This window comes from Vanessa cardui, chromosome 10, assembly GCF_905220365.1.
Source record: "Vanessa cardui chromosome 10, ilVanCard2.1, whole genome shotgun sequence".
NCBI lineage: Eukaryota > Metazoa > Arthropoda > Insecta > Lepidoptera > Nymphalidae > Vanessa > Vanessa cardui.
The window spans coordinates 11,705,643-11,847,172 of NC_061132.1; the positions used below are offsets into that span (position 1 = coordinate 11,705,643).

General features: G+C 35.1%; 3 protein-coding genes across 3 annotated transcripts; all 3 read right to left on the reverse strand.

Annotated features, from left to right (window-relative positions):
- Positions 1-2,857: 2,857 nt before the first annotated feature.
- Positions 2,858-27,761, reverse strand: LOC124533251 (fatty acid synthase-like). Its single transcript, XM_047108455.1, has 39 exons — positions 27,609-27,761; positions 26,977-27,169; positions 25,488-25,608; positions 23,920-24,123; positions 23,724-23,840; positions 22,736-22,899; positions 21,894-22,036; positions 21,412-21,615; positions 20,932-21,121; positions 20,555-20,714; positions 19,873-20,042; positions 19,512-19,619; positions 19,199-19,347; positions 18,576-18,754; positions 18,247-18,366; positions 17,681-17,790; positions 16,232-16,422; positions 15,293-15,462; positions 14,291-14,554; positions 14,079-14,199; positions 13,639-13,929; positions 12,985-13,428; positions 12,521-12,691; positions 12,178-12,308; positions 11,894-12,044; positions 11,320-11,491; positions 11,121-11,233; positions 10,172-10,333; positions 9,962-10,090; positions 9,458-9,537; positions 9,213-9,368; positions 6,962-7,213; positions 6,194-6,347; positions 5,308-5,512; positions 5,050-5,200; positions 4,550-4,724; positions 4,142-4,318; positions 3,804-3,906; positions 2,858-3,569 (listed from the first exon to the last, which is right to left on the reverse strand). Exons 1-39 carry the CDS (start codon positions 27,759-27,761, stop codon positions 3,052-3,054), a joined length of 6,966 nt encoding a protein of 2,321 aa, XP_046964411.1. The 3' UTR covers positions 2,858-3,051.
- Positions 27,762-42,569: 14,808 nt separating this feature from the next.
- Positions 42,570-75,864, reverse strand: LOC124533031 (fatty acid synthase-like). The gene is made up of 40 exons (XM_047108195.1): positions 75,712-75,864; positions 75,150-75,342; positions 74,247-74,367; positions 71,227-71,430; positions 70,760-70,876; positions 69,405-69,568; positions 68,182-68,324; positions 67,257-67,460; positions 66,800-66,989; positions 66,449-66,608; positions 66,160-66,329; positions 65,568-65,719; positions 64,712-64,895; positions 64,489-64,637; positions 63,995-64,176; positions 63,333-63,452; positions 62,462-62,571; positions 61,804-61,994; positions 60,950-61,119; positions 59,330-59,593; positions 59,136-59,256; positions 57,576-57,866; positions 56,740-57,186; positions 56,237-56,407; positions 55,492-55,622; positions 54,813-54,963; positions 54,449-54,620; positions 53,922-54,034; positions 52,508-52,669; positions 52,274-52,402; positions 51,987-52,066; positions 51,647-51,802; positions 51,206-51,457; positions 48,362-48,515; positions 47,538-47,742; positions 46,852-47,002; positions 45,844-46,015; positions 44,584-44,751; positions 44,021-44,123; positions 42,570-43,155 (listed from the first exon to the last, which is right to left on the reverse strand). The coding sequence occupies exons 1-40, from the start codon at positions 75,862-75,864 to the stop codon at positions 42,593-42,595; spliced, it is 7,233 nt and encodes a 2,410-aa protein (XP_046964151.1). The 3' UTR covers positions 42,570-42,592.
- A 7,990-nt stretch (positions 75,865-83,854) lies between these two features.
- Positions 83,855-115,191, reverse strand: LOC124532873 (fatty acid synthase-like). The gene is made up of 41 exons (XM_047107986.1): positions 115,137-115,191; positions 114,438-114,590; positions 113,636-113,828; positions 113,054-113,174; positions 111,462-111,665; positions 111,253-111,369; positions 110,632-110,795; positions 102,751-102,893; positions 102,424-102,627; positions 101,905-102,094; positions 101,611-101,770; positions 100,849-101,018; positions 100,260-100,411; positions 99,931-100,114; positions 99,507-99,655; positions 98,934-99,118; positions 97,908-98,027; positions 96,695-96,804; positions 96,019-96,209; positions 95,405-95,574; positions 94,650-94,913; positions 94,443-94,563; positions 93,451-93,741; positions 92,668-93,111; positions 92,412-92,582; positions 92,041-92,171; positions 91,749-91,899; positions 91,278-91,449; positions 90,529-90,641; positions 90,194-90,355; positions 89,974-90,102; positions 89,722-89,801; positions 89,190-89,345; positions 88,816-89,067; positions 88,338-88,491; positions 86,957-87,161; positions 86,402-86,552; positions 85,837-86,011; positions 85,493-85,672; positions 85,204-85,306; positions 83,855-84,571 (listed from the first exon to the last, which is right to left on the reverse strand). Exons 2-41 carry the CDS (start codon positions 114,588-114,590, stop codon positions 84,039-84,041), a joined length of 7,218 nt encoding a protein of 2,405 aa, XP_046963942.1. The 5' UTR covers positions 115,137-115,191; the 3' UTR covers positions 83,855-84,038.
- Between the last annotated feature and the right edge of the window lie 26,339 nt (positions 115,192-141,530).

Sequence of the window (141,530 nt, forward strand, 5' to 3'; positions counted from 1 at the left end):
TGGAGCCGGTGTCAGCCACGGTGCCCTTGTCCCAACAATCAAAAGAAAGAAGCGATACGAGCCCCTTGATTGATCCAGTATATTATTGTGTAAAAGGTAATTTGTAAAAAACATATTTGTTAAAGTATTCTCGTATTGTTTTTTGATAGATATACTGTAGGGTTTTATTGGCTGACACCGACTCCAAATATAACAATAATTATAACTACATGATATAATCGTTAATCGACTTTTAAGTAGTCTAATATTTTTCATTTCATTTAACTTAGGAAGACTCTAAAAAATATGTTGAATACGCAATTATTTTTATTATTTTTTCGTGCATATTCATTTGTTTTAAAATAGTGTTTTGTTTGAAGTCGGTTTTTCTTTTTGTTAAAATTTTATTTATTTTTTGATTTTAAGTGAAGCTGATGTTGACTAACTAATTTTTTTTAATATGGATAGATTAAGCGTTCCGTTTATATGAGTCAGAAACTACTTCGAGGACAATTTCAAAGAAAACTTGCGAATAAAGCAAAAATAGACTTTCGAAAATGCGGATTTAATACGTCACGCGGCGTAAACTACAAGGATCCCTCGAAAGAGCTGTAATCGAACTCAGCAAAAAAACTTTGAAAAAGACCAACTATACTTCGTACATCATATGACATAACATCACATACACAAAATTTGATTAAAGATAGTAAGAAATTCTGTCCCATATCCCACCCTAACTGCGAGCCGTATAGGAGTTCCATCACTACATAGTATAAAACAAAGTCGCTTTCTCTGTCCCTATACCTTTAAATCTACGCAACGTATTTTGATGCGGTTTTTTTTAAAAGATAGTGTGATTCAAGGGGAAAGTTTGTGTATATAATACATGAACAATATAGTAAAGAAACACTGATAATTTTAGAAGTTTGCGATGTGATGTCGTATATAAACAAATTCTGTAGTATATTTAGTATCAGAATTGCACCCGTGCGAAGCCGGGGTGGGTAGCTAGTTGATTATAATATTCGACTATGATAATTACATAAACATAACCACATTACGGAAGGTGACTCAAATATCCAAATAACCTATAAATAAAAGATTCGACCGAGTATCGCTAACGTGCTCCTCAGAATTGTTCCGTTCCCTTCCGTTCCGTTACTTTGTCATTGATCCTGTTCTCAGAACCTTACCAAACTTTCATCAAATTACCCTTGAAGTATATATTTTATAATAAAAAAAGAATTATCAAAATTGGTTAACGTGATTTTCAGTTATTCACCTATTTGTCGCGCATATACATAATGCAAATTAAGACTTATGTCGTTTTCACATGGATGCCATCATCGGAAAAAAAAATAAAAAAAATGGGACCCCACGGGAAGCACTACCTTTCAAACAAAAAAAAAAATATCAAAATCGGTCCACCCAGTGAAAAGTTATGAGGTAACAAACATAAAAACAAAAAAAAAAAAAAAAAAAAAAAAAAATACAGACGAATTGATAACCTCCTCCTTTTCGAAGTCGGTTGAAAACAAATCGCTTTCTCTGTCCATATATCTTTTAAAACTACGCAACGGATTTTGATGCGGTTTTTTCAATAGATAGTGTGATTCAAGGGGAAGGTATGCGTATATACAATTTCAAGTCCCTAACTTTAATATTTGTCGCTTGGTGATAATGATTCAGTGTGTCAGGAATTGTTATTTTATATATATAGATATAAGGTATAGAAGGAACCGGAGTGTCTGCCATCGAAGTTTTCTGTACATTTTTTTTATATATTTTAAGATATCAAAGGGTAAACTTGCTACGATCACGTTTTGAAAGTCGATTTTTATGCTTTTCGGTTTCATGGCACGCTCAAAGGAACTCTCATCTGCTATTCCTCAAAGTAATATGGAGCTTGCTACTAGGACATAAGTCTGCCGATCACTAGCTCTTGGGCTATTGTAACAAAAGATAGCGAGATTGGAGCTTCATAGTAAAACATAATTTTATTGGGCCATTCCGAACTACTGAAATTAAAATCATTTTATTGTACAGAAGCGTTTTTCTCTTACTATATTTTTCATCTAGGAATCTATATTAAATAATATATAATCACCAAATAAAATTAGGATAAGGGCAGGTGGATGACGATGATGACGAAATTTCTGTCTAGGCATCTGTATTTTATGACCTATGTCTGAATATGTAACATGAAGGGAAAAATATTTTCTTGCTTTGAGTATAAATACAAATTTTTGAAATACTGTAGTTTTTATATAGTGAATCCCTATTCCAGGTTTCAGAACAATAAACTCATAAAAGTCGTGATCTCTTTGTAGTATCATTATTATAGTAAATATAGATTTTGTAAACAGTTATCTTTTTCGACTCAGATATATGTAAATAAATATAAAAAATTTGTATACATAAAAACTTCATTTTATTTTATGCACGAAAAGTATAGTACGATACAACTTAGTTGTAGCATCGGCAAAATTCGTAAAACTGATCACAACGGAATTAAGTACGATATTCCAAATTTTATTACTTATGTGGATATGATCTTTACACAAACGTAATAACTCATAATATAATATGACCTAATAATCGTCAATTGGACACGTGAATTTACATGCACTAGCTTTCTCTAGTTGAACTGATGCGATAATCTATAGCAACGAATAGCGTCGAATGGCGCGATAGGGAGCGGATTCTATTGGTTGTGTAAATCGTCAGTAATTGGTTTTATTGAACTTGCTGATGCTACATCTAAGTTGTGTTGTACTATAACTTTGATGAAGTAAAATTACATTAAAGATATCCCCATTCTGGGCATTTATTAAACAAACATAAACATTTGCTATAAGTGCCAATGTCATTTATTTGATATGCGTTTTGTTCTTAAATAATAAATAAAAAACTTGTCTAAATGGTAACCAATACAAAATTTCTTTCTTTCATCATCATATTTAATAATAAGGTACTTAAATATGTACAATATATATTTTTTGTTAAATACAATAATTAAACGTTTTCTGATCACTGTCAGTCGACAATACTCGATGCAATTTTCTTGACCATCTATGCACCATAGCGTTCATCTAAAACTCTATTAATAATATTAGCACAATCCTTATTCTCAACTATACTGGCATGGTCACCATCTAAGTGATGTACCGTAAGGGTACTTTCTGTCAATTTTTCCAGACCATAATTTTCCTCGACTACCAATAACGGATTTTCCTTCGGACGCAATAGAAATATTGGAGCTTTGATCTTCTTCAATTCGTCTTGATCGAGAATCATTTTCAAACGGTTGAAACCAGCAATAGCAATATCCTTTACAAATTTGTCTGAGTAGTTTAACTCTGGTGGAATGACCTTTATTGCATAATTAAGTCTGTCGTCGTACGATTCGATTTCCTCTAGTTTTTCCATGAGTGATTCCCTGACATCATTTTTAGGAGCGATCAATTCCATGGTTCGACAAATCAGACTGTTTTGAAGTTGAGTGTCATTCGAGATAGAAAGTAATGAGGTAAGTAACCGGTGAATGAAGACTGGACTCCCGTCTACGCAGAATACTGTGCCATCGTGACCTGAGGGTTTAATTTGATCTTTGTTACAAGGTAATATTATTACGGACTTAAGTTATAGAAAATCAGAATTTAGATTTTATCAAGGATGATCTCAAAGTTTTGAAAAATACTTAAAAATTGTTTTTTCAGTTCAGCTCTATCAACTTCAAATTTAATACTTTCATTAAAACCCTTAAATGTTATTTAATTTATATAATATAGTTTTAGTTTTCAAATATATTTTAAGATACAAACCATCGCTTTCTAACATGCTTGCCAGTTTTAGCATGGGTAGGGTACCAAAACTGTATCCAAGAAGTATGTATGGTTTTCCAGGACTCAATTTCGATTTGACCGTCTGGAACGAAATGAATAAATATTTTGATGATAATATTGGTGTTACGGCAATAATATGTAACCTTAAGGAAAAATGTAACCATATAACTACCGTACTGGATAATGGAAAAACTACCCTGCATTTTTATAGGAGAGCCACACGCATGGTGGTCACGACCTTCAGAATTGAGGAAACTACTAGGAAGAACTTCTATTCGGATTAAAGCTTTTGTAAGAATCGGTGTAAGATTTCATACCTTGTATAATTTATTGACTAAGCAGTTTAGTGTATTCCTATCCTCTTCATAGCCGAACTGTAAAACACAAGTCTTGATCTTAAGCCCACGACATAAGGATTTCATTCCTGAAGCACAGCCTTCTATGCCAGGCAGCACAAACATTGTCAGGTCTTTTTCGCTATCTAATACATTGATCTGTAAATAAAATAGTATTTTTACTATTTTGTATATATTATGTAATAATAATATGTCAATTTTCATTGCAAAGTAATTATTTCAAATTTATTATATGAAAAACGAAATGACATTAGTTGAGTGAATTAAAACATTGCACAAGCTCTATCTAAAATTCCATTCAATAAATCAAAGTATATTTTATCAAATTGCGCTCTCGTTCGAGCCATGGCTAAGCTACAGTTTCCTTACCTCTGAGCCATCGCTGACCATAGATGGCATGTATATAAAAGGTTCATATGCCAAATTTTCATCACCAAAGTTCCTCATCAAGACTTGGAGACCGGCAATCTCATTAGAGATGACAGGGCGAGCTGAAGATGATGTCGACGCATTCACTTCTTTTTGAGCTGCTAGTTCTACTAGCCTGTTGGTATGTAATGATAAAATCACAATGCTGGATTGATTACAGTAATTAAAATAATTTACTTCAATTAATAATTCTTAAGAAGGGTTGGTGTCGAGCAGACGGCCGACTGTAAAACTAAAGTCAAAACCTGAATAGCAAACAAAATGTGCTTTAAAAAAAAGAGGAACACCTGATAACTTAGAAAAGTGGCCACCACGAGACACAGATAGAGTACTTTCAAATAAGGTGGTGGAGTGTCAAAAACCATATCTTAATACACAATGGCGTAACTAGAGTTTTAGGACCCAAAAGCAAAAAAGTCATATAATGAATAACAATTTACTTTGCAAATGTCAGGGATCTGATATCTTGCGCTGTCAGGAACATCTCGAATTCCCGCTCTAAAGTTTGTTTGATCTCGATCGCCATCATGCTGTCCATGCCCAGCTCAGCAAGAGCCACTTGCTGGGAGACTGTCTTTAGATCTTTGATACCTGGAATTCAGAGACAACAGTGGTTATCAGTTTGATGACCAGCACTTTTCTCTTAAGTGTCATAACTCTGAGATTTAATAAAATAGTCTTGAGTTTCATTCTCTTACCTAAAATCTGCGCAACTGCTTCACCAGCAGTTGCATAACCAGCACCTCCAACCCTCTTTTCGGCTACCACTATCGAGGACACTATCACGGCATCCTGTTTCAAGAACTTGTCCAGAGACAGCAGACAGGAGGAAATCCTTTGCTGTAAAGTTCCACCGATTTCCAATTGGACGTCTTCATCTTGCATGTCTGCCACGAGACCGACCTAAGAAATAATATAAACAAAATGGGATTGAAGTTTTTGTTAATGATATACTTATTTAAATTTCAATAAGTCATTAGAAAAATATAAAAAAGTCAATAGAATTGACATCGTAGATCTTGCCACTATACATATACATATGTATTGAAAACAACGCCAAAAGTCTATTTTATTTGAAGTACCAGTGTTCATTTAGTTGTTTTGGCAGGATTCACGTAAAACTACCAATCTGCTAAAAGTGGGCTGTGAAACTTTTTCGTTTGTTTTTAGAACAGACACAGACTATATATATTGTATATTTGACAGGAGATATTGTAGTGTACGTGGATGGGCAAACACAGGCACCCTTTGTCATAAATTACTATGTATTGCCAAGAAATTCTTGATATAATGTCCAAATTCATTATATATGTACTTTACGATCTGCATATTTAAAAGCTTTATTTGAAAAAATATGTTTTTGTAATATAAAGTATGTTTATATTTGAATTTTATATGAATTTTAGTGTAAAACATAAAACAATCCAAATAAACTGTCCTTACTGGTTAGTCCTCACTAGAATGCTAATAATACACGATATTTTTATCGAGGCTTCTTGTATATTGCTATGGCCTTCCTAACATTATAATACAAATGTTATCTTGAAGTCTAATTAACCATGCAGTTAGTTTTGGGACACTCACGTCACCCACAGCACCCCACTGCACGGCGAGCGCGGGGAGGCCGAGCTTCTTTCTCTGTTCACAGATCCTCTCCATCACGGAGTTGGAGAAACCGTAGTTGGTCTGACCAGCGTTACCGCGACCGCAGGACACGGATGAGAATATCACGAAATCCCTGGTGAATATCGAGAAGTGATTAGTCAAAATAATTTGGACTTAATTGAGATGAATGAGACTCTGAGACGATTGATTGTCTTATGAGATGACTGAGCGTGTTTATCGAAACTTAACCTGATATCAATATCGCAATATTATAATATGAATACAATTTAATCGTAAAAACGTGATAAAGTAATTATTTCCTGAATCAGTGGCTTGGATTCTATAATAAATTTAAAATTAATGCTGAAAAAATATAAATAAATAATGTTTGTTATACTGTACTCTATCATATTTGATAAAATACTATGGTATTTAATATGCCGTGATGTTCATGGATACATCACCAAATTAGAAAAATATGATTTGTTTGACCTGATTATTCACAAAATCTTTATTTTGGACCGGTGATATTTTTTATAAACATATACATTATTAAAATAACGAAACAAAAGTGCTCGCTGCAAGTCTAATTGAAGAAATTATATTTTTATTTTGAGTGATTTGAATGACATTCCTTTAGTAACATGCTTGGAGCAAGAAGTAATAATTTTTTGTACCTATTTATGCGAAAACGGAGCTTACTGGTTTTAAAAAGTTAAGTATTTTAAGATAACGATAAAAACTCACTTTAATTTAGGGCACATTTTCCTCGAAAACTTGTCCAAATTCATGGTAGCCATTGCTTTGGGAGCGAATGATGTCTTAAAAGTCTCTGGTGTTTGATTTTGGAAAATGGAATCTTTCAATATCACAGCCAAGTTGAATATCGCCTCGACTGCTCCCATCGCGTTCGCCATCTTCAACATTTGTTCACATCCTTCCTCAGTTGTGACATCGTGCGTTGAAATTTGTACATCAGCTCCGTAGCCCGCCCATGCTCTGTCAAAAGTTAAATGTTGTCAGACTTGATATTTTTCACTCACAAAAACAGAAGTAATATTGGAAAGTATTATATTCCTATCGTCTCCTAAATCCTGTACTTAAGATAAAATTGTCCATTTCCCTATGTAGGGAAATCAGTTACAATGCATTATCTCAAAAGAAAACCTTAGTACGGACTTTGCTAAATTTACAAGCCATTTCCGATATTGCGACATAATAAATAAAATTTTAACAAAAAGAAAAACCGACTTCAAACAAAACACTATTTTAAAACAAATGAAAATGCACGAAAAAGTAATAAAAATAATTGCGTATTCAACATATTTTTTAGAGTCTTCCTAAGTTAAATGAAATGAAAAATATTAGACTACTTAAAAGTCGATTAACGATTATATCATGTAGTTATAACTATTGTTATATTTGGAGCCGGTGTCAGCCACGGTGCCCTTGCCCCAACAATCAAAAGAAAGAAGCGATACGAGCCCCTTGATTGATCCAGTATATTATTGTGTAAAAGGTAATTTGTAAAAAACATATTTGTTAAAGTATTCTCGTATTGTTTTTTGATAGATATACTATAGGGTTTTATTGGCTGACACCGACTCCAAATATAACAATAATTATAACTACATGATATAATCGTTAATCGACTTTTAAGTAGTCTAATATTTTTCATTTCATTTAACTTAGGAAGACTCTAAAAAATATGTTGAATACGCAATTATTTTTATTACTTTTTCGTGCATATTCATTTGTTTTAAAATAGTGTTTTGTTTGAAGTCGGTTTTTCTTTTTGTTAAAATTTTATTTATTTTTTTATTTTAAGTGAAGCTGATGTTGACTAACTAATTTTTTTTAATATGGATAGATTAAGCGTTCCGTTTATATGAGTCAGAAACTACTTCGAGGACAATTTCAAAGGAAACTTGCGAATAAAGCAAAAATAGACTTTCGAAAATGCGGATTTAATACGTCACGCGGCGTAAACTACAAGGATCCCTCGAAAGAGCTGTAATCGAACTCAGCAAAAAAACTTTGAAAAAGACCAACTATATTTCGTACATCATATGACATCACATCACATACACAAAATTTGATTAAAGATAGTAAGAAATTCTGCCCCATATCGCACCCTAACTGCGAGGCGTATAGGAGTTCCATCACTACATAGTATAAAACAAAGTCGCTTTCTCTGTCCCTATATCTTTAAATCTACGCAACGGATTTTGATGCGGTTTTTTTTAAAAGATAGTGTGATTCAAGGGGAAGGTTTGTGTATATAATACATGAAGAATATAGTAAAGAAACACTGATAATTTTAGAAGTTTGCGATGTGATGTTGTATATAAACAAATTCTGTAGTATATTTAGTATCAGTATTGCACCCGTGCGAAGCCGGGGTGGGTAGCTAGTTGATTATAATATTCGACTATGATAATTACATAAACATAACCACATTACGGAAGGTGACTCAAATATTCAAATAACCCATAAATAAAAGATTCGACCGAGTATCGCTAACGTGCTCCTCAGAATTGTTCCGTTCCCTTCCGTTCCGTTACTTTGTCATGGATCATGTGCTCAGAACCTTACCAAACTTTCACCAAATTAACCTTGAAGTATATATTTTATAATAAAAAAAGCATTATCAAAATTGGTTAACGTGATTTTCAGTTATTCACCTATTTGTCGCGTATATACGTAATGCAAATTTAAGACTTATGTCGTTTTCACATGGATACCATCATCGGAAAAAAAAATAAAAAAAATGGGACCCCACGGGAAGCACTACCTTTCAAACAAAAAAAAAATTATCAAAATCGGTCCACCCAGTGAAAAGTTATGAGGTAACAAACATAAAAAAAAAAAAAAAAAAAAAAAAAAAAAAAAAAATACAGACGAATTGATAACCTCCTCCTTTTGGAAGTCGGTTGAAAAAGGTCTGTATTGAATTAAAAATAATTTTGACCGTAAAAAATTATACAATGTTAATTACTTTAGCCTTGCTGATTGGTAACCGTTGCTGATTCCTTTCCTGGATGTGAGCAGCACTTTCCTAGCTCCTCTCATGATGAGCCAATCTGCAAGCTCCAGACCAAAACCACCGAGACCTCCAACCACAATGTATACTAATTCTTCATCACACATGTATCTAGAAGAGAAATCAATATTTGTTATGATCACCAGAAAAAGTCACCTGGGATTAGTGATCAAAGTTTTATTTTGTTTCAACCAACATACCTTGGAACAGCCTCCATGCTTATATCCTTAGGTTTAACAGATCGACTGTTTTTATCCTCATCACGAATTTTGATTACCACCTGCAACAATTTTGTTGATAATGAAACTTGTGATTATAAGTATTATAGGTTTAAGTTTATCAGCAACCAAACATTTCAACGACTTTTAGGTAGCATATGTATGTATGTACAGCAATAATTTACATTATTATTTACTTCTTAAAGCTAAGCTATACATATGACAATTTAAGGAAATTATACATAAGGAAATAAAAACAATGAAGGATAAGGAGATTGAATATGTGCGTGTGTGTGTGTGTGTGTTAGTTTTAAAGAAAGTAAGTGGAAAGTAGATTCTACCGAGAAGAACCGGCTAGGAAATCAGTAGTTACTTTTATTAACATTATTAATATGATATGTTATATATTAGCATAGTTTCGGTTGAAGATTGTGATGTTGTGATGAGGAGTGATTGTGTATGAAAAAATAATTATAGTTTAATGACCTTGCCAATATGCTTTCCAGCTGCCATGTATCTGAATGCGGTCTCGATTTCATCTTTCTCGAAAGTGCAGTGCGTGAGCGGTCGAACAGCGCCGCTTGCAATACCAGTAATCAGCAGATCTCGAAGTGACTGTTTAATAAGGCATAAATATTAATTTTACAAATATAACATACAAGCTATTATTTATAAAGTATATAAATCTATAGATACCTTCTTAAAAGCATCGCTATCGTCGAAGATGACGTACAACATCACTCCGTGGAAGGAGATTTCGTTGCGGAAGAAGGAAACGTCAATTAACGTGTTGTTATTGATGTCAAACTTTCCGATTTCCAGGAAGCGACCGCGGTAGCCGAGGCAGCGAATCGAAGCCTGGATAAAGAAAAAAAAGTTCATTGTTAATAGTAATTTTTCGTTTACATGCAATAATATTGCTTTAAATGTCGCTTGAACCTGACCCAGTGGTCAGATGGAAACATTTACAAATATTTCGTTGACCATGGATATATTTGAGTATGAGCACTACCTTTTTGGCGACGCGTTTAATAAGTGGCCCTTATTGGCCTGTTTTCCGTCAAGTGTAGCTTTAGAATATGATTTTATACTCTACTATCTATCTTTATTACAGATTAAAATAAATATGTGATCATATCACGGCATATTTGAAGTGAAGTGTACGTGGCCTTATCACATTAGTTATCATACTTCAATTACTTATTTCACAAACAATGCTTGTGCGTAGATGTGAATTTGGATTTTCATAAAATTTGACCTCAGATTTTGAGACCTCAACATATGCAGTTCATGCATCTGCCTCGTTGAATGATATAAGAATAAATAATGTAATCTCGTGGTATATTTTCCAAAACTTACTTACGCCTAAAACTCCTCTAAAATAACACTATTCACTCAAAACTTTGTCTAGGTGTGAAAATATAGAGGTTTCACTTTTAATTATCAGGTAAATAAAGTAAATTTGGGTATGATTTTCGAATTAAAATGTTACAGCTAAAATACCTGTGTGAAATAACAGCTGCACCTTCAAAATAACACCATATTAACAAGACGATCCAGTAAAATATAGATTAAGATATGCAAAATGTAGAGATTCCACTTTTGGATATTAGGTGATTTTAGTTTGAATAAACAGTTTTAATACCTGTAATTTATCATCGGCAAGAGAATTGAGTACCAAATTAACTCCTTTTCCGTTCGTTTCTTTTCTGATCATGTGTTCGAAGGACGTGTCACGAGAATTGCCGATATGACTGTCTGTAAATAAAACGTTAGAGGATAAAATGCATTTTCAGAATTCAAATCATTTGAATCATCAAGAACGAAAACCTCAATTTGATTACCCTTAAGTTGTGGGAAAAGCTTCTTTATAAAGGCTCTTTTCTGTGGAGTACCAACAGTAGTGAACACTTCGCATCCGTAGTGAAGGGCAACGTTGATGGCGGCCTGACCAACACCACCAGAACCAGCGTGGATCAAGATGGATTCTCCTCTTTGTATCTTTCCTATCATTACCTGTTACAGTAATATAATCAAGATAATTAATAATATGCGGTCTGCAATGGATGATGGTAATCTTTATATTTCGTTGGATAAAAAATAGATAAATTTGATATATAATATTAATATCGATCTATGGTAACTGGTCTCTTTGGTTTAACTTAACTTAAATTGTCTCTCTCTCTCTACCTCATGTCATCTCTTTTACTCTCCAGCCTCGACGGACTGATTTACTCATACCACCATTTTCACATTAGTGTCGTTAAAGTAGTTCCTTCAATACCTTTCGCCTTCAATAAATAATCTTTAATAAACTACATATTCATTAATAATAAAAATGGCATAAATTAACTGTAATATATCACGGTATAATTTATTTTCAGTCCAAATTTATGTATCGGTTTAAATATTACTTACCAATGCATAGTATACTGTTCCATAAGCCACAGGCACGCTAGCAGCCTCTTCGAAAGTCCACTCATCAGGGATGGCCCATAATAGCGTCTTCTCTGCTACTACCATGTTAGCCAAACCACTATTCAAAACCATGCCCATAACTCGTGTACCACTGAAAGAGATAGGTTTAATATAAAATTATTTATACGAAAACAAAATATCAGACAGTAACTGAACGAATTGTATTGTTGATCAAATACAATAAACATATTACAATATTTTTTTTTATATTTTCTTAGACTAACTTGGACGTTTTGCCGACGATCTCAAATCCTTGCACGCACTCTTGCGCAAGTCTGCCAGTAGCGACGGAATCGGCTGTCACGCGCCCCAATGCAGTCATTACGTCTCGGAAATTCAAAGCAGCGCTGTATATCTGCGTAGTCAAATGCCTTTTTTACAAAAATGTCAATTTTGTGACAGTTTCACCACGCTACTCCAATCGAGATTTAATATAGATTGCGTTTTTTTACAATATTAATATAGTTGAAATTTATGCCTATTAAAACAATACATAAGATTATACAAATTATTTGTTGATAGATTAGGCAACTTTTATAATACTTGCATTTGTACTGTTTTACTTACATGCACAAGAACACTTTCTGGGTTCTTAAAAACTGGATTTTCTCTGATGGGTCCCTCCAGCCAGCTCAGAGAAGATAGATCTCCAATGGTGACGGTGTTCACAAACGCATGATGGGTCTTAATTGTATCCAAGTCACCGAGGAGTAAATGACGGTACGTTCCCCATTGACCCTAAATACAAAAAAATGTACATATTAAGAATAATTTTAAAATTAGCATGTATTGAATCTCAAATCATCCAAGGTCGTATCGTAATGTTACGTTGCTTGGACTTCAAAAGTCCATCATTAAGAGCGCATTTACTTCATAAATAATATTTAATGTTATTTAGAGTATCAATGTTTGTAGATCGTGGCAGCTCCTTTGGATGATAATTGAAATTAATTTGCTCCTGACTGAAGATAACAAAATGGAAATGTCTTTCCGAAATGTGCACGTCCCGAGAAATAAGGAACTGTACTTACTTCTTGATAAACATTTATAGCCAAGTCCTTATTCAACTGATTTGCATAGAATTCTAAATCCGGTTTAAATGGTGGTGCGGAAGGGTCGGCAATTAGTAACCCATGGAATAATTCACCACCAGGTTCTTTCCTCAGACAGTTGATGAGACCTAACAGTCCATTTATAGGCTCATTTTGACTATATAATACCAGTTTTTGTCCATTTTCGAGTTCTTTCTTCACTTTGTCTACCCAAGCGAAAGTTTGATCGGCTGAGACGATGTTAATATATTTCGCTGATTTCGTTGGAACTCGTTTTCTGAAGAGGATCATATATTCGACGCCAGTGTTTTGTATGGTGATGATATCGTATTTTTCAGAAAAATCTTTAGGATTAATAGATTTTTTTTCACGGCTCATGATAAATCCTCCGTTGCGGAGACTTGCTAACCCGTCTTTAAGCACCTAAAAATTGTAATCAAATAATAATAATAAGAAATATAAATATGAAGAAAAAAATATCGTTCACAAAACATAAAAATATTATGATATCGTTTTCTGTCAGCTTTAATATAAAATTTTAGTAGGATAATGTAAAAGTTTGAGGTTCTGTGTTTCTTTAATAAAAGGTGGTAACTTCTATTATATATTTGAAACAGGTTTTATACTACTTACTTCTGGTCTTTGAAGTAGATTAGCACCAATAAGTAGAAGAATATTATTTTCTCCAATCAACTTTTTACTTTCTTTACAAATATTCGATGGCATTTCAACAGGATCTTCAGAAATAATGGACAACTCAGCTTGTACTAGAGGCAAGTCACCTAAGACGTCTGCCACTTTATCCAAGATAGGTTCTAATCCAGCAGCTTTATATGCGTCGTCAACAATTTCAGCACTTTTAAATTTGTAAATTTGCATGTTTTCAAGAATCAGCTGGACGTTGCTTCTGAGAATGTCTTCAATCTGTAATTGATGCAGTTTTTTCGTTATTGTAAAACTTTCATTATAAATTTAAAAAAAGGTTACTTTGTTGATTATCTTGGTATAAATTATTTTATGACATTGCACTTTGATTTGGTTACGCTCACAAAAAAACATATCTATCAATGTACCTTCATCTCAGACTTTCCGAAGTTGGGTATGAATACGTTCTTTTCTAAAACTGGTACACCGAGAGGATTCCTTTTTGAAATAGGAGTTGCATGTAAACCTCGAATTTCGACTCCACCAGCTCTGGTAAAAAGTAATGTTAGTAAAATTATGATAATAAACTTGACAAGTTAACATTATTTTATCTTCAAATGTATATATTTTGTAAGGTTACCTTATAGTATCATGAGTAGGATACACTCTAATTTCAAACGACTGCCTTGTAGAATCCGGGTTCATTTTCGATACAGCTTCTTGGTGCATATCTATATCGATAGACAGTTTCTCAATACTGGTGGGTACAAAAAGTCCTCGGGTATCAAAACCAATAATCTTCATCTGCAGCATACAATCCATAAACGTGACCCAGTTGTTGACCCAGGCCAGGCGGCCACGGGTACCCTCCACGTTACATCCGATAACGCCTCGGAAGAGACCGCTGTGAATGAAATGAGTTTCATTTTCGACTTATTTCATGCTCAAATGAGCATGGTACTTTTTTTCATAAGTTTTAGGATAAATATATTCTTAACTACTGTTTACGGGATATTTGGAAAATAGTAAATAATTGCGCAAAGAAAAAGAGGACACTCAAATATGTACCAATAAGTTACAACGTGTTGAAATAGTTTAGGCCTAATCTTGACTTTTTTTTATCAAATAGATACTCTTTTGCCTGACTCCTCGTAAGTGGAAACCTGTAATTGCTCAGCGTGGTGCCGGTCGTGCATGGTCGTGCATGGTGCATGGTCGATAGCCGTCGAGTCTTATGCATGATTCGAATGACGATAGTAGAACTAAGGTTTTTTTCATAATAAATATGACTATTTTAATGTATTCAAGATATTATCGAAACTAAAATGGTAAAATGTAAATTGAATAAATACACAATCAATTCAAGATACCTGAATATATTTTTGTCTGAAGTCATTATGCAATATAATGTTCTGAATTAACTTTAATATGTCATCTTAAAGTTCTCGTATTGATATTAAACAAATAATAATTCATCAAAAAAAAAAAAAGATTTTGGTGGTTTGTAAAATAAGTTACAATTTTTTAGTAAGCTGTAATATTTAGTTACTTATACATAATGAAAGTAGATTATAACTTGCTGGATATATTTTTATGACAATGATACTATATAATTGTTGATTGGTATAATTCTATACATTACCTGTACTGGTAGCCCCTCAAACGTAACTCCTTGTAGAAGTCCTTTGTAAGTATGTGCATGACATTGGGACCTGTAGATTCGGGCTCATCTGGGAGCACACGGAAATCTTGTCCCACGTTCTTTTGTGCATAAACCTTGCCAGTCACAATGGACGCTCCGCTTTCAAAGATCTGTTGAACATTGTTACCAATTTTATTGCACAATCTTAATTCGTTACTTAAATAATCTATAAGATCATGGTCTGACCTGCTGTCCTATATGGATCAGAGTGTTAGGCTACAAATGGAATAAATGTAAATGAATGAATACTTGAATTTTGTTTAATTGGTGGTAGACCTTTGTGCAAGCTCGCCTGGGTAGGTACCACCCACTCATCAGATGTTCTACCGCTAAAGAACAGTACTCAGTATTATTGTGTTCCGGTTTTAAGGATGAGTGAGCCAGTGTAACTACAGGAACAAGGGATATAGCATTTTAGTTGCCAAGGTTGGTGGCCCATTGACGATGTAAGGAATAGTTAATATTTCTTACAGCGTCAATGTCTATGGGTGATGGTGACCACTTACCATCAGGTGGCCCATATGGTCGTCCGCCAACTTATTCCATAAAAAAAAGTTTATTTTTTTTTATTTCGCCTACTCGTATGGTATTAATACAAAAGACTTTGACTATATATATATAGTTAACATAAGTCCTGAATCTTGATTGATTGAAAAGACTTTGACTCCTTATCCCATTATAGTTAACACAAGTCCTGAACCTTGAAAAATTTCGACGACCTTATTTTACAATCTTAAAACTACGTTGAAAAAACGGTTTTTTAAATATTACAGTGGTGCTAGTTAAAAGATAGTGAATCAACGACAAACATCTTATGTTACATCTCTGGTACATATAGGATGATTTGGAACGAACTTAGGAATCTTAGCATATACTAACCTCAAAATTTCCACCTCCTTTCTGAATCATAACAATGAATTCTAAGATTCCTTCTTTGGGAATATTAGTAGCTCTTAGGAATCTCACGTTCTCGAACACCACAGAAACTTGTATGAACAGCTCCCCAATCATCATTGCCAGGGTTTCCCATACCATCACTAAGTAGCCGGTTGCAGGGTACAAGTTACGACCTAAGAGGAAGATTTTAATATTAACAACTGTTATAACAGACAAAAATTTTTAACTTTGACGTTTAAAAAAGGCATATCATTCGATACAAGATTTCATAGATGATGAAAGCGTGGAGTTAATAAAAATACCTGTTGACTTCCAAGAAGGACATATTTAATTTTAATAATTGTATTTAACTAACTTCACTTTGTATTTTTTAAATGTTGAAAAAGAGTAACTACCGAGTTTCTTGTCGGTTCTTCTCGGTAGAATATACATTTCGAACCGGTGGTAGCTTCACTTAATTGTAAAATGACGATTCAAAAGTGCCCGTAAAAGCCTACTTGAATATGTTTATTTAGGTTTTTTTTTAATAAAATTATGATATTTTTTTATGAGTTTAAAAGCTATACGTGAGCCTCATTCTTTTATATTATCGTTAGCATTGTCGATATCTGCCCGAGCATTATATGTATGAGAATATAATGGAACTCAAGCCAATCGTAAGCGTACCTAGTGTACCAGCTCATTAACACGTTGGCAACGGCATCATTTTTTGTTTCTTCATTCCTGCGGTACATTAGACCCGTAAAAAGTATATATATTTATCACATTCCTACAGTATATTACGAACAGAGAAACCTATATTTTTCTTAGCCACGCAAGGGACACACACGTGGCGTATTAGACCTCGCTTTACATTGAACGTGTTAATGTTGTGTTCCGGTTTGAAGGGTAAGTGATTCGGATGGAAAGTTCTGTCGTATTTTAAATAAGCAGTTATTCTTTCTTGTTCATATAAATTATCTGGCTGGTGAGTAATTGGGATTTTTACCTGAAATATGGCAACGAGTTGTAACAAACAGCGGGTCATACATAATTGATGAATATTAAATACATATGTTTTTTTATGGAATAGCTTGGTGGGCGGGCATATGGGCCACCTGATGATAAGTGGTCACCATTACTCATAGACAATGATGCTGTAAGAAATATTAATTATTCCTTACATCGTCAATGTGCCACCAACCTTTGGAACTAAGATGCTATGTCCCTTGTGCCTGTAGTTACACTAGCTCATTCACCCTTCAAACCGGAACACAACTATACTGCGTACTGTTGTTAAACGGTAGAATATCTGATAAGTGGGTGGTACCTACCCAGGCGGGCTTGCACAAAGCCCGCACCAAGTAGGTTTTATAAATTAATTCAAATATTTTCTTTAATATACGACAGAAATTTCTCTCAAACTTATTAATAATAAAATATAAGATTTACCATCAACCACGTGACCGACCATGAACTCCGACATTTCTTGCTGAATGTCCGCGTACACCGTTCTTTCACTGGCCTCCATCAGATAATTGCCTTTAAAGGATATTACGGTCCTGAAGTTAATAGGAAATTATTATAAGGTATGTTAATGGTAGTCAACATATAAGTTAATTATAATAATTAAGCACCAGTCAGTGGCCTGAGCCGAGGTGGCCCAGTGGCAGATGATTGTGGGTGCAAACCCAGGCAAGCACCACTGAATATTCATATGCTTAATTTGTGTTTATAATTCATCTCGTGCTCGGCGGTGAAGAAAAACATCGAGAGGAAACCTGCATCGAAATTCTGCCACCAACCCTCATTAGTACAGCGTGGTGGAATATGTTCCAAACCTTCTACTCAAAGGGAGAAGAGGCTTTAGCCCAGCAGTGAGAAATTTACAGACTGTTGTTGTTGTTGGTCAGTGCGCTCGCGTATGTTTCTCATTAATGAAAATATTACAGACTTTTGAGTAAGAAAGAAATATTTTTCTTTGGTTTTTTGATAAATATCATAAGATTTATACTAACCAATCTTCACTATGTTCCCACTCGACCAGGTGGGAAAGCATTGGAGTTCCTTGTGACACAGGAAATTCTATAGTGGGGTAAACGTTGGCGATGTGTGGGTTCAATCCGGCTTCGTATAACCTGTAAATATGGTACTCATTATTTCGACTTCCAAAAGTAGAAGTATCATGTAAAATAGATATAGTTCTTCTGACGTGGCGTGAATAAGATGACAAAATAAGTTTGCCATAAAGAATTTACATTTACATTGCGCTCTATTCTAGAACTTTTTGGATGGACCATCAAATTTGTAAGACCTTGAAAGACATGTAACAAATTAGATTACTTACTTGCCCAGAGCTGTCAGGACGACTTGTACATTGTCATTGTGTTTTATCTCGGTTAATGGAACATAGATCCTATCCTTCTTAAGAGATTGAGCTAATTTCTGCAGGGCTCCTGGCGCAATCTCTATCACAATAGCGTTTTCGGGAACAAGTCGAGCTGCCTCCTCAAACAGCACTGGACTCTATTGAAGGGATATATGTTTAGTACAATTTGTCGAACAGGACAGTTATATATACACCTCTCACTCCAACTATTGAAGTGAGGAGTTCATCAAAATATGTTATTCGATAATTGTCAGTCATCTGAAAAGATTTCGATTATAGAGATTGTAGGCAACTGCATATACAATAAGATACCGGGAAATATAATTCTTCATAAACTTATTCAAATTTATTATTCATTAAAATAATATCGGATTAAGGCTCGAGTCCCATCACAGGAATTAACCTAATTATTGTTAAACAGCATTATAAGTCTGTTTATTTGAAAAGAGTAACTATGCAACTATTAAACGCAGTAACAGCATTAGCATATAGCATTTGCATTTAGTGAGTCGATTCAATCATCAATACCTGTTGTATATGCTACATTTTCAATGGCTTTCTACGTATTTAACTGCACTTACTAGTAAACCGTTGGTGTGGTATTCAGCTGAGGATGTTTTCGCTTTGGAATCTTCCCACAAGTTCTGCTGAATAGATGTAGACAACCAGCGCTCCGAACGCAGTTTTGGTGTTGGAATTACTTCCTTCAGATTTTTAAGAAGTGTAGGTCCTGTTCCAAATTTGAAAAATTTGTAATTTTTAAGTAACATCTTTCACAAATTGACAATTTTAATTTTTTTAATAAATTAACAGAAAAAATGAGGCGGCCTCAAATTTTTTTTTGCGATATTAACGATTAAATTAAAATTAGTTTTTTTATAATTACCAACTCACCAGCTTTATCAGTGAGAGCCAAACCCATATAATATGCAGAGAGAATCGTCTGTTCAGCTGTCAAACAGCCATCTGCGTAAGCGCAAACCAGTTCACCGGCACTCTGACCTAAAATACAAATGTAAGGTGAGGTGAGGTAAGAAAGTGTCAATATATTTTTTGTACGTAAAATTATTTAAGCTAATTAGGCATGATACGGCGTGCGTGGCATTGTGAAAACAATCTGCCAACGTCTAAGCTGTTACTAAAAATTTTTGACAATATAAACCTGAAATCAGAATCTTGGGATGTACGGCCTCATAAACCTACCGATAAGGCAGTCAATAAAGTTATTTGCCTGACGAAATGCTGCAATACTCACCAATAATAAAGTCAGGTTCAATCCCAACAGCTTTTAGGACGTCTGTGAGACCGATTTGAAGAGCGTTGATACCGATGAAAGAATTGAGGACGTTGTCATTTATCTTTGGGTCTGTATTCGTTATAAGCTTGACCAAGTTTATACCCTTAAGCTCTAATGCCTTTTGACACCTGGGGAAAACGATAACGATATTATTTTTATATAGAATTTTCTTTATGATGATATCCAATAACTAGCATACTGAACTATAAAAATCAACATAATATGTTTGGTAGTAGGGTTTTGTCCAAGAACGTCTGTGTAGATTCCACCCATTCCTCATATTTTCTACCATCAAACTATAGTCAGTATTATTGCTATCCCATCTGAAGTCAAGAGTGATTGACACTATAACTACACAAGCACAAGGGACATAACCTCAATTCCCAAGGTTAGTGATACATTGGCGATATAACGAATTATTAATATTTATTACATAGGTAATGTCACTGGGTAATTTTAAAGACAAATGGGCCTCCTGATAGTAGTAACCACACTACTATCAGGAGGCCTATTTATCTTTAAAAAATGTACAGAACATTCTTTATTTTAAAGATGTTCAATAATATACATTTATTTAATACGTGACACCATCTAGAATATTGATTCCTCTACTGATTATAATTATAGCTTTCAATCTTACTTTTCAATAGCAGCGGCGAATATAGGAACTCTCATTAGCTGTTTAGCGATTCCTGCCCACTGAGAATCTATTCCGGAGTATACGAAGCACACTGGACGTTGGGCACCGGAGAAGTGTTGGATGTCCCGAGCGAGTAATAAGCTCTTCGTTGGAGTCGATCCTGAGTATGATAAGGTAACCGAAATAAATTAAATATTGGATTCAATTGCACTTTTTCAAATTTACATAATAATGATTTTGATTAATTAATTCTGACTAAACTTTTTTTCCTGATCAAATACATTTATTATAGAACATAATCTTTTATCCTTCTTGATCAAATTTAGAGCAAAATAATTAATTTCTGAAACAAAATAAAAAAGAACATAAAAAATTACCCAATAAACTGTATCCTCTAAAATTGTGACCAGTGATATCTTTATCGTGTATCGCTTGTAAAAGTCTAATAAGTTCAACGTCAACTGTCCTCGACTCAAGGTCATCTAGGATCTTAGCCACGGCAGATTCAGTCCGACCCGAGATACAGACCAATCTAGGCAGATCATCTGACGGTATTCCATTATTGACCTGATTGTGAAAATTAGAAATGTATTTTTTAAGTTATTGTAATATTATAAATACGAGAACAGTTTAAAGAATGCATCAAGTGCGAAATTGGCGAAAATATAGCATAAGATTGGCAAAACATGTCTTACACCAGATATATAGATTGTTTTTCCTTTGTAACGCATTCAAATAATTATCTAACACTGGACGGAAGGATGGATGCAAATAATTTTACTCTTAAAATATATCGGTCATTTAAATTATAGTTGTCAAGTTTTGAACACATGCAAGAATTTATTAACAGAACTAACCTTCGTTCTCGCAACGTTTTTCAGCAAGGCATGGGCGTTTGCACCTCCAAAGCCGAAGCTGTTGATAGCGGACATGCCTCTGCCCCATGGCTGCTTTTCAGTCACCACCTTCAGTTTTCCCTCTTCGAGAAGTGATACTTCTTTTCTTGGGATTTTGTAGTTTATATTTGGAGGAATATATCCTGTTGTATATGCGATGCAGAGCTGACAAAATTTTATGCTATTAGATTTAATACAAATTTGAATACATACTATTTTTTTATCTTTTAACCACAAGCTTCCTACTTATTATTACCGGTTACCAATTAAAGGTATTTTACAGATAGATTAGATAGATTATTATGTAGTGAACCTATGCTTAATATACTTACAAGATTGCTCAATATATTGCTCGCTTTGAGCTAGTAGTTTATATAAAAAAAAAAAACTAAAAATATTTTTAATAAAACTGCTACTGATAAATTCATTGTAATGCTTTTTACCTTCGCCACTGAACATAGACCAGACACCGGTTCTGTGTGTCCCAAATTAGACTTGATAGATCCGATCATGAGAGGATCAGTTCGCCCAGTACAGAAGATGTCGCCAATAACTTTTAGTTCCACGGGATCTCCAACCATAGTTCCTGTTGGGAGCAGAGTAGTTCTTGATATATTTGAAAAACTCATGCGATCAGACATGATATACTAGCTAATCAACGTCACATCTACAAAACTATATCTGATTGTTATACCGGATAAAATAATAAAACGTAAAAATGTCTACAACTTTCCAGTTGCATAATGTTTTGTTTCAGTTTATTTTTGTTGTCAACGATGAAGGGTTCCATGAACTTTATGATATTTAAGAGCGCATCTAAAATATAACGCATCATAATTCATAAGAGAGAGATTAGGAATTATTGGAATTGTATCTTATCATACAAACTGACTTAAACTGTAAGAGAATTATTTATAAAATGTGTAAATTCTAATTTAATATTTACGGATGAAGAGTTTAATTGAGATGTTGTTTAATGATAATATTGTTTGCAATAATTAACTATGAAAAGAGTTCACAGTATTTCTTACAGCGTCAGTTTTTTCGGGAGGTCCCGACATTTAACTCATTCTGATAATTTGGCCCATTGAGTTTTGCCTGCCTTTATTGTATATTAAAAACAAAATAGATACTAAGATATGCTTGACCTATAACCCTAATAGTATATGATATATATATAAAACCTGGATCGATGAATCTAACAAAAAGGATTTATTCATAATTTGTCTTCTACGTAGTAAATATAAGGCTTAATATCTGATGATTGTGTTTTTAATTCGCATACCTGTTCCATGAGCTTCCACGTACTCGAGGGTGTTGGGTGGAACCCCACACTCTTCGTAGAATTCACTGAGAAGTAACTTCTGCACTTCACCAGAAGGGTAGGTGATACCTTGGTCTTTATAACCATCACAATTAGTTTTGGCGTGGATTATTTGTGCATAGACTCTGAAAACAATATCTGGTCAGGCTATTGCTCTTTAGAACCTTAACTATGTGATTTCTAGGCAGGGTGTATAAAAATTTAAATTTTAATGTCGTGACATACTTTGTACAGTACTTTCGGTAGTGATAAACAAATTATGAAATGTAATGCAAAATGTAAATATGTCTTGAAATATACTTAAATAATTTTTCGAAACATAAAATCACATTAATGTTTTGTAGTATTAAAATGAAAAGTCGTAATTTTTAGTCTATATATCACGTGATATAAAACACAAACAGCCATGTGTGACGTCATATAAACAAAAACTCATTTTGACATTATCTGGAACTTTAATAAATAGGCCAGTCAATAAAGCCCGTGAAGGTCAAGTAATTAGTATCATTATGATTGTTTAATATGTGGTTTGGGACGTTAAAATAATAACAAATTAAAATTTACAACCCTCTGTGGTGAACGCTAGGGGGCTGAGAAGGTGAAAAGCGTTTTTGTTTATAACTTTGTTCAAAAAATTATTACATGGTTAAAAATTGGACAAAAGGTATAAACAATTATTATTTATTACTTATTTTGTATTAAAATATTTAATGTTTGCCTTATTTTTTGTTTAGAGCAAAATTAATGTTTTTTATATAACAGTGGTAAAAACTTGTTTAAACGGGTTGATATGTTTATAGAAAGTTATTAATTACATATTACAATTTTGCAGTACCTTTTCAAACATAGTAGAATAACTTAATCAAGGTATACTAGCAATTATTATCACGCAGAATCATTGATCTAAATGTTATTTGTCAGTAACACCTATCCTAGAGGATCTTATTACCTCCTTGAGTCCTTAGCCTTTTGCAACAAACAAACGACTATTGCTTCAGACCGGGCGTAACCATTGGCGTCGTTGTCAAAACACTTGCATCTTCCATCAGCTGATAGAACACCGAGTCTTCAACAAAAATATAGCGATTAAAAACATTCGTTAAGTTGGGGCAAAAATCATCCACAAAATAGTTTTTCATCACTACCTAGAGAACTGGAATGAGACGAAAGGATGAAGGCACAGGTGAGACCCTCCAACGAGAGCTGCGTCACAATGGCCGTCACGTATAGCTTTGAATGCGTGTTCCAAGGCATACATGGAGCTGGAGCAAGCTGAGTCCACAGCGTAGGAAGGACCAGTAACTCCAAGCCAGTGGGAGATACGGTTGGCTAACATCGCTCGGGAACAGCTGAAATTATATTTATAGCATTTCTATTGTGACCCAACTTGAACTCTTTAATATATGAAAATAATCGATACATAATAGTATATAAACAAACATAAATGAACCAAGATCTTGTTAAATTATCATTAAATTAAGAGTAGGCCTGATAACGCATGTTAATTATATAGGATGCAAACTGATATTTTTTATACCTACGATGACGTCATCGCAGCCATAATTGAACATGAAAATGATATTTTAAAATGATTTATATCTATTTGAGCAGTGATACCCCCATTTATTACCTCAGCTAGAGACTCTCTTCGGGATGTTTTTAACAGAGTAGGAATACTTACTGTTGCGTCGCAATATATTTACAACAATATTATGTATATTCACAGTAACATTGATCACTTTGATAAAATCAGTGATAATCATTGTATATGCACTAGAAGTAAGGATAAACTTATAACGCCAAGTTTCCGACTCCGCAAAGTCAATAGATCCTTCTTGGGGCAAGGTATCCGTTTCTATAATAAAATTCCGCAGAAATTTTTAACTTTGCCGTTTAGTAAATTCAAATCGTTTGTTAAAAATACATTGTTAGAAAAAGCATACTATTCGATAAAAGATTTTGTAGATGATAAAAAAGCGTGGAGTTAATACCTGTTGACTTCCAAGCAGGATACATTAATTGAAATAATTGTATTTAATTAACATGACGTTGTATTTTTTAAATGTTAAAAAAGAGTAACTACTGAGTTTCTTGCCGGTTCTTCTCGGTAGAATCTACTTTCCGAACCGGTGGTAGCTTCACTTAATTGTAAAATGACGATTCAAAAGTGCTTATAAAAGCCTACTTGAATAAAGTTTATTTTGATTTGATTTGATTTGATTTGATTTGATTTACTAGCCCAGAAGAGTTTTTACTGTGTACTATTGTATTCAAAATGTGGATCAAATTCAAATCAAATCCTCCGCAGCAATGATACCTCATTTTACTTGTCCAAAAGAGTTTTTGACGACCTCTGTGGTCGAGTGGTGTGTACACCGCTTTTCATGGGTACACCACCCCGAGGTCCCGGGTTCGATTCCTGGCCGAGTCGATGAAGATTACCATTACTTTTTTATGTTGTCAAGATGACACTAACACCGTACCGTCGTTACTTCTGATTTTCCATAACATGAGTGCTTTGGCTACTTCCATTGGGATTAGAGTAATGTATGTGATGTTGTCTCATATTCAATTACTTATTATTATTTTAAAGCTTGTTTTTGTATTAAAATTTGTATCAAATTCAGATCAAATCGCAAGTCGCTCTACTATAGGGTATATGTATACTATAGGGACTGTATAATATAAGTATGTTAAAAAAAATCCCACTTACCCGGTGATACCGTAATCATTGACATGCATTTTTTTGTACCACCATTCTTTTTCAGATTCCGAAAAGCAAGCACCGATAAAAACCCCAGTCTTGGTGTTGCGCAGTTCCTTAGGATTTAAACCTGAAGATAAAGATCACTATTAGTACTTATTGTTTGCTTGCGATAGCTTATTTATTGATTTAATTGATAGAAAAGCTGAGATGGCCCAGTAGTTAAAACGTGTGCATCTTTACCGATAATTGCGGGTTCAAGCCCAGACAAGCACCACTTTATATATGTGCTTAATTGTGTTTATAATTCATCTCATGCTCGGTAGTGAAGGAAAACATCGTGAGGAAACCTGCATGTGACTAATTTCATCGAAATTCTGCCACATGTGCATTCCACCAACCCGCATTGGAACAGCGTGGTGGCCTCCTCAAAATTTACAGGCTGTTACTTTAATTGATAGTACACCTTGGGAATGAAACGATCACATCCTGGCTATTTCTATTCATATTAAAAGTATTTAATAAATTTGATCTGGTTCTTCTCAGGTCTGAGTGTTTTCTGCCGGTGGTAGTTTTTTAATTTGACTATCAATAAGTACGTGTAATGCCTTAAATTTATTCCATATGGAAATATTGTATAAATTAGACATTGAGTTTGGAGTTTATTGAAGTTTGGCAGCATCAAAAATGTCTGCAGTAAAGTGAGCCATCACATATTTTGCATAATCTTGACAAGTGTCAGTGGATATTTGTGTTGTTTAATTAAATAGAAATCTATCGATATAAATTTATATTGATCAGTTACTATTAAAAATGATTTTGAAAATGATATCAATCGCGTGTTTTAAAAAAATATTATCTTCTGATGTAAGGGTAAGTTACAGTACATACAAATGTTAAGTAACGTGATGTGGTGCGTTGCGAATATGTGTAACGTGACGTCATCGAGAAAATTACGTTAACGTAACAACGACAACGTAACGTACATATATCACGTTACACCTTGCCGCGTTAATAAAGATATATGTTACCACTATTATCGCAATCAAATCAAATCAATTTTATTCAAGTAAACTTCACAATAAAGCGTTTTTTTATCGTCAATAATTAAATACTACCATCGTTTCGGAAAGCTGCTTCTAGCGAAAAGAAACGGCAAGAAACTCGCATAGTTGCTCTTTTCATATAAAATTTACAATGCTTTTATTTATAGTAATTAGTGTCCTATGATGGAACCCGAGTCTAACTCCAGGCGTTTCTTTCCAAAAAATACTCCTTTAATGAATATTATGATTTTTTTATTAATTTAGTCTTAATAACCTTTTTAAATTTTGAAAATGGTTAATTGATTATAGTTGCCCAAAAGTGTGCCCAAAATCGAACTATAAACATGAGATTCTATGGATACACAAAGAAAATAAATCAAGTAATTTTTCATTGATTGTCACTATTTATGTGTGTTCGTAATTAATTCCAAATATAGAGCATGCTAAGTTACCAGCGTCGATTATAGCTTCATATGTCTTCTCCATAATGATTCTGGTCATAGGATCCATGGTGTGAGCCTCCTTGTAGTGCACACCGAAAAAACTGGCATCGAATTTTTCAATTTTATAGATCTTGCCAGTACGCTGCGGGATCTCAGGGTGAGTCAGCATCCAACGACGGTTATCCCCGGATATCAGATCCAACTGAGGACAATGACATATAGGTTGAAATAATTTAATTCCTCTGAACGATGATGATCGGGTCAAGATGGCCTATTGCTTAGAACGCGTTCATCTTAGCTGATGATTGCGAGTATTCCAGGCAAGCACCACTGAATATTCATGTGCTTAATTTGTGTTTATAATTCATCTCGTGCTCGGTGGCCAAGGAAAACATAAAGAAAACTTGTATATGACTAATTTTAACGAAATTCTACCACATGTGTATTCCACCAACCCGCATTGGAACAGCGTTGTGGAATATGTTCCAAACCTCCTCAAATTGAGAAGGCCTTAGCCAAGTAGTGGGAAATTAACAAGCTGTTGTTGTTGGTTGTTGTTGATCAATTACGACACACAATATCTACCAAACTTTTGAATCACTTTTTAAAATTAAATTAATTTATAATAAACAAAATGATACCTTATTAAACAAATTCTCTTGTAAGTGTATAACTGATTCCGAATTGGGGAAGTAACCAGAGATCCCGGTGAGATAGACCTCATCACCGGGGTCCGGAGACGGCATCTTTGGTCCCAACGTCACCGAGTCTCCTGATGCAGTTGTGGGTGCCATCTGGTACAGAATAACAACCTATTATAATTCCGTTTTAATAATAATAACTTTTCTATCTTCAATAATCTCAAGCATAATAATTGACTTAATTATTTGTAAAATTCCACATTATTTAAATCATATGCCATTATGTAAAATAAACTAAACGGAAATATTCGAAAAATTTTATAGAAATTAATAGCGGACACTTGCTTTGGTTGCCACGACAATATTGCTTCTGATTGAAAATTAAATAATCTCATTTCCACTTTTATATTACATTGAGGAAATTTATGCGTTAAATTAATAAACGTTAAAAGTAGACAACAATGTAATCGGGATTGTTATCTAATTTTGACTTTTAAATTTTTGCACTATGGCCTAGCCTATATCGATTTCGTAAAACAACCATTTAAAATTTTAATTTTTGTTCCACTCATTTATTCATTGAGTATATATATTAGGGCTGATTTTGTATCGATTTTGTTCATATCCATACAAATTGTCCACTCCCTCATCAGTTATTCTACCGCCAAGTAACAGTACTCAGTTGTGTTCCGGTTTAAAGGGTGAGTGAGCCAGTGTAACTACAGGCACAAGGGACATAACATCTTAGTTCGCAGGTTGGTGGCGCTTTGACGATGTAAGGAATAGTTAATTTTTTTACAGAGTCATTGTCTATGGGTGATGGTGACCACTTACCATCAGGTGGCCCATCCGTCCGTCATATGCTCGTCCACCAACCTATACAATAAAAAAAATAACTCTATTGATATAAGTGAAGGAAGGTGCTTTTAATTTTAATTGGTTTTAATGAATGAAACCGCGATTTAATTGACACAGTATGGAATATTACCTTCATATTGGAATACAAAAAATACATCTGACGTTTCGTGCAAGCCCGTCCGCGTTCATACTCATTCGTTCATTTATTGGTTTGACATACTCGCCATGTATTGTCACACCAATAAATAAAAAATTTAACAAAAAGAAAAACCGACTTCAAACAAAACAATATTTTGAAGCAAATAAAAATGCACTAAAAAGTAATAAAAATAATTGCATATTTTACATATTTTTTAGAGACCTCCTAGTTAAAATGACATGAAAAATATTAGACTATTTAAAAGTCGATTTACGATTATATCATGTAGTTATAGTTATTGTTATATTTGGAGCCAGTGTCAGCCACGGGCACCAGCCTCAACAATCAATAGAAAGAAGCGATACGAGTATAAAAGGTAATTTGTAAAAAACATATTTCTTAAAGTTTTCTCGTATTGCTTTTTGATAGATATACTATAGGGTTTTCTTGGTTGACACCGACAATAATTATCAAAATCGGATAAAGTGAATTAGTCAATATAACTACAAGCACAAGGGACATAATAGCTTAACTTCCACACTTAGTGGACTATTGGAGGTGCAAGAAATAATTCTTATGACACTGATTTCTAATGGGCTGCTGTGACCATTTTCCGTCAGGCCCTGTTTGTCCGTCCGCCATAAAGTGACAATTAATATACAGTCAACATTATGCAGAAGGAATACTGGCTGAAATTACAGTTTTATATACGCTATAATTAAGAACCGTGATGGCCCAGTGGTTAAAACGCGTGTATCTTAACCGATGATTTCGGGTTCAAACCCAGGCAAGCACCACTATATATATGTGCTTAATTTGTGTTTATAATTCATCTCGTGCTCGGCGGTGAAGGAAAACATCGTGAGGAAATCTGCATGTGACTAATTTCATTGAAATTCTGCCACATGTGCATTCCAAGCTCTCTCCTTAATGGAAGAGGAGGCCACTAGCCTAGTAGTGGGAAATTTACAGGCTGTTACTTCACGATAATTAAAATGATGAAACTATTTCTTGCAGTTGTTCTCAAATAATTGATGCATATTATGATAATAATGGCATAGAATAAAAAGAGCATTTAAATTGTATGGTTGTTTCGAAATGATTAATAATAATCATCGCAATACTGAAATAAAAAAAAATACAATCTTGGAAACGTTCGACTTTTTTTTTTAAAACAAAACAATGTAATATCATACAAAACAACATATTATCATACATAAATAGTTATATATTTTCTGCATTGCTGTATGATTATTTTTATAAGTTTCTGCCCGATTAATTCACTTTGTTTTAGTGTAAATTGAAATCTGAATGAATTTTTTTTCTACTCTTTGAATAATACTTTATTAAGAACTATTTAGATCATCTTTCTTTTGTTATTTTCATTATTTTCTAAAATAAATCGTCATACAAGTTTTGTGCAATAATGTCAGTTTTCAAACTATCAATAAATAGTAACTTTATCATTTCGGTATTTTTTAGTTTTTCATTCCTTTATAGATTGTGTGTCTTATTAGAATTTTGATTATCAGTGGGTGAGCGAGTATGCCGCGTAGGCTTACCATAGAATAGGGCCACACCATCTTCTCCCGTAGGTGTCGTAGAAGGTAGGACTAAGGGATTTTGGGGACTTCTGCAGATTATCGCACCTACGCATATAGTGCGATGGCGGAAAAACCAGTGTACCGCAAAGATTGTCAAGCAGATGGCTGGCCCTAAATATATTACCAAATACTTTTGCCGCATGAGCAATAGTGGTGATATGCCGTACCCCACAGGCGACGCTCAGGATCAGCGTCCAGGCTTTGTGGGAACTGGACAAAGATTGTCGCAGTACTGACGTTTGTTATTTTGTAGGAACGCTGATCGGATGACCCAGGGAGTTAGATGAGGTGTTAATGAGAAGAAGATTAAAGGAAGCATGTTTGCAGGAAAGGGAGGAAAAGGAAAGCTAGAGAGACAGACGAGGGATATTAATTTTACTATTGAGGAAGAAATGTAAAAAAGAATGGAGCAGGAATAGTCTTAGATAATAAATTGTAAGGATATAAAGTTGTGGCGGAAGTCAAAAAAATAAGTATGTGATAAACATTTTTTTATGGTATAGTTGGCGGACGCTATTAACTATACTATTATAAGTGGTAGTGCCACGCTGTATACCTTCGGGTCACAGCCGAATGGGCCGGCACGCCCGGGGAAGTACCACTCTCTTACTTAAAATCGGCGTAAAGTGGTAGTTATGCTACCGCGTTTCGTCCGGTAAGTGAGAGTTCCGGAGGCCCAATCCCCCTCCCCCCCAAAACTTGATGGTTGTGCAGAATTTGGTTAAATTACCCCAGGAGGGTACCATCAGCGACAGCGGTGGAGAATCCCTCTCTGGGCATCCATGCTCAGGACATACACCACCTGAGCAGGGATGCCCAGGCTGCCCTCCGAATTCTGGGGGGGGGCAATTTTGCGCTCGCCACTGTTCGGGGCAAGCGGAGCAGGCATCATAAGGCAACCCCTACCACCCTCGCTGTGGACTTCTGCAACATAAGGGGACTCAACTCCAACCTCAACGCCGTTCACTACCATCTGGAAACGGCGAAGCCGGCCTTGCTCTTTCTAACCGAGACCCAGATATCTTCTCCTGCCGATACGACTTTTCTCTCGTACCCTGGGTACAAATTGGAACATTCCTTTATACCACGAGCTGGGGTATGCGTTTACGTCAGAGATGATATCTGTTCTCGACGCCTCGGCAGCCTTGAAGGACAGGACCTATCGATTATCTGGCTGCGTGTAGACTGCGATGACCATCCGCGAATCTATGCGTGCCTTTATAGGTCCCATAGCGGTAATGCCGAAACCGACCGACTGGTTGAGCACGTCCAAATGGCTACAGATTCCGTGCTTCAGCAGATTCCATCTGCAGAGATCATTATTCTGGGTGACTTTAATGCTCACTACGCAGAATGGCTCGGCTCACGCACCACCGATCATGCGGGTAGATCTGTTCTGGACTTCGCTCTAGCATATGATCTGACACAACTGGTCAACTCGCCAACGCGAATACCGGATGTGGAGGATCATACACCTTCCCTGTTGGACCTTCTGCTGACTTCACATCCGGATGGCTATCAGGTTATCGTCGATCCCCCTCTGGGCTCGTCTGACCACTGTCTCGTCCGGAGTACAGTGCCGGTTGTGCGGTACTCACGGCCTCGCTTTGTTGGGTGCCGCCGAGTATGGCACTACAAGTCAGCAGATTGGGATGGGATGCGGTCTTTTTTTGCATCTTACCCATGGGGGCAGATTTGTTTCTCGCCGGATGATCCGAACGCTGCTGCTGACTCGGTTGCCGATGTGGTGCTTCAGGGTATGGAACTATTCATTCCTTACTCTGCAGTACCCATCGGTGGCAAGTCCCAGCCTTGGTTTGGTCGCTTCTGCAAAACGGCATCACGCCGAAAGTGGGAACGCTATCAAGCCTGGGCTAATGCATCTGCGTCTCGTGATGTAAATACCAGCGCATTTAAAAAGGAATACAACTCTGCCTCTAGGTCCCTCAAAAACGTGATTGCTAGGGCGAAGACGGAGTACATTGGCAGAATTGGCGAGAGACTGGTGCGTCTCCCTTCAGGAACACGAGCGTTCTGGTCTCTCGCTAAGGCTGTCTTAGGGAATTTCTGTCAGCCATCTTTTCCATCTCTGCACAGAGACGGTGAGTCATTGGCCCATACCGCGAAAGAGAAAGCTGATCTTTTAGGCTCTCTCTTCGCGTCGAACTCGACTCTGGATGACCAAGGAAAATCTCCACCAACAATTCCGCGATGTGATACCACGATGCCGGAGGTTAAATTCCGGCAAAGTGCAGTTCGTAAAGCACTTCTTTCCTTGGACATTCATAAGTCCAGCGGACCCGATGGTATCCCTCCAATCGTGCTACGGACATGTGCTCCCGAGTTGGCACCGGTCTTAACGCGTCTTTTCCGGCAATCCTACACATTAGGCGTCGTCCCGAATTACTGGAAGACAGCTTTGGTGCATCCGATCCCTAAAAAAGGCAACCGCTCAGACCCGTCCAATTATAGGCCTATAGCCATCACCTCCTTGCTCTCCAAGATAATGGAGTCTCTTATAAACTGCCAGCTCCTGCGGTATCTAGAGGAGAACCAGCTGATTAGCGACCGCCAGTACGGTTTCCGTCGGGGTCGGTCAGCCGGTGATCTTCTAGTTTACCTTACTCACAGGTGGGCTGAAGCAGTTGAGAGCAAGGGGGAGGCATTAGCAGCCAGCTTGGACATAGCGAAGGCCTTCGATCGTGTTTGGCACAAAGCGCTTCTTTCGAAGCTTCCTTCCTATGGGCTTCCCGGGAAATTATGCAATTGGATTACCAGCTTTTTGGCAGATCGGAGCATCAAGGTCGTTGTCGACGGTGCATGCTCTGACTTAAAATTCGTCAATGCTGGTGTTCCACAAGGCTGCGTTCTATCACCCACTCTGTTTCTTCTGCATATCAATGATTTGTTGCAAATCGGGAACATTCATTGCTATGCAGACGACAGTACCGTTGACACCTTATACACCGGCCGCGCTAATATTTCTCGGGAAAACGTCGAAGAGAACCGGAACAAACTTGTGTCTGAAATCGAGTCTTCATTAAACGAAGTCTCGAATTGGGGCCGGCTAAATCTAGTCCATTTCAACCCCAAAAAGACGCAAGTTTGCGCGTTAACCGCTAAAAAAACACCATTTGTCGTATCTCCACGATTTGAGAACATTCCGATAGCCGCTACAGGTAGTATCGGAATACTTGGCGTTGATATTTCGAGCCTCGTTCAGTTCCGCGGTCAATTGGAAGGCAAAGCCAAATTGGCTTCAAAAAAGCTGGGCGTGCTCAGCAAGGCGAGACAGTATTTCACGTCGGCCCATCGCCTTAAACTTTACAAGGCGCAAATTCGGCCTCACATGGAGTACTGCTCTCACCTCTGGGCGGGTGCTCCCCAGTACCAGCTCCTTCCATTTGACCGCATCCAACGTAGAGCGGCTCGAGTTATCGACGATCAAGCTCTTTCCGATCTCCTTGATCCTTTGGCTTTGCGTAGAGATGTCGGATCACTCTGCATCTTCTACCGAATTTTTCACGGGGAATGTTCCGAGGAATTGTTCGGATTAATCCCGGCTGCTGAATTTCACCTTCGGACATCTCGCCAAAATTCTAAGTTTCACCCGCACCACCTTGATGTCCGAAAATCCACAACAGCGCGATTTCTCAGACATTTTCTGCCTCGCACAACCACTTTGTGGAACCAGCTTTCGCCGGCGGTTTTTCCGAACCGATACGACATGGGAACCTTTAAGAAAAGAGTGTACTCCTTTTTGAAAGGCCGGCAACGCACCTGCAAGTCCCCTGGTGTTGCAGGTGTCCATGGGCGGTGGTAGTCACTTTCCATCAGGTGAGCCTCCTGCTCGTTTGCCACCTATGCCATAAAAAAAAAAAAAAAAAAAAAAAAAAAAAAATCGTCAATGTGCCACCAGCGTTGGGAACTAAGATGTTATGTCCCTTGTGCCTGTAGTTACACTGGCTCACTTACCCTTCAAACCGGAACACAACAATACTGAGTACTGTTATTTGTCGGTAGAATAACTGATGAGTGCACAAAGCCCTACCACCAAGTTAAATAAATATATGCAAAGATATTGTAGTGACAAATTTAGTAAGTGAATATGCCCCGCAAGCATCAGCTTGCGGGGCATATTCACTTACATTACATACATTCCATTACCCTATCCTCACAATCATGTGAGGATAGGGTAAAGGAATAAACTGAGTTCATTATAGGAATACATAGGAATTTAAGGAAGATTTCGACGTTTGAATGATGACATGTATTATATGATGAATTATATACATATATAAGAGATTATGTTAATGAGCATGCTGACAGGACCTAGTCCATATTAATACATGATTTAAAAAAGGCATGAACACCTTATGGTACCGTAGGTAACCAGCCGGTAGAAGTCGACTACTTCCATATTAGATTCATCAGCCTAAAAATAAACCTCCAGAGGCTCCTGTAACACAGCATAGACTGCTTGTCGTGGAACTAGTAATATAAATTATCATATCCCCGTCAAAAAATCTAGACATGTGCTAGTAAAAGACGAGTTCACAAAAGAGTTCAGAGAGAGAGAGGGAGAAGAAAAAGTGTGTGAGAAGATATAAGGGAGATAGATGTGAATGATCAGGTAAGAAAAGAAATGAGTGAATTAAAACATCAGAGAACTTCGGCCATTGTTCATAAACTTTACATTTTAATAGTATGTAATTTGGGAACATAGTCACATCTGTCATGTCTGGCCAGTATCGTCCCAGAAAATTTAAACTTCTAGCTTTAACATCGAAGTTACCAAGATCAGACTCGGATTTCTCAGAAGAATTATTCACCGCAACACTACCCTCAGTGTTGCACGATCGGAACTGACACCGAATAGCTCTATGAACTCACGAAGACTCGCCCCACTTTTTTAACAAGTGGTGACGTAAAAGACGAAAAGTTCAACCCAAGAGTTAGTCTCAATTCGACAACGGCTTGGTCGACATGGCTGACATGACAAGCAACACGTCACGTCACAATTTCCTTTTAAAAAAAGGGCGGAAGTTTTGCGGCTGACACATTTGAATCGCTATTATGATTGTTAGAGCTAGCGCGCACTGGTGATTTTTGTCATTGTGACAGTTTCGTCACTCTTTTTAAGTCTGTGAATATGTATGGAGTTGCGCGCATATTACGACGTGACAATTCGGTGACATTTGACCGGCGAATAAGCCCGTGACGAAACTGACGCTGAGTCTTTACGTTTTTTCATAGCAATGCGCGCACTAGCGACAAATTTGTCACTCTCGTCGTCAGTCTTTCCCCATTCGCATTTTGACTGTCGACTTTGGCGCGCGCAAAATGGCGTCACCATCTATTCTAAACGTAAACATTCGTGAAGACGATATTGATAATGAAGTTCTAATAGAAGAAATGGAAAAGAAACCAGCTCTTTATGATAAAAAATTGAAAGAGTATTCAGATATTCACGTAAAAATTAAAGTGTGGGAAGAAATTAATACCCAGTATTCTCTTCGCTTTCTTTTTCTCCCAAGTCTCACGAGTTCACAGAGAACGACCGTCTCTTCGAAATCCATATAGGCATATGACACTTCGATTTCGAAAACCCTTTTTGTTTGGTCAACGTCTCTATTAATGAGCGCACTCCACTTTGGAAACGTGACGTGACAATGACAAACACTTTAAAGTCCCCGTGACAAAAATCACCGGTGCGCGCTAGCTCTTACTGTGTAATGTTGATGGTTATTTGTATTGTAGATTAAATGTTTTCTTTTGTGGTAGATTGGTTGTTACTGTCAATTAAAGATTGTTTTAGAGGTTAGCCTACTTCCTACTTCTGGTCCTAAAGCTCGTGTTCTTTAGCTTCCAGTACAGCGAACAAAAACCGTCACATTTGGAAATAACGTTATAACCTCCAAGCGACCTTCGTAAATATATTTGAATAACGTTATTTAAACTTGTTTTTGTTATTGTTTTAATTCACGGGACTATAAATAATAGTGTTGGTATTGTCATATCATTATTCCCAAACAATGTTAATTTATTTTATTCTGTCCGTTACATAATACATAATAAATAACGAAAACAACGTTTCAACCGAGTGACCCACGATACCATTGATTTATTTTTAATTTACCCAAGTGGTTAAGTACTAAAATTATATGCACAATAGTTATTGCGTTATTAGCAGCCTGTAAATTTCCCACAGCTGGGCTAAGGCCTCCTCTCCCTTTGATGGGAAAATCCACCACGCTGTTCCAATGCTGGTCAGTGGAATACACATGTGGCAGAATTTCGTTGAAATTCATGTAGGTTTCCTCACGCACACATTTTTCCTTCACCTCAAAGCACAAGATAAATCATAAACACAAATTAAGCTCATGAAAATTCAGCGGTGATGCCTGGCTTTGAACCCGCTGGGCCATCTCGGCTCAATCGTATTCTTAGATAATGCATCTCACCATAGTTCGAAAAATATATCGATTTCCCGATTCAGGATATTAAAAAAAAAAAACAAATTAATGTCGCATATTAATTTTCAAAAATTAGCAATAACATTCTACAGCGAATTATAGTGTGCAATAACTATTCAGATTTCTACGTCTATTGAAAGAGAAAAGATAATCTATCAATCAATCACACTTGTACCAACAAAATTTTTAACTTTTATTCATATTAAAATTGAATATGTTAACAATGTATGTTAATGTATACAAACCTAGTACTTGAATTAAGTGCAACAATACAATAGTTAATTTATTATAAATAATTAAAGAAATATAAACGATCTATTTATGTTACGTAAACTGTACGAAGCAGTAGGAAAATTTCAGTAAAGTTTCAGATTTTAATCAATTACTTTATGTCATACCAGCTGTGCCCGCGACCCTGTACGCGTTTGAATTATTACAAACAAGAATTATTATTGTAGCCTAAGTTACTCCCTATTACACCACTTATGAAAGTCCCATCAAAATCTGTCCACCCGCTCCAGAGATTTTCCGGAACAAACAGACAGACAGACCGACAAAAATTGTAAAAAATGTTATTTTGGTATATGTACCGTGTATACATACATATGCATTGAGTAAAAAACGGCTATTTTAATATTACAAACAGACACTCCAAATTTATTATATGTATAGATAGCGATGCGAGTAGCCGGAGAAGCCCACAGTAGCGTGTACTTGGAGAGGCCTATGTCCAGCAGTGGACAAAAAACGGGATGATGATGTTGATGATAGATAGATAGATAGATAAATAGTGACCCGCCCTGGCTTCGCACGAAAGAAATATTAAGCATACCTTTCTTTTTTTTAATTATTTATTTAAAAAAAAAATGAAACAATTTTTTTTATTGGCCAACATCTCATACACCACTCTGATCCCAATGTAATTAGCACTGTTGTTATAAAAAATAAGAATTACTTCTGATTTTCCATAACAACATTGACGGTACCATAAACATCCAGACCTAAGATAACATAGAAAACTAATGAATTTTCTACATCGACTCGGCTGGGACTCGAACCCGTAACCTCGGAGTGGCGTACCGATTAAAACCGGTGTACACACTACTCGGCCACAGAGGTCATGAAATGTCATCCTCATGGTGCTCACAAAACATTAAAGTTAAAAAAATGGTTAATTACACCTATTTGTACAAAACATGCTTTGGTTCTGATATATGTCAGCGGTCACTATTACATGCCCCCATATCCCCGCAATAATATTAAGCATACCTAAGGTATGATGTCCCTTGTGCCTGCAGTTACATTGGCGCATTCACCCTTCAAAACAAAACACGGCCAAGTCTTGACATTTAACGGTAAAGTATCTGATGAATGGGTTCTTTCCTAGACTGGCTAGCACAAAGGCCATTGCTTATTAATAGTACGGAAAAACCATTATATTTTTATTCATACATGTGCAAAAAGCTTCATCAAAAGTATAACACCTCGCCTCATTGCCTCTACTGGTGAAAGGAGGTTCGGTTTTTGTCCTGAGGATCAGAATTGCGATTCAACGGGGAAATGCTGCTTTCAACATTCTTGTCACCAATCCACGCGGTCAAGATTTACACATTTAACTAGGTTTAATTCATATTTGTATATATTTTAGCATTTAATGTTATTAATTCTTATGTTAATAAAGACATAATACTAATCATCTCTCGACATCTTTAAGGACTCTCAAACATGCAGGTTTCCATAAATTATCCTCCAAAGTATGACACAAATTTGATTGATTTTCCCAAGCGAAGTAGCGGACTCACCTATGTAGTTAGTTAGTTAACCTACACTTCGTACATTTCACAATAACGAAATTTTACAATAACACACATTAAGCGTGTTCCCGATATGCGAGTTCGTTCTAAATATTTGCGTTTTAAATTATTTAAGCAAGGAAGCCAACTTGACACTTAACCTGATTTTTAAAACAAATTTGTATTAATTTGATTCGTGTAATACGTATACGCATGCGTAACGCAACAACAACAATAACAACAGCTTGTAGATGTCCCTGTGGCTAAGGCCTCTTCTCCATTTGAAGACAAAGTTTGGCACACACTTTTGTTTGACAGGCTTATGTATGCTTAGATCTTTAATATTACGCAACAGATTTTGATGCGGTTTTTTTTTAACAGATAAAGTGTTTCGAGACGGTTTCTGTGTATAGAAAGTAGAAACACTGAGAATTTTAAAATTCTTAATGTGATGTCGTAAATAAATAAATTCTGTAGTATATTTAGTTGATAATGATTCCACCTGTGCGAAGCGGGGACAGATTGCTAGTCTTTTCGTTATGTCCCTTTGTAAGCTGCCCCATATCGCACCCTAACTGTGAGCCGTTTTAGGAGTTCACTACATCGTATAAAACAAAGTGGCTTTCTCTGTCCCTATATCTTTAAAACTACACAACGGATTTTGATGCAGTTTTTAAATAGATAGTGTGATTCGAGGGGAAGGTTCGTGTATATAATACATGTAACAATATAGTAAAGAAACACTGATAATTTTAGCAGTTTGCAATATGATGTCGTAAATAAACAAATTCTGTAGTATATTTAGTATCAGTGTTGCACCCGTGCAAAGCCGGGGCGGGCCGCTAGTTATTAATAAAATCATTTTTTTTCATGCTAGTAGCAACATATAAGATACAGAATATAGAGTTTCAAATAAATATTTAAGAATTTGATAATACTATGATTATAACATAGACTGTGAAGGTAAGTTAGTTTCGTATATTATGTTTAATTATATGTACATGAATAATACTTAATTTATTTATGGGTTATTCTATTTATTCAGCTATTTCGTAAGAGGTAACTTGTAACTGTTCAAGGTAATATTACAGCATTTTAAATTATAATAAACTTGAAATATATCTTTGTGAAGTATAAATCAAGGGATAAGAAAAAAGTTAATTTACATTTACTATAAGTAAATAATTACGACCGCGATCGAGTAGTGTGTACACTGGTTTTCGTGGATGTGTCTGGTCCCGGGTTCGATTCCCAGCCGTGTCGATATAGAAAAAGTTCATTAGTTTTCTATGTTGTCTTGGGTCTGGTTTGTGGTACCGTCGTTACTTCTGATTTTCCACACACAAGTGCTTTAGCTACTTACTTTGGGATCAGATTAATGTATGTGATGTTGTCAAATATTTATTTATTTATAAAAAAATAATATTAATAAATACTTAACAAAAGTTACAATACACCATATATCATGCGATTTAACCATGGAAATATTAAATTTTTCGGTCAAGGGACACACACAGACACAATGACAGTATATTGTTTAGTAATCCCAGTAATGATTTGAAGTCTTATGACTCGGTTTTGACCAACACGTAATCTGAATCTCTTTAGAGCTATGTAAATGCAACAGGTGATCCTGTCCTGTGTACAGTCCACGAGTTCTTTCGCCAAGAAGACATTGTGATCTTCTTCACTTCAAGCCCCCTTTCTGCTAATAATATCATTTAAAAGTACTTGTTTTATTCTTAAATGCATATTTTATGCCTAAGGTTCGCAATTTAGCCTTATTTATTTACAAACGTGTGAAACTTTATAAACACGCCTAGGGTAGGTACCACAATTTCAATTATTCTGCCCCAAAATAGTTTTGCTTAGTCAAAATCAAAATATTCCATATTCTTTCATATGGATTTATTTTGCGTCGTTGGAAACATGGCCTCATAACCTTAATATCAAATCTCGTGTTCATTCAATGATTATCTCGGATTCTATCAAAGTTTACAAATAAAATAATTAAAATTCCTTCATTAAAAACATGCCGAAGGAAGTCCTATGCTATAATATAATAATATGTATAGTTTAAATTAAAAATTGAAATATATGCGTATAATTTCGCATCCCGAAATCGTCGACACGATTAAAAACAGCGAAGCTTCTTGCTCCGTTCTAAATTAGTTCCATGGTTAGTTACCCCACCATACTATTGCTATATTCCCCTTTTCCAATCAAAGAAACTACCGATAAATACTAGATTCACATATTCCATGAGATTCATTACTACTACACTACTACAGACAGTTCTAAATTTAAATGTCTTTATATTTATAAAACCGATGCAGCCATTAATGCCTTCAATTTTGTTTAATCTGTTTTGTTCCTTTTTTTTTAAATTTTGTTTCTTTTAATTATGTTTATGTTTGATTCTATTCATAACTGCTTAAGATTTTCGTTAGTATACGTTTATAATATTTGATTTTATGTATGTTAGTTGTTTTAATTTTAATAATATGTGTCTAATTACCAGCGGAAACTTAGCTGATAAATGTAATTTTGTATCTTCATATCCCATAAGTTTATCTTATTGTCTGTTTCCCTAAAATATAATAAACAAAAACACTAATCCACTTGTCTGTTACGGAAGTGGATGTTTCACTTTCATTTTACTTCCAAAGTAATGATAGCCATTGATTAATCGTAAATCCATAATAAATATCATAGATTATTCAAGTTTCGAATTTATTGGTCTAGACGAATTCAATTCATGGGATTTTAGCTGTTTACTTTACCTTCCTGCTCTATGATTGAAGAAGATGGTATAATAGGCTAGCTTTTTTGTATTGGTACCTAAAAGTCTTAATTGTAAAAATTGGTCATTTAATTGGGTTAACGTATAACGAAATTGTTAGTTACCCGATCTTTGATGGCATTTTTGGAGTTGTTCATCAGCTGTTTGGCTAATAAAAATTCATTGTTTTTCCTCGGAAGCAACCTTGAAAGTTCAATTGGGTCGTGGAAGAGCAGTTAGTTAAATGTTTAAAGATTTGATTACATGAATATTGAGTAAATAAAACCCGATGTTTCAATTAATGCAAAGTATTCGCTTTCATTTGAATAATAAGACAGTATTGATACTATAATTAATGAAAAAGAAATCCAAATACCAAACAGTAAAATATGTGTTTCAGACGGTAAAGTCAAAAGAAAATCGTAGTAGTTCCTAGTTCCTTGGAAACAGTTTTGGTACATTTTTGTAAGTGGAGTAATTGAGTCAATGAAATTCACTATTCTTTGTTTTTGTGTCAATAACAAAATGAATTATTCCTCAATTTAAATCGTGAATGACTACTAATTACTACTGAATTACTAATTATATTCCTTTTTCACACATATTCACTAATGACTTTTTATATATTTCACCTTTTTTTTAGTATTGACCTATTATATTATGGCCTGTTTTTAAATTACGGTGCAAATATCTATGAACTTACCAATGGTGGTGACTGGGTCTTTTACTTGTTTTCCAATAAATGGAAAAGTAGTGAGTTTCCCAGATTTGCGTATTTTATTGTTTTAAATTATCTTTAATTACCTGCAGTACTTGCTTTTTGTAAGAAACAAACTTTTTTTGTTTTGTTTCAATGTATGACATCCCCTTAAATACTATAATATCAATGATATGTTTAGTTCTTTGGTCAAAGTTAAGAATTTCTGAGTTAGCGATTAATTGCGTCATCGGGTTCAGGCCATTACATTAACATTCATTAATTAGTTATAGTTTTTTCATGAGCTGCCTGAATAGGAACTATTAATGTTATAGCTCTTCACGTTTTTCAATCTTCGTCAAGAAGGAAAAAGAAGATGTTTTACTTAATGCGATATATAAATAATTTCAGAAGTATTTTTATTATTAACTTGAGGATAAGGTTTGTCTAAATCATAACAGAGAATAATTTCTTTTGTTTTATTAAAAAGTATACATTCATAAACAGTTTTAGGTGATGTTTACTTAATTGCATAATTAACTGCTATACCAGTAACATTTATTCAAAAATAGAATACATTAATAATTTGTTAATAATTAATTACTTGACAATAAGATTAAATTAAGCCAATGCTTCTAACGTAAATCTTCTACAGTTCTTGTCATATTCGCGTATGGCTGCGTTTTATCATGTTCAGCTAAAACTCTATTGATAATATTCGCACAATCCTTATTCTCAATTATACTTGTGTGGTCACCATCGATGAGGTGCACTGTCACTGGACCATCTGTGAGTTTGTTCAGACCATAATTCTCTTCGATCTTCAATAATGGTGGATTTTTCTTGGGACGTATTAAAATTATTGGAGCCTTGACTTTTTTTAACTCGACTTGATTTAGGATCATTTTGAAACGATCGTAACATGAATTCGTAATTGATACCAAGAATTTCTCTGAATACTTATTCTGATCGGGTGATAACTGTAAGACGTATTTAATTTTGTCCTTGTATGATTCCACCTTATTGAGCTTTTCCATTAGTGATCTGCTGACTTCGTTTTTCGTGGCGACCATTTCGACGATTTTATAAATCAGACTGTTTTGTAACTGAGTGTCAGTTTTCACTGACATTGTGTTGGTGAGTGTCGAGTAGAGGTATTTCGGACTTCCGTCTATCGAGAATATCGTACCGTTGTGACCTGAAAATTAAATAACCATATAAGGCTCTTAATTTTTTTAGAGTCATTTAAGTAGCATGCACGTAGCAGTCTTTTACTTAATTAAATTTTCGATCTATACTAATATCATAAATGTGAAAGTAACTGTGTCTATCTCTTGCTCTTTCACTGCCAAACCAACAACCAAATGAATGATGAAATTTGGTATGCAGCAAACTTGAACTGCCAGTAAGGACACAGTAATTTTTTGCCTAACACTTGACACCCAACCCTAAAAATGCGAGCGAAGTCGTGGGCGAACTATTTATCTATATAATAGAAAACGAATGTTATATACGTTGATTTAACTTTGACATAACCTTTATGTATAATATATGTTTTTGACGACCTCCGTTGTCGAGTGGTGTGTGGTTTTCATGGGTACACCACTCCAAGGTCCCGGGTTCGATTCCCGGCCGAGTCAATGTAGATTATCATTAGTTTTCTATGTTGTCTTGGGTCTGGATGTTTGCGGTACCTTCGTTACTTCTGAATTTCCATAACACAAATGCTTAAGCTACCTTGGGATCAGAGTAATGTATGCGATGTTGTCTCATATTTACATTTATTTATTTATATGAGTGTCTTCTCATAATCCTCAAATATTTTGCACTAGCCGTATCAGTCTTCACAAATTCAATCTATATTAATTTCGGTCCTAACTGAACTAACATACGAGTACTAGTCACCTCTCTTTATTAAATATAGCAGACGCAGAAAATGTACTTTTATATTTTTTAAGGAACTGACATTACTACAACTCTTAAATATGCTTCTTTTATCAATATATAACTCAGATATTCCTTGAAATAGTATTATTAAATAAAATAATTAGCTAGTAAAATACCTTCGCTTTCCAATAAGCCTGCTAATTTCAACATGGGTAGAGTACCGAAGCTGTATCCAAGAAGTATGTATGGACTTCCAGGTACTAACCTTGATTTTACTACCTGAAACAAACATGTAACATATGTTTATACTTATATCGTCAACATGCTTGTAAAGTACGACACAACTTAAATGCATGCAGAGCTTCGACAAATTCAACAAAACCGATTACTGACGATTTATACAACTAACAGAAGCCCCCAATCGACGCTATTAATCGCTATAGATTCTCATCTCAGTCCAATCCGAAAAAGCAATTGCATGTAAATCGACGTGTCAAATTGACGAATATATGTCACATGATATTACAAGTTATTACATTAGCGTAAAGATCATAATCACATAAGAAATAAATATTGATAATTTGGAATAGCGTATTAAATTCGGATGTGATCGGTTTTACGAATTTTGCCGATGCTACATCTGAGTTGTGTCGTACTATACATATACCTTTATGGCGGCTATTTTTGAGAATTGCTGCCCTGTTTAAAATCTTTTTTAAATTGTTATTACTATACATACCTTGTGTAATCTATCGACCAAAGTGTCCAGGGTATCCGGTTTATCTTCATTATTGGTGAACTGCAGGACGCAAATCTGAATCTTAAGTCTGCTACATAAGGTCGCCATTCCCGCAGCACAACCTTCTATACCGGGCAGCATGAACATTATCAACTCCTTTTCGTCGGACTGTAAAGAAAACTTAGTATTAATTAATTATCTCGGGTGTTATATAATAATGTATTCAAGATATTTTTTAATAAAACGTGATTTACTCAAAGAAATGAGCACACTATTATTTCCGTATCCAATTATTCTTTCAATAATATAATATAATTTACTTGGTGGCAAGGCCTTGTGCAAGTCTGTCTGGGTAGGTACCACCCACTCATTAGTTATTCTACCGCCAAATAACAGTACTCAGTATTGTTGTGTTCCGGTTTGAAGGGTGCGTGAGCCAGTGTAACTACAGACACAAGCAATATAACATCTTAGTTTCCGAGGTTGGTGGTACATTCACGATGCAAGGAATAGTTAATATTTCTTACAGCTTCATTGCCCATGGGCGATGGTGACCACTTACCATCAGGTGGCCCATATGCTCGTCCGCCAACCTATACCATAAAAAAAATGTAACAGCCTGTGTTTTTTTCAAACTGTTGCCTTACGACCTCTTCCTTTGAGGAAAGAGTTACTAGCATATTCTACGACGCTACTCTAACCAAGGTTGGGAGATTCACAACTGGCAAAATTTCGATAAAATTAGTTAAATGCAGCTTTTTTTTTGTTTCCTCACGATCTTTTCCTTCAACGCCGAGCACGAGATGAATTATAAACACAAATTAAGCACATGAAAATTCAATCAATCAATGGTATAGAAATAGGAAAACAAAACAGTATTTTCTTGATATATTTGTCATCAACAAAAAAAAAATCAATACATTCAAATTTATGTAACATATTTTCCTCAAATTTTCATTAATAAGTTAACCTCTTTTCGAACACTACTAATTAGTTAATTACTAGTGTTTTAATAATATTAACCTATTGTGACCAAAGCAAAAAAAGTATGTTTATTAGAATATATTAACAATTAATGTATGCGAGAGATTTTTTTCTGTTTGCTCAAAACAATGTTTTTAGCAATAATATAAAAACAGGGAAAGGCTAAGTAGTATAATTTTAGAAAGATTTCCTTGCCTTTTTTATTTGGTACCTCTTGGACCAATTAGTTGTTGATGGAAACATTCCAACATAGAATATTAAAATGTAATTTCTTACCTCAGAGCCATCGCCGACTAAAGAGGGCATGTTAATGAAAGATTCAGAGGCTGCAATTTCATCACCATAGTTCCTCATTAGGAGTTGGAGACCGGCTTCATGAGGAGTGGATTGTTGTACAGACTCTGATGCTGGTACTGTTGCGTCTTTTTGAGCTGATAGTTCTATTAATCTATACATATAATAAAATTGGAGTGTCTGTTTGTATCATTAAAATAGCCCTTTTTTACTCAATGCACATGCAATTATACACGGTACATATACCAAATATATATATATATATATATATATATATTTTAATTTTTGTCTGACTTTCTGTCTGTCTGTTTGTTCCAGGTAATCTCTGGAACGACTGGACCGATTTTGACGGAATTTGCTCTGGCAGATAATTGATGTAATGGAGTAACTAAGGCTACAATACAATTTTTTTTTGTAAAATTCAAACGCGTACAAGCGCACAGATAGACTATAATAATATAAAATTTGATTATGATGTTTTTCAATTAATTAGAAATCCAAGAAGGATCTTAATTTTGAAGACGTCACATTGTGAATCTGATGACGTTTTGGTATAAAAAATCATTTCATACGTATGTGTGATGCACGTGTTTGCACGATGTCAGTGTGCGTGAGCTGACTAATGTAAGAATAGAGTCAGAAAAAAAGAAAAATTAACATATATTTTTTAATGCACGCTGATAGTTTAACGTGAATGCGTGACCTCCATAAAGGATACATTTATAGTTAATTCATTAAAAACGCGTTAAAGCGCTTAGAACGTTCGAATGATCACATTTGTAAATAAATTGGAAAATTATAGTATTGTACGACACATCTTAGACGTAGTATCGGCAAAATTCGTAAAACCTATCACATGCGAATCAATCAAATTATCAATATTTATCTCTATGACATGTCACTGACGTGAGAAGCAACAAATGGCGTTGAATAGCGCAATAGGGAGCCATTTGCCGATGCTACATCTAAGTTGTGTCGTACTATAATTACCTTGCAAATGTCAGCGTTCTGATTTCTGGTGGGGTCAGGAATATTTCATATTCCCGTTCTAAGGTCTGCTTGATCTCAACCGCCATCATACTGTCCATACCCAGTTGCGCCAGAGGTACTTGATGGGATACTCTCTTCAGATCGATAATACCTGATAAGAAAGAATTAGGTTATTTTTATTAATCGAAATTGGACTTAAGGTTACTTCTGTTTAGGTTAATATCTAGCAAAGTATTATTGTCTGATGTGTTAACATCAATTGTTCATAGAAATCTAGTGATAATTTACGTCGCAGGATCAGTTTTGAAGTCTAAATTAACTGAATGTACCATTTCGGACCAGAACTAGTAAAGTAAAAGCCTGTAAATTTCCCACTGCTGGGCTAAGGTGTCCTCTCCTATTAAAAAGAGATTTTGGAACATATTCCACCACGCTGTTTCAATGCGGGTTGGTGGAATGCACATGTGACATAATTTCGATTAAATTAGACACATACAGGTATCCTCACTATGTTTTCCTTCACCGCCGAGCACGAGATGAATTGTCAACACAATTAAGCACATATATATAGTGATGCTTGCCTGGGTTTGAACCCGAAGTCATCGGTTAAGATGCACGAGTTCTTACCACTGGGCCATCTGAGCTCTCCAGAACTAGTATTCGTTATGATTGTCTGGTATTCTTACCAACAATCTGAGCAACCGCATCAACAATATTTCCACATCCAGAATCTCCGATCTTCTTTTCGGCTACCACTATCGAGGACACTATCACGGCATCCTGTTTCAAGAACTTGTCAAGAGACAGCAGACAGGAGGAAATCCTTTGCTGTAACGTTCCACCGATTTCCAATTGGACGTCTTCATCTTGCATGTCTGCTACGAGACCGACCTGATAAAAAATATAAATAATTTATTTTGGAAACGGTAATTTCTTTGCCAAGTCAATTAATCCTTCTCGGCTCAAGGTATCCCTTTCTATAATATTCCACAGGCATAAACTAAAGTATAAAATACATCGGTAACAAATACATCATATTATTCAATACAAAATTATACAGATGATAAAAAATCGTGGATTTATTATTTGTTGACTTCTAGGTAGAATATATAACATACATAATTTTTTATTTTTAAATGTTGCTAAAGAGTAAATGAGTTTCTTGCCGGTTCTATTTGGAACCTGTGGTGGCTTTACTTAGTATAATTGTTACATGACGATTCAAAAGTGCTTCTAAAAGCTTTCTTGAATAAATGCAGACAGAGAAATGAGGTATTATTTTAGCTCTCCACAAATCTTCCCTCTTATGATAATCTATTGTCTAACGACGATATACTTAGTTAGCTGTGTATAAACTTCGGTAGTTCAACGCAAAGTGGCTGCTTGGAGTTAATTATGAAAGTTGTTGCTTCAATATTATTCAACTAGAAATCCTGTTACTCTCAACTCCTAAGACGAGTGTAATATTAACCCTACAATAAATACTCGTCCAGTTAATATGGACACTTACGTCACCGACGGCCCCCCATTGCACGGCAAGTGCTGGAAGGCCGAGCTTCTTTCTCTGTTCGCAGATCCTCTCCATCACGGAGTTGGAGAAGCCGTAGTTAGTCTGGCCGATGTTTCCGCGACCGCAAGACACAGACGAGAATATCACAAAGTCCCTATGAAATATCCAGTGCATTATTTGTTATCGTTTAATTGGGGATAAAATGACATAAATTGGCTCACATATCCCTAACTTCAGGTGTATTTTTGATTTTCAACCGACTTCCAAACGGAGGAGGTTATCAATTCGTCTGTATTTTTTTTTTTTTTTTTTTTTTTTTTTTTTTTTTTTTTTTATGTTTGTTACCTCATAACTTTTTACTGGGTGGACCGATTTTGATAATTTTTTTTTTGTTTGAAAGGTAGTGCTTCCCGTGGGGTCCCATTTTTTTTTTATTTTTTTCCGATGATGGTATCCGTATGAAAACGACGTAAGTCTTAAATTTGCATTATGTATATGCGCGACAAATAGGTGAATAACTCAAAATCACGTTAACCAATTTTGATAATTCTTTTTTTATTATAAAGGATATACTTTAAGGGTAGTTTGGTGAAAGTTTGGTAAGGTTCTGAGCACAGGATCCATGACAAATTAAGGGAACGGGAGGGAACGGAACAATTCTGAGGAGCACGTTAGCAATACTCGGTCGAATCTTTTATTTATGGGTTACTTGGATATTTGAATCACCTTCCGGAACGTGGTTATGTTCATGTAATTGTCATAATCAAATATTATAATCAACTAGCGACACGCCCCGACTTCTCACGGGTGCAATACTGATACTAAATATACTAAAGAATTTGTTAATTTACGACATCACATTGCAAACTACTAAAATTGTCAGTGTTTCTTTACTATATTGTTCATTTATTATATACACAAACCTTCCCCTTGAATTACACTATCTATTAAAAAAAATCGCATCAAAATCCGTTGCGTAGATTTAAAGATATAGGGACAGAGAAAGCGACTTTGTTTTATACTATGTATTGACGGAACTCCTAAACGGCTTACAGTTAGGGTGCGATTTGGGGCAGAATTTCTTTCTGTCTTTAATCAAATTTTGTGTATATGATGTACGACATAGCATACGAATAGCATTTTTGCAAAGTTTTTTTACTGAGGTCGATTACAGCTCTTTCGAGAGTGGTACCTTGTAGTTTATGCCGCATGACGTATTAAAGCCGCATTTTCGAAAGTCTATTTTTGCTTTATTCGAAAGTTTCTTTTGAAATTGTCCCTGAAGTAGTTTCTGATTCATATAATCGGCACGCTTAATCTATCCATATTAAGAAAAAAATGTTAGTCTACATCAGCTTCACTTAAAATCAAAAAATAAATAAAATTTTAACAAAAAGAAAAACCGACTTCAAACAAAACAGTATTTTAAAACAAATTAAAATGCACTCAAAAGTAATAAAAATAATTGCATATTTAACACATTTTTGAGAGTCCTCCTAGGTAAAATGAAATGAAAAATATTAGACTACTTAAAAGTCGATTTACGATTATATAATGTAGTTATAATTATTGCTATATTTGGAGTCGGTGTCAGCCAACCCTATACTATACCTACCAAAAAACAATACGAGAATACTTTAAGAAATGTTTCTTACAAATTACCTTTTATACGATATTATACTGGGTCAATCAAGAGGCTCGTATCGCTTCTTTCTTTTGATTGTTGAAGCGTGTGCCTGTGGCTGACACCGGCTCCAAATATAGCAATAATTATAACTACATTATATAATCGTAAATCGACTTTTAAGTAGTTCTTTTTGTTAAAATTTTATTTATGAACGTGTGGATTGAAGTCTAAAGCATTGTTTCTTTTAAATTTTCACTAAGTTGAAGATCTTTATATTTAAAATATTTTTATATTAAGTCTTTAAGTTACATTAGTAACAGCCTGTAAATTTCCCACCGCTGGGCTAAGGCCTCCTCTCCCACTAAAGAGAGGGATTGGAACATATTCCATTGGATTGGTGGAATGCACATGTGGTAGAATTTCGATGAAATTAGACACATGCAGATTTCCTCACGATGTTTTCCTTCACCAATGTGCAAGAGATGAATTATAAACACAAATTAAGCACACACATATATATATATATATATATATATATATATATATATATATATATATATATAGACACCGGCTCCAAATATAACAATAACTATAACTACGTTATATAATCGTAAATCGACTTTTAAGTAGTCTAATATTTTTCATTTCATTTTACCTAGGAGGACTCTCAAAAATGTGTTAAATATGCAATTATTTTTATTACTTTTGAGTGCATTTTAATTTGTTTTAAAATACTGTTTTGTTTGAAGTCGGTTTTTCTTTTTGTTAAAATTTTATTTATGAACGTGTGGATTGAAGTCTAAAGCATTGTTTCTTTTAAATTTTCACTAAGTTGAAGATCTTTATATTTAAAATATTTTTATATTAAGTCTTTAAGTTACATTAGTAACAGCCTGTAAATTTCCCACCGCTGGGCTAAGGCCTCCTCTCCCACTAAAGAGAGGGATTGGAACATATTCCATTGGATTGGTGGAATGCACATGTGGTAGAATTTCGATGAAATTAGACACATGCAGATTTCCTCACGATGTTTTCCTTCACCAATGTGCAAGAGATGAATTATAAACACAAATTAAGCACACACATATATATATATAGTTGTGCTTGCCTGGGTTCGAATCCGAAATCATCGGTAAAGATGCAAGAGTTCTAACCACTGAGCCATCAAAGCTCTAGACAGCTCTAACAACATCATAAATGTTGAATATAAAACTCACTTCAATTTTGGGCACAATTTTTGTGATAACTTGTCCAAATTCATCGTAGCAAGTGCTTTGGGGGCGAACGATATTCTAAACGATTCAGGCGTCTGGTTCTCGAAGAGGGAATCTTTCAATATCACAGCCAAGTTGAATATCGCCTCGACTGCTCCCATAGCGTTCGCCATCTTCAACATTTGTTCACATCCTTCCTCAGTTGTGACATCGTGAGTTGAAATTTGTACATCAGCGCCATAGCCCGCCCACGCTCTGTATAAAATAAGCAAATACAATATTTCTCACAAGTTCCTTGCATTATATTTGCAACAAAATACTGCACTTTCCTCATATTACTGTTCTTTCCAAGATTTCAGAAAAATCTAAGAAAAAACTTCTGAAGGAATTGTTCTATCTTTAATCTTTGATCGCAAAAAGCAATACGATATGAATATTACTCACCTCAACCGTGATGATTGATAACCATTACTGATACCGCGCCTAGAGGTGAGTAGCACCTTTCTGGCTCCTCTCATGATAAGCCAGTCTGCCAGCTCCAAACCGAAACCTCCGAGACCGCCCACCACAATATACACTAGCTCTTCATCACATGTGTATCTAGAAGAAATAAATCATCTTAATTACGTATAAAATCTGAGGCGGATTTGCCAAAAAACTTGTCTTTACGCCTCAATAGTCATGGCATATAGATTAAATTGAAACAGTCACTGCATAACAAATATGGAAAATAACAATCTTTTGGGTACTTTAGACATTTTTAACGAAATTGTTAGTTACGTACCTCGGGACAGCTGTCATGCTTATACTTTTTGGTTTCGTAAACCCACTGCTCCGTTCTTCATCGCGGATTTTAATAATTACCTGAAATAATACGTTTTACGACTAGACTCTGGTTAATCTCTCCCCACCAAAACTGTCTTTTATATAGGTTTTATTAAATCAGATTCTTTTGTTAGCAAAAGCAGAGGCTTTTTTATCAGAATAATAATCAATATTAGTTTAAAGAAGGACTATTTACATTTAAGGAACTTTGTGTTTCATATACAATTAAATTATTTTAGAACTCACCTTTCCAATATGCTTTCCAGCAGCCATGTATCTAAAGGCGCTCTTGACTTGGTTTTTCTCGAAAACGCAGTGCGTTAGGGGACGGACAGCGCCGCTCTCGATATCAGATAACACTAGATCTTGAACAGTCTGTTCAAAATAATACGATGTTAAAAAGTCGAATGTAAAAAGCTAAAAACACTCACAAAAAACCACTCCGGAATAGTCCAATATAATATATAAGTTAAATATTACCTTTCTAAATTCTTGGCTTTGATCGAAAACTAAGTCCAACATGATTCCGTGAAAGGATATCTCATTGAGGAAAAAGTACATTCCGATAAGCGTGTTGTTGCCGATGTCAAACTTTCCGATTTCCAAGAAGCGACCTCGAAAGCCGAGACAGCGTGCAGAAGCCTGAAATATAAGTCTAGTTTAATTTTACTCAAATCTAGCTTAGATAAAGGTGGACGCAATTCTTGTAGAGGAAATCATAGACGAACGTAAGATGAGAAAGACACAACAACAACAGCCTGTCAATTCCCACTGCTGGGCTAAAGGGCTCTCCCTTTGAGGAGAAGGTTTGGAACATATTCCACCACGCTGTTCCAATGCGGGTTGGTGGAATACACATGTCGCAGAATTTCTATGAAATTTGTCACATGATGTGTTGTCACCGCTGAGCACGAGATGAATTATAAAGACAAATTAAGTACATGAATCAGCGGTGCTTGCCTGGGTTTGAACCCGCAATCATCGGTTAAGATGCACGCGTTCTAACCGCTGGGCCATCTCGAATCAGACTCAGAAAGACACGTGTCTTCTATATCATCTACATCATTGATTATAATTGTAAAGTATTCTGTTTTTACACAGTTTGTGATGTTTGATAAGAAATTTGAACGGATATACGGACAGGTATTCTGTATAATGATATTTTTTTTATTTTTCTGATCTGAATTCATTGATTGATTTTGATGAGCAAAAAAGTCATGGTGAATATGACAATGATCACATACTAAGCTACATTTTTTGGAGCCTACTTCTCGAAATATCGGTTCTGACTTTTTTACGAGTATTTCTAAATTTGTTGTACGATAGTAATTTGCATTGTTCAAGTGCGATTTTATGTAATTGTATTTAATAAAAGGAACGTAATATATTACTGGGAAGAATTTAATGTTTCCTAGTTGTAAGACCTCAACAAACGATGGTGATGAGGGAATACCTTAGGTCTAATGAATTGGGAAAACCCAAAATATTATGCACTAAAGGGCCTTTGGAGAACAAGTCACACCATCGAAGCTGAGACCAGCGTCATACGCGGTATATTATACCAGTTTGTGTAATGTTGAATATATATTAAAATAGCTGGGGTCGCGACCTTGTACGCGTTGGAATTTAACAAAAAAATAATATTATTGTAGCCTAAGTTACGTGTAAGCCTAAGTTAGTTGTAGTGAAAGTCCCGTCATAATCGGTCCAGCCGTTTCAGAGATTAGCCGGAACAAAGAGACAGCGAGACAAAAAATTGTAAAAAATGTTATTTTGGTATACGTACCGTGTACATGTACATACATATATATGCATTGAGTAAAAAAGGGCTTTTTTAAAATTACAAACAGACACTGCAATTTTATTATATGTATAGATAAATAATTCTAAAAACCTGTAATTTGTCATCAGCCAGTGAGTTCAGGACCATATCGACCCCTTTTCCGTTTGTTTCTTTCATGACCATGTTTTCGAAGGTCGTATCACGAGAATTACCAATATGACTATCTGTTAACAATATAAAATAATGTTTTAAGATATCGAAGATCTTTCTAAGTATAACGTTGCATATACACCTTTTTATATTAATGATCACAAGAGACCAAAATAAATAAAAATCTTATGTACAAATTATTGTCGTGAATCACAGATTCGATTGTTATAAAAAAAAAAAAAAAACGAATATCACCTTTCGAAAGTAATAACAACTAATAGATAAAAAACGATGTAGAGACGAATGTTTGCCGTGTTTCTCTCAAAGCTTGTGCTCAAAAATGCTCAAGTTCATTTTCAGGTAACTAGAAAATTTCATTTGACAAATGGTTTCATAAGAACAAGGGCATCGAAGACTGCAAAAACCCAGACTAGTTTTTTTAATTTAGAATCTTTACGTCAAATATACGATCCATATGAATTTAGTACCTTTAATTTGTGGATAAAGTCTCTTGATGAATGCACGTTTTTCCGGAGTTCCAACAGTAGTGAATACTTTCAACCCATAACGAAGGGCGACGTTGATAGCTGCTTGACCAACAACACCTGAGCCAGCGTGGATCAAGATTGATTCTCCTCTTTGCATTTTCCCTACCATTACCTGTGGAAAAAACGCTCTTCATTTTTATTGGGCATACTTATTCAGCGCATTATCAGAATTGAAAACCAATGCCTAAGCCATCAATGCGCTGATACTCGCACTGACGAAAATGGCCTTGGATGTAAACATTTAAATTCAATGATGAGTATAACTTATACATCAATAAATTAAGTCATCTAGTATTTAACTTACTAATGCATAGTATACAGTCATATATGCCACAGGCACAGTTGCAGCCTCCTCGAAAGTCCATTCGTCAGGGAATCCCCACATAAGCGTCTTATCTACTATCACCATGTTTGACATTCCGCAGTTCTTCACCATGCCCATAACTCTGGTACCACTACAAGAGAATGTTTAAATTTAAAATTGGTATAGAAAGGAATGGGGCTGTGCCGTACCTACATGCACATAGATATTAAAGTAAAGAGTTAGTAAAGTTACATATTCTATGACTAAAATATTTCACATCTGTGTATCTCATATTCTTTGGCATATATCACGTATGAAAGTCGAAGCATTGCATATGAAACAGAGTGTCTATCAAGGGCGTCACAGTCTGTATAATTGTACCGTCTCGTTAATAAATCGTGAACTAGTTAGTGTCTCTCATAATCCTCTACACAAGCCCAGCAACAAGGCCTTAGAAGAACTTATAATTATATATTTTTAATTAATATTAATATGATATAAGTATTCCTACTTTAGACCCCAAAATTAGTCACCAGGTTCAAACACCGCGAAATATTTACTTTGATGTATTAATACAATTTTCCGCTATACTAAGATTCTTTTCGAATTTTTAAGACTATGCAATACGATTTGAATTTGATTTGTTAGTAATGTGGCATTATATAAAAAAAAAACTTACTTGCAAGTTCTGCCAACGACCTCGAATCCCTGGACGTACTCTTGCGCAATTCTGCCTTTCGCGACGGCATCGACAGACACACGTCCCATCGCCGTCATCACGTCGCGGAAGTTTAAAGCCGCGCCGTATACCTGGTTTGCCAAAATAATATTTTTTCACGTACAAAAAACTATGAGCAAACCCACCTAACTAAGTGCCACTTACTACATATGTACATTATACCGCAAAACAGTAATACTTATTTTTGTCGTATTTCGATTTGAAGGCTAGGAGAGCTAGTGTAACTACAGGCACATAGGGCATTATATATTAGTTACCAGGGTTGGTGACACATAAGCAATTTAAGAAATGATTGATATTTATAATAGCGGCATTGTCTATTGCAGTTTACATAAACGTATATTCATGTTTTTTATTTTATTTTATGGCATAGGTTGGCGGACGAGCATATGAGTCACCTGATGGTAAGTGGTCACCATCACCCATAGACAATGACGGTGTAAGAAATTTTAACTATTCCTTACATCGTCAATGTGCCACCAACCTTGGGGACTAAGATGTTATGTCCCTTATGCTTGTAGTTACACTGGATCACTCACTCTTCAAACCGGAACACAACAATACCGAGTACTGTTGTTTGGCGGTAGAATAACTGATGGGTGGGTGGTACCTACCCAGACGGGCTTGCACAAAGCCCTACCACCAAGTATATACGTAGTAATGTAGATATAGGTGTAATAATTACATGAACAAGTATGTTATTTGGATCCTTGATAACTGGATTCGTTCTGATCGGTCCCTCCAGCCAGGTCAGTGATGACAGGTCTCCAATAGTGACGGTGTTCACGAAGGCGTGGTCTGACTGGACCGTATCCAAAACATCCAGAAGTAAATGACGGTATGTACCCCATTGACCCTAAGTAAGAAAAAAATATTTGCAACACGTTTATAAAACTTTTGTATCTTTCAGCTACGTTAGTTAGTCAATCAATGTCAATCCATTAAATCAAATCCAATCGAAATCAAATCAAATGGATTAGCAGTTCTAAAGCATTATTTAACAAGGTTCAAAAATATTTAAAGTTATCAACGTTTCAGATTGTAGATTCTGCTGAGAATAACTGTCAAAAAAAATAATTAGTTATTACATCTCCAAGACTAAGTCTATAGCCAAACATTAAGGTACTTGAATCATGTTTTATTTATCCTCTTCAGAAATTAACTCCTTGCTTGGTCATCTGTACTTACTTCTTGGTAAACATTTATAGCCAAATCCTTATCCAACTGCTCTTCATAGAATTCTAATTCTGGATTGAATGGGGGTGCTGACGGAATTTCCGAAATTAATAGACCAAAGACGGTCTCTCCGCCAGGTTCTCTCCTCAGGCAGTTAGTCAGACCCAATAGACCATTAATGCACTCATATTGACTATATAGAACCACTTTTTGTCCTACTTCTAGTTCTGCCTTAACTTTGTCTATCCAAGCAAACGTTTGATCGGTCGAGTCGATTTTGATGTATTTAGCCGGTTTCACATCAACTCGTTTTCGGAAGAGGACTATGTATTCGAACCCAGTATCGTACATGGTGATAATATCGTATTTATCAGAATGGTCTTTTGGATTAATGGATTTAATCTCTCGGCTCATTATAAACCCTTTGTAACGAAGAGCTGCTAGCGCATTTTTAAGTACCTAGAAAACAAATTTGAAGATAAGTAGTACAGTTTAGCTTTGAACACCTCAATTTACTACCAAGAAATGTTTTACAGCAAAAATAAGTAATCAAGCTGCAGTAAAAGAGCGAGATTTTACATAAATAAAAAGAAACTGAATTGTATTTTTGCTATGTGTACATGTAGATATTTACTTAAGGAACACATAAAAAAATCAAATCATAATTCAACTGATAATTCTCAAAAAGTAACGTAATAAGATATTGAAAATAGATTTCTTCAGGAAAGCGCTGTGACTACTAAGTCATACCGAGTTGAGTATCATATTATTTTACTTTAGTATTTGTATAATAATCAAATAAATCTCTCTATCGTCTATGCAAATTAAAATATATAAGCATGACTTACCTCAGGTCTCTGAAGTAGATTAGCACCGAAGATTATAAGAGTATTCTTTTCTCCAATAATTTTTTTAATTTCCACAGAAATGTTTGATGGCATTTCAATAGGTTCTTCAGAGATAACAGTCAAATCAGCTTGGACTAGAGGTAGATCACCTAAAACGTCTGCTACTTTTTCTAAAATTGGTTCTAGTTCATTAGATTTATACTCATCATCAACAATTTCAATACACTTTACTTTGTAGGTTTGTATGTTTTCAAGTACGAGCTGAACGTTGCTTCTGAGTATGTCATCAATCTGAAATTGATTAAAAGTTTCATTATTAGAGAACCGTGAAGAAATATTAGGTCAATATGTCATTTTTTTATGTTTTTATTTTTATTTTTATTTATTTATGGTCCACAAAACAGATTATAACTAAATACACATTTAATATATAAGTAAACATTATAGCAAGCTAAGTTATAACCCAACAACTATGTGAACACAGATTGTAGATGAAATATTTCACTTATAAAAATCAAATAACATCAACACTTGAGAATACATTGTATACATTACAAAAAATAATAAATGAAAAGAAAAAATTATACAGAAAAATATGAACAAGTTATGACAATGAAAAATAAAATGAAATTATGAAATGGTGAAATGAGGAACTAAATAATGAATAAGAAAATAGATTTAAACACTATTATTACTTGTTAATTGAAAATATTGAAACTAATTGTTTTCTAAATAGATTTAGGTTATTGTTGAAAATGTCAATACCCTCATCCGCGTCCTTTTCGAGAAAAAATTTGTTATATGCGCAACACATACGACCGATAGGATTATGATATGATATGTTGTTATTGTATACGTCCAGGGTAAATATTCAAGGGTGTCGGTATTTAAAGTTGGTGTTTATGTTGATGGATCTTAAAAGCAAGGGTGAATCAATAACACCGTGTATTATTTTATGCAAATATACTAAGTTATTGCAGTTACGACGCATTTCTAGTGTTTTCAATTTAAAATGACTAAGCCTGTCATTGTAGCATTCGAGTTTACGTCCGTACTGATAGCGAGAACTGAGCAAACGTAAAAACCTTTTCTGTACGGCTTCTACCTTTTCACAGTGAGTGGCATAGTTAGGTGACCATATAACCGAGTTATATTCTAAAATACTGCGAACTATGGAACAGTAAAGTTGTATAGTAGTTTTAGGTTTTAGTTGTATAGAGTTTTTCGTCAAATATTACTCCCAGGTCTTTTGCGGTGGATATGCGTGATTTGCGTGCGTGCATGTTTTCGTTTATAGTGTAATCAAAAAGTAATTTTTTCGATCTTTTCAGTGAAAGGCTTATTACGAAGCACTTTTCTATATTTAGCGTCATATGATTATTAGTGCACCATCTGGAAAGAGTATCTAAGTCCTTTGGAAGAGACATACATATTGACAACAGATAATTTCTTCTTAATCTTAAATCATAATGTTAACTATGCAAATTGTAAAAGATTATTTATTTGTAATTTCATTAAGGACTATCAACAGTCCAATGACAAACAGGTCTATTACTTTACCTTCATTTTAGACTTTCCGAAATTGGGAATGAATATGTTCTTTTCTAAAACTGGTACACCAAGTGGACTCCTTCTTGATATTGGTGTCGCGTGTAAACCTCGAATTTCTACACCACCAGCTCTGCCAAAAAAAAAAAAAATATTTAACAAATTCAGTCCATCATATTATTTTAAAAATATCCGAATAACTTTACCTAATGATATCAATGTAAGGATACACTCTTATCTCAAACGACTGCTGCGTAGGATCTGTGTTCATTTTGGATAAAGCGTCATAATGCATATTTGCATCTATGCTTAGCTTTTCAATCCTTGTAGGCACGTATAGTCCTCTGGTGTCTTGACCGATTATTTTCATCTGCAACATGCAGTCCATGAAGGTGACCCAATTTTCGACCCAAGCTAAGCGACCACGGGTACTTTCCACGTTACATTTAAGTACGCCTCGGAAGGGACCACTGTAAATGAAATTTTCACTACTTTTTACGAGCATTTGATTTTGCTATTTTCGAGGTTAAGCTCTCGAAAATATTTATTGTACATTTATATAATTTTAATTATCTTTGATAATTTTGGAGTGGTAAAATAATAAAAAAGTGATAATATATTTTATAAGTAAATATTATGAATTCATAAATGAATAATAAATTAATATTATTAAGTACTTTCAAGAGCTTATCTGAACACAAATTTGTAATTTATTAAAATTACATTTCCATTTATATTTTGTAATTATTCTTATTTTTATATTGACATTGAACCGTTTTTTTGTTAGTTCCGCTTTTAACGTTACTGTAATATTATGAAGGCATCGCTTAAGAAAACATCGAAATCTAAGATTTTTTCTTAAAGAACTTAGATCAAGTAGAAGAACAAAGTTTGGCTTTTTTGAAAATTTGTCGTTCGATTTAATCTTTCATGTTATTTGTAAAAAAAATGTTTCTTTGTAATCGATCGATACGTTCTTGAGATACACGACAAAAAAGATTTAAACACTTCAGAATAATTGATCCTAGATCCTTAAAATTTGAGGAATCAATGAAAAGTCAAGATTCTAGAAGATTGATATGAAAACAATAACTTTAAGGCTCGCGCAAACTATAGCCGCGGTGGTCCTCAACGCATCGCATTGCAAAATTTCGCCAAAGCATATAGCAGGCGCATCGGGCCGCACCGCAACTCAATATCTTATAATCAGTCAGGTTTTGGCAATCTAAGAAGATGGATAGTTCTAACGAACAGCACTCATTCTGTCGTCTACTTATTGCGTCTGCTAACGCAGACTGAGACGGGCCGCATTGCAACGCATAACATCGCCTCAAAAATACGCCTGGCTAGTGATGCGCCAATGCATTGCGTTGCGGCCAGCCTGAGGTGTGCGATAGCCCATACAAAATGTATGAAACTGATTCAGGAGAATTTTTGTTATGCGTTGCGGCCCGTCTCGGTGTGCGCCTATCTTAAGTGATAACTTATTTCTTTAACACTTCTCCAAGTGTCACTGTTGTTATTGACAAAATATGCCTCATAAAATAGGAAAGCTTGTGTAAAAAATAGCAATAATAAAATAATATTAATAATAATTAATCTGATAGCGTTTTAATACCACGCAACGCCAAGTTCCGTAATAATGTTCCTTTATGAAGTAACTATGGATTAACATTTTGACTTACAAGATGCTTTTGAGATTAAGATGTTTTTACAATGATTGATAATTACAGCCCTCTTTTAAAATTCTTTGAAAATGAAACCAAAGAGTAGTTTCAACTTAGCGAAATTTATAAATATTTTATTTATTAGTAACTGTGATGTACCTGTACTGGTAGCCTCTTAGACGTAACTCCTTGTAGAAGTCCTTTGTAAGTAGATAATTGTCCTTGGATCCAGTCGATTCGGGCTCAAGTGGAAGCGCGTAGTAGTTTTGTGCGATATTCTTCTTGGCGTATATACGTCCAGTCACGATGGATGCGCCACTTTCAACAATCTATTTAATATTAAAAATCATATAAAGCTAGTGCAGTTTGTTAACGTTACTTCAATTATTATTAACTAGCAACTGATACTAAACATACTACAGAATTTGTTTATTTACGTCATTACATTAGAAACATCTAAAATTATCAGTGTTTCTTTACTATATTGTCTATGTATTATATACAAAAACCTTCTTAAAACCCAGTTCATCATCAAAATCCGTTACGAAGTTTCAAGGATTTTGGCATACAAAGAAATATATTGAACTGTACATTTCACACAATATTTCATTTTAAGATTAAATATAATATTCAAATTAAATTCATTCTTAATATGTATAATATAATAGTTATTCCTAATATTTTAATTCTATTCCAGAGAAAGAAAAGGCTTCATCAATTAACGCTGATTTGATCGACTTTATATATAAGGAGAGCATCTTCCTTTATCTTCCGAGTAAATTATTTCAATTTTTCGCTTATCTTGTTATTAAAAAAAACATTTAAAAAAATGAAAAATAAAGTACTTTAATCAAATAATCTAACATCTGTGATAAACTACGGCTTCCCTTCTAGTTCAAGTTTGCTCCTAACCAAATTTTTTCAATTTCGTTTCAGCGGTTTGGTCGTGAAAGAGCGACAGACAGACAGAGTTACTTTCACATTTATAATATATTAATAAAGATTATGATCACCTCAAATTGTCCACTTCCTTTTTGGATCATAACAGTGAACTCCAACTTCCCAACTTTGGGGATGTTAGTAGCTCTTTGAAATCGAACTTCTTCGAATACCACCGATACTTCTGTAAAGAGCTTTCCCATCATCATAGCCAGACTCTCCCACACCATCAATAAGTAACCAGTTGCAGGGTACAAGTTACAACCTACGACAGACATTTGCATTTATGAGACTACTAGAAGATGACCTTGAACATAATTTTAACTAATAAGATATATTGCTTTATATTTTTTTACAATAAAAGCCTGTAAAATTTTCCACTGCTGGGCTAAGACCTCCTCTTCTTTTGAGGTTTAGAGCATATTCTACCACGCTGCTCCAATGCGGGTTGGTAAACATATGGCAGAATTACGTTGAAATTAGTCACATAGAGGTTTCCTCACGATGTTTTCCTTCACCGCCGAACACCAGATGATTTATAATACAAATTAAGCACATGAAATTTAGTGGTGCTTGTTGGTGGGTTTGAACCAGCAATCATCGCTTAAGATACACGTGTTCTAACCACTGGGTCATCTCGGCTGTAGATATATACAAGGATATAATGATTCGATAGTTCTTTGTAATTAAAGTAGTATAAATTCTTAATGGCAGACAACGAAGGATTCTTACCGTCAATGACGTGCCCGATCATGTAGTCGTAGTTTTCGTCACTAAGGGACATTTTCACTGTTCTCTCGCCAGACTTCATCTTGGTTTGGGCACTATACGATGCTACGAACCTGAAATACGACGACGAAATATTTGTCGACCTCCATGGTCGAGTTGTGTGTACACCGATTTTCATGGGTACGCCACTCTGAGGTCCCGGGTTCGATTCCTGGCCGAGTCGATGTAGATTACCATTAGTTTTCTATGTTGTCTTGGGTCTGGGTGTTTGTGGTACCGTCGTTACTTCTGATTTCCATAACACAAGTGCTTCAGCTACTTACATTGGGATCAGAGTAATGTATGTGATGTTGTCTCATATTTATTTATTTAATGACATAAAAAAAAATATAAAATTATAATACAGTACCAAATAATTTGCAGGTAACAGTATTCATGTGATTGAAAATGAAAAATCTTCTTACTAAATTGTAAATAAACATGGGACGAAATCACATACATTACTCTGCTCCCAGTGTAAGTAGCTAAAACACTTGTGCTATGGAAAATCAGAAGTAACAACGGTACCACAAATACCCAGTCCGAAGACAAATTAGCAAACTAATTAATTTTTTCTACATCGACTCGGCCGAGAATCAAACCCAGGAATCGAACTCGAAGTGGCGTACCCACGAAAACCTGTGTACACACTTCTCGATCACGGAGGTCGCCAAGTTCGTCTATATTTGAAGGTATCTTGTCGAGGCCTTTGCATAAGTCCGTCTTTGTATGTGTGATTGTATCTGTAGCTGTTTATGCATGTGTCTCTGATGTCAAATTTTTGTCTTGATGTAATAGAGTAACAGGCTATGATAAGATAAAATCTTCAACTCACCAGTCCTCACTGTGTTCCCATTCTACGAGGTGTGAAAGCATTGGAGTTCCTTGAGACACGGGGAAATTTATGGTCGGGTAAATGTTTGCCAGGTGCGGGTTCAATCCAGCTTTGTAGAGTCTGAAATTATTTAATAGTCCAAAATCTTATTGAATTATTTTCCATGAAGATAGGATTCCATAGGTATATTGTATTGTAGTACGATACAACTTAGATGTAACATCGGCAACATTCGGAAAACCGATCACATTTTAATTGAGTACGCTATCCCAAATTATCAATATTTATTTCTTATGCGAATATGATCTTTGCCCAAACTTAATAACGTGAAATATTATATGACCATATTCGACAATTTGACACGTCGATTTAAATGCACTTGCTTTTTCGGGTTGAACTGACGCGAGAATCGAATCGAATAGTAATGAATAGCATCGAATGGCGCCATAGTCAGCTATTTCTATTGGTTGTATAAATTGTAATAATCGGTTTTATTGAATTTGCAGACACTAAATCTAAGTTTTGTCGCACAATACGTATTTTTCTGTAAAATAAAATAGTGCTATTTGATGGTAAAATAAATATCTAAAGTATTTTTATATAGGTCTCATTTTTAATGAAAATATGTAATAAAGATGGTTGCCGGATAACATGTTACTTACTCGCCTAGAGCTGTGAAGAGGACCTGTACGTTATCCTGGTTACTCTCAGTAAGAGAAATGTTGATGACATCCTTCTTAAGGGAGCCAGATAAAATTGTCTGTAGGAGGTCATGTGGAGCTACTTCTATTACAATCGCGTTTTCAGGGATTAAACGAGACGTCGTCTCGAAGAGCACTGGACTCTAGTAAACAAACATATGATAGTATAGTTGATTGTATCAGTTTTCAAATAACCAACTCTTAGGAAGAGGCCGTTGACCCTGGCGCCTTTGAGGGATCTTCTATTAGATAAATTATAACATGACAACTAGTTAATGTATCAGGATATGGGCTATATCTTTGATGAAAACAACATTTGCCAAATTTTTCAAATGGTACTTTTAAAAATATTCTATAGAATCCAGGAATTTGGACTTAGTATGCCCGTAAATAATTATTGATTATTAACAATGATAACTTAATATATTACAAAATATTCGTATCCTTTAACTTACCAGGAAATTATTGGTGAAATATTCAGCGGAAGACATCTCAGCCTTGTGATCTTTCCACGAGTCTTGTGGTATGGAAGTGGAAAACCAGCGCTCTGAACGTTGTTTTGGTGCTGGAATTACTTGCTTCAAATATTGAAGAAGTTTTGGTCCTATTTGAAAATGGAAATAGTTTTACAATTTGTATATTTTAATAAATTATTATTATCAAGTTGTAATAACTCACCAACTTCAGCGACGTATCGCGAATGGTAGGGGATATCGTAGCAAGTTATATCTTCGGCATAGATTCCTTGCGCAACCAGTTTGGCGACAAACGTTCTCATAATATTTTCTGGCCCAGTAATTGTACTGGAGTTTGGTCCATTTTGGCAGGCGACTTCGAGTTCAGGTGGAAGTAATAAACTAACCTATTTTTATAAACAAACTAGCTTTTGCCCGCGACTTCGTTCGCGTGGACTTCAGGTTCGTCCCGTCTAGTCTAGTAATCGCTTAAAATCGCTTCGTAAATAAGTCATTATTTCTCGTACAAAGTAAAGGATAAAAAATGGTTATTGTGGGTTATTCCTAAGAGATAAACATATACCATCACGGACTTTTTGTAGACCTTTTTAAGTTGTACAATACTGTAGTACATTGTTTTGATCTATCTTGTAGGATTCAGTCAGTGTTTGCAATGTAAGCGCAAAAAATGTGTTTTTTTACGAACTCACATTAGAAACCTCAAAAATTGTAGCCTATGTGTTATTCTTATGTATAAGCTATATTGTGGTAAAGTTTCATTCAAATCCATTCAGTAGTTTTTACGTGAAAGAGTAACAAACATCCATACATACAAACTTTCGCCTTTATAATAGTAGTAGGATGTAACGTCTTTTCATACAATAGTAAAGTTTTGAAGAATAAAACTTATTTTAAACTTGTTATACCGAAAATTTCCATCGATATTTTAAGTATGTGATTAATCATTTACAAAATGATCTAGAAATAAATTACCTGACAATCTCGGCATAAGGGCTGAGATTCTAAAGGCACATATGGAAAAAAATAGGTTTTCTATAAACATCACCGTAGAAACTTACATGATCATATCCAAGACCAACAACAGCCATGGATCCCTTAATATTTGGAGTCTCGATACAAGCCAGACCTACATAATATGCAGACAGAATCGTCTGTTCCGCTGTCAAACAGTCATCTGCGTAAGCGCAACCATATTCACCAAGACCGTGACCTAAATAAACAAATTTACATAAATGTTTAAATTAATTTTAATTATAATCACACTTTTATGAATTATAAAATGTTGAGCAAGTCCGGGTTCAGTACAAGTAATAAATAGTTAAAGTTATTGGTATCATCATAATTAGCTTATATTTAAGCCCGTCAGGGCAGGTACCACTCACTCATCAGTTATTCTACCGCCAAATAACAGTACTCAGTATTGTTGTGTTCCGATTTGAAGGATGAGTGAGCCAGTGTCACTAAAGGTACAATGAACATAACATCTTAGTTCCCAAGGTTGGTGGCGCAGTGACGATTTAAGGAATAGTTAATATTTCTTACAGTGCCATTGTCTGTGGGCGGTGGTGACCAGTTATCATAGGTGACCCATTTACTCGTCCGCTAATTTATAACATAAAAAATTCATTTCCATGGGCCAGTATTTCTTACCAATGATGAAGTCGGGTTCAATTCCAACAGCTTTGAGGACGGCCGTGAGACCGATCTGAACAGCGGCGACACCGATGAAGGAGTTGAGGATGTTGTCGTTTATTTTTGTGTCTGGATTCATTATAAGCTCCCTTAAGTTTACGCCTTTAGACGATAAAGCATTGTGGCACCTGAGACAGTCGCAAAACTTATAATATGCTTTTTACTTAAATAGTTATCATTAAAATTCATCAACAATTTATAATTCTTCATATTTTAATAACTGATCATGTTCAGCTTTCGCTCTTACTTGTCAATAGCAGTCGAAAATACAGGTACCCTCATGAGCTGTGAAGCTATTTCTGGCCACTGAGCACTCATACCAGAGTACACAAAGCATACTGGACGATGGGCATCGCGGAAGTGTTGGATGCTCCGAGCTAGTGACACGCTCTTTGTAGGCGTCGATCCTGAGTATGAATGAAATAGTTAAATGAAGATTAGAGAAGTTTGGGTAGAATTTTTCACAAGAGTTAACTAAATTTGAAATAAAGAAAAATTATCTAATTATCAAACAAGTGATCGTGAAATTTTATTTTTGACCAATCAGAGATATATCATTTGTAAGCTAAAGTAACTAAAGTCTTCATTAAATTCTTACCCAATAAAGTGTATCCTCTAGCAAAGTGGCCTCTTATGTCGTCATCGTGTATCGCGTGCAAAAGTCTGACGAGTTCGACGTCAACCGTCTTCGATTCAAGGTCATCTAAAATCTTGGCCACAGCTGATTCAGTGCGACCTGATACGCAGACCAACCTTGGTAAATCATCAAATGGTAATCCATTGTCAACCTGGTTGATAAAAGGTAAATTATTAATGAATAAGACTTAGTTACGCATAAATTCCATCACACAAGAAACTCCTATTCGCATCACAATTGACAGATAAGCAATATTCAATACTGGTTTATAGTTCATACTCGTAGTTTACTTTTGTCGTTTTATTAAACGATATTTCTAAGCTCTGACATCTAGAGTAGACCTTCGTTTTCTCTTATCAGTCCTCCATACATCATGTTGTACTTTATTAGCATGTTAAGCGGTGCTTTAGTAACTAACCTTCGATCTCGCGACATTCTTGAGCAATATGTGAGCGTTGGCACCCCCAAAACCGAAGCTGTTGATACCAGCCATTCCACTACCCCAGGGCTGCTTCTCCGTTACCACCTTTAGTCTTCCATCCTTAAGAGCTGGTACCCCTTCTTTTGGGGTTTTGTAATGAATATTTGGAGCTATGTACCCCGTTGTATATGCTATGCAAAGCTGAAAGAATATGGTTTTAGGTTACCATTGAAAAATTAATATATTTCTAAACAAAGAAAAAACTCTTACACCTTTGTTTGTTAAGTCGATTAACAAAAACATGATGCCTTGCTATAATTATTGATTAACGCACATTTACATATATTGCTTGTGTGTGAAAGATTACTATACAATTAGAGAGTTTATGATTGATAGCACACCTGCGGAACGAAACGATCGCCTCCTGGCTGTTTCTATTCATATACAATATGTATCCAATTAATTTGACAAAAAAAGATCCGCTGAGTTTCTTTCGCCGGTTCTTCTCAGGTCAGGGTGTTTCTTTTTCCAAACCGGAGGTAGTGTTTAATTTGACCATCAATAAGTGTAATGCTTCTTTTTTATGCAATAGTTTGGCGGACGAGCATATGGGCCACCTGATGGTAAGTGGTCACCATCACCCATAGACATATAAGAACGAACTATTCCTTACATCGTCAATGCGCCACCAACCTTGGGAACTAAGATGCTATGTCCATTGTGCCTGTAGTTACACTGGCTCACTCACCCTTCAAACCGGAACTCAACAATACTGCGTTCTGTTGTTTAGCGGTAGAATATCTGATGAATGAGTGGTACCTACCCAGGCGGGCTTGCACGAAGCCCTACCTACATTGAATAAAGTTATTTGAGTTTGAGTCTATTGAAAGAAACAACAGGACTGGTAAGGATTATTTCTTACCTTTGCAATAGCGCAAAGACCTGACGCTGGTTCAGTGTGCCCTAAATTAGACTTGACAGATCCGATCATAAGAGGATCAGATCTGCCAGAACAGAAGATGTCGCCAATCACGTTCAGCTCTACTACGTCTCCCACCTTTGTACCTGTTAGAGAAATAACTCATTGATTGTTTTTTTATGTGACGGTTTTTAGGTATGAGCTGAGATGGCCCAGTGGTTAGAACGGGTGCATCTTAACCGATAAATTCGCTTTCAAATCCAGGCAAGCACCACTATATATATGTGCTTGATTATTTTTATAATTCATCTCATGCTTGGCGGTGAAGGAAAACTTCGTGAGGAAACCTACATGTGTCAAATTTTATAGAAATTCTGTCACATGTGCATTCCACCAACCCGCATTGGAACAGCGTAGTGAGCAGAGAGGAGGCCTTAGCCCAGCAGTGGGAAATTTACAGGCTGTTACTTTTATTATTTTTTTAGGTATTTTAGAAGAGATTAGAGACATTTTTGTACTACGACTCCAGCACGGCTAACCCCTTATAGACGAACTGTGATTTAAAATAATAATATGTAATAGTAAAAGTGTATTTTATCGAAAAAAAAAAAAAATATAGACTGATGCGTACTTATTGATAAAGATTTAGTAGTGAGTGAAAATTAAGCGTGTGTCTATGTGCTACGTGTTTCCAAGTGAGTGTGTATGCCAGAAACTGGCATATGAAAAGTAAAGTAATGTACAATAATTTTGCCTAAATCTAGTACAAAACAAGTACAAAAAGGGAGTCGAGATGGCCCAGTGGTTAGAACGCGTGCATCTTAACCGATGATTGGAACCCAACCCGCATTGGAACAGCGTGGTGGAATATGTTCCAAACATTCTCCTCTAATGGAGAGGAGACCTTTAGCCCAGCAGTGGGAATTTACAGGCTGTTGTTGTTGTTGTTGTTAGAAAATTCTAAAATGTACAGTGTTTCTTTACTATATTGTTCATGTATTATGTACAAAAACCTTCTACTCGAATCACTATATCTATTAAAAAACGGCATCAAATCTATTTTAAATTTTTAAAGATCTAAGAATACATAGACAGTAAACGACTGTTTTATAATATGTTGTGATTCTGATGATGATAAATTAATTCGGCTAAAGAAACAACATTGATGATGATTAATACAATATTGAATATTTAGCTCGTCAAAAGCTTGAATATAACACACATACCTGTTCCATGTGCTTCTAAATATTCAAGGGCGCTGGGTCGAATAGAACATTCCTCATAAAATTCATCGATCAAAACCTTCTGCATGTCACCAGACGGGTAGGAGATACCGTGCTCTTTATACCCATCACAGTTAGTCTTAGCGTGAATAACTTGGGCATACACTCTGAGAATATATATAAGCAAGTTATAATAGTAATTTAAATGAACTTTTACTTGGTGGTAGGGCTTTGTGCAAGCCCGTCTGGGTAGGTACCACCCACTCATCAGTTATTCTACCGCCAAATAACAGTACTCTGTCCGGTTTGAAGGGTGAGTGAGCCAGTGTAACTACAGGCACAAGGGACGTAACATCTTAGTTCCCAAGGTTGGTGGCACATTGACGATGTAAGGAATAGTTAATATTGAAAAATAACAGCGTCATTGTCTATGGGTGATGGTGACCACTTACCAACAGGTGGCCCATATGCTCGTCCGCCAATCTATAACATAAAAATAAAAACTTACTAATATTGAACATATTCTACGAGGTACTTCTATAACATTTTTGGAAATGATTTGCTTTGTAATGCGATATCTTGTGCATAACATGGTAAGAAAAGACTAGTGTTTCTTGTATAGTAATAAGTGTTAAGCCGAGATAGCCCTTTGGTTAGAACGCGTACATCTTAACCTATTAGTGCAGGTTCAAACTCAGGTAAGCACCACTGAATTCACGTGCTTAATTTGTGTATATCATTCATCTCAAGATCGGCGGTGAAAGAAAACATCGTGAGTACAACAGCATGTGTCTAATTTTAAAAAATGTTGCCTCATATGAATCCGTCAACCCGCATTGGAGCAGCGTAGTGAAATATGCTCCTAACCTTCTCCTCAAAGGGAAAGGAGGCCATTGCTCAGCAGTAGGGAATTTACAGGCTGTTATTATTATTATTATTTATTATAAGTGTTAAGATAGATTAAATTTCAAAGTTCAATACAATACATTAGCTAATTCTGTACCAGATAGTGTAATTAATAATGTACCTAATTATGTTGTTAATTAATATAATGTAAAGTAACTTGAAGGTAGGGCTTTGTGCAAGCCCGTCTGGGTAGGTACATCAGTTATTCTACTGCCAAATAACAGTACTCAGTATTGTTATGTTCCGGTTTAAAGGGTGAGTGATCCAGTGTAACTACAGCCACAAGGAACATAACATCTTAGTTCCCAAGGTTGGTGGCACATTGACGATGTAAGGAATAGTTAACATTTCTTACAGCGTCATTGTCTATGGGTGATAGTGACCACTTACCATCAGGTGGCCAATATGCTCGACCGCCAACCTATACAATAAAAAAATAAGTTATTTATTACCTTCTTGAATCTTTAGCCTTCTGTAAGAAACAAACGACACTCGCTTCAGAACGCGCGTATCCATTTGCAGAGTTGTCAAAACTGTGGCATATTCCTACAGGTGATATGGCGCCCAGTCTAGAATATAAACATATAATTCAATAATGTGGAAGGCGGCTGCCATGGTATGGATATGTTATGAGGAATGAGGAACATATTGGTCTTGAGCATGGATGTGGATGGACAAATGTAGAGGACGACCAAAGAAACGATGGATGGACTGTGTGAAAGAAGATATGGTTAGAAGAATTGTTACTTGTGAGATGATGTGTCAGAGAAGTATGGTCGGAGAAGTTATGCTGCGCCGGACCCTAAAAAAATTGGGATAAAAAAAGGAGGATGATGATGAATTCAATATTGATTGAAACTTAAAATAATTTTGACTTTGTTGCTTCATATTAGAAAATGGAATGTTTTCGTACCCTCACCTAAAAAAATGCATAGACACATAGGGATGGAGGCACAAATTCGATCCACCGACAATGGCTGCGTCACAATGGCCATCACGAATGGCCTTGAACGCGTGTTCCAAGGCGTAGAGGGAACTGGAGCATCCCGAGTCTATATTATAGGATGGTCCTTTGACTCCAAGCCAGCTGGAGATTCGGTTAGCCAGCATGGCCCGGGAGGAGCTGGAAATTAATTAAAATTATTTTTTTAATACTTTTAATTTAACATTATAAATTAATTAATAATTATAAGAAAAATATATCTATAACGTAGCTAATTTTAATATTATTAATTAAAATATTAAAAAAGGAAGTAGTCAAATTTAAATTATACAAAACAATTTGTATAAACATTACATGTTATGTCGTTTATATATATATCAAAGTATTGAGACATTATATTATATTTATTAAAATGCTGTAATTCTACGCTTGGTATATATAGTACGACACAAATTAGATGTAGCATCGGCAAAATTCGTAAAACCGATAAAGTGACTTCATTATTTATTTATTACTTATACAAAAAAAATCTTGAAACAAACGTAATAATTTGTAATGTATATGACATTACAAATTATAATATGTAATGTTTCTAATTAATAAATTATGATTAGTAATGTAAATTCGCCAAAATGACGATTGATTTTTATTTTATTCATTTTTTTGTCGATGCTACATTTAAATTGCGTCGAACTACACAAGTTCATGGCAAAATCAAAATCAAAAAATCAAATTCTTCACTTCACTTCACTTTAAAATCGTCAATTAACAATTAAGTGAAGCTACCACTAGTTCGGAAAGTAGACTCTACAGCGAAGAACCGGCAAAAAACAAAGTAGTTACTCTTTTTTAACATTTAAAAAACACAAAGTCATGTTAGATAATACTATAATTTAAATAAATATATACTGCGTGGAAGTCAACGGGTATTAATTCCACGATTTTTTATCATCTACAAAATCTTGTATCGAGTAATACGCCTTTTTTACCAATATATTTTTTTATAAACGATTTGAATTTACGAAACGGCAAAGTTAAAAATGTTTGCGGAATTTTATTATAGAAACGAATATCCAAGAAATATTTATTGACTGAAACTTGGCGTTAAAAGCTTATCCTAATTTCTAGTGCATAAACAATGATTATCACTGATTTTATCAAAGTGATCAATGTTACTGTGAATATACATGATATTGTTGCAAATATATTGCGACGCAACAGTGAGTATTCCCACTATGTTAAAAACATCCCGAAGATAGTCTCTAGCTCTAAGATTATAAATAGACAGCAATAAATAAATATGACACGCAAAATATACCCTTAAACTCCATTCACACACATAGACAAATTCACACTAAAACAATCACAAATATGTAATTATATACATAAAATTAATTCTTCCAGACAGGTCTAACTTTTATTGTATCTATTAATATGTAGGTTTATTATAACTATGAAGTGAATTGAAATGCTGTTGATTACAAATACATATTATAAACATTTATAGTTAAAACAGAACGTCGTGTGACGGTTCAAAAATGAGACAAATATGAGACAACATCACATACATTACTCTGATCCCAGTGTAGTAGCTGAAGCACTTGTGTTATGGAAATCAGAAGTAACGACGGTACCACAATCGGAATCGAACCCGGGACCTCAGAGTGGCGTAAATAAAAACCGGTGTACACACCACTCGACCACGGAGGTCGTCAAAAATATACATTATTAGAAACTAGCGAGACGTCCTGGCTTCGCACGGGTAGACATAAGTCTTCTTTAAATTTTTCCCTTTTATTTATATTTTTTTGTTAATTTTTCGACATGTTTAACAATTGTTTTCCTATTTCAGCTGAGTTACGCAAATACCTTAGTAAATTATATACTTAAACCTTCCTCATAAATCCCTGTGTCTATTAGTGAAAACCACATAAAAATCGGTTCATTAGTTTTTTGAGTTTATTGTGAACATACAGATGCATGCGGTTTGCTAGCACAACAAGCACCTTTGAACCGTCACTTCACAGAACTCTATTAACAGTAAAGCTACCTCCAGTTCGCTATGTAGATTTTACCCAGAATAACCGGCAAGGTATAATACGACACAAGTTAGATGTAGCATCGCAAAATTCGTAAAACCGATCACATCCGAATTAAGTTCGCTGTCACAAAATATCAATATCTATTTCTTATGTTAATATGATCTTTACACAAACGTAATGACTTAAAATATGATATGACCTAAAATATTCGTCAATTTGACACGTCGATTGATATGCACTTGCTCTCCCATGTTGAACTGACGCGAGAATCGAGATAGGGAGCTATTTTTATTGGTTGTATAAATCGGCAGTAATCGGTTTTATTGAATTTGCCGATGCTACATCTCAGGTTCGTCGTACTATAGTACGACACACCTGAGATGACTGTATACATTCAGAAGAAAATTAAGTCAACTGTAAATATGCTCTACTAAATGTTCCTGATTGTAAGTAACATAATATTTATTCATTCAAAATTATTCGATATTTAAATATTATGTTTTTTTTTATATAAAAATAAATGTAATAAGATAAGAGATGGCTAATTAGGTTAAGGTAAGGGTTTGGAACATATTGCGCCACGATGTTCCAATGCGGATTGGTGACTTGTCTGGGTTTAAAATCGAAATCATCGGTTAAGATGCACACGTTCTAACCACTGCGCCATCACAGTTCAGATTTTTTTAACTTCAATGTAAATTATATATGCAGAAATCCAGTTCTTATATTCCATTTTCAAATTCCTGGATTTGAAATTCAATATATTTTCCGAAAAAGAAGTAGGTTTCTTTGATTGTCTTTTTTGTTAGAACTGATTATATCCTTCCGGTAACGGGTCTTATGCTGCAGTTTATAGATAGGAGAAGAATCGAAGTTCTCGGTACCATATGACAAGTGACAAGACAATTGGTTGGTTCCAGGATACTTTGGTCACGTGATTATAGCGATACTTACCCAGCAATACCGAACTCATTGACCTGCATCTTTTCGTACAACCACGTGTTCTCAGACTCCGAGAAGCAAGAGCCGATGAAGACGCCGGTCTTGGTGTTTCGCAGTTCTTTTGGGTTCAAGCCTACGTACAAATAGTTTTGTAAGGATTTACACTTTTGGTTAACTTCACGTTTACCGTAATAGATTTCATATCCAGGAATGAGATACTAGTTGAGATACTAATTTGTCTTTTGTTATTGTATGAGGTGTTACAATATTATTATTCCGTTTGAGGGAATATCTTAAAATGTTAAATCATAATCAATATTCTACCGCCAAATAATAGTATTCAGTATTATTTAGTTCCGATTTAAAGGGTGAGTAAGCCAGTGTAACTACAGGCACAAGGGACATAACATCTTAGTTCCCAAGGTTAGTGGCGCATTGACGATGTAAGGAATAATTAACATTTCTTACAGCGTCATTGTCTATGGGTGATGGTAACCACTTACTATCAGGTGGCCCATATGCTCGTCCGCCAAGCTATACCATAAAGAAAAGAAAAATCAATAATTCTTGTAACTGGCAGGAGGAACTGTTCACTGTTTTACAAATCTTTGCAGTTATATTTTCATTTGTCTTGCCCTTAGCGGACACTGCAAGGAATAATGTTTATTAATCACCCTTCCAAATATATGTTACAGTTAGGAAATGGTTTTGATTTTCATATAAACTTTTGATTCTAAATCTTTCCAAAAAATTTTGCAAACCGTTGTAAATATATTTTAGTTCAGTCTTTATTTTTTAATTTTTCCATGCACTGACACAGAATAATAATATTTATTTATGCAACCCTTCTAAGTATGTATGTGCATGGTAAGCAGTAACGATTTTCACTTATATTTATACTAAATAAAAAATTACCAGCATCAATAATAGCTTCATATGTTTTCTCCATGAGGGTTCTACACATGGGATCTATGGTGTGCGTCTCCTTGAAATGCACTCCAAAAAAGGAGGCGTCAAATTTCTCGATATGGTTGATTTTGCCGGTACGCTGCGGGATCTCGGGGTGGGACAGCTTCCAGCGACGATCGTCTCCTGATACCAGGTCCACCTGAAAACAATTATAAATTAAATAATAGATTTTAAAGAGTATTTTTTAAGATTCATATTTAATTTAGAAATAGCTACAGCTCTCTCAATTTGATTATTGTGTATAATAAGGTTTTACTTGTTGAGGACTTTGTGCAAATGTCTACTTAGATAGCACCTAATCATAATAAGTTCTACCCCTAATAATTAATACAAACGATTGTTGCGTTCCAGTTTCCAATTCATGATTTCTTAGCTTCTAAGCTAGTTGAAAAATTTGTCATAAAATTTGTCACAGTGCACACTTATATGTATGGGTATTGGTCACCACTTAATATGTCTAACCTAATTTGTAAGGATCCTTAAACAAGTCTTAGTAATAAAATTATACCTTATTAAACAGATTTTCTTGTAACTCTATCATAGAGTCAGAATCTGGAAAGTATCCAGATATGCCAGTGATGAAAACCTCGTCTCCGGGCGGTGGGTGCGACATCCGGTGACCCGAGGTCAGCCTGTCTTCTGGGACCATTGTGGGAGCCATCTACTAAAGTTTTTCATTGGATTAAAAATATCAGAATCATTGTTTAATCAAGTAGGCTCTATAAATATATTATATGAATACCATTAAATCATCATGTTACAAGTTTAAAGTAAATTTAAACATACCGATTTTTACTGTACGTTTAACAATTTTGTTATGAAAAACAAAATATGATATGAAAAACGCCGCCTTTTGGTAACGCGCCTAATTTAATTATGATTGAATATATATGTATTATGTGCTTACGTAGCTCAAATTGTAAAATATTTAATGAATAATCAGCGTTAGTAAAGAACAATGTAAATATCTCATTAAATAATTCATTTTGACTTTCAAATAGTTGAACTACGACCAAAACTAAGCCGATTCTGTTATATATTAATTTAATTTTTATTCTACTTCCTACACCAATTACTTGAATCCTCATCTGAAATATTTTTTTAAACATTTTTTTTTAAATAATTACTACTGATAATTTGCATTCACTTTAATTTTCTGGTCGCTCGCTTTTCTAAAGGTTTAACATTGTTTTACCCAAACAAGCCATTTTTGTCCGCTAAGAATGGTACAAAGTCAGACGATCGAAGTCTTGAAGAAACCTACTGTAAACTCATTAAAAAAACGTTAGGATATATATTTAGATGAAGAGTACAAGTACATAGGATTTCCCCTTTCCCGACATATAGTATAATTATCATTATCATAAGGCAGTTACGTCCTCCAAATCTACCGCATCCATTTGGGTCCAGACATCTTCTTCAGGTCAGCCAGTCAACTTTTTCGGACTCACCTGCTTCAACAGTCATCTTCCGACATATGATGATGCCTACCCCACCTCAGTCTGCATCATCAATCATGCATGCTTTGTTGATTCTATCCTTCAACGAACCCCAGCTCACTTCATAGTATACTGAACTTTAATTTGTGTACCAGTCCTACAGATCCGTCTGTAATCTAAGAAGACCATATGGTTGATAACATTAATCGATCTTCTGCATAATCTGCTAAACAACTATGGACTACTGTACAGTGCCTGATTAAAATCCGGTTTGTTCGGATGACTAAACATCCTCAGTATATTTCCTTTTTTACGGTTTGTAGACTATACTGGTTCCGAAAATAAAAACAAGTTAACAAGAGTAAATAGTTATCAAAATGAGGCGAAGTAAATTTTATTATCTTACAACATCAGTTTCAATTATTTTTTCCACTTTATTAAAATTAGTATTATTCGATAATAATCGATTATAAAAGTTGATTTGCCTGATAGACAATCACAAACAAATACATTGCTGCAAAATACCTTCACACCTTTTTTGTGATATATTTATTTATTATTTATTAATTAAATTTTAAATCTTCTATTCCCGCAGTTATTTTGGTGATATTTGTCGTAATATTGATAAGAACAGTTGTGTATGTACGACCGGACCTCATTTAATGATAACAGCTGTATATATATAGCTGATGGTGACCATGAATAGTATCTCCAGAAGAGTTGATTATATATGGTAATATTTGCCTATATGACGTCAACCATGGTGTACAGATAACATAACATGATAATACATGATGAACAGACAAAAAATTACGACTTTTCATTTTAATATAATAAAAAAATAGTAATGTGCTTTTAGGATCAAAATTAGAGTAACTAATTTTGTTTTATCAAGTTTCATAATTTATTCTTCTGTATAGAAAGAATCCTATTGAATTAATACTTCAGAGGAATTATAGTCGTGATCAAATTAAGTGCAACGAAAAAAATCGCTTGATGCGAAACGGATATTTGGATGGTCTGTAACAAGTTTTCTAACTTTTCTTATTTGTCTAACAAAACTAATTCAATATTTTCTTTATATTATTCAGGTTTTATTTCTTATGTATAGATAGCAAATGAATATAAATATAATATACCAAATTAAAATTTTCTTCTTATTTAATTGTGTTTTTTTTTGTCGAGGGCACAAAGATTGATTCAGATTATTTCGCTAATTCGCAAGACGGCTGGCAGAAGCTGGGTGCGAGTAATCCCAGAACGATCACAGTGGCGTGCAGTTGGAGAGGCCTATGTCCAGCAGTGGACGAGAATGGGCTGATTGATTCAATCAATCAATCAAAATTTACTTTATTCAAGTGGGCTTTTACAAGCACTTTTGAATCATCATTTAACAATTAAGAGAAGCTACCGCCGGTTTGGAAAGTAGATTCTTCCGAGAAGAACCGGCAAGCAACTCAGTAGTTACTCTTTTTCAACATTTAAAAAAATACAGTCATGTTAGTTAATACAATTATTTAAATTAATTTTGCTAATTATTTTCTTGCTAATTTTTGCTCATTTTATTTGCTAAATATAAGAAATGAGTATCATTTCTTATATTTATCATTCTTTAGTCTTTCTTCTATTTACTGTTAAACAAAATAATAGTTACTATCCTAAAAGGGGATTCACGAGACCCTTACAGTTCAAACTATTTTGGAATTTCGCCTCCCACTATAAACTCTGTGAAAATAAATATTATTATAATATCTCTTCATTTTGATTTGGTTGCCGTGTGAAGCTGGGGCGAATAGACAGTGTTTTTAAATTTAGTTCAACATTACTCATTCATAAATCGTTACGTTAAGTACGACAAAAGTGGAACTAGATCAAATCAGTTTACATATTAGTTAACAAACAGTCAGCGTATTGTAAATTTGTAAATGAGTCTCTGTTATTTGAACTCATAAATATTAATAATTTAATATATGGTCAATAGTGTCAACAAAAACAATAGCAACAAACAACGGACATTGAACTCGCATCATTGTCAAATTTTGTAATCAATTATTCAAATATTTTGTGATAACAATTTCTCTTCTGTATTGCGAGCCAATGTTCTTCCAATGCGGGTTGCTGGAATGCACATGTGGCAGAATTTCGATAAAATTATACACATGCAGGTTTCGTCACGATGTTCTCCTTTACCGCCGAGCATGAGATGAATTACGAACATAAATTATATATGTAGTGCATATACATATATATAGTGGTGCTTGTCTGGGTTTTAACCCAAAATCATCGGTTAAGTTGCACGCGTTCTAACCACTGGGCCATCTCAGCTCAGAATATATAATAATGTCATAAAGTTAATGGGAGAGGAGGCCTTAACCCAGCAGTGGGAAATTTACAGGCTGTTTCTTTACTTTAACTTAATTACATATTCTAACATGTATGGGTCTGTCTGAGATTTGTAAATTCAAAATTGAGACGCAAAAATTAAACAACTGTACATATCACTCAGAATATTATTACTTAAGTTGTATTAATTTTGGTAACGCCATCATCAGATTTTCCCTTAAAAATTCAACCTATGACAACAGGGCTTTGTTCAATTTCATCTGAGTTACAGTCGTATCAGTCAATTCAACCCATGATAACAGAGCTTTGTAAAGCCCATATGACTTCCAGTTGTATCAGTCAAAATTAGGTTAAGTATCTTGGAATTCGAATTTCGAGGTGATTAAAGGTGATTATTTTTTTAAATATTCCCAGCAGAGCGTGAGGAGATTGCTACAACTTGGCGATCACATAAGTTCTGCCTTTTTATTTGCATACACTACAACCTAAGATTATATACTGATACTTATATTGGATTTCCTTTATCTGAAGCTAATTTATTAAAAGAGTGCCCATGAATGATATTTTAAGGAATACGGAGGATCGATACCAAACTCCAAACACTCTAAAGCATGAAAAGAATTTCGAATCACTTGGTTATAGGGTGTGAAATTTTGTTGTATGTCAGGAATTTTGAATCGAATCGAATATGGAGGATAGCTGAGAATTTTAACGTGCATTAGGATGAGTGATATATATAAAGAGAAAAGAGTTTTTGAGGCCTCTAATAGCACTAACATGCTGGCTGGGAAGGGATAAAGAAATTTGGAAGAAAGGAATGTCCATCACTGCTGTAATCCCTCAAACCCGAGACCCGGAGTCAGGATCCAGGGACCAATCTAGTTTCAGAGATTGTAATAATGACACAGTGATATGCTCTTGTTATTCTTTTCAAGAAATTTGATTTTTGTCTCTGCGGAGGATAGCTAATATTTGAAAAATCTTAGGTAATTAGTAGTTTTTCGATTAAAACGCATTAATTACATTTGTTTACCACATCCAGAAGAAAACTTGATTGACTTTAGTATATTTGATACACAGATTAGAGTTTATTGGATGTATTATAGTTTTAATTTTTATACTATCGTCGAAATTAATTAGCAAAATACTGAAATCCATCGGCATCAGCAGAGTGCATAAGAGGATTCATCCTCTATTATAAAATCTAAAAATTAAAGAATATTAAAATAATGTAAAATACCCACCAAATTTAAATGCATTGGTAAAACTACGTTACACAAATACTAAATAGGTATACGAGTACACCTAGAAATCTATATTATGTAAATATTCAAAATCATACACGTGTAATGGTCTGCATGAATATAATCGAAAATAATATTATTATAAGTAATATGCACAAGTGTATAACGGCCGAGTTGATTATAAAATTGATATAAAATTAACTAATAAATTGTCGAGTTGAAGCTATTATATTCCAAATTTAAATAACCCAAAATAAATATATTCCATTGGAAATATGTTTATATTTCCTAACTATAAGACAACGTCAGCAATTGATGCTATAAACAGATAACTAGCATTGACCAACCAACTATTGCCAGGGTCTACCATATTATTTATTTAATAAATAAAAACCCCATTGAGTTATTCGTGCAGAAACGGAGAAAGAATACAATTCACAGTCAGTTTTTTTTCCATTATACTGGGATGTGACCAAGGGATATAAGGGTCATCTGAGCTACCGTCTGTTCCTCTGGTAGAAAGGTGTTTGTCACCTGCCTGACTTGTTACTGTACACCTGCAAAACTCGTGAATTGGCCAGCCACGACAGCATACAGCGAGCAGCCTCTAGTACCTGAACGAGCTATGTCAGGATTTGTGTTGCATCAACTTTCCACGCCCAATTTCGGTGTATACCATCACGTCGGTTGGTGAGTAGAAGGTTTGGTGAAGGGAAAATACAAAGAAGGGTTTCTGTGTATTTTCCCTTTTAGTAACTTCTTCTCTGGGCTTATACTATCTTGGCGTTTCAAAGAGCCGCTCACTTCACACCTACTTTTATAACAATTATGGTAGCACATATAATAAGAAACGGACGTCCAGCGGTGCACATATCCATAAAAAAATACGCTGTTTGGGATCGCCACCAACTTCCATAGACTTCACGTTAAACTCAGTGGTGTCCTCATTAGACAGCCCGGTCAGGAATAATTGTACTAATGTTTTAAGGATATTGTGAGAATTGTCTAACCTACCTTAAAAGTCTTTGTTGAAACACAAAGAAAATTGTATTTATGGAATGAACCTGTAAAATATACAATGTACTTACATTTGGGTTGAAACTGACAAATACTTTTGAATTGTTTTTGCAATAAATAATCCACATACAATAACTTCCCACTTAAAGTTGTACACCTTGGAAGTCAATTAAATTATAACGATTTATTTTATACTTATAATACACGTATTAACATTAAAAGAACTAATGACTTATGGGGTCAATTCGTGCGCCATATACTATTATTTGTAATAACGCTCCGCATATAGGGTTAATTTTTAATAAGTTTTTGACAGTTAATGAACCTGTTGCCAAACGGAAATGGGTTAATAATAATCTGATTTATTAAAATGCAGTAAAGAATTACTAATGTTTAAAATTGTATCAAATGTGATCCAGGCTATTATTTAACTATTTTTATACTGTCGTTGTTGAGCAAAATATTTAAAAAATATACAACAACTGAACTCTACAACTGATGCTGGATTGGTAATAATTAGATATAACTCGACGTATATCTGTTAGGACGTGATAGGGGTGACTATTTGCAATAATTTTAAACCCCATGTGCATGATGCAAAAATTAACCATTTTTGAGTTGACTTTAAATTTATTTTAAAAAAAGTATCAATAAAATCTATTTTTTGCTTTTGTTTTATAAAAACGATTAAACACTGAATATTTGTCAATATTTAAACATAATGCATACATAACATCACATAACATCACCCCAATCACCTCCAAACGAATATACGTCGAGTTACCAATAACCCTGCATATACGATGCTTGAGATAAATCACAGAATGCTATTAGCGTGTTCTATGATTTATCAAAAGTATTTGATTGTGTAAAGCAGATCACGCGTATTAGGAGCGAAAATATTATGGTTTAATGGTAAAGATTTTAATCTCATTGCTTTATATTTAAATGAAAAAAATGAACATTCTTCTGGATCTGTACTAAGAAAGGGCATTCCACAAAGATACATTTTGGGTCCTTTTTTATTTTTATTATATACAAATGATCTTCCTTCTAATCTTATGTTAAAGGTATTTGTGATACTGCTTTGTTTGCTAATGATAGCTCATTACTCGGACAATATAATCTCTGATAAAAAGTTGATACAAAAAATATTTAGCTTTTAATATTAAAAAGACGAAATGCGTGCTATTTGCATTCTCTAATGTAAGAAACAAAAATATGAAGTTAATAACTTACATACTTCCTATAATTCCAAACTTGGCATATTAGTTACTTTAGATATTCAAAGACTTTGTAACTGAAATACTGGACTAACTACTCAGTCTTTTGAGCGTTCTCTAAAGAACCTACTTTCCGAATCAGTGGTAGGTTTGTATTTTATTCCACATCGTAACATGGACAATTCTCATGCACATTTAGGAGCCCACTTTAATTAAGAAAGAAATATTTGTATTGCTTTAAAACATATAGACGTAAACAATAACAACATAGGGATGTTATTTATTTATAACATGTATTGTTAAGTCATTATCGATGAAAATATTCGTAATGAAATCTTCAGCTAAACCTTAAATATATTGACTATAATTTCGTTAGTTAGGTTTGGTTTATTTTCTATGAGCATATTTTTACAATAATATTTTTTATTGTTGAACAATAGTAATTATATGCTACTAAAATTTAATACTGCATAAGATTGACTGCTCAAAGTAGCAGACCAGCTTTAAAATGATGCCAGCATATACTACCTACTTACCTTTGAACCTAGTTACGACTAGTACCTTAAAAAAAATCACTATTCATTCTGACGTCAAAAGGACTGGCCATTTATATTTATAAAACAAGGAGTGTATTAAAGGAGGTAGTATTCCCTCCTTTCTCACCTAGGCATGTGGGCTGGTAATCTTCACCGTTAATCTCATAGGTAATGGCGGCCTTGAAACTTGCGCCTGTGTAAGTTTTGCAATCTACTTTAATATCTATTAGGTATTAATTTATATTTATCTAATTTTAAAAGTTTTGAGTAACAAATGTCGAAATTTGAGGTTTTTCCATCTAATCAGGGTTACACTCGGTTTCATTAAAACAATTTGTTACCATTAATTATTTTTTATGGCGCCTTCTGATCTGACAAGAGCAAGTTACGAAGCATGCGTTTTATGTAGTATTGGAGTGACAAACGCACTTTAGGTTTATGCATAGAACCATTTACTGTTTTGTGGGCAATGTAGTATAACAAAAGAAAACCAAAAAGCACAATGAATCTGAATTTCTACTTATTATTGTATACATTTTAAGAGCCGAAATACCCCACTGGGTAGAACCCGTGTATCTTAACCGATGATAGCGGGTTCAAACCCAGGCAAGCACCGCTGAATTTTCATGTGCTTTATTTGTATTTATAATTCATCTCGTGCTTTACGGTGAAGGAAAACATCGCGAGGAAACCTGCCTGTGACTAATTACGACGCAAGTCGGCCACATCTCTCAAAAGGGGGAAGAGTTGGATATACACATGTACATTTAATTACTAGCATAAATTTTTATGTCTCTAAAATAATTTGACAAAACGCATTTTTATTAGTAAAACACGACTAGTTTTATGCAATATTTATTATACAGCGCTGATTAATTAAAAGAGATGTTTAAATAATTTAAGACTTATAAACAATCGGACCTGTTTGATAATACATTAATAATAAATAATAATTAATTAAGTATTTAAATTCAAGATTTGATACCCATTAATTACCATAGTTATACTTCAATTTGTAGTTCTATGATGCCTGTTATAACACTCGTGTCTCTATCCCATCTTGTTCTAAAGCTCTATTGATAATATTCGCACAATCCTTATTCTCAATTATACTGGCATGATTACCTTCGACGAGATGTACCGTCACGGGACCTTCAGTCAGTTTGTCCAGACCATAATTCTCTTCGATCACCAAGAACGGTGGATTATCCTTCGGACGCAACAGAACTATCGGAGCCTTGATCTTTTGGAATTCGTGTTGACCAAGAATCATTTTGATACGGTCGAAACTAGCCTTCGCGGTTTGCTTTATGAAATTGTCTGAGTATTGCAGCTGTGTGGGAGATACCTTTATTGCGTAATCGATTCTCTCGTCGTACGATTCGATTTCGATAAGTTTCTCCATGAGCGTGTCATTGATGTCATTTTTGGGGGAGATCATGCTGATGGTTTTGCAAATCAGACCGTTCTGTAGGTGGGTGTCGTTTTTGGCGGACACTGTCGAAGTTACTGTTCCGTGTAAGTAATCAGGACTGCCGTCTATGCAGAATATTTTGCCGCTGTGACCTGAAATTATAAATGTCTTTGTGTTTTAAAGCATTATTTGAAACTTGTATTTATTTTTGTCTATACCTAAGTCACAGAGAAGTACCGTTAATACAAACGACAAAAATTACACTTTCAGACTCATTTCAGAATACTCATTTTTATATAGAATATAACATTATTTGTTTTAGGTTTAACGGGAGGTAAGTATTATGAAAGAGCATTTAAAAATCAAATCATAAAAAATATGCAAACGTAAACCGTCTAACTGAACGAATCTATTTGATTTTGATTTTGGCGCCAAATGTAAATAAGTTATTTGCAGTTTACTATGAAAGTCAAAATAAGCTTTGTCATAGGTTTCGAAATTCCAAAAAAATATTTTGAATAAACGCGATTTTCACGGGACCCCCAATTGGATTTTAAAGTTCGTCACTTTGAATTAAGAAACATATAAATTGTTGTTAAGGTAACCGAGTCAGTATGAGTATACAATAGAGGTTACCAAATATCTTTTACACTTAAAGAGAAAACAAAGAATATTTTTTTCCGTGAGGTTATACCACCGTGTATACGGCTAGTTCTTCATTCTATTGTTAATATTCAATATCTACAAGGTATAACTGAATCAAATCACCCATTTTAAAACATACCATCACTTTCCAATAGGCTCGCCAGTTTCAGCATGGGTAAAGTACCAAAACTGTACCCGAGAAGTGTATAAGGACTTCCGGGAGCTAATTTTGATTTTGTTATCTGAAACAGAAATGCTTTCAATTAATATGCTTCTACGAATTAAAATTGTTTTCCCAGTTATCGGCTTTGGAATAAGAAATATCAAGTAGTCAGTTTCATTATATGGTGTACGCGGTATATCGAACTGTATAAAACTATACACAATATTGAAGATGCATAAAATTTCTCATGACTCAAGTCTCATACCTTATATAACCTATTGACCAATGATTCTAAGGTATCCCGTTTATCTTCATTATGGGCAAACTGCAGCACACAATTCTTGATCTTAAGTCTACGGCATAAGGCCGCTAATCCCGCAGCGCAACCTTCGAGACCAGGCAGCATGAACATTACCGACTCATTTTCGGAAACTGATACATCGGTCTGTAAAGAAAACTTGACTTAATAGTGTTTAGTGTTTATTTGTGAATTCAATGTAGTTATTATTTACTTTTCGGAGAATACATTAACTCAAAACCTTAAAAATAAAAGCCATTTTTTTATAGAGTAGAATAAAATAGAAAACGATAAAAATTAAATTTGTTTACCTTCACATCGTCACTAACTAAAGAGGGCAAGCATATGAAGGGTTCTGAGGTAGAAACTTCATCGCCAAAGTTCCTCAACATGATTTGGAGACCAGCTGCATCTTCAGAAGTCGCTTGATGAACTGCCGCTGATGTCGATGCTGCCGCTTCTTTTTGTGCTGTGATTTCTACTAATCTGTTGACATATGTATTTAATTATTAATTTTGGAAACGGTATGATTATGGCATTCTAGAAGTTCCTCTGGATATAACACCACCCATTCGTCCAATATTTCACCATCAAATACATTTTTTCCCAGTCCCTTTAAGGAAACACTCATATCAAATATATAAATTTGATGGAAGTAAATAAATTTAAATTAATGTTCCTGCTCTCTTTGAAACAACTTTGACGATTATAAATGAAAAATAGGAACAGGAACGGGGCCTGTTGTTCTACATATGCATATGGTCCAGGAAACAATGACGAGAGGACTAATATTGTCAATATTCGTCTCATTAATTACATATGAACATACGTCATCTAATATTTCAATTATTAGAGTTGGATGGAAACAGTAATTACCTTGCAAATGTCAACGTTCTAATATCTGGCGCCGTCAGGAATATCTCGAACTCCCGTTCTAATGTCTGTTTGATTTCGATTGCCATCATACTGTCCATACCCAATTCAGCGAGAGGTACTTGCTGAGACACTTTCTTTAGATCCTTAATACCTGGCAGTCAGAAAATATATTTTATAAAAGAAGGCAAGTCGAAAGAAGTTTTGCTTTCAATCCACAAGACCGCTGAATTGATGTTATCAAAATTGATTGCTGTTGCAGAATCATTCTCCAAGTACACTAAACTAAAACTTTTGCTGATTGATTTGATAATTTTGTTGTAGAGTTACAACTGTGAGATGAGAAAAGATGGTGTTTTTATATTTCTATCTAGAATATGGAATTGAGTTCAAATACCAAAAAGAAGATTGTGCACGAATCCAGCTCCTATTAAACATTTTGATAAGAAACCAATGAAAAGACAATCAGAAAAACATGGACTATGATACGTTTGATGCATAATAATGAGTTAAGTGTCTGAGTTACTTTTTGTAATTACTAATCATTTGTTTTGTTACCCATAATCTGTGCGACTGCTTCCACAATGCTATCACATCCAGAACCTCCAGATTTTTTCTCGGCTACAACTATGGAGGACACTATCGCAGCATCTTGTTTCAAGAACTTGTCGAGAGACAGCAGACAGGAGGAAATCCTTTGCTGTAAAGTTCCACCGATTTCTAATTGGACGTCTTCATCTTGCATGTCTGCTACGAGACCCACCTAGCAAAAATAAATAATAAATTGATTTTTTTCGAATTTAATATTTTGTAAAGATTAATTATTCACTACTGATCGTCAGCCTATAAGAGTGATATGTTTTTATGCTATAGGTCGGCGGACGAGCATATGGACGACCTGATGGTAAGTGGTCACCATCACCCATAGGCAATGACGCTGTAAGAAATATTAACTATCGATTACATCGTCAATGCGCCACCAACCTTGGGAACTACGATGTTATGTCCTTTTTGGCTATAGTTGCATTGGGTCCACTCACCTTTTAAACCGGAACACAACAATACTGAGTACTATTGTTTGGCGGTAAAATAACTGATAAGTGGGTGGTACCTACCCAGACGGGCTTGCACAAAACCCTAACACCAAGTAATATTAAAAGAATTATCCGTATGTATTATTTTTGTTTTCGATATTTTTCGTTCATTTATTCGTTCGTTCACGATTCGTATATCAAATTCACAATTAGGCCGCTCGAACCGTCAACCAATCCACAACAGTTATTTAATCTGTTTATCATTGGAAGTATTATCCATCAACTTTATTTTATTAATTGCAACTCGCAATTTTCAAACCAAAATGAATTTCGAATGGAAGTCAGCTGGTTAACCATAGGGAATGAACGGAGGGGGATGAGGTGAAACGTGGTAAATGTTCGGAAGAATTAATTAACTCTAGATAATTTTAGCTCGATACTTACGCGTTATACGTGCTTTAATTAATAAACGATAATACAATGTTCGTAATAATTAGTGTTTGTGATTAGGTCTTAATATTTTTTAGTTCTCAACTTGAAATTATTTTGTCGGTGTGAAATAAAAATTATATCTTTATATATATATATATATATATATATATATATATATATATATATATATAATTTAAGTATATCATAATAATGGTCATAAAAGTATAAGATAAAAATAAAAACAATTAATAGACCGAAAGACAATCTAATTAAATAAAATCATATCTACAACATAATTGGGTACATCAATACTATAAAAACTTTACCACCTCAGTGCTAACGATCAGCTTAGGATAATTGTTAGCAGACTATGGTAAAATGTGGCCGGTGCCTTTCTTTTAGGAACGAACGAATAACACTTTTAACTTAAAACCTATAAAAAAAACTCTCCCTTGAAATATGCAAATACTCACGTCTCCAATGGCGCCCCATTGCACGGCAAGAGCGGGAAGGCCGAGCTCCTTTCTCTTCTCACAGATCCTCTCCATCACGGAGTTGGAGAAGCCGTAGTTAGTCTGACCAGCGTTACCACGACCACAGGAAACAGATGAGAATATCACGAAGTCCCTAGTAAAGCAAAGATTAAATATAATATTGATCATAGATATCTCTACTACAAGAAGTATATGATCTTGAACAAAAAGGCAATAATAGTGTTGTCTTAAATTTTCGCGATTATTACACATTTAAATAAAACTAGTTATACCGGATTTGAATCGCGTATATTAATTATTTTTGGTCTACCCGTGACCACGAACGCTGTAAAGTGCTCGAAACGTCGGGATGCCAAAAATAATTAATATACGCGATTCAAATCCGGTATAACTAGTTTTATTTAAAGGCAATAATAAACCCAGTTTTTAAATCAATATGTTCAAAGTCAAAACTCACTTCAAATTCGGGCACAGTTTCTGTGATAACTTGTCCAAATTCATCGTGGCCAGTGCTTTAGGTGCGAACGATGTCGCAAACGTCTGCGGAGTTTGATTCTCGAAGATGGAATCTTTCAATATCACTGCCAAGTTGAATATCGCCTCCACTCTTCCCATTGAATTCGCCATCTTCAACATTTGTTCACATCCTGCCTCAGTTGTGACATCGTGAGTTGAAATTTGTATATCAGCTCCATAGCCCGCCCACGCTCTAAGAAATAAAAATATATTTTAGAAATGTAGCTTAAACCTGTTTTACATAATTTGTTTCTTCTAAACTCATTAAACTATTAAGAAGAATGTTCTAAAATTCAATATTTGTAAATAAATTACCTCAATCGCGATGATTGATAACCATTACTGACACCGCGTCTCGATGTGAGCAACACTTTCCTGGCTCCTCTCATAATAAGCCAGTCTGCGAGCTCCAGTCCAAATCCACCGAGACCGCCTACCACAATGTACACCAATTCTTCATTACACATATATCTAAAAGAGAAATAAATCTAGGTTAAATTTGTACGGAGCAGCGAATTTGTATAAAATACTGATTTCTAGATGATAGTATGGAAGAAGAAAGGCAGAAATACATGTAATCAAGTTTGTGCAAGCCCATCTAAGTCTAATCTCGGGTAGGTACCATTCACCAATGAAATATTCGCCGTTAAACCGCACTACCATAATTTTGTGGAATTTCGGCTTGAAGGGTCACTCCGGTCATAATGGACGTAACGCCAATTTGGTGATGTATTGTTAATATATTTCATAAAGTGGATGGTTTTACCATCAGATGGCCTATTGGACCGAAACGTGTTTTGATTATGAATAAAACTATTTCTTCAAAAATTATTCATTGTGTACGTACCTGGGAATGGCATCAATACAGATATTCTTCGGTTTCGTAATTTTAACATTTCTTTCCTCATCACGAATTTTAACGATCACCTAAAACATTTAACAATAAAATTAAAACTTTTGCCAGTAATAGACTTATGTATTACTTAATGGAAATTTGAAACATCAGAACATTAACGACTATATTTTGAGCAGCTGTTAATTTTTTTATTATGAATGACTGACAATAATTTTCAAGGAATTACATAAATTAGGTTCTTACTTTTCCAATATGTTTTCCAGCAGCCATGTATCTGAAGGCTGTTTCGATTTGATTCTTCTCGAAAGTGCAGTGCGTGAGCGGTCGAACAGCTCCACTCTCTATACCGGATATCAAGAGATCTTGAAGACTCTGTGTGAGATTACATTGAATTTAATAAAGATTTAATCATTCATAAGAAAATATTTTGCTGCCATTTACCAAATCTTTGTCAATACGTTACCTTTCTAAATTCGTAGCCTTGGTCGAAAACGGAGTCCAACATGATTCCGTGGAAGGATATCTCTTTGAGGAAGAAGCTCATGCCGATGGGCGTGTTGTTGCCGATATCGAACTTTCCGATTTCCAGGAAACGACCACGATAGCCGAGACAGCGAATTGAAGCCTGAAAAACAAATCAAATTAAATTATACTCCTCCTACCTACCTGTCTTGTGAAGTATGCATGTCACTTTTGATTTAATGTGTGAAACACTAAGCGTATGTACTCTACCATAACATGGATAAGAGCTATGCGTTTCACTACTGCTAAGTATCAATATACCAAGTCACAAAGTACCTGTAATTTCTCATCAGCAAGAGAATTGAGGACCATATCCACTCCCTTTCCGTTTGTTTCTTTCCTGACCATGTCTTCGAAGGATGTGTCACGAGAATTACCGATGTGACTGTCTGTAAACGAAGAATATTAGCATTTAAACTAAATCTCGAATCCTTGTAGATATAAAACAGAAGACTCATGTTATATCTTGTTCACGATAAAAATAAAATTATAAATATCGTCTAGTATTTGAAAGACCATACTAAGTATTGAAAATTTGGGAAAGAGATATATGAACAATATTTATTGTTCGTTTGTACACGACAGGCCGAGGTGGCCCAATGAATCTTAACCGATGATTTCGGGTTAAAGCCTAGGCAAGCACCACTATGTATATATATGCTTAATTTGCACATGTGCATTCCTCCAAGCCACATTGGTACAGCGTGGTGGAATATGTTCCCCCCTGCATAATGGAAGAGGAGGCCTTAGCCCAGCTGTGGGAATTTTACAGGCTGTTACTTTTGTACATATGAATAATTATCGTTGATAAAAGGAGCTGATACAATCAGATCAAATCAAAAATCAGAAAAAAGGTACCGTACAAATCATGTAACAATTATAGTAAGACTTGTTTCCCTTTCCAAATAATCAGTTTCTGTAATATTTCCTATGCTATACACTTCTTTATGTAATAAAGAGCCTCTACCATGACTAAATCCCAATTCAATATTAAAAATAATTCAAAAGAGGTTTATTCCAATTACCTTTAAGCTGCGGGAAAAGTCTCTTGATGAAGGCACGTTTCTCCGGAGTACCAACAGTAGTGAACACTTCGCATCCATAACGAAGAGCAACGTTGATAGCTGCTTGACCAACACCACCAGAACCGGCGTGGATCAAGATTGATTCTCCTCTTTTAATCTGGCCTATCATAACCTGTTCGAAATAATGATTTTAATTAGTTTTCAATTTGTGTGGGAAAGTAGACGACAAAATTATATAGAACAAAAAATATCCACACAAAAGGTGGCCCACTTACTCCTCAGAAAAGTCAGTGTTTGTAAAACACATTTAATTCCATACAGGTTAAGAGCCAAATATCTTACTAGGTTTAGGTTTCTAGTAAGAACTAATACTTCTATCAATTAGTCTCGCCTAGTTGACATCCTTCAGTATAAGTTAACGTGGAAGTAAAATGTATAAATAGGCACAAATGGAATAATGAGTGTAATTACCAATGCATAGTATACAGTTCCATAAGCCACAGGCACACTGGCAGCCTCCTCCAAAGTCCATTCGTCGGGAATACCCCATAAGAGTGCCTTATCTGCTACCACCATGTTCGCCATACCGCTGTTTCTCACCATGCCCATAACTCGAGTACCACTGAGTTCAATTAAAAAAAGTTTGAAAAGAAAACGTAAACAATTTGAATAGTAAAATTAATTCATATGTTATCTGAGGACAATTTGTATTAAATATAAATGTGAGCTATTTTGGAAATATCACGTAAAATGTAACACTCACTTGCATGTTCTGCCAACGACCTCGAATCCTTGTACGCACTCCTGCGCAAGTCTACCACTTGCGACGGCGTCGACTGACACGCGACCCATGGCTGTCATTACGTCACGGAAGTTGAGAGCAGCACAGTATACCTGGATCAATATACTTATTTATATTCTTAAGAAAAGAAAGAAATACATATTTATTTACAACGTACTCTGTGAATCTTCAAATTATATTTAAAAATATAGAATTTGAGGCATATGTATTAAGAATGAGATTTTTGGTATGCTGTTGTTTAAAATGATTCATGTTTCACTTAATAGCTTTAACATTAAATTAACTTATAAAAGCTTAAATTACGTGCTATATACAAATGTGGTCTTAATTACATGTATCAGAACGTTATCTGGGTTCTTCAAAACTGAATTCACGCCGATGGGTCCCTCCAGCCAGCTGAGTGATGAGAGGTCTCCAATAGTTATTGTGTTCACTAATGCATGGTGTGCCTGAATCGTATCCAAGTCACCCAAAAGTAAGTGACGGTACGTGCCCCATTGACCCTAAATATTAAAAATACATATATAAAATTATTATGATTCAACAGAGAAATTTAGAAAAAACTTATTTCAAAAAACAGAAACTTACTTGCTGATAAACGTTAATTGCCAAATCCAGATCCAACTGATCTTCATAGAATTCCAAATCAGGATTAAACGATGGTGCCGAAGGATCGGAAATTAAAAGACCATAGAATACTTCACCACCAGGTTCCTTTCTCAGACAGTTAATCAGACCCAGCAGTCCGTTTATCTGCTCACCCTGGCTATATAAAACAAGTTTTTGTCCGACCTTAAGTTCTTCCTTAACTTTGTCTATCCAGGCGTATGTTGGATCAGCTGTTACAATTTTGACGAATTTAGCCGGCTTTGCTGGAACACGTTTTCGGAAGAGAACAATGTGTTCGGAGCCAGTGTCTTGTATGGTGATGATGTTGTATTTATCAGAAAAATCTTTCGGATTAATGGGTTCTTTTTCTCGACTCATGATAAACCCTTTGTCACGGACCGCTGCAAATGCATTTTTAAGTACCTAAAGACAAAAAATAAATTATTTAGCAGACAAGTTAATTTCAAAAAATTCTAAGATCATTATTTTTTTTTTTATATCGAAGCTTTGCAGCCAAAACGCGTTTTATTTCTTCGGATTCATGGATTGTTCTACCCAGAGAAGCCCAGAGAATCCGAAATACGAGTAAATAGTAAAATAATGTACTCTTGCTAGCATATCATAATTTTTAAATACCGGATTGTACATTATACTAACTTAAGTGTTATATCTACATAATTAAGTAATTTATTGTTAAGACCTTAATAATGAAAATTTTATAACATTATCTATTTATAAAAACCGGTTTAAAATTTCACTTACTTCAGGCCTCTGTAGTAAATTAGCACCAATTAGTATTAGAATACTACTATCTGATGGCAACTTTTTATTATCCACAGAAATGTTCGATGGCATTTTAATAGGATCCTCAGATAAAACAGACAATTCAGCTTGTATCAAAGGCAGGTCACCTAAGACGTCCGCTACTTTGTCCAGAATAGGTTCTAATCCATTAGCCTTATACACATCGTCAGCAATTTCAATACTTTTAAATTTGTAAGTTTGTATGTTTTCGAGAACAAGTTGGATGTTGCTTCTGAGAATATCTTCAATCTGGAAACGATATAGTTATGACATCAAATTTAAGATCTTTTTAATACTTTTCTGTTGTTAATCTTTCAAATAGTTTACGTATGAAAATTATACTTTGTGTTTTTTTATGGAATAGGTTGGCGGACGAGCATATGAGCCACCTGACGGTAAGTGGTCACCATCACCCATAGACAATGACGCTGTAAGAAATATTAACTATTCCTTACATCGTCAATGGGCCACCAACCTTGGAAACTAAGATGTTATGTCCCTTGTGCCTGTAGTTACCCTGGCTTATTCACCCTTCAAACCGGAACGCAACAGTACTGAGTACTGTTGTTTGGCGGTAGAATAACTGATAAGTGGGTGGTACCTACTCAGATGGACTTTTACAAAGCCCTACCACCAAGTAAATGGAAAAGTAAATGGTGTTTGGAGCATATTTATAAATAGTAACTGGTAATCAGCTACTAGTTGATTTTTACTAGCGATTGATTTTTAATTAACATTTTAAGATCATTGTTGTTTTTCTTTCTTACTATTTTCATAGTAAATTCCAACTTTATTAAATGGTTTTGTAGCTAGAGGCTTATTTTTGTTACACCTTAATATATTTGTAAGTTGTAAATATAGATCATTGAGGTACTACTGAATTCATATGCATGTGTATATAAGATCCTATGTGTTGATACATTTTATGTAACATTATAAATTAATTGTACCTTCATCGTCGATTTTCCAAAGTTAGGAATGAACACGTTCTTTTCTAAAACCGGTACACCAAGAGGAATCCTTCTTGAAATCGGTGTTGCGTGTAAGCCTCGAATTTCTACACCTCCAGCTCTGATGAGGACAAAAATGATTTTATTTAATAGTAAGAATATCTGTAAAAATAACCTGTTATATAATATTGTTAAGCGAGAGGTTACCTGATAACATCTACTGTAGGATACACATTAATCTCAAACGACTGCGTTGGGGTATCAAGGTCAATTTGAGGTAAATTATCGTAGTGGAGATTGACATCAATACTGATTCTATCAATACTGGTTGGCACGAAAAGTCCTCGGGTGTCTTTAGTGATGATCTTCATCTGCATCATACAGTCCAAAAACGTGACCCAGTTGTTGACCCAGGCTAAGCGTCCACGGGTACCCTGGACGTTGCATCCAATTACGCCTCGGAAGAGACCACTGTGGATGAAATAAACTTTAATTATGAATAATTTTATTAAAAATTTAACTGCGAATATTACATTGCTTAATAATACAGTCAATTTGAGAAAAAATTTTGCATTAAATCTCGATGTTACTCACGCACCCAAAGTCTAAAAGACGGTGTTTAATAAATTTATAAAGATTTGATTTGATTCAAGAAGAAAGAGACAAAATTTGAGATTTTAATAGTGAAGTGAGTTAGAGTGAAGTTGAGAGTTTAATTATTCAATTTTCGATGATTTATTTTTTTACTCAATAATGGAAATTTATAATATAAAATAGTTAGCAGAAAAATTGTTCGACGATATTATTTAATTTGTAATACCTTCTTTTAGAAATTCTCGTAATGGCTTTGAATTTTCAAATATACACGAATTTGCCGTGACATATGATGTCAATCATAGTAACCAAAAACCTAAATGGTAAGTTGATAAGCACTTATCATTAGCAATTAATCTGAACATTACCTGTACTGGTAGCCTCTCAGACGTAGCTCCTTGTAGAAGTCCTTTGTAAGTAAATGTTTATCGTTGGGTCCCTTGGATTCAGGTTCAGCTGGGAGCACGCGGTAATCTCGTCCCACGTTCTTCTGGGCGTATATACGTCCGGTCACAATAGACGCTCCACTCTCAACGATCTGGTAGATATTGTTTTATCCTTTTATATTTTATCACATTTTGATATTCCTTAAATTCTACTACCTAGATACTTATAAACAGTAAAGTAAATATACAATAACTATGATACTTTAGGTAGTAGATATCAATGATAAAAATTCACTGATAAAATGCTAATTTTCATTTAAGATAAAATACTAAATTGCAATGGTGTTAGCAGATGGAATATGTTCCAAAACTTTGAAACATATTGTAAAATATTCATGACAGAATTTCTATGAAACTAGACACATGAAGGTTTCCTTACGATGTTTTCCTTGACCGCCAAGCACGAGATGAATTATAAACATAAATTAAGCACAGGAATATTCAGTGGTCCTTGCCTGGGTTTGAACCCGCAATTATCGGTTAAGATGCACTCGTCCTACCCACTGGGTCATCAAATAAGCTTAAAATATAATAACCTCAAATTGTCCACTTCCTTTGTGAATCATAACAATGAAATCCAAATTTCCTTGTTTAGGGATGTGAGTCGCTCTTTGGAATCGAACGTTCTCGAGCACCACGGAAACCTCTATGGCCATTTCTCCCATCATCATAGCGAGGCTCTCCCACACCATCAATATGTAACCGGTTGCAGGGTACAAGTTACGACCTAAAATGAAAATGGCATAATTAATTTTGAGTGCGTTGATGAGCACTAACGATCAAGTGGTCCATTTGACCAGGTGTCATTAATCACATTGATCATTTTAATAATATCTTATAATCATTGAATGTGCACAAGAAGTAAGGATAAAGTTATAACGCCAAGTTTCTGACTTTGCGGTATCAATAATCCTTCTTGGGGCAAGGTATCTCTTTCTATATATTTAAAATATATTGGTAAAGAAATAAGCGTGGAATTAATACTTGTTGACTTCCAGGCTGGATATATTACATGAATATAAATGTTTGTTAGCTAACATGACTGTATTTTTAAATTTTGAAAAAGAGTAACTACTGAATTTCTTGCCGGGTCTTCTCTACTTTCCGAATCGATTGTAACTTCACTTAATGTACGTGTTATATGACGATTCAAAAGTGCTTGTAGAAACCTACTTGAATAAAGTATATTTTGATTTGATTAAAGAAACCTACCATCAATCACGTGACCTGCCATGAACTCGGTCGTTTCACCATTGACAGACATCTTCACTGTCGTCTCACCAGACTGCAACTTAGTTTTAGCTTCATGTACTGTTACATACCTAAAGTAAAAAAAGTCTAATTAATATGCCATTTGTTATGGAATTCAGTAAAAATATGAGTAATACTTTGGTATAAATCTTGGAAAATGGAGGTGCTTAAGGTTCTCCTCAAATTGTACAGATAGGGTGAGTGAGCCAGTGTAACTAAAGGCACAAAAGACGTAACATCTTAGTTCCCAAGGTTGGTGGCACTTTGACGATGTAAGGAATAGTAAATATTTCTTACAGCGTCATTGTCTATGGGTGATGGTAACCACTTGCCAACAGATGGATATGGGTCATCTATCAGGCTCGTCCGCCAACCTTTACCATAAAAAAAATAAAAACAAAGAAGTAGCATAGTACCAAGAAAAAGTAATATTTTTTTATATAGTTAAAAATGTAGCTGAGCAATGCTCTGGTTTTCAGTTACTGTATGTATTGAAATATTAAACTTTACTTTTCCCAATTCGACATAGATTTTTATACTGTGAAAACCATTTTTCGACTTTTCAATAGTTTAGTTTTATTATTTTATCATCTCAAAGAGATTGTTGTATTTCCTAGACTATAGTTCGATATTTATGAATAGAACTACATCTAAATTTTTTGAACCAAAGTGTTCTATTTCCTATAAAATATTTTTTTAATGTCATGTGTGTAAACAAACCATTTTTTTATTTTGAACCTAAATTTCACTTCCCGCCACGCGTTTAGATCTTTTCAACTAAGTACTGGATTTTAATGCAGTTTTTATTAATAAGCCGATTGATTAAAGATAAGGGTTAATATAACCGATAATTTCAAATGTCCTTCTCTTGGTTCTTTAATTTAAAAGTCATACTTCAGTCGCGTGGAGTCACGACGGGTGATTTAATAAAACGAAGATGCTCCAACGCGTCTGTCGCGTGTTAGTAATTAATGAGGAATATTTAAATGTAAAGTTCACGACTGTCTTTAGTAAATTATCTAAAATATGCTGAGTGCAAGCAATACTACAGGACAGAGTTATATGTATTTGAATATTGTATATAGGCCCATATTCTCTCTAGTTAGGCTGACATGGGTAGCTAGTTTACTTTTAATACTTCATTCAATTCATCTATTTTTGGTTAAATACTCACCAGGCTTCACTGTGTTCCCACTCGACGAGGTGTGCGAGCATGGGAGTTCCTTGCGAGACAGGGAACTTTATGGTCGGATAAATATTGGCGAGGTGAGGGTTAAGTCCAGCTTCGTACAACCTGCAAATGTTGTACTCATATTATTCCAGATACAATTTGTAGTACGATAGTCAAGTTCACAGTCTGTTTAATATTGGCTCGGTAGGCGAGCTACCGTGTTATATGTAACTTTAAAAACATGCTACTCATTATCCCGACTACTTGTTAAACCCCCAGAAAACTAAGTATTATAAATGAAATCTTGATTACATGAACGACAATAGTCTTTCTGAAGCATATGACGAAGACGAAGCTACAGTAACACTATAAAATATTAAAGTATATATTTGCAGTCATAAATTCATGAGTTACTAATTATTGTACCTTTGTACTTACGGCCATCGTTGATCTGCTATAGTGGGCTAAACCCCTGAATTGGACGAATAAATGAGGGCTATCTATTCTCAAATATCATCAATAGCAGCAAATTGTATGGAATTAGTAGTAATGTATTACCTTGCTTCGAAAAGCATATACAGTCATTGATCCTACAGTTTAAATCTTTCCGGTCGTTTTGGATTTACTCTCCCATCAGATTATAAGACTAAGGACATAATTGTGCACTATAATATGTCATGCGCAGTTTGCTAGTTTCTTTTGAGAATGGCTGCCGATATCGGCGAGAACATCGTAATCTATGGAACTACAGTTATTAAATACGGGATATTTACCTTTTTTTTTGTTTAGTGCAGCTCGATAATATTTTGACATTATCTACGAATGTCTTGTTCACGAGAATACAAGAAAAAAAATCATGTAAAAATAAAATGGTTAATATCCCGTATTAATAACTATAATAATAAAGATAACCATGTTAATTTAAAATCTGATAATCTATGGAAGTTAGAAATTTTTATTGATAAGTAAATGGTTTGTTTAATAATAAAATAACATTTAAAAATGGATGTTGGAAAATCAAGCACTTACTTGCCGAGGGACGTGAAGAGAGATTGCAGGTAGTCCTCGCTTTTTATATCAATAAGAGGAACGTTGACGATATCCTTATTGAGTGATCGATACAAAATCGCCTGCAGGAGTTCATTTGGGCAAATCTCCACAGTGACCGCGTTGGTCGGAATCAATCTCGCTGTCTCCTCGAAAAGCACTGGACTCTAATAAAAGAATGTTTCAGTAGCACAATTGGTATTATAGCATCCCATATTTTTCAATACTTTATATAATCTAGCTATACTTAAAATGAAAGGATTTTTTGTTACAGTCTATTTTACTGATCTTGGGACTTTTTTTGGTTACTTAGAAAAAAAGGGCTAGATAAATATTTTAAGTAAAGCAGCTTAAAGACGGATTAGATAAAATATATCATCGTTATCCAACCAATGGCACTTCTCAAGGTACACCAAAAACAGACAGCCTTACTTGTTCAATAAGATATGCTGATTAAACAATAGTTTTCATTTATTTGTATCAAGTTACTAACATATTATTCAGTAACAATTGGATATCGATGTTATAGAAAATATCAGCATTTAATACACTTACCAATAAATTGTTGACGTGATACTCAGCGGAGGACATTTCTGATTTGGGATTTTTCCACAAGTCCTGCTGGATAGAAGTGGATAACCAGCGTTCTGAACGTGGTTTTGGTGTTGGAATCACATCCTTTAGATTTTTAAGCAATGTCGGACCTATTTAAAAATTAAAATTTTGATTTAGCGGCTTCTTTATTTCTTTAGTTTATCTTATTTCATGTACTCGATTTATTTAAATTAACAATAATTGAAACAAAAAGGGTTATTTGTATAGCTTCATAAGATAAATATTTTGTCAATTTATGTGCAGAAATATGAATCGATTAATTAAATTGATAAGGTTTTTGTAGTTTTAAGTTACTATAACACTTTCCGACTATTATAAAAATGTTTAGGAAACTTAATGCTCTTCGAAAAAATTACAAACTCACCAGCTTCAGCGATGTGACGTGAATGGTAGGCGATGTTATTGGAAGGCACCTCCTTGGCAAATATTCCGTGCTCTACCAGTCCAGCAACAAAAGTCTTAATTTTATCGGCTGGACCAGAAATTGTACACGAGCCTTCATCGTTGTGGCAAGCCACTTCGATTTCCGATGGGAGGATTTTTTTTATCTGTTGCAATAAACAAAAGCAGTATTTAAATTCACTGACAAATTCTAGACAAACATTGGACAATATTTACTAAAAATATCAACTGGGTCAAACTGAACTGCTAGGATTGACGAAGTGTTGCGACTGTACTCTGCATTGTACTTACGTCCTTGTAGCCAAGTTCTATTACAGCCATAGATCCCTTGATGAATGTCGTGTCACTGGCCGCCAAACCGATGTAATATGCTGACAGAATCGTCTGTTCGGCTGTCAAACTGCCATCTGCGTAAGCGCAACCTAACTCGCCTACACTGTGACCTAAAAACGACAAATTAAACAAATCTTTAATTACTTCTCAAAAATAGTCTAATACAATTGGTGCACAGAATTAATTTGATAACATTTCTGGTTTTATTAATATATTTTTTAAACATTCCGTTAATTAATGATACCCTACTTAAAATTTAAAAAATTTTGGCTAAGACTTTATTTTGGCTTAAATTATTTAACTAATTATTAAAATAATCTTATTTGTAAGTAAGCGCTGTATGTCCAGTATCAAACAGGAATTGACTCAATTATTTCAAATTTATTATGAATGTCGGAAGAATTGCTATTGATGATTTACAATTTCGAAATGTGAGAGAATATTGAAACTATATATAGATTTATCAGTAGTGTGAAAAAATTATCATTTTACAAAAATTCTTTAAAAATCTCTCCTGTCCTTTTCCAAAAAAAACAACAATAGTTACCAATAATGAAGTCGGGTTCGATTCCAACAGCTTTGAGGACGTCCGTGAGACCGATCTGAACAGCGGCGACACCGACGAAGGAGTTGATGATGTTGTCGTATATCTTAGGGTCGGAGTTCGTTATGAGCTTGGTCAAGTAAATGCCCATAGGTTGAAGAGCCATGTGACACCTGGGAAATATTAAGCGTTATCAAAACATTTTCAGTTTAAACAACAAGCCATTTTCAAAAGAGTTCACAATTAACTACTAATATATATGTTTTTTAATGTAATATTTAGACTATATAACTTCAACAACAACAACAACAGCCTGTAAAGTCCCACTGCTGGGCTAAAGGCCTCCTCTCCCTTTGAGGAGAAGTTTTGGAACATATTCCACCAAGCTGTTCCAATGCGGGTTGGTGGAATGCACATGTGGCAGAATTTCTATGAAATTTGTCACATGCAGGTATCCTCACGTTGTTTTCCTTCACCGCTGAGCACGAGATGAAGTATAAAGACAAATTAAGCACATGAAACAGCGGTGTTTGCCTGGGTTTGAACCCGCAATCATCGGTTAAGGTGCACTCGTTCTAACCACTGGGCCACCTCGACTCCTATTTAACTTATAACTACAATTTTTGTACCATATCAATATTGATTAGTATAGGGTTTCAAAAATGTATTTCACAAGATGTAATTTTTTAAAACCAGTGTTACATAATCGTGGACTATAAAAGTATCAATTTCCTAAATTCAGCAGCTGTTGATTATGATGCTTACTTTTCAATAGCAGCTGCGAATACGGGTAAATTCATGAGCTGTGTAGCCAATCCAGCCCATTGAGAACCCAAGCCCGGGTATACAAAGCAGACTGGACGACGAACACCGGAGTAGTATTGGATGTTTCTAGCAAGTGAGACACTCTTCGTTGGAGTCGATTCTAAATATGAAAATGTTGACAAAATTAAAAAAAAAAAAATACATTGCAAGCAATATAAAAAATATTTTTGGCATTAAACACACATTACTCTTTTGGCTCTGATCCGATGAATTAATTCTTAATCAAGGTCTTACCTAATAAAGAATATCCTCTAAACATGTGTCCGTCGATATTATCATCATGTATGGCGTGTAACAGTCTAACAAGTTCAGCGTCAACTGTCCTCGATTCAAGGTCATCTAAGATCCTAGCCACCGCTGCTTCAGTGCGACCTGATACGCACACCAATCTAGGTAGATCATCTGAAGGCAATCCGTTGTTGACCTAATTGAAAAAACTGAATGTTTTAATAAAACAAGTAATGTTAAGTAGGTTTATCACTGCGGTAGCTTTTTGACCATTAGTCCACCCATTTGGTAGCAGCCAGATACTTTTATGTATGAAGGACTTTGGTATTAGTTTCATTCAAAATTTATATGTATGAATTATGATTATTCACCAACATTTACTGAAGTTGACATACTGCAGCATGTGAATTTAATATTTTCTTAAATTTTCTTTTTTTTTTTTGACGAAACCTTGGATCGGTATTATTGGCAAGTACCAATTATTAAGTAGACAGCTTAAATTTTTTTTAACACAAAATTACAAACCTTCGTTCTCGCAACGCTTTTGAGCAAGACGTGAGCGTTGGCACCCCCAAAGCCGAAGCTGTTGATACCAGTCATACCCCTGCCCCAGGGCTGCTTTTCCGTCACTACCTTCACTTTATTCTCTTCAAGGTATGATATCCCTTTTCTCGGAACTTTGAAATTTATATTTGGAGGAATATATCCGGTTGTATACGCGATACAGAGCTAAAAGAAATTATTATGGAATTAAATTTTATGGCAATCGATATATACCTGCTTCTTTATTCATATAATTTATAAGAAATATTGCGAATAGTAAACCTAATAAGTCTTGGTAATATTTCCTACCTTCGCAACAGAACAAAGACCTGATGCTGGTTCACTGTGTCCCAAATTAGACTTGATGGATCCAATCATGAGAGGATCAGATCTGCCCTCACAGAAGATTTCACCAATCACGTTCAGCTCTATGGGATCTCCTACCTTTGTACCTGTTGGGAACAAATTACTTCATTGACAAGAGTTTAAACTTAAGAGTGTGTAACTATCGCTGTCATATATACTAACTATACAATTTTGCAGTAACAACAAACAATATATTGATACTATCATTTATTATTTGATAAATAATTTGTGTATTCTATTTTTATATTTATTTCATAGTTTCAATAATAAACTCAAGTTATTTTATTTATTATTACAGCACCACCCATCTCATGTTCTATGACCTATCCTACCCCGTTGGTTGTCTGGAAGAGATCGCTATGTAGCGAAAAGGTGGCCAAAATTGTGCGCTTGTTTCATCAAGGCCAAATCTTTGTTATATTAATTTTTATTTCTGTGTGTGGTGTACAATAAATATATAATCTCCGGTAGTAATTGGTTTGAAATTAATAAGAACAGACACGCAGATGTTTATGACTTTATTGTACTTCAAATACTGTATACTAGAGTTCTATGGGCTTATCTTGCTAATTATATTGGGTGAAAATTCCGATCAGAGCTAAGCGGCTTTCGAACCACTTAATAACAGCCGGTTGTGGAATTCACCGTCGGTAGCTGCGTTACAACCTAAACCATTTAAAGCTGGACGAAATCAGAACTTCATATCTTCGACCGTTGTATCAACGAATACATTTTGAAATAACACAATAAATAGTGATTAAGAGCAAACGATTAAACAATAAAAAACACATGTAACCAGCGACTCCCTCTGACTTTACACGGTTGAGTCTTATTTATAAAGAAAATGATAACATAAAATCATAAATTTTTATCCTATAGTAATAACTAATCAGGGATATTATAGCTACCTATCAGTAAAAAGAGGTTTGGAATCGGGTCATTAGTTGCGGATATCATCCCAAAGAACTATTATTTCTTTATAGTATTTCAATACTACATATATTAATTTTTTGACATTATTGAGGTGGCCCAGTGGTTAGAACGCGTGGATCTTAACCGATTATTGCGTTTTCAAAGTCAAGTACCACTATATATATATATATATATGATGCCAACGTGTATATATCTGCCTATTCTGTGCTTATAATTCATCTCTTGCTCGGCCGTGAAGGAAAACATCGTGAGGAAACCTGCATGTGTCTAATTTTATAGAAATTCTGCCACATGTGCATTCCACTATCCCGCATTGGAACAGCATAGTGGAATGTGTTCCAAACCCTCTTCTTAATGGGAGAGGAGGCCGTAGCCCAGCAGTGGGAAATTTACAGGCTGTTCTTTTTACTTTTAACATATTGTTAGCGATAAAAACATCACCGGTGTTGTGGTCACGTGTCCTACTATTGTAAAACTACTACTATAAAAGAGCATGACAAAGGGGGGATCGGACACTTTTTCTTGAGCACTCGTAACGTACAGACGTTGACGAGACCTTTTTTGTAGTCCTAATCTTTGTTCTATATTTTTGTGTGTTTATTAGAATAAATAATTGCTAGAACATTTATGTAAAGTTTTGTTTGTTGATTTAAAGATATTCTTATGAGAGATTTAATAGTTTTGTTTTCATTCGTATTTAAGTTTAATTGTTAAATTGATTATAAATAAGAAACCTTCTAATTTTGAGTAGTTTTATTTTTTTTAATTTAATTATTTGCTTTTTGCTAACATCAGAAGTGGGATCTGGCTCCATAGCTAGATTTCCTTTTGATTTGGCATTCTGACTAGGGTTCATTAACTGCCTCTGACTAAGATGTCAGGCACAAGTAAGAGACAACGAGGTAAAAATACTAATGACACACTAATACAAGGTTTAGAACAGCAGTTGCAGGCAATTCTAGATCGTCTCAATGCCTTGGAGGATAGCTCCAGCAACGGGCGTTTAAGCAATGCGGTGGCTCAGGCTTCTGGATCAGGTACTGCTGATGTGTTGCCTGTGCTACCACCAACACCTGATCACCCGGAGTCAGAAATACAGCCAGCATCACCACTGCCGCGTCCAACCGAGGTATCCGATAGTGCTAGTCTGGACATGTCTGTGCAGCCGGGACCATCGGTATCCTCCGATACCATTGTGAGTGAGGTGACCGACAGGATTGTTAACGCCATCAACTTAATCCCGGTAAGATCCGCTCATATTTATATCTCAAATTTTGACCCGCAATATAATGATATAGATGCATGGTGTGATGAAGTCGATCACGTACGTATCCTTAACAAATGGGACGATAGGGAGTGTTTATCTCATATTGGTAATTGCCTTAAAGGGGACGCGAAATTATGGTTAAACGAGTGGGTTACAAGTAATCGTACGTGGTCCAACTTTAAAAAGGACTTTAAGGCTTTGTGCCCTCGTAAAGTTGACATCGCAAACATATTGTTTGAAGTAATGAGTACTAATTCCGATAGCTATCCTACTTATGCCGAATACGCGAGGCGATCATTATTACGTTTAAAAATTGTTAATGGTCTAAGCAATGAATTAATAGTGGCAATTATAATAAGGGGTATAGTTGATCCTCAAATACGCGCTGCCGCCACTAACGCCAAACTTACACCTGATGATTTAGTGAATTTTTTTTCTATATATACTAAACCGTTACAACATAAGGTAATTCGGGGGCTTCGCGAAATGTCTGATTATAAAGCTAATTACGTTAATACGCGTAAAAGGGAATATAGTGATACAAAAAGTAAATGTTTTCTTTGTGGTAGCTTTGGTCATAAGCAATATAAATGTTCGAAACGTTTCAAATCAAATAACAGTAATAGGAATGTGCGTAACCTTTCGTCAACTACCCCCAATAATACAAACAATATGCAAAATAAAATGGATCTTTGCACTTTCTGTAAAAAGATAGGCCATAAAGTTGAGGACTGTTTTACAAAACAACGTGTGGAAACCCAGGGTAAACCTAATGTAAACTTTTGTCGTGAAGTCGTTGATAATAGAAGGAAAAATGATATTTGTGCGGCCGTTATACAAGGCGTTCCTGTTGATATATTAATAGATAGTGGATCTACAATTTCTTTAATATCGGAATCTATCATAAAACATTTTAAATGTCACAAGACGCCTTGTTTTCGTATTTTACGCGGTATTGGAAGTCAAGAAGTAGAGTCATGCTTTTCAACCGTGTTGACTGTAGAATTTCCAGAAATTACTTTAGAAATCGATTTTCATATTGTTACTGATTGTTACATGAATACGCCTATAATAATAGGTACTGACGTATTAAACAGGGATGGGGTTATTTACACGCGATCAAAAGGCAGACAATGTTTGACACGTGTACGAAATGTGTTTAACATTGAACAAACAACATCTGACAATATCATAAAAACACCTTTAGTTGGTACTGATAAAGATCGTCTTTTGTCAACTGTTAGTGAATTTTCGGAACATTTTATTACTGGCACCGCTACAAGTACGGTCAAAACTGGATCTATGTCTCTACGTTTATCTAATAATTCCCCTATAGTTTATAGACCTTATAGACTCTCTCACGAAGAAAAATTGCGCGTTAGACAAATTATTAAGGAACTTCTATCAAAAGGTATTATAAGAGAATCAGAATCAGCATATTCTAGTCCAATCCTTTTGGTTAAAAAGAAAGACGGCACAGACAGAATGTGTGTTGACTTTAGGGCATTGAATGCAATAACTGTAAAAGATCGCTACCCCCTACCACTTATTGACGATCACATAGACAGACTAGGTAAAAGTAAATTTTTTACAAGCCTTGACATGGCCACTGGGTTCCATCAAATACCAATGAGTATTGAGTGCATTCATTTGACGGGATTTGTTACCCCAGATGGACACTACGAGTATTTAAAAATGCCGTATGGGTTGGCTAACGCTCCAGTCGTTTATCAACGCATTATCTCAAATACATTACGACCTTTTATTGAGCAAAATCGCGTCTTAGTATACATCGATGACGTACTCATACCTAGTTTAACTATCGATGAGGGTTTAGACACTTTACGGGATGTTTTAAAAGTTTTAACGTCTGCTGGGTTTTCGCTCAACTTAAAAAAATGTTCGTTTCTCACTAATGAAGTTGAATATTTAGGCAGAACGATTGGAAATGGTCAGGTTAGACCGAGCGCTTATAAAGTTGAAGCTTTGATTCGTTCCCCAGTTCCAACTAACGTTAAACAGGTTAGGCAATTTCTGGGGCTAGCAGGTTACTTTAGACGGTATATTCCTGGATATTCAATAAAAACTGCTTGTTTATCTCAACTTTTACGCAAGGGTGTAAAATTCGAATGGGGTAACGATCAAGAGAATGTTCGACAAGACATCATATCGCGTCTTACTAATGAACCGGTTTTGCATATTTTTGATCCTTCTTTGTCAACAGAAGTTCATACCGATGCATCCGCGTTGGGGTACGGGGCTGTCTTGCTTCAGAGTCATATGGATGGTCGCAAGACTGTTGTTGCATATTTTAGCAAAGTTACACTTGGTGCAGAGTCACGCTACCATTCATATGAATTGGAAACATTGGCAGTAGTCAAGGCATTACAACACTTTAGGCATTACCTTATAGGTATTCACTTCAAAGTAGTAACAGATTGTAACGCCTTGAAACACACTCAACGAAAGAAAGATCTAGTACCGAGAGTAGCTCGGTGGTGGATTTATCTACAAGATTTCAATTTTGAATTAGAGTATCGTAAGGGAGCAGCATTAGCACATGCTGACTATTTTAGTCGCAACCCGGTAAATATTTGTGAAATACAAAGACCTCGAAATTGGGCCCAAATAGCACAGGCTGCTGATGAAGAGACTCAGACTCTTTTACAAAAATTGAATGATGGGGAACTTGATTCATCTCGTTATGTAAAACACAATGATTTGCTTTACTATAAATATAATTCCGTGGGTAAAGATGTAAAATTACTTTGTTATATACCAAAAGGACATCGTCTTAGTTTATTACGCATATTTCACGATGAACATCAGCATATCGGTGTTGATAAAACTGTCAATTTAATTTTAAAACATTTTTGGTTCCCAGGATTGAGATCTTTTGTTCAAAAGTATATTAGACATTGTATTGTATGTTTATCCTACAAAAAATGTGCCAGACAACCCTTACAGCCAATCGAATCGTGGAGTAAGCCCAATGTACCGTTTGAAACATTACATACAGACGTTTTAGGGCCATTGCCAGTTTCGAATGGCTATAAGTTTATTATTATTATTATAGATGCGTTTACCAAATATTGTCTTTTGTACCCAATTACTAAACAAGACTGTAATGAACTTAAAAGAGTTTTTCAAAATGCCATGTCATTATTTGGATCACCTAAATTAATTGTAGCTGATAGAGGCAGAATGTATGAACATTCTGTATTTGTTAAATGGATCTCGGAAATGGGTAGTGATTTATATTTGATTACACCTGAAATGCACCAAAGTAATGGTCAAGTAGAACGCTATTGTAGAACCATTTTGAATATGATTAGAATAGAAAGTAATTTTAAACAAGAAAAATGGTCCGATGTTTTATGGAAATTACAACTTACATTAAATATTTCAATACAAAAATCAACTAAATGCTCTCCTTTAAATCTGTTAATAGGTACCGAGGCCACAACACCAGTGCTACGTTCCATTGTGCGAGACATAGCGCTTGAAGGGACAAGCCCTAATCGTGAGTCGCTGCGCGAACTGGCACGTCAACAAGCCAGTGAATCCCTGGAAAGTAACAGAATCCTCCAGGATTACCGCACAAACAAGACCCGAGTTGCGCCTCGTACGTTTAAGATCGGTGACACTGTATTTGTGTTGAAGACCAGTCAATCGACAGGCAAACTGGATGGTGGCATGCGGGGTCCATATAAAGTTGAAAAAGTTTTACCTCATGGGAGGTATGAGTTAAAATTGCTAGCCGGCTCGTATGGTAAAACCACACAAGCTGCGGCTGAATACATGATTATGTGGCATGGAGAATGGACCCCTGACACCTGTACATCATTTTTTGAAAGTAAGCATTCAAAGACATGTTGAGACCTCTGTCTTTTAAGCATCCTGAGGGCTCTGCTTAGAGATTATAATCATTAGTTTTATGGTAAAGAGCACCCTGAGGGCTCTGCTCTGGGTAGACATGCTGAGGCCTCTGTCTCGTTGCATCCTGAGGGCTCTGCAACAGTTGTTTTATATGCGTATATGAATTCATTCTTTCAAGGGTAGCATCCTGAGGGCTCTGCTAACATTTGATTGCAATATGTTTGTTTATTGATTTTTTTTTATAACGCTGTTTTTGTTTGTTTTAGCCGAGAATGAGGAGTTCGTAGATCAAATGCCAGAGCCATCAAACGAGGTGCCATACCAAACGGGCGAGGGCGCGCCGTCGTCAGGATAGGCCGTGTTAGCGATAAAAACATCACCGGTGTTGTGGTCACGTGTCCTACTATTGTAAAACTACTACTATAAAAGAGCATGACAAAGGGGGGATCGGACACTTTTTCTTGAGCACTCGTAACGTACAGACGTTGACGAGACCTTTTTTGTAGTCCTAATCTTTGTTCTATATTTTTGTGTGTTTATTAGAATAAATAATTGCTAGAACATTTATGTAAAGTTTTGTTTGTTGATTTAAAGATATTCTTATGAGAGATTTAATAGTTTTGTTTTCATTCGTATTTAAGTTTAATTGTTAAATTGATTATAAATAAGAAACCTTCTAATTTTGAGTAGTTTTATTTTTTTTAATTTAATTATTTGCTTTTTGCTAACAATATATTAATTCGAAATAAGGTATAAATATTACAGGACGTTAGCAACCTATGTTCCGCAGTTCTCAGAAACCGTAATACAAGTTGATGACATGATCTACGAACTTGACTACGTCAGACGCAATACTGAACTTGAACTAAATATCGAAAAAACGAAAATCATGTGCAACAAAACTCAATCACCCATATTTGTGGAAAGTCGTGGAAGGTTTTTGGAACACGAGAGAGATCCTTAGTTAGAATTAGATTAAAAAGAAAAGTATTATTTATATTAAGGAATTAAAGAGGCTAAAATATATATATATATTTAATGTTTTATATTATGTTATAAATGTTCCGTATTGAGTCAGAATATATTATGTCACCGCGAAAATTAAATCGTTTTTTTTCCAGTATTTATGTATTCATGTAATATGTTTATTCATTATTGTAAAGTTAAATTAAATTAGTTCTATTGACGTCAACGTCAACTTGTTTGTATCCAAATATTTATTATACGATACGATACGACATTACTTTTATTAATTAAACAACTAGAATTAGAATTACATAATATTAATTTTCTTTCAATTTGTATGGGTTTAGTGGAACGTAGAAAATAATTTATCGGTAAATATTTTCCAAGAAAACAGAAATAGGAATTTAATGAAAATGGATCTTTAAGATTTCGGATCATTTATTTACTATGAGGTTGTATTAATTTTTTTGGCGTTTCTCAATATCAAGGTGATAGAGAACGAAGGTTGATATAGCTTAGAAGGTTAGTGGAAGAGGCAGTTCACAACTGTTAAAGAATTGATAGTTGGGACAAGAAGGTTCTAAAATGGAGAAGGCGAATCGGCAAGAGTAGTTTGGGACGCCTTCTGGCATGATGGAGCAATCATCTGTGGAAGGGGGTTGGTAGAACATGTGCTAAAAAGGGACGAAGATGTCAGGGTCGCCTTGGATTTAGCCTATGTCCAACAGTGGAATAATACAGTCTGATCATGATATTGATGATGATGATATATCACATACCTGTTCCATGGGCTTCTACGTACTCTAGTGCGGTGGGTGGAACAGAGCACTCCTCATAAAATTCACTGAGAAGTAACTTCTGCATGTCACCAGATGGGTACGAGATACCCTGTTCCTTATACCCATCGCAGTTTGTCTTAGCGTGGAGTACTTGGGCGTAGATTCTGAAAGAAATATCAGATTTATGGTAGCTTTAAATTTAATTTAATCATGGGTGATGTCGATTCAAAAGTTCTCGTAAGAGCCTTCTTGAGTAGATTAAAATTTTCAGCTGATTTTATTTATGACCAATTTTCGTGTCGCGTCAAAATTCTGATTGGAAGGATATTATTCAGAAATCCATCTTTTTTCCTTAAGTATTACAGTTTTTTTGTAACTGACAGTCACTAAAATTTTAAGTATTAGTAAAACTGATTATTAACATTTTAAATAGTAGAAAAACTGATGGTGTGTGTTAAATCTGATATCGACTTACTAAAGGCTTTTTCCGCCAATTATTGCAATTGAATGAATGAATGAATGAAGGAATGAACGATGACAATGCAATAGAGATGTATTTAAAATATGTTGAATTATCATTGATCTCAAAATTAGTTGATAGTTACATACTGATAATATTACCTTCTTGAATCCTTAGCCTTCTGCAATATACACACAACAATTGCTTCAGAACGAGCGTAACCGTTCGCGGTATTGTCGAAAGTCTTACATCTTCCATCAGCTGATAATACACCAAGTCTAAAAGAACGGTTCAGATATAAAAAAAAAAAAAAAACATCACAACTATAGTTAGGGAATTAATGAACTGAATATTGAATGAATTTCTTTACCTAGAAAACTGCAAAGATACGTTGGGATGGAGGCAGAGGTTGGATCCTCCAACAATAGCTGTGTCACAATGACCTTCACGTATAGCTCTGTATGCGTGTTCCAAGGCATATAGGGAACTAGAGCAAGCTGTATCCACGGTGTAGGAGGGACCAGAAAGACCGAGCCACTGAGATATTCGGTTGGCTAACATACCTCGGGAGCAGCTGAAAAATATAATATTACTTAAAGAACTTTCCATAAATTATATTTTAGTAAAGAACGTTTGTATAACATAATCAATTATTTTTGGAATATTTAGCTTGATGACGAATGGCTTAGAATTACAATCTCTTCTATTTCTCTTATTTTTATAATTTCTTCTTTATTTCCTATTTAGAGTAATAATAAATTTTGACATGGTGGTGCGATTATGCCGTGGTAAACATTAAGTGCTGAGATTCTTACACTACTTTTAGTTCCAAAATATTCATATAGAGAAGATATCTTTAGAAACATATTCATCATAATTATTTGCTTAAATAAATATTGAAATTTAATATCTCAACATATATATCCTAAGTACAGTAACGACTCGTGCAAAATAAAATTCAACATGGAATTTACAGTACGGTAAACTAGGTGGTAGGGCTTTATCGAAACGTCTGGGTAGGTACCGTCCACTCATTAAATATTCTACCGCCCAATAGAACTCATAACTGTTGTTCTGGTTTGTAGGGTGGTTGGTAGGACATTAGAGATGTAAGGAATGATTAATATTTCTTACAGCGCCATTGTAATCACTGAACATCAGATGGCACATTTAATAATCCGCCTACCTATATCATAAAAAAGAAGAGTGCTTTGGGTACCTAAGATCAGTTTACCCCTCCCGGGGTAGATACGAGTTGAAACTATTCAATAATTAATAATGTTGTAACATTGAATTCTAGTTTCCTGGCAAAGCAATAATCAGATTAGTTAGAAGCTAATTAGTGGCAAAAGCGAGCATCTGATCTTCTCTTGAAACAATATATTATATTGTAACATATTGGAGCGAAATCAGAATAGATTGACGAGATATATGTGATTGTTTGCACTATATTAGAATTATATATTAGTTTTATATGTTCTAGATATAATTGCTTATAAAGTACTAGCTGAATCCTGGGCTTTACCAACACGAAATGTATATAACACAAACTTCCAAGCACCGTTTTATCCCAGTGTGGAGTTACGTAAAAGCCTGTAAGGAAACCTGCCAAATGTCAAATTTGTAGGTGTTATAGTTTCTGAGATTTCGTGATCTGTCACTGTTCTACTAAATGAGCGATTTTAATATTTTTTTAAATTGTATTAATTCTTGGATAGTTAGATTGAACCAAATATATATTTCTCTCGTACGATGTGGGGCGGAAGAAATAAATATATTTAATCATGATCATGATTTTGACCAGGTATTTTTTCATACTACCAAGAAACTAATGACAAGAATTAATGACAAGTTTTATACAAAAAGATGTTTGTAATTAAGAATCTTAACCACAGGACGCTTGTAAAACGACGTGTGTGTATTGAAGTCGTACATAATGTTACAATAATTATTACAACTTACCCAGTAATACCGAAATTATTTACATGCATTTTTTCGTAAAGACATATTTTCTCAGATTCCGAGAAGCAAGCACCCACGAAGACACCTGTGTTTGTATTGCGCAGTTCCTTTGGATTTAAACCTAAGGGTAAATACTATTGTTAGGACTCATTAAAGCATCTCAAAGATTTTATATTTAATAGAAATATTGTGATCAAGGCATAGGCATAATTCAACTATTTTGGATCGCAGAAACAATTGTTTATTTGAGAAGGCATCAGGAACAATAGAATTAATAATCCCAATATTCCCACTTATTCATTCTTATAAATACTACTATTATATAATATTCACTGCCACTGATCTCAAGATTCCAACTACAAATTGAGCATATAAAGACTAACATAATGGAATCTGAAAATTGTAAGAGTGTACCAATCCATGCCTTGGAAAGCACGTTCTGCGCCTGAACTCTTTCCGCTCGTATCGAATTTGCGTTCCCAATGGATTATTAAAATGAGAGGAGTTTATTTGTTCCATCACCATTTTTAAATACCAGAACAGATTTGGATATGGCGTGTATTATGTAGCACAATACGTTACCAGCGTCGATGATGGCTTCATATGTTTTCTCCAGAAGGATTCTGCACATGGGGTCTATCGTGTGCGTCTCCTTGTAGTGCACTCCAAAGAAGGAGGCATCGAATTTCTCGATATTATTGATTTTGCCGGTACGCTGTGGGATCTCAGGGTGTGTCAATTTCCAACGACGATCATCGTCTGATATCAAATCCACCTGAGAACAATGACAAACCCTTGGTGGTATTTATGTAAACCCACTTATCAGTTACTAGTTGTCGCCCGCGGCTTCGCACGCGTTTTAGTAGGTTTGTTGTCATGTGTTAAGCAAAAAAAGTAGCCTATGTTCTTTCTTGGAATTCATATTTGCCTCATTTCATATTTCATCAAATTCAGTTCAGTGGTTTGGTAATGAAAGAGGGACAGACAGACAAACAGAGTTACTTTCAAATTTACGATATTAGTATAGATTGTTCCACCACTCAGAAATATTTAATATTTTTGTGTTCCATTTTTAAGTTTGAGTGTTAAACTAAAAGGCACAAAGGAACATCTAAGTTCCCAAGACTGGTGGCGCAGTGGCGCAATGTAAGGGATAAAAAACCATCCAAATCTATTTGAGTATTCAAAATCTTTGACAGGGACTTCTAAATAATGCATTTTTATCTATTACAATTACATATTTTATGCAGTATCATATCACTTGTAAACTTCAGTTAATTTAAATTGGCCTCATCATCAGGCCTTGTTGCTGAAAATTTTGGATATAAGATCTACGGAATTATTTTTGAATTATTTTGTTAGGTTAACATTGAAAACACAGTACCTTATTGAACAGGTTTTCTTGCAAGTGTATCACTGAATCCGAATCAGGGAAGCAACCAGAGATGCCGGTTATTGCTATTTCTTCCCCAGGCGCTGGATGAGATATCCAGTGGCCTGACGACGGCTTTTCTTCTAAGAGGGTTGTGGGTGCCATCTGGTACAACATTTTTTTTATTATAAACAGAAAGCCTTATCTAAGAATAATTATTTTAATCTTAAACACAAAAAGAAATTGGCACAGCGTGTATTGTCGCTGGTTTCTCCAAAAACAATAGTCCTGATTAAAGCTGGTGTATGTCTCATTGTTACTATTTCCAAATCATAAAGTATCTTACAGATTGAAAATAACTACAATATTACACCACTATATCAAAAAAGGATCGTATCCAATGTCACTGGTGGGTTAAATGATCTTCACTTAAAGAGAAAGGCTTATGTTTCTACCAGGCTGCTCCAATGTAGGATGATCAGACACAAATGTGTCAATTTTTCATCCAAAATATGTAGGTTTCCTCACAACGGTTTCCATAACCACAGATAGGAGATAAATCACAAATACTTATTTAAATATGCAAACTCAGTTACGCTTGTCTGTATTTGAATGCACGCAAAATTTTCATTTAAGATTAATATATTCAACTAAGCGTTGCGAATTATAAAAAATCATAAAAAAAAATAATTAAAAATGAAAAACACATACGTTTGTATTCGCGGCAATAATGATCTGGTTAAATATTTAGCAAATTATGTCTTTTTATAGTTTATGTTTTCAAAAATTAATGATTTTATAAATAAACATTTATTATACCGAACAATGTAGCCGCGATAGCCTATTTTGACTTACAAATTTTTGCACTATGGCCTAGCCTTCACCGCATTTGAAATGATTAATTTAAAAGTTTAATTTTGTTTTCATGGAACTTATACTTCATAAGTCGTAACCATTGAGTTACTTGGAACTTTAATTTTATATATATTATCATATTTTTGCTACGCACTTGCCGATATTCAACAATTATTCGAGTTTTATGACGTAAATATACAGATAATATTATTAATTTTAATTGCGAAAGTATTCTACGATTTATTTTATTAGTAAAGACAAAAGTCACCGTCGAGAACCTAGCTAGAGATGATATTATCATGAAAAGTTCCAAAGACTCAGCAAAGATTTGTGACGATTTTTGCAGGAAAAATTGTGACAGGTCAGTTCAGCACAATATCTCGTAACAAACTGACTTACTAATTAGAACAACAAAATCCGATAGCACTAGAAATATGGGAGTCATTTGACTGAATATTTAATTACAAATATATTTAAAATTAAAAAAATAATTTCAATGTTTCTGAATTTTCGATTTTTTTTATTATATTTAAAATAAGAACTTAAAAATACATAACAAAATAATTCATAGTTTATATATTTATTGTCAAAGTTATGAAAAAAATGTATATTTGTGTGTATTTGTAGTGAATCAACTCAAAAACTGGTGTACTGATTTGAAAATCATTTAACCTGAATAACATAGGCAACATTTATTGCTGGAAAAAATTAGGGCTCATTACTATAACTTAAGTAACGTAACCCAAGTTGTAAAAGAGTGCCCTAAAAAGTCTTACATCGCATGCTGAAACTATTGATGATAGATCAAAATAATGTTCTACATGGTTAAAGAACATGTTATCATCTACAAAAAACTTCACATTACCCAGTTTTTAAATTATAAAAATTAATAGTAATTTTTAAAATTTTACGACCAAAGTTAAATCATGCTGTTCATACTTCGTTGTTATAGAAATAACAAAAACTCTCTTTTAATTTTAAATAAGTTACTTAAATAAAAAAAACGATGAACAAATTAAGATTGTAAGTGTAAATACATAATGCTCGCCAGTACAGTTACTAGTATTAGTACTTGGCTTTAACAAGCTGCCGCGTGACTAGATTTGGTACTGCGCTCAAAACAAAATTAAAAAAAAATCAAAATAAAAAAATATAAATGAAAGGAAATATATAAAAAAAATCTTATGTTCACCGGTGCGAAGCCGGGACAGGCCGCTACTACATACATACGACGGTGACATTGATTGGATCGCTATAATTGAAATCGTGTTTATAATTGCATGAGAGGGTACTTATGTAACTTTAAATATTCACATATATTTGTCAATAACGAAAATAACTCGGTCTCATATTATGCACGTTATTTAGAATATTTTAAATTGGTAGAAACATTCTCGAAGGCCTTAAAAATGATCAAACATTTCATTCACTACAAATCTTTCTAAATCAATCAGAAGTTGAATTAAACAATGCAAAAATTGACTTTGATGATGATTTTGAGTTACGGGCTGTTAGTTCAAGCTCTGATAATGCATCTAACCTATCAAATGACCAAGTAGCACTAGAGACTTCGTAGCATGTTATCAATACATGCAATCGTGGTCGTGCTGATAGAATGAAAAATAAGAAGTATCTTGATTCATTGTTAATAGCGCTCATACGTATGTTAATATAATGTGACACGACATTAGCCATTATTTCATGAGTTCCTGAATTAACACTAATTCGCAAAAACATTTTATCAAAGAAAATGTAGTAAATGGGTGATAGTTTATTGGAGAATCTATGTTGAGATACAATTAAACATTTACAAATTTAGCTTACAATCTGAAACACGACAATTGGATACTTATTTTAGAAGAATTAGAAGTCTTTATAGCTATTTTCGCGACGTCTGGTGTAGAGAAGTAGATCAGACGGCGAAAAAAGTATCAAAGCAACATCTCAGAGATGGACCTGATAGGATGGAATGTGTTTTACATTTTATATACGAAATTCTTTAAAGGGAAAATAAAACTAATCAATCAAAAGACCGAAATCGGTTCACCGAAAACAGGTGTTATATCAGCATATGTAATGATTATAAAAAACCACTTTATGATTCTTGAAAAATAAATAAAATCTGTAATGTAAGTATTAGCTAGTATTAGCTGAATAATATGTATTGTACAATTGATATTAATATTCTCTATTCCAGTCCCTGAATTACAAATTCGGGCATCGCGTCAGAATCCAAATTTTATTCGCACTAACTAGATTTCATAAATCGACGCCAGCGTGTTTTTTAAGGTATTCAGTTTGGCACAACCCTCTGCGGAACCCGCTTTATCTATGGTGTTCCCGAACTGGTACATATCGGGAACCTGCATGGAAAGAGTATAAGCCCACTGTTAAAGGCTGGCAACGCAGCTGGAAGCTGTTGAATGTTGCAGAAGTCCATGGGCAATGGTAGGTATTTTCCATCAGGAGACTCTTGCTAGTGTGCCATCTATTTCATAAATAAATATACCATAGACTTTGTTATCTTTACAAATAACTAGTTGTTTCCCGCGGCTTCATTCGCGTTTTAGGGGTCGGTTGGTACGTGTTCGGCAAACAAAATAGTTTTAACTCCATAGAGTTCAAATTTTCTTCATAAAAAAAAATATCAAATTCGGTTCATTGGTTTGGTCGTAAAAGAGCGGCAGAGAAATAGACAAAAAAATAGCCGTAACTCCTTAGAGTTCAACATTGCTTCGTAACCAATATCATTGGTTTCATTTTCATTGGTTTGGAAAGAGCGACAGAGAGACAGACAGTCAGAGTTACTTTCACATATATAATATTAGTATAGATTATATGGTGTGGAGGTAACTCCTGTAGTTTTTATATATATCCCAACTTAATATATTATTTAAATTGTCTTACGTCAATATGCTACCTGCAAATAAACGCAATATATATGTCGCACTTCTTGATGTAATTTAAAATAGGTTACATAAATACCCAACACTACTTAACATACTAGTATTTATTCGTGTGCATACTCGTAATTATAATTTTTATTATATTATAGTAGTCTTTGAATGTGGTATTTAAGATAAAGCCACAAGATTATGCATAAACAATGTGGTAGATTTTTGTGCCCTCGATAATATCACTGCGACATTCTCGAGAAAATTAAGAAAAAAATGTGTAGCAATACTGTACTGGTTTCAAGATGACTAGTATTGTTTGGAAAGTATTTTAGATTTAAAGTTTCAAGAAAATTCTCATTTGTCTTCCATTGCTGATAGTCTCAAACCAGTAATAAATCGTTCGTCAGGATAGGTCAATGAGTTTTGACATTGTTCAAATATTATTCTGACGCTGGATATACATAAGCCGTATTCATTCGCCGATGATAAAAAAAACGTGGAGTTAATACATGTTGACTTCCAGGAAGTATATATATGTATATTACATACATATATAATTGCATTTAACTAACATGACTATGTGTTTTTAAATTTTGAAACAGAGTAACTACTGATTTTATCGCCGGTTCTTCTCAGTAGAATCTACTTTCCGAACAGGTGACAACTTCACTTAATATAGTTGTTAAATGATGATTCAAAAGTAGTTGTAAAAGCCTACTTAAATAAAGTATATTTTGATTTTGAGAGTCCCTGATGAATTCTTTCGATCAAGTTGGAATACTTAGGCTTTCTTTACGTAAAACTGAAGCTTTTAATGTAAACAAATAAAAGTCGCAATAAGTCAGTACTTGTAGAGCTTTTCGTGTAAAGTAGGCCTATATTTAAAACAACATAATATATATCAACGATAATGCTAATTTGTAGGAGAATTCCTCAATTAATTTAGAGTTAAAAAATAAATCGTTTTCATTTCATTGGTAGGCGGATGGACAAATAGGCTACCTGATGGTGAGTGGTCACCACTGCTTATAGACATTGGTGTCGTACGTAATTTCGTCCACCATGGAAACTAAGACATATCCCTTGTATACGAAGTTACACTGTTTCAATCAGTTTTAAACAAAACATTATTAGGTGGTGCTGATTGGCTGTAGAAAATATAATGAGAGGGTAGTGTCTTCATATACGGCCTTGCACAAGGCCCTATCACCAAGTATTATTACTAGACAAAATATATTATAGATAAGAAAAAAATCATATACTAATTAATCGCTGACTTTCAAAGAAGAAATGTAAATTTCAAAGTATTTTAATTGCTGGAAAAAATACTTTGATTTTCAGGCCGTGTTCTACCAGAAGGACTAAAATAACGAAGAAGAGTCAATGGAGAACTCCAGTCTGTCAGGTAATGACTCCTTTTTCTGAATAAAACTTATAGAGGGAAAAATATATAGAAAACATTATTAAAGTTATTGTAACTGTACTAGTGACAATGGTAGTGGTGAAAGTCGCAATAGTAGTAGTGACCGGTGTTTACGCAGCAAACGTACGAGAAAGGAGGTAGCCCGATATGGACACTTCTAACATTATTTCGCGAAATTTTTTGGCTCTGTTTTCGACAATACTAATATTGGCATAAATTCGGTACCTACTCTTGGCTTTCTTCACAACTGCTCATTGAGTATTATTAACATTTCCGTTAAAGATATACTTTGTAAAATTAAACATCTTGATGTAAATAAGGGGGCAGGTCCTGATAATATACCACCTATCGTCAAAAAATCATGTGCCAGTGAATTGTGTTATCCTTTATTTTTGATTTTCAACATGTCCCTCGCGAATGGAATCTTTCCTAAATATTGCCTACGTCCTTCCAATACTAAAATCCGGTGATCGCTCCCAATGTGAAAATTACAGGCCAATAAGTATACTTTCCAGCTTTTCAAAAATAGTTGAATCACTGGTATACGATGTTATCTATCACCACGTGGCCCCGGTATTGACAAACAGACAACATGGTTTTGTTAGACATTGTTCCACAACATCGAATTTATTAGTATATAAAAACTACATCTGCAACACTTTTGCAAAACAGGGACAAACGGATTCCATATACACAGATTTTTTCCAAGGCATTTGACAGAGTTAATCATACCATCTTGTGTCACAAACTAGAAGCTTATGGTGTTTGTGGAAATCTTTTGAGATGCGTCGAATCCTACTTAAGTAGAAGAACGCAGTTGGTTGCAATCAAAGGATTTATATCGTCACCCTCTATTATTACATCTGGTTTATAACACGATCCGTAACACCAATGATGCTTTGGCTCTACAATACGATCTTGATACTGTAGAAAAATGGTGCGATTTAAATCACATGCAACTTAATACAAGCAAATGCTTTGTGATAAGTTTCACACTCAAAAAACAGAGCAAGATTGTCTTTGATTATAGCCTTAAAGGTCAAAATCTAATGCGTAAGACCTCTGTCATGGACTTAGGAGTAATTTTTGATGAGAAATTAACCTTTAGAGATCATTATGATAGCATTATAACCAAAAGTTGCAAACTGCTTGGCTTCATCACTCGATCCACTAATGACTTTAAGAAGCCCACTAGTATTATACAATTATATTACTCTATGGTTCGGAGTATACTCGAATACAATTCAGTAGTTTGGTCACCCTATTATGGTGTTCATCGCGACCGTATAGAAAAAGTCCAGAGGAAATTTATGAGGATACTCTCCTACAAACATCTGAAGTATCAGCAGTTGCAGCACTATTCTGAGAGATTAAAATACTTCCACATGCAATCCCTTGAATCTCGCAGAACATATTTCGATGTTTCATTTCTACATAAAACCATCCACGGTTGTGTTGATTGTCAAGATTTATTGTCCACTATCAATTTTAACATAAACTACAGATTTAGAAATCCTAAAACATTTAATATCAATCCGTATTTAAATAATGTATCCCATAATAACCCCATTGCGAGAATGTGTCGTACTTACAACGATATTGCCGCTAATAATGACTCCATTGACATTTTCGAGAGTGAGTTTCGTATAATTAGAAGGTGTTTGACGAATTCAATCTTTAAGACTTAGTATGTAATATACTTGACATTGTTATGTAATATTATTTATAAAAAAAAAAATTCTGCTATTTTTTAAACTTATTGCCTAATTTCTCAAAAAATGTAATATTCGTGTGATTTTTTTTTTCTTTTTCTTTAATTTTTACTTGTAATAGCTTCAGCCTTTGTTAACTGTGAATTAATGTATTCTTGCTTGATGTGTACACAAATATTAGGGTGTAACTAATCATCGAAATTTGTAATTTATTTTCTAGATATTTATCAGTTATTACCTGTCTTGTGTGCCATATGTAATAAATAAATAAATAAAATAAATTATCAACATCTACCCGCAAACTTCAGTCTCGTGAACAAGACATTCGTAGATTATGTCGAAATATCGAGCTCCACTCCAATAACTTTAATAATATAAATAACCACGTTAATTTAAAATCTTATATAGAAAACATGATATCTTTCTAATGAGTTATCTTTTCCATTATAACGGTTTAAATAATCAATCATATTATATAAAAAAATATTGTCAACAGTTAAAGAAATTTTTATAATTTAAATATTTAATTATATACAATTGTATCAACTACGTACTAAATAGAATTGTAAACAATACATAATTAGTATAATTATTTTCAAAGCATGTACTGAAAAAGTATTCATGCTTAGCTTGCTCCAAAGGCATTCGCTGAAACCAGAAAAGGTTAATTAGATAAAAGATGAGCTTTGTTGAAAAAAAATCAACTATCTAAAAAATTTGCAAAGTGTAATGATCTCCATAGATGAAAGGATCCATATGATTGTATCACTGCCGATATTAAAAAAATATATATATGGAATCATAAAGTAAAAGTAAAGTAACAGCCTGTAATTTCCCACTACTGGGCTAAGGCCTCCTCTCCCTTTGAGGAGAAGGTGTAGAATATATTCCACCACTCTGTTCCAATGCGGGTTGGTGGAATGCACATGTGGCAGAATTAGACACATGCAGGTTTCCTCACCATGTTTTCCTTCACCGCCGAGCACGAGATGAATTATAAACACAAATTTAGCACTTATTTATACTTATATAGTTACTTGCCTGGGCTTGAACCCGAAAACATGGGTTAAGATGCACGTGTACTATCCACTGGGCCATCTCAGCTGATGAATCATATCAATTTCAAAGAAATGTAAAAAGTAATACTATGTTTTTTCACAAAGTTTAAGTTATAAGTAGGATGATTGGTAAATGGAAGAATTGACTGTAAGTCACCATATACATATATACAATAACAGTTGTCCCTTGCGGCTTATCTCGTGTTTTAGTGGTTTCGTTGTAACGAGGTAGGCAAAAAAGTAGCCTATGTCCTGGGAGCTCAAATTTGCTTCACACCAAATTTCAACAAATTCGGTTCATTACTTTGGTTGTGAAAGAACGACAGACAAAGTCACTTTGAAATTTATAATATTAATATAGATTAACGCTTCAATATATTATGCTATGTCTAACAATTACTTCATTGTAAATGCTCCACCGACCTCGGGAACTAAGATGGTATGTCCCCTGTGCCTGATCCGATCCGGTGGCTGTTTACAAATTTACATATATACATCATTGACTCTGGTTGTATACCACATCAATGTGAGCTTCTAAACTTTGGACAATGAAGTTATATTGGCCCAAGGTGGACGAACAGTACACGTCAATACTTAATCAGTGTTATAGAAAAGTAGGATGATTCGTCATATCGTGGGAAATATACTAATAAATACACCAGTACAAAAATTATTTGTTTTTTTTTTTGTATAAAGTATTATATTCCTGAAGTTTAGAAATCGAATTAACAAAACAAATTAATAGGTAGTTTCACCATGATATAATTACATTGGTAGAAACAGCATATTATTCGATACAAGATTTTATAAACCAAAAAAAGGGTGAAGTTAATACCTGTTGACTTCCAAGCAGGATATATTAATTTCAATAATTGTATTTAACTAACATGACTTCGTATTTTTTAAATGTTAAAAAAGAGTAACTACTGAGTTTCTTGCCGGTTCTTCTCGGTAGAATCTACTTTCCGAACCGGTGGTAGCTTCACTTAATTGTGAAATGACGATTCAAAAGAGCTTGTAAAAGCCTACTTGAATAAAGGTTATTTTGATTGATTGATTGCACATTTATAAATTAAACATAAGCAATAATTCATCAATCAACAGCCTGTAAATTTCCCACTACTGAGCTAAGGCCACTTCTCCCTTTGAGGAGAAAGTTTTTGGAATATATTCCACCATGCTGTTCCAATGCGGGTTGGTGGAATACACATGTTAGTAGTAACGACGACCTCCATGGTCGAATGGTGTGCACACCGGTTTTCATGGGTACACCACTCTGAGGTCCCGGGTTCGATTCCCGGCCGAGTCGATGTAGATTACCATTAGTTTTCTATGTTGTCTTGGGTCTGGGTGTTTGTGGTACCGTCGTTACTTCTGATTTCCATAACACAAGTGCTTCAGCTACTTACATTGGGATCAGAGTAATGTATGTGATGTTGTCTCATATAAAAAAAAATATATAAAAAACGACGGTACCAAAAACACCCAGACCCAAGACACAGAAAACCCGGGACCTCGGAGTAGCGTACCCATGAAAACCGGTGTACACACTACTCGGTCAAGGTATGTGGCTATATTATCAAACCTGGTGCAACACATTTACTTGATGGTAGGGCTTTGTGCAAGCCCCCCTGGGTGGGTACCACCCACTCATCAGACATTCTTCCGCTAAACAACAGTACGCAGTATTGTTGTGTTCCGGTTTGAAGGGTTAATGAGCCAGTTTAACTACAGGCACAAGAGACATAACATCTTGTAAGGAATAGTTAATATTTCTTAAAGCGTCATTGTCTATAGGTGATGGTGACCATTTACCATCAGGTGGCCCATGTGCTCGTCCGCCAACCTATTCCATTAAAAAAAAAAACACAGCGCGTGTACGATTTTCGCGTACTTCAATTATTAATATATAAATAGTATCGCAGCAATATGTGCGAATAGCACAGCATTTAATTAAATCATGCCATCTCCCTCTTTGAACAGATTATAATATAAAATTCGGAATGAATATTCTATTCTAATTTGATAAATTTACTTCCTACGTATTACGTTATGTCGACGACACAATTACTTAACGACTACAATATAAATATATAATATATATAAATAAAAAAAATGCAAAACGTATTGAATACGTACAATAAATAAGCGTGTAATTTATTTATTCCAAATATATTTCTGTTTGGATTACTTGTTAAATTAATAGTGTATTTAGTCATAATTAACATGTATGTTCAATATTCGTGTAATAAATAACATAAATTATTTTCAAACATTAGCAAGAAATAGCGACTGCGTTAGCCGGTTACTTTGATTTACTGTAAAGGCGTCTGAAATATATTAATATACTAAACGAGTCGTATCAATATCGTGTAATTTCAGTAGTTCGGGATGGCCAAAATAATATTATCGCTTTACAATGATGCTCAAATCTCTCTATCTTTTGTTACAATGCCCCGCTATCGCCCAATTGTTTCCTAATGACAGCTCAATCATATTTAAAATAAGAAATTGTGTTACATGCCAGTATTAAATGCTATGCCATATAAAATAATATTAATTACAGTTTTACAAATTATTGATCAATTAATTACAATAATAATTGTATATAATAAAGTAAATCCAGAAGCCCCTGCTATATTCATAATATTCAATAATAATGTGATGTGAATTATGATATAGAATCAATAATGTCATATCACCGTATTGAAGGCTAAGGTTACTCTCGTAACAATCGGTAAATTTTATTTAACTTTTTAACCACAAATTTTTCAGCTCTGCTTGAAATTATTTTAAAAATAATTTTAATGTAATTACTAGTTGATAAAGAAGGTTACATTCTAAGATATTTTTATGATATTTTTTTTTACATAATCGTATAAAACGTTATAGAAATGTCAATTCGCTGGAATCCGTGCCTTTAACGCATATCCTGTTCCTATACTTGTTATGCTAATAGAATTTTTCGTTTGGGCTTTTCTTATAATTCAATTAAAACAAATTATATTTATTTTAACGTGTTACTATAATTATTGTTAAACTAGACTTTGACTTTAATTCCATATTAATTTTTGAGTTACATCTACATTCTATATTAATATTATAAATGTGAAAGTAACTATGTATGTCTGTCTGTCGATCTTTCACGACCAAACCGCCGAACCGGCTAATTTCTTGCTTAAGACGTGACTTCCTGAAACAAAAGAAAACGCGGACGGACTACTAGTAGCGATACAATTTATATTTAATTTTTGGGAATATTTGGTTAACGAACCTCTAAGGTGTCCGATAATCCTCAACAGCGCGATTTCTAAGGCATTACCTGCCTCGTACAATCAATCTGTACTCTGTAGTATGATCAACGGCTTTTCCAAACCGATGTATATTATTACAGTTACGGATATAAACACCTTATACAAAAGTAGAGCTGAGATGGTCCAGTGGTTAGTACGCGTGCATCTTAACCGATGATTGCGTGTTCAAACCCAGGCAAGCACCACTATCTGGGGGCACGGCAGTGCCCCAGCCAAGTCTCAACCAAAACGGGCACGGCTGTACCATCTTTTCTCGAAGCAGTTCGCGGCTGTTTCGCCCCCCTATATCTCCGACGGGGACAAAGCTAGGAGTTTAGGTTTACTGTAAATAATAGTAGGCATTAGAAAAAGCCTAAGTTAAAATTACATTCCAATTTAATTAATAGTTTAGGATTTACGGTCGATCAAAGTTACACTATTTTGTCACGCACTGACTCACTGACCGATCATCAAAAAATTAAGATACTTCAGGCAGACTTAGAAACTTCAAATGTTGCACCAAGATAGGTCATTAGCCACATATAAAGGAAAAATTATAAAAACATTAAAAAATAATATACCATAGAAAACGATTTTATATCTGCGTTTTGGCAAGAACGTTGTGTATGGATTTTGACTGCATTGTTAACTTTGTTCGTTGTTTAAGTATTCAATTGGATGAATAAATACATATAATAGAAAAGAATAATATAAAAGTAATACATAACACAACTATAATTAATACAAATTAATACATTAAGTTCATAATTCTTTAAATTAATAAATTTAAAACTCCATTGTATAGCGATAAATATTGTACGCGCGCTCGGGCTCAGGAGACAGCAATGGCTGAATATAATCGACTCCGAAGTATATATCGCCCAGACTTGTCTACCTTAGAAGTAACGAAGCTTCAGAGAAGAAACAAAAGAGATAGAGATAGAGAATGGATTCTAAACAAAGTAGTAGCTGAAGTCCAAGAAATTATGAGGTCACCTAAAATAAGAAAGAAATACACTTACAAAAAATAAATGAGATCCCACCAAAAAACGTTAAATGTAAAAAAATGCCAAGTCTCTCGATGCAGTCTTTCCATCGTAAAAATTTTGAGATCTCATAGAAGCCAAGTCCTATTCAAATTATTTTGTAGTTATAAATCAACGTTTAGTAATTGTATCAATAGTTTTCTTTATATTATAATTATAGTGACTTGGCAATGAGCACAAGAAGAAACAAATAAAAGGGCATATTTGGAGAAGTAGAAAGTTACACACACAGTTACAGTTACAGTACAGTTTCAAAAACTTTCGACCTTCGGTTTAGCACTAAGTTCAAACTTTAATTTCGATGTAATAAATTCGATATAATCGGTGAGTCATTCATATATTTAAGATTTTTTAATCTGTGAATGATTAATATTAATTGCTTTAATAAATATATTTCTTAAATTAAATTAATATGTTTAGCAACATTTTAGTATCTACCTTTAAAATGTTTCGTTTGTTTTTATTGTGATTACTTAAATGGCATAGTTTACAATTCAGAAAGATAAATAAGGAGTAAGAAAGAAAGAAAGAAAGAAAGAAAGAAATGTAAATAATAAATAATATTTGACGTTATTTTTAATGAGAAAAAATAAATTTAAAATCCATGAAGTAAAATTTGCTAACATCCTTTGAAAAAGGTATTTTATCTTTTACTTAAATACATACTAATTGAACCTGTATATTTTGTATTGCAGGAGGTTATACATCGATGTTGAATTAGAAATTTGTTGCTGTATTTTAAAGCGATGGCTGACGCAGTTTCCTGTTTGAGAGTGTACAGATTCCTGCTAGTGCTACTCCAAGGATAACATGAGTGTTCCCTTAAGTATTAGCACTATCTACCTGTAACTGGAAATTTGGGTATATGGTAAAAGACCATCAGTGATTGATGTTCTTTTTAGCTTGGTAAATAAATCACATTAGCTCCTACGAGGAATTTGAAATGTTCAGAGTAAAAGTAATTCGTGAGTTAAGACAACTGTATATCCACATTAACGGACTAACCTTGCTCAAATCCTTTTAGATCAAGATGAATTATAAACACAAATTAAGCATATGACTATTCAGTGGTGCTTACCTGGGTTTGAACCCGCAATCATCGGTTAAGATGCACCAGTTCTAACCACTGGGCCATATCGGCTGTTTTCTTCTCTTTCACTTATTACAATACGCGCCCTGTAATGCTCAAAACTTCTCGCTCAATAATGTAATGTCGAGTTCAGACTGTTACAATACAGGCGAATGCTGTCGATGAGGAACCGCCTTTAAACTCCTTGTTTCCACAGTCAGTGAGCTGAGATGGCTCAGTGGTTAAAACGCGTGCATCTTAACCAATGATTGCGGGTTCAAACCCAGGCAAGCACCGCTGATTCATGTGCTTAATTTGTCTTTATAATTCATCTCGTGCTCGGCGGTGAAGGAAAACATCGTGAGGAAACCTGCATGTGTCTATTTTCATCGAAATTCTGCCACATGTGCATTCTACCAACCCGCATTGGAACAGCGTGGTAGAATATGTTCCAAAACCCTCTCCTTAATGGAAGAGGAGGCCTTATTTCAGCAGTGGGAAAATTACAGGCTGTTACTTTACTTTACTTTACTTTTCCACAGTCACCTGAAGTACAGAAGCATTTGGCGACGCATCATTGATTAATTGTAACTCTATTAAGCTTGATAAACGAATCACATTCGCTTCTATGAAGAATTTTAAATGTTCAGAGTAAAAGTAATTCAGGTAAGTTTAATACAACTTATTGTCCACAGTAATGGACTGACCTTGCTCATATCCTTTTAACCACGTTTGGAGTAAGAGTATGGCAGTATTATACTGGGACTAATTAAACAACAACAACAGCCTGTAAATTCCCACTGCTGGGCTAAAGGGCTCCTCTCCCTTCGAGGAGAAGGTTTGGAACATATTCCACCACGCTGTTCCAATGCGGGTTTGTGGAATATACATGTGGCAGAATTTCTATAAAATTTGTCACATGCAGGTTTCCTCACGATGTTTTCCTTCACCGCTGAGCACGAGATGAATTATAAAGACAAATTAAGCACCCTAAGACAATTTGAACCCGCAATCATCGGTTAAGATGCGCGCGTTCTTACCACTGGGCCATCTCGACTCTTACCTACCTGTACTAATTAAACCTGGGTCATTAAATATACAAAACAGTTTAACAAAATCTGTCTTATTGACTTGCTCATTAAGTTAATTTTTGGACAGGACGAAATTATTTTCGAAACTAGAACTACTAGACAGATCAAGTTGATCAGTCAGTGTGGATGAATTTATGCGTGATGTCCTTCAGCGAAAATCATCAGATGAATTTTGACCACAAATTAGGCGAATGAAAATTTGATAGTGCTTGCCTGGATTTGAAATTACTAGATTGGATTATATGGATTTTGTTATCACAATTGTCGAGTACAGTATCAATTATAAACACAAAAACACGTGGATAATAGTAGTGCTCGGTCAGGTTTAAAAGCGCGTGATTTCGGTAAAGTTTTGTGACGTGTTCCCCAGTGAATAGAAACCATTTTCTTTTCAAGCATTGATCAATTGTTCTCGATATTTGAATAATGAACGCGTTCTATAGAATGATAACCCTTTAAAGTTATTCAACCGGTTGACATTTCTCTAAAACAAAGCTAATCATGAAAGATAAAAAACACGACCGACAAAGGGCAGAAGGCATTGTCTGTTGTGACCACGTCTGCCGCGAAACAGTTGAATTTCGAATTCAGAGTGATTAATGACCGGCTCGATACAAAATAAAGAAACTCGTAATGATTAATGTCGCTGCCGAAGTCTTTGTGTCTTTAACGAGGTAAAAATCGTACTTTGATGTTCCGTTGATGAATCGAATTGAAGCTACTTTGTATTTAATAAGAGCGAAGACGTTATTTGAAGTATTTGCTCCTAATTTTTTGTCAAAGACTTGAACGTAGCAAATTAAACCTTTTTTTTAAGTTATCTTGTATCGATATTCTTAAATCATGCATGTGTTTTCCGTACTGGAAACAATTTCATTATTTTAATAAACAATAAGAAAGGTTAGGCTTGAGTATTGCTACTATTTGTACATCTATAAAATGTAAATTAAAATGTAAGAAACATATACGTGTAACTTATATATATATATATATATATATATATATATATATATATATATATATATATATATATATATATATATATATATATATATATATATCTATACACATGCAAATATGCAAATATAATTGAAAGTAAAACCAAAATACGTATTCCATGAGCTGAGATGGCCCAGTGGTTAGAACGCGTAAGATGCACGCGTTCTAACCGATGTTATGACTTCGGGTTTAAACCCAGGCAAGCACCACTATATATATATATATATATGTGCTTAATTTATGTTTATAATCAATATAAAGTTATCATCTCGTGCTCGGCTGTGAAGGAAAACATCGTGAGAAAGCCTGAATGTGTCTAATTTCTTCGAAATTCTGCCACATATGCATTCCACCAACCCGCATTAGAACAGCGTAGTGGAATATGTTCCAAACCCTGTCCTTATCAGGAGAGGAGGCGTTAGCCTAGCAGTGGGAAATTTACGGGCTGTGATTTTTTTTTACTTTACGTATTCCATAATATCATGTTGTTTTCGTCAGTATGGTACTGTTTTATCTGAGGCATCCCTAGTGGCGTCTTTCCTGATAGCATTCCACATTATTGAGAAAAGAATATAGGGTACCCTAGAAAAGCTGTTTTCATGGAAAGCCATTGAGTATTGCCACCATTAACGCAGATTTTCTTAAATTTGCAATTTTTCATAAAATAGCAGACACAAGGGATACAGAATTGGAAGTTTCCCTGGTGGCGCATTGTCTAAGTATAGAGTGACAGCCTGCCAATCTATTTTAAATATAAAAACACACAAAAAAGAAATGTATAGAGCATCTGCGAAAAATTATCTCGGATTGGTAAGGATATTGGGAATTAACTTTTGTTAAATCCCTTATATCTGCTGTTGGTTATCTTTCAAACTGGAATACACTAATATTTAGTATTCATATTTGACAGTATAAAATGTGATAAAAACCCATTCACTACCCAAAGGGCTTGCGTTAAGCCTGGCTTCTTTCATTTTTTTTAATGTATAAGTTGTCGGATGAGTATATGGGCCACCTGATGATAAGTGGTCACCATCACCCATAGACAATGACGTTGTAAGAAATATTAACTAATCCTTACAACGTCAATGCGCCACCAACCTTGGGAACTAAGTTGTTATGTCCCTTGTGCCTGTAGTAACAATGGCTCACTCACTCTTCCAACCGGAACACAACAATACTGATCACTGTTGTTTGGCGGTAGAATAACTGATGAGTGGGTGGTACCTACCCAGACGGGCTTGCACCAAGCCCTACCACTGAGTAATCTAAAGATAAAGGAATCTAAAGATATTGAATTAGTCTTGCCTAGGCAGGATTTTGAGAGAGCCATTCTTACAACTCACTCATCAGATAATGTTGTTTACCACACTTCTTACTATTGTTGTTACGGACACAAGATAATAACATCTTAACTTATAAGGGTAGTGGTGCATCAGAGATGTAAATGGTCACTACATATCAATTAACACTCGACCAAACTTTTTCAAATAAAGAAGCAGCTATTTGCTTGTTTTATTAAAAGTCTATAATATATAAATAATTAAATCACGATTCCTGATTGCCACCATAACGCCAATTATTTTTTTTTTAGTAATTTACTCATTTATTTTTTAGTGGTTCTGAAACCTGTCTCGTGGTCTCGATGTGTTTCATCACGAGCAGTGCTTAAGCGGATGAACATAATAGAAGATCATAGTAGAAGATTCTATTCAAAATGTTATACCTAAAAATCTTTTTATGTTGGAAGACTGATAAGAAAACAATAAACAATGGTAACAATATCTTTCAGATACTGAAAATAATTTTTGATCACTTCATGCAAATTTATTAATTCTAGGGGGAAATATATTTTTGATGATACAAAACAAAACAGCATGGCCTAAAATTGATATGCTAATTAATTATTCTTAAAAAATATGATTCTAAACGTTAAGATCAATTTCTGAATTGCAATCCTCATTTTTTATGAATTTGTTCTGACTATCTGCAAGGATTTAAGTGAAATTATTTTAAAGCACTATATAATAATTCTCCATAAGCAGTTCTGATTTGAATACATCTTTATCTAAATAGATTAAGTTAAAAGGTTACTTATGTGCTACATCAAATTATCTATATCTGAAATTTTGTTCTGTCCTTTCTTTCCTTTCTCTTTTCTAACCTTACCGTTAAATGTTTGTTAATCAGTCACTCTGGCGTGATTGATTAACAAACATTTAACGGTAAGGTTAGGTTAGGTAAGGTAGCTAAATTTTTCTACATTTGAAATCGATGTACCAATAATATTGGCCTATTTCAAACTTTCAATAAAATATGTGTTTTACAATGATGCTTCTCTCGTCTTTTGTTAGAATGCCAAACTATAGTCCAAGTGTTTTGAATGACAGCTCAATCATATTTAAAATAAGAAATTGTCTTATACGCCAGTATTAAATGCTATGCGATATAAAATAATATTAATTATATTTTTACAAATTATTGATCAATTAAATACAATAATACTTGTATGTAATAAAGTAAATTCAATAGCGCCTGCTATATTCATTAAATGCAATAATGATGTGATATAAATTATAATATTGAATCAAATGTCATAACACCGTATTGAAGGGTAAGGTTACTCTCTTAACAAAAGCTAAAGTTTTCTACATTTGAAATCGATGTAATATTATTGGCCTATTTCAAAGTTTCAATAAAATACTGCAAAAATACTTTTTAAAATCAACTTTTCGTCCATTTCAGAAGAAATGATATTCATAGAGAGTGATACTACTTTGAAGAGGTCCCGCGGCGACTGTTGGTGTAATAAAACTTTTCAGACACGATATACGATGTGTTCGAGAAGCCATAAAACAATATTGACGTGTTCTGTGATTAGGTTGTAACTTCTGATTGTGTAATACACATAAATCCAATAAGTTTCCATTAATGGTGCAAAATATTTCATATCAATTCGATTTAAGATTTGGAAAAACTTTAAATTTACAACAAAATATAACCTTTCCAAATTCGTAGCCTTGGTTCAGGACATTAAATTTTGACGTAACAACGTCTTATACATTGGTTTGCCGGGTGACACTTCAAGAAACTGCGTTACGCTCCGCTCACGTTATGCGCTCACAATGAGAGCGAGTGAGAGGCACGCGTCCCTTCCACTCGGGCATGGTTAGCCCGCCTAAGAGCGAGAGATACAGACAAAATTCAGTGCGAGATTCTTTGTATAAATTAATGTTTTAAATATAATTTTTTGTGTAAATAAATGTTTTGAATTGTTACTATTATTTCATCCTTCTTCCTACTATACGAATGAATATTCACATTAAAATTATTTTACCACTCAAAGTCGTTGTCACGTAAAACTTTCGCCCGTATACCGACTTTACAGGCAACAGGTATTTTTTAGATTACAGTAACAGCCTGTAAATTTCCCACGGCTTTAGCCCACTAAGGCCTCTCACTTTTAAGGGAAGGTTTGGAACATATTCCACCACGCTGTCCCAATGCGGGTTGGTGAAACACACACGTGGCAAAATTTAGATGAAATTCGACAGTTGCAGGTTTCCTCACGATGTTTTCCGTCACCCCTGAACGTGTCCTTGAAATAACATTAACCCAGCGCTATAATACAGTATTAATCATTATTATTTCCATAAATAATAAACAATATTAAAATAGCAATAATTTCATTTGCATTAAACATAATAATACTAAGTTATCGTACATGTACAGCTATATCCATTTAAAGTTTTATTACAGACTACCGACCCTTCTTTGCACAGTGAAATTTATTAATAAAGAGACGTCAAAATTTAATTATTACATCTTTCCGCCTTCCCATTTCACAGCGAACAATATTGGTTGAAGGTAATTTGGATACGGTGATATCCACCTAAGAGATTGTGTTTGAACAGGTTTACTTGGTGGTAGGCCTTTGTGAAAGTGCTTTGTGAAGAAAACATGTGTTTCTTTTCTGCCAAAAATTCAATACTTGGCCAATACGCATGATATAAATGTATATATGTACATTATATTTGTCGGTTAACCGGCAAGATTGTTTGGTTCGGGGTCATCATCATAGTCATTCACGAAATAATCTATATCGTTTATTAATTTTTACAATACTTCATAAGCCGCGACACCATATGTCATGTGTTTCCTCCTTGGCAGGTGATATTCCTTGTTTTTCTTATATCACAAAGAGCTTGGTCTTTTCTTCTTGACCTCACTGGCCGTCCAGAATCAAATCTCAAATTTTAGTGATGCTAATTATCTGACGCTGCGACATTATTATATCAAGTATTATACTCAGAATTATCTTTCTACCTGTGAAAATAAATTTAAAATTGGATCATTAGACCTGAAGATTAACTACATCCAAAAGAACAAATTTTACCTCTTCACAATATTTGTATATTTCTTTTCAAATTGAAACGTTTTAATGTATGCAGAAAAAAAACGTATGTATTATTTGAGCTCACCATTCCTTATGTTCCCTCTTGATAAGTTGTGAGATCAAGGAAATTTATTTGCGAGACAGGAAACTTTATGTTCAGCTAAATGTTGGCGAGGTATATGTTCAGACCAGCCTCATACAATCAGAAAATAACTTGGTCATAATTTATATCCCTTTTAACATTTTTGTTAACAGTATGAAATTCAGTGCTAATTACGACCCGGATTAGTAGTAATTATCATCAGTCAATTAATGTTATTAATAAGTAATAAATTATTAAAGCAGTAGTTAAAATAGTCACTCCTAGTACAACTAAAACGATACAGTATCTATAGGAAAAATTGCCAGAAACTGTGATTTTATTCCTATTTTATTATTGATAGTCTGAAGGTTGATAATTAATCACATGACTTCCTTGATGGTGACAATATCGATTTTATTCAAGCGCCTTGCTTCTCTGGTATAAATTTATAAGACTGCTTGCTACAAAAGTTCTATACTTTAAACTTTTGCAAGCCGATTTGAAAAATGGCTATATAAATTGCTTCCTGCTTTGCTCAGGGCCCTCAAAAAAAACCGTACGTTGTTACGGTGATTCCTCTTAATTAGAGAAATATTGATGACATCCTATCCTTCATAGGTTGGTGGACGAGCGAATGGGCCACCAGGTGGTAAGTAGTCACCATCTCCCATAGACAATGGCGCTGTAAGAAATATTAACCATTCTTTTCATCGCCTATGCGACAATGTTATGTCCCTTGTGCCTGTATTTATACTGGCTCACTCACCCTTCAAACTGAAACGCAACAATACTGAGTACTGTTGATTGGCATTATAATACCCGATGAGACTGTGGTAACCAGACAGATGACAGATCGACGTAAAATTGCCTGGATGAGGCTGTTTGATAACATTTTCGGGAATTCTTTGATCTTACTCCTCGAAATGTACTTGACTCAGATAATAGAATATATATAAAAAAGTTTGCAATTATTACTTCAATAGCTAATTATTTCTATAGTCTACAAGTATGTTTCGTTATCTGGTTAGGGTGCATCTAATGTGTGTTGTATGCTGTCTGCAAAAAAGGTTTATGTAATCAGTAGGAAAATACAAAACAATATATTCTTGTAAAGTATTTTTCGGTATACAGAAAGAAAAGAGAGCTAACGGCATCGTCCATTAAAGCGAACACGACAGCTTGCATATTTACGCCGTGCTCAAGAAAAATGAGGCCATCTGTCTTCGGAGCTAATTTAGCTTACACATTTAATGATCAGAGACGTAAAAAATTCGCGACACGTTCCTTAAAATGATTCGTTCAGGATATTATACGACGATGAGCACGTAAGCACTAGCCAAGTATGTACTTGATATGACTGTATACAAATGTATGAGTGTCTTGGTACCAAAACGACAAAATTTGCTAATATTTCTTGTAACACTTAAACTTATTGTTAGTTGTGTACAATGTTAATGTTAAAATTATCCGTGATGGCCAAGTAAATGTTCATGTGCTTAATTTATGTTTACAATTCATCTCGAACTCGGCGGAAAACACCGTGAGGAAACCTGCATGTGTCTAATTTCAAAGAAATTCTGTCACATGTGTATTCCACCAACCCGCATTGAATAGCGTGGTGGAATATATTCCAGACCTTCTCAAAGGAAGAGGAGACTTTAACCCAGTAGTGAGAAATTTACAGATTGATGTTGTTGTTGTTGTTGTTGTTGTTAAAATTAAAACAGCTTTGAGGAGATCCGTGAGACCAATATGAACAGCGGCGATACCGAGGTGCTTAGGATGTTGACTTTGACACTTTCTTTGTCCTCCAGTTTTTGGGCATCTAGGAATTTATTGAAAACATGCTGTACATGATAATTATGAATTTGAAGTGAATGAATTGTTATATACTATTTAAATCTAAATGTTTTTTTAAGGTATTGTTCTATATGCTTATATATATTGTATATATATATATATAAATATGTAAAATATATATACAATGCGTGTCACTACTTTTAATAGTATCCCCTAACACAAATCGGATCCCTGTGTTCTCTGATGCCATGTTATGTGTATTAATTTCTGCCCACTCAGATCCCACACCAGAGTACACAAACCATACAAAATTTTGATGAGAACAGATTCTGACTACTTTCACAGGCAGAAAGCTTATGTAATATGGAGTATCTTAGGCTTAAATGCACACGAAGTTGAGGGCAAATTGCAGATTTTTCAGAGATCTAAAATCACGATACAAATACTTTGGAAGACGTAATATTTAAAAGGATAAACTATGTCCGAAGACGCCCGTGCAATTTCCTTATAGTAATTCTGCTACACCTTTTAGAACCGTAAGGTAATATAAGCTATTTTTGTCTAGTAATAACCTACGATCACCCCCAACTGCCCCCTTCTAAAATGCGGATGAAAACTTCATCCATAAGAGAGTAGAGCGTTAATTTTAATATTTATAAATTTCCTACTTAGTTTTAGTCTGTTCGTTAATCAGGCCAAAGTATCCATGTGACTTGTGATCTTTACATAGTAATAAAGTCATTGAACCATTGAATCAATCAATCATTTTAAATTTATAATTATTTTATTTGACAGCAAATATTTATTAGATTCATTTGCATACCGTATTCGCCTATTATTAGATTATTTTTTGTCACTTATGTTTCGTTACTGAAATGTTAAATCTTAGAGATGAAAGCCATATTCAGAGGCGTAGAAGCTTGAGCAACTTGGAGGTAGGCCTTTGCGCAAACCTCTCTGTGTAGATACTACAAACTTATTACACACTAGTGATCAGCCCCGGCTAAGCGTGGGTACAATGTTGATACGACATCACATTAGAAAATTCTAAAATTATCAGTATTTATTTACTATATTGTCCATGTATTATACACATAAACATTCCTCTGGAATCACTATTAAAAAAACCGCATTAAAATCTGTTGTGTAATGTTAAAGATTGAAGCACACGTAGGGACAGACACAACTGTGGTTACCACTTACCATCAGGTACCACATTTGTTCGTTCATTAAATATAAGTAATAAAGTAATTATTATATTGTACTTTATATATGTTATACTGATTGTAGATCGTGACTTCGCTCGTGTTAGTTAGGTGTTAAGCATAAAAAGCATTTGTCTTTCCTTACAGTTCAAGCGTGCTTTATACCAAACTAGCTGTTATCCCAGGGCTTTGCTCGCGTAGAAAATATGAATATATTAAACAAATTAACTTAAAATATTACTCTGATGTAAGACTCTTTGTTTACAATATCGTGTACCAAAGTTTCTTTTCATAGGTCCAGTAGTTAAGCGTGGAAACGATACAAACATACAGATTATACAGAGTTACTTTTGCATTTATCAACGGTTTGGACACTAGACAAACAGTGTTACTTTCGCATATATAATATTTGTATAGACTAAAACGCACTTCATAACTACCACTCGGGAGGTGTCGAAATCTATTAAACGGAAGCCAATACAATCTCACACGAACGGAAGTTCAAGCTTAAGACCAGGGTGCTATTTGCTTTGCTAGACGTCTTCATTCTTCAATACTGGTCGGGAAACCCAAAATTCCGAAAAATGTAGCTCTATGCAGCCTTCAGAGCCGAGATGGAGTCAGTGATTAGAACACAAATTAATTGTGTTTATAATTCATCTCGTGCTCGGCCTGCAGCTGGCGATACGCAAGGCCAAGGAGAAGGCCAGGGAGGAGCTTCTGGCGGGTCTCAATCGAGACCCGTGGGGGCGCCCGTACCGCGGTGTACGCGGGAAGTTCCGCACCCAAGGCGCCCCCGTCACCGAGACGATGCCGCCGGAACTCCTCCTTCGCCTGGTTGGGGAACTCTTCCCCCATCCAGGCGAGCACGTCCCTCCGCAGATGGCCCCCCGCTCCGTGACCGAAGACGCAGTGGTTCCACCACTGATTACGGAGCGGGAGATGGAGATGGCCCTCGGCCGCTTGCGGGCCAGGAAGACGGCGCCGGGTCCGGACGGGGTTCCAGGGCGTATTCTGTGCGACACCCTGGAATACCTAGGTGCAAGGCTTCGGGAGCTGTTCGACGAATGTCTGTGCAGCGGGCAGTTTCCGAAGCCTTGGAAAGAAGGGAAATTGGTCCTGTTGCTGAAGGAAGGTCGGCCGTTGGATTCCCCTTCGGCATACAGGCCAATTGTGCTGCTGAACGAGACGGGAAAACTCTTCGAGAAGGTCCTTGCAGCCCGTCTCGTTCAGCACCTCGAGGAGGTCGGTCCGGGTCTCTCGGAGGCGCAGTACGGATTCAGGGCGGGCCGGTCGACGGTCGACGCCCTGAACGCCCTGAAGACTCGGACGACGGAAGCGGTGGCCCGGGGGCAGGTCGTCCTGGCTGTGTCGCTTGACGTGGCGAACGCCTTCAATAGTCTCCCTTTCGAGACGATACGGGAGGCACTCCGATACCATGGGGTGCCGACCTATCTGAGGAGACTGCTGGAGGCGTACCTCCAGGACAGGGAGGTCCTCTGGGCGGGGGTCGATGGGAGGATCGTTCGGCATCGAGTGGGTTGCGGCGTTCCACAGGGGTCGGTCCTCGGCCCAATTCTGTGGAACGTCGGTTTCGACTGGCTCCTGCGGGCTCCCGTCCTTCCCGGGATGGGGGTGTTGTGTTATGCTGACGACACTCTCGTCACGGCGATTGGACGGGACTTCCGGGAGGCGGCTCGCCTTGCCGAAGTCGGAACGGCTCTCACCGTGGACCGCATGGGAATGCTGGGCTTGAGGGTCTCCATATCCAAAACAGAGGCCCTCCTCTTCCACGGTCCACGGAAAGGACCCCCACGAGGGGCGAGTATCACCGTCCACGGGACGGTGATCAAAGTGCAGGCCCAGATGAAGTATCTGGGCCTGATCCTGGACGGACGATGGAGCTTCGGGCAGCATTTTGTTCATCTCGGCCCGAGGCTCATCAATGCCGCCGCCGCTCTTGGTCGCCTCCTTCCGAATGTGGGGGGGCCGGGGTCGCTATGCCGGCGTCTTTATTCCGGCGTAGTGAGGTCGATGGCGCTGTACGGTGCCCCGATCTGGATAGACGCCCTCACCGCTAAAAATCGGGCCCTGCTGCGAAAGCCGCAGAGGGTCATAGCGGTGAGAGGCATCAGAGGGTACCGTACGGTGTCGTGGACAGCGGCGACACTTCTCGCGGGTGATCCGCCCTGGGAGCTCCAGGCGGAGGTGCTCGCGGAAGTGTACCGGTTCCGGGTCGAGGCGAGGGACCGCGGCGACCGTCCGGGGTCGGCGGAGGTCGGGCGGATCAGGGCTTTAGCCCAGCAAGCCCTGATCGCCCGATGGCAGGAGGATCTGGGGTCTCCCTCGGCGGGCCTAGCGACAGTGGAGGCGATTCGTCCCCACTTGAGTCGCTGGGTCGAGAGGAAGCACGGCACACTGTCGTACAGAATGACGCAGGTACTTACCGGACACGGGTGCTTCGGTAAGTACCTGCACGGGATAGCGCGGCGGGAGGAGTCACCCTCCTGCCACGAGTGTGGTGCGCCAGTGGACACGGCGTACCACACCCTGTACGAGTGTGCTGCGTGGGGGCCCCAGAGGCACACCCTTACGGCAAGTATGGGCGGAGACCTCTCGCTGTCGAGCGTTATCAACGCCATGCTCGGTAGCGAGATGTGCTGGTCGGAGATGCGCTCCTTCTGCGAAAGTGTCATGTCGCAGAAGGAAGCAGCGGAGCGGGAGCGGGAAAAGAATGCCGCCGCTGACTCGCTCCGCAGAAGACGACCGGGGAGAAGGAAAAGGCGCTACGCGCACCTTCTCCCTCCGCCTCAATAGGCGCCGTAGGGACCAGGGGGGGTCCCAGTACCCTGGGAATCCCCCCTAGCTGTTGGAGGCCCGTATAGACGGGCCGACCGTCAGGGCGTCACGGTAGCATGCGTAAGCGATCCCGTGGCGTCCGCCGAAAGACGGAGAGGGTACCGCTGGTTTTTTAGTGGGTAAACCCGGTGTGCTTGGGCGTACTCGGCGTTCAGGGCTCCGGGGAGTCCCACACACCCCCTCACTTTCCATCACGTGGGGGAAGCGCGTAAAGCGTTTTTCCAGCGAGAAAAAAAAAAAAAAAAAAAAAAAAAATCTCGTGCTCGGCGTTGAAGAAAAATACCGTGAGGAAACCTGCATGTGACTAATTTTAATGAAATTCTGTCACATGTGCATTCCGCAAACGCGCAATGGAACAGCGTGGTGGAATATGTTCCAAGCTCTCTCATTAATGGGAGAGGAGGTCATTAACCCAGCAATGGGAAATTTACAGGCTGTTACTTTACTTTTTTTACTTTATGCAGCTCTTTGCCACTAGAACAACAGTTCTGACTAGTTCATATGAAAGACGTTCAACAGACATAATCTTTAACTAGCTTCTGCCTGCGAATTCGTCCGCATAGATTTTTAATTTTTGACAGGATTGCATATTTCAAAAGAAAATCAAAATAACCAATAAAAATACAAAATAAAAAAATGAAATAAATAGAAGTAAGAAGATGATTATGGTTAACTTAAAGAATCAACCAGCATCATCTTCTCATCACTAATCATCACGTTGTATCCGAAAATCCCAAATAATTAATGGAACCCTATTCCCTTACCTTACCCTTCCTTATCCCTTACCCTTCTTTCGAATGGTGAAAGAATTTTTTAAATCGGTCCAATAGGTTTTGAGTCTATTCATTACAAACAAACAAACAAAGTTTTCCTCTTTATAATATTAGTGTAGATATAGTATTATAGTATAGAAAAAGGATTTATTTTATAAAACTAAACGTTTTTTTTTACAATATCACATACATCACTCTGATCTCAATGTAAATAGCTAAAGTACTTGTGTTATGGAAAATCAGAAGTAACGACGGTACCACAAAAACCCAGACCCAAGACAACATAGAAAACTAATGTTAATCTACATTAACTAAGCCGGGATTCGAACCCTGGCCCACGGAGTAGCGTACCCATGAAAACCGGTGTACACACCGCTCAACCACGGAGGTCGTCATGTTATTTCATCATTTCTAAATAAGAGGATACATACTCACGGGTCTACAGAATCCATCACTTGCCTACATCCCGTGCAAACACAATCAGTACATTTTAAATCGAACGTGTAATTTCAATTCCAAAACGGTGTATATACAGCGAAATCGAATA

Bases quoted from the DNA above. Each gene is read 5' to 3' on its own strand.
- LOC124533251 (XM_047108455.1), bottom strand. From the start codon at position 27,761: ATGGCACCCACAACTGCATCAGGAGACTCGGTGACGTTGGGACCAAAG. The intron at 12,692-12,984 runs GTAAGTACAGTT...TTTTGTATTTAG, and splicing joins CTATAAATGTTTATCAAGAA to GGTCAATGGGGAACGTACCG. The intron at 9,369-9,457 runs GTATGTTGGTTG...TTTCTCTTCTAG, and splicing joins AGCATGGAGGCTGTTCCAAG to ATACATGTGTGATGAAGAAT.
- LOC124533031 (XM_047108195.1), bottom strand. From the start codon at position 75,864: ATGGCTCCCACAATGGTCCCAGAAGACAGGCTGACCTCGGGTCACCGG. The intron at 57,187-57,575 runs GTAAGTCATGCT...TTTGTTTTCTAG, and splicing joins ATCTACTTCAGAGACCTGAG to GTACTTAAAAATGCGCTAGC. The intron at 48,516-51,205 runs GTGAGTTTTATA...GATATTTCATAG, and splicing joins AAATTGTGCCCAAAATTGAA to GGACTTTGTGATATTCTCGT.
- LOC124532873 (XM_047107986.1), bottom strand. From the start codon at position 114,590: ATGGCACCCACAACCCTCTTAGAAGAAAAGCCGTCGTCAGGCCACTGG. The intron at 99,119-99,506 runs GTAAGTGTATTA...TTCTTTTATTAG, and splicing joins ATCACGTCAACAATTTATTG to AGTCCAGTGCTTTTCGAGGA. The intron at 85,307-85,492 runs GTATGAGACTTG...TTTCTGTTTCAG, and splicing joins TGGTCAATAGGTTATATAAG to ATAACAAAATCAAAATTAGC.